The sequence below is a fragment of the Balaenoptera borealis genome (genome assembly GCF_965194805.1).
Source record: "Balaenoptera borealis genome assembly, chromosome: 21".
Taxonomy (NCBI): domain Eukaryota; kingdom Metazoa; phylum Chordata; class Mammalia; order Artiodactyla; family Balaenopteridae; genus Balaenoptera; species Balaenoptera borealis.
The window spans coordinates 24069771-24191666 of record NC_138880.1 but is presented as its reverse complement, the minus strand read 5'-3'; the positions used below and the strand labels follow the sequence as shown (position 1 = coordinate 24191666).

Here is a 121896-nt window from a genome sequence, read left to right as displayed (position 1 = left end):
GTCAATGGGACGTCTTCTCTGACAGTTCTACAGAAGACAATGACTACAATGAGGCCGAATGAAATCCACGCCAGAACCACCAACTGCAGCGATGCCTCCTGCACTGTCGCCTTCCCCCCGGGAATTTGCACTTTCAAGAATATCCATGTTATTCACACCAAGACTTTCTTCTCTGCAACACAGCAGGGCCGTTGCTGGGAGCTGGCCGGGGCCCGGGGTCAGCAACTGGAAGTGCCGGGATGACTGCGTCCTAGGAAGCAGACCTGGGAGGGAGGAAAGAACTGGGAGGCTGAGGTCATTCTTGCTCTCCGCTTGTGCACACCAGAGGCCACCCCGAACGCGACACCTGACGCAAAAAGGGAGGCTTCACTCACTTGAAATGCAGAAATATTTATTTTGGTTTCCTTCATTGTTTTTGGAAATTCTGTTTTGGTTTATAAAACATAGAAATAGCCAACACTTAAAGCAAACATTCAAAACCCCAATGTGACAAATTATTGACTTCTTGTGCAATTAAGAATGCACGTATGAAGCTAGGCTACCAAATAGCGTTATTACAACGACAACTCTTTAGGGCAAACCCAGTTGTGCTTGTATAATACAGGTACTCACATATCCACAAACAACTGCTTTCAACATATAAATGACAACTAAATTCAGTCACATGTGGCAAAGACTTGCAGTAAAGTGAAATGCTGCTAATTTCCCAAATTAACTTAAAAAAAAAAAATCCCTTGAGAAGTTAATCCCAGGAAATGAGTTTTTCAGATTCCTATGTCTTAGAATTTTGGCTTGTCAAATACATTTCATAGAAATCAGGTAGCATTATGATAGAAGAGCATTTATTAATTACCGTCCATTTCAATAAGTACCCAAGTGTATCTACTCCCTTAATATTTTTAAAGACATGCCTTGCCTGAGAGCTTATTCTGGGGAAAAAAAGCCACTTAATCACAACGTACTCTTTTGATATGAAAACCACATTAAAAACCATCACAGACAGAGCGACGGGTTCAGTGAAGATAAAGTGGACAGTTCTTCAGGCGTCACAGTTGAACATGGCTGATCCAGGTAATTGTTTCCTTGTTGAAATGCTTGTCCTCACTGCAGAGTCTAAGGCAGATTTTTTAATAACCCCTGGGAAGGGATGGAGGAAGGGAATCGGGTCTGGAGAAGAGGGTCAGCGAATATTCTGCTCTGTGGGCGCCAGAATCCGCCCGCTCTGGTGAGCGGCCATCCATCCATACCTGCGCTGTTCTGAGCTAGGTCCATCCTCTGCTCCAACAGGAGTGACAGGGGTTAATCAGAAGGGTCACGTGAGATGGGGAGGGGACGGTGGCAGGGATTAAAAGAAAACCTCTGGTCCACTTGCGACCTCCTGCAGCTGGGACAGTTCTTGTTTATAAGGGACGGTTGCCTCCAGTGCACGGTACTCTTCAGAGCAGCAGACACCTGCAGAATTTGCAGCAAGTAGCAGACATCTCAGAAATAGCAAAGTCCTAACCACTTGGTTAGCAAAACAGGGAGACAAGTTTTCACCCTCTTTTTAAACTGAGGAAGTCGTAAATAACTTAGCACATTTATAGTTTCCCCTTTACAATTTTTTTAAGGCTCATTTTGGAAATTGTGTATCACCGTGAACATGGTCTGCAATGCGAGGTGACCATAAGGCAGTGTTCCATTCCCTCTAAGCTTCCTATGACGAGAATCTGAACGCACGAGGCAGACAAAGACGCTCCTTCCCTACTTGCTGTTGTCAAAACTACCCACTGAGGCCATGGGCGGGAGAAGACCGCAGAGGCATGCGGCCTCTTCCCAGCTTCCTTCCTCGCATTAGATTTTGATGGTGGAATAAAGTTCATCGATCTGTGACCTGAAATAATTCCGAAGCTCTGGCCTTTTAGCCTTCATCGTTGGGGTCAGAAGGCCGTTGTCGACAGAGAATAATTCAGAGTGGAGACTAATACCTTTGACCTGCAAAGAAACCAGGCAGTCAAAGGAGGAAAGGAGGACGGAGGCCACCTGAGTCTAAAAAGCACTTAAGCTTCCCAAGGGATAAAGACCCTTCTGCGCGATTCAAGCCAGCCTCTCAGGCCAGGCCCCACTGCACTGTCTCAACAAAGGGCAGTGGCCTGCTGTCAGTACAGAATCAGGATTGTAGCCTGACCTCCAGGAAGAGAATTCATACCCTTGGTTACAAAAATCCCCTCCCCTGCCAAACCACTCCACTATCCCTTCCGCACAGATGTCTTTACGTCACCTCATCCTCTTCTATAATATATTCACAAAAAACATCCTCCAGTCAAAAACCCGTTTTGCAGGAATTCATACACTTGGATGCAAGTCTTACCTGTTCAAATGCTTTTAGGCCAGAATCCTTCCCCAGTCTCACCATGTCTTCCAGAATAGCTTTTTGGACACCCTAATAAGGCAAGAAAAGTAAGATCCTTACTCCCATGGCGGGAGTCCCTGAACTTTGCACCTAATGCAAAGGGAGGGTCAGGAGTAGGCTGCACGCTTCGGAACCGACCTTGTTTCTGCACAGTTCTTCAAAGGAGCCTTCAAAGCCTCTCTTCCGGGCCCAGGGACCTAGCGTCTCAACGTCTGGTATCACAATTGCTATGAGAAATGCCTTTAACAGAGACAAGTAAGTTGTTAAAGGGCTTGATCCAGATGCTCTAAAATTGTGGTTCTTTATTATCTGCAGCCTGGGCCCCTGGGAGAATCTGATGGGAGTTACAGATCCTCTTTTCAGAGCATGTTACCAGCCCCAGAGTCCGCGGGGCCCAGGTTAACTCCTGCCTCTGAAATATAGACAGCATTGGGGATTTTGCAATAAGTGTTTTAAAAGAACCATTGGAAATCAAAACCTAATAAAACCCTAATTTTTACTTACTCTTATATATATTTTTAAAAATAAAACAGGGTCAAATAAGCAAACAAGGGGATAGATATCAGATAACTGCTTTAGAAAAAGAGAAAATGTATGCAGATTCATTTAGAAAAAACTCTAATACCTCATTCTTTACAATTTAGTGACAACGAAACTAAATAAAAATTAGAGGCATGGGTATGATTCCAGGTCAAAGAAAAATAGGTGCACTTTCTTATAAGAAAATATTCTTCCAAAATTATTGGAAAATTTCAAGATTTGTAGAAATATCAACCCTCAGGAAACCAGACACCCTTCTCTTCCTTCCCACCATCTGTCCAAAATTTTAGCAAATGATGTTTCATTGCAATACTGATGTTGGTTTTCGACTTTAAGATATGTTGGCTCACAACCACCATTTGCTCAAAAATGACGTAGGAGACATATCATAAATAAGTTGCGTTTAGTATGTTTGAAAATTCTAAACTTTCTTATAACCTGTATATCAATATTTCCCCTCATAATTAAATTAGAAGCTTATTTTACCCACTCCCTTGGTATCCTTATCCAACTTCCCTTGGTAATACGAAATTAAAGAGAAAAAAACTTTTCTGGATAAGAATTGCCAAGAATAAGAGGTACAAATTTCCATTTACAAAATAGATGAAAAAAAAAAAGAAATGCCAAGCAGTAAAAACCAGTAACGTGTTGATAATATTCCAGCACATCAGACATGAAAGTAAACTCACACCCATCGCAAACTTCCCATCACACTGAAAGGCCCTGGACTTCTAGGCCCGGGCCACGCCGGCCACAGAATTCATGACTGGGGCAGTGCGTACCTGCAAGCTCTCTCCATGGACAAACACCTGAGCGATAGGTTCACTTCGCTGGTAGATGTTTTCAATCTTCTCCGGAGCTATGTACTCTCCCTGTGCCAGTTTAAAGATGTGCTTTTTCCTGTCGATGATCTTCAAGGTGCCATTCTGTTTGGAGGGCGGGGAGCGGCCTGTGAGCAGGTCCAGCAGCTGCTTTCCGCCCAGCAGCGGGCATTTCCTGTACACTATCATTTAATCCTAATAACCTCTGGCGAGGGTCAGCTGTTAACCCATTTTGCAGACAGGCAAACTGAGGCTTAGAGAGATTATGTAACCTCCCCCAGGCCACTGAGCAGAGTAGAGAGACAGAGCAGGGACTTGGGAGCCCCCCTCACTCCCAGCCAACCAGAGCACTCCGCTTGCTCTCTTCAGCTCAGCGAGCTTCACTTTGTCTCATATCTGAATCGGCCGCTCGATGGGGTAAAGGTCCTTGAGAGCAGAGACGCGCTCATCCTCCCACAGGGCTCTGCGCAGAGCAGGGGCTGCAGAGGCAGCAGCTCACTTCCCTCTGTCCCTGTTCCAGGGTGGGGGCAGGAGGGGGCTGTCAGCTGCCCCCCATGATGACTGTGGGGATGCGAGAATCTCCAGACCAGACTCGCCAAATGCCAGTAGCTCCCACCTCCCCAACTCCCGTAAACAAAACCCCCATCCCCACCCCAGGCCACTCTCTCGCTTCGGAGAGTCACCCACTGGAAAGTTCTCTCGGCCCACATCAGTTTTCCTCCGTTTCCAAAAGGAGCCAACTGAGGTCCAGGGAGATTATGAGATGTGCTCCTTAGAGCCATAGTCATAATCAGAACGGATACGTCATCCCTCCTGAGTCTGGAAAGAGGGACTTAATTTATTTCTAAATAGCCTGGGTGGACTTCCCTGGTGGTCCAGTGGGTAAGATTCCAAGCTCCCTATGTAGGCGGTCCAGGTTCAATCACTGGTTGGGGAACTAAATCCTGCATGCATGCCGCAACTGAGAGGCCACATGCTGCAACTAAAGATCCCACATGCTGCAACTAAGACCCAGCGTAGCCAAAATCAATCAATCAGTCAATCAATAAATATTAAGAAAAAGAAAAAAAAAGAACCACGGTGAAGTACCATAATGTCTATGAAAAAAATAAATAGCTTGGGTACTCTGAAATCTAAATTAATTGGGGGGGATATTTTTCAAAACAATAAAAATTTCGGAGTATAAAGCACCATAAAAGAGGGCAGACAGCAGAAGCAAGAAGAACTACAATCCTGCAACCTGTGGAACAAAAACCACATTCACAGAAAGATAGACAAGATGAAAAGGCAGAGGGCTATGTATCAGATGAAGGAACAAGATAAAACCCCACAAAAACAACTAAATGAAGTGAAGATAGGCAACCTTCCAGAAAAAGAATTCAGAATAATGATAGTGAAGATGATCCAGGACCTCGGAAAAAGAATGGAGGCAAAGATCGAGAAGATGCAAGAAATGTTTAACAAAGACCTAGAAGAATTAAAGAACAAACAAACAGAGATGAACAATACAATAACTGAAATGAAAACTACACTAGAAGGAATCAATAGCAGAAAAACTGAGGCAGAAGAACAGGTAAGTCACCTGGAAGACAGAATGGTGGAATTCACTGCTGCAGAACAGAATAAAGAGAAAAGAATGAAAAGAAATGAAGACAGCCTAAGAGACCTCTGGGACAACATTAAATGCAACAACATTTGAATTATAGGGGTCCCAGAAGGAGAAGAGAGAGAGAGAAAGGACCAGAGAAAATATTTGCAGAGATTATAGTCGAAAACTTCCCTAACATGGGAAAGGAAATAGCCACCCAAGTCCAGGAAGCACAGCAAGTCCCATACAGGATAAACCCAAGGAGAAACACGCCGAGACACACAGTAATCAAAGTGGCAAAAATTAAAGACAAAAATTTTTGAAAGCAGCAAGGGAAAAAGGACAAATAACATACAAGGGAACTCCCATAAGGTTAACAGCTGCTTTCGCAGCAGAAATTCTACAAGCCAGAAGGGAGTGGCATGATATACTTAAACTGATGAAAGGGAAGAACCTACAACCAAGATTACTCTACCCGGCAAGGATCTCATTCAGATTCGATGGAGAAATCAAAAGCTTTACAGACAAGCAAAAGCTAAGAGAATTCAGCACCACCAAACCAGCTCTACAACAAATGCTAAAGGAACTTCTCTAAGTGGGAAACACAAGAGAAGAAAAGGACCTACAAAAACAAACCCGAAACAATTCAGAAAATGGTAATTCAGAACACACATATCGATAATTACCTTAAATGTCAATGGATTAACTGCTCCAACCAAAAGACACAGGCTCGCTGAATGGATACAAAAACAAGACCCATCTATATGCTGTCTACAAGAGACCCACTTCCGACCTAGGGACACATACAGACTGAAAGTGAGGGGATGGAAAAAGATATTCCATGCAAATGGAAATCAAAAGAAAGCTGGAGTAGCAATTCCCATTATCAGATAAAATAGACTTTAAAATAAAGAATGCTACAAGAGACAAGGAAGGACACTACATAATGATCAAGGGATCAATCCAAGAAGAAGATATAACAATTATAAATATATATGCACCCAACATAGGAGCACCTCAATACATAAGGCAACTGCTAACAGCTGTAAAAGAGGAAATCGACAGTAACACAACAACAGTGGGGGATTTTAACACCTCACTTACACCAATGGACAGATCATCCAAAATGAAAATAAATAAGGAAACAGAAGCTTTAAATGACACAATAGACCAGATAGATTTAATTGATATTTATAGGACATTCCATCCAAAAACAGCAGATTACACTTTCTTCTCAAGTGCGCACAGAACATTCTCCAGGATAGATCACATCTTGGGTCACAAATCAAGCCTCAGTAAATTTAAGAAAATTGAAATCATATCAAGCATCTTTTCAGACCACAACGCTATGAGATTAGAAATGAATTACAGGGGAAAAAACGTAAAATACACAAACACATGGAGGCTAAACACTACGTTACTAAATAACCAAGAGATCACTGAAGAAATCAAAGAGGAAATCAAAAAATACCTAGAGACAAATGACAATGAAAATACGACCATCCAAAACCTATGGGATGCAGCAAAAGCAGTTCTAAGAGGGAAGTTTACAGCTATGCAAGCCTACCTCAAGAAATAAGAAAAATCTCAAATAAACAATCTAACCTTACACCTAAAGGAACTAGAGAAAGAAGAACAAACAAAACCCAAAGTTAGCAGAAGGAAAGAAATCATAAAGATCAGAGCAGAAATAAATGAAATAGGAACAAAGAAAACAATAGCAAAGATCAATAAAACTAAAAGCTGGTTCTTTGAGAAGATAAACAAAATTGATAAACCATTAGCCAGACTCATCAAGAAAAAGAGGGAGAGGACTCAAATCAATAAAATTAGAAATGAAAAAGGAGAAGTTGCAACAGACACCACAGAAATACAAAGCATCCTAAGAGACTACTACAAGCAACTCTATGCCAATAAAATGGACAACCTGGAAGAAATGGACAAATTCTTAGAAAAGCACAACCTTCTGAGACTGAACCAGGAAGAAATAGAAAATAAAAACAGACCAATCACAAGCACTGAAATTGAAACTGTGATGAAAAGTTGTCCGACAAACAAAAGCCCAGGACCAGATGGCCTCACAGGCGAATTCTATCAAACATTTAAAGAAGAGTTAACATCTATCCTTCTCTAACTCTTCCGAAAAATTGCAGAGGAAGGAATACTCCCAAACTCATTCTACGACGCCACCATCACCCTGATACCAAAACCAGAGGAAGATACTACAAAAAAAGAAAATTACAGACCAATATCACTGATGAATATAGATGCAAAAATGCTAAACAAAATACTAGTAAACAGAATCCAACAACACATTAAAAGGATCATACACCATGATCAAGTGGGATTTATCCCAGGGATGCAAGGATTCTTCAATATATGCAAGTCAATCAATGTGATGTTAACAAATTGAAGAAGAAAAACCATATGATCATCTCAATAGATGCAGAAAAAGCTTTTGACGAAATTCAACACCCATTTATGATAAAAACTCTCCAGAAAGTGGGCATAGAGGGAACCTACCTCAACATAATAAAGGCCATATATGACAAACCCACAGCAAACATCATTCTCAATGGTGAAAAACTGAAAGCATTTCCTCTAAGATCAGGAATAAGACAAGGATGTCCACTCTCACCGCTACTATTCAACATAGTTTTGGAAGTCCTAGCCATGGCAATCAGAGAAGAAAAAGAAATAAAAGGAATACAAATTGGAAAAGGAGCAGTAAAACTGTCACTGTTTGCAGATGACATGATACTATACATAGATAATCCTAAAGATGCCACCAGAAAACTACTAGAGCTAATCAATGAATTTGGTAAAGTTGCAGGATACAAAATTAATGCACAGAAATCTCTTGCATTCCTATACACTAATGATGAAAAATCTGAAAGAGAAATTAAGGAAACACTCCCATTTACCACTGCAACAAAAAGAATAAAATACCTAAGAATAAACCTACTTAGGGAGACAAAAGACCTGTATGCAGAAAACTATAAGACGCTGATGAAAGGAATTAAAGATGGTACCAACAGATGGAGAGATATACCATGTTCTTGGATTGGAAGAATCAATATTTTGAAAATGACTATACTACCCAAAGCAATCTACAGATTCAATGCAATCCCTATCAAATTACCAATGGCATTTTTTACAGAACTAAAACAAAAAATCTTAAAATTTGTATGGAGACACAAAAGACCCCGAATAGCCAAAGCAATCTTGAGGGAAAAAAACAGAGCTGGGAATCAGACTCCCTGACTTCAGACTACACTACAATGCTACAGTAATCAAGACAATATGGTACTGGCACAAAAACAGAAACATAGATCAATGGAACAAGATAGAAAGCCCAGAGGTAAACCCACACACCTATGGTCAACTAATCTATGACAAAGGAGGCAAGGATATACAATGGAGAAAAGACAGTCTTGTCAATAAGTGGTGCCAGGAAAACTGGACAGCTACATGTAAAAGAATGAAATTAGAACACTCCCTAACACCATACACAAAAATAAACTCAAAATGGATTAGAGACCTAAATGTAAGACCGGACACTATAAAACTCTTAGAGGAAAACATAGGAAGAACACTCTTTGACATAAACCACAGCAAGATCTTTTTTGAAACACCTCCTAGAGTAATGGAAATAAAAACAAAAATAAACAAGTGGGACCTAATGAAACTTCAAAGCTTTTGCACAGCAAAGGAAACCATAAACAAGACGAAAAGACAACCCTCAGAATGGGAGAAAATATTTGCAAACGAATCAACGGACAAAGGATTAATCTCCAAATATATAAACAGCTCATGCAGCTCAATATTAAAAAAACAACCCAATCCAAAAACAGGCAGAAGACCTAAATAGACATTTCTCCAAAGAAGACATACAGATGGCCAAGAAGCACATGAAAAGCTGCGCAACATCACTAATTATTAGAGAAATGCAAATCAAAAGTACAATGAGGTATCACTTCATGCTGGTTAGAATGGGCATCATCAGAAAATCTACAAACAACAAATGCTGGAGAGGGTGTGGAGAAAAGGGAAGCCTCTTGCACTGTTGGTGGGAATGTAAACTGACACAGCCACTATGGAAAACAGTATGGAGGTTCCTTAAAAAACTAAAAATAGAATTACCATATGATCCAGCAATCCCACTACTGGGCATATACCCAGAGAAAACCATAATTCAAAAAGACACATGCACCCCAATGTTCATTGCAGCACTACTTACAATAGCCAGGTCATGGAAGCAACCTAAATGCCCATCGACAGATGAATGGATAAAGAAGATGTGGTACATATATATAATGGAATATTACTCAGCCATAGAAAGGAACGAAATTGGGTCATTTGTGGAGACGTGGATGGATCTAGAGACTCTCATACAGAGTGAAGTAAGTCAGAAAGAGAAAAACAAATATCGCATATTAACGCATATATGTGGAACCTAGAAAAATGGTACAGATGAACCGGATTGCAGGGCAAAAATTGAGAGACAGATGTAGAGAACAAACGTATGGACACCAAGGGGGGAAAGTGACGGTGGGGGGATGGTGGTGTGATGAATTGGGAGATTGGGATTGACATGTATACACTGATGTGTATAAAATTGATGACTAATAAGAACCTGCTGTATAAAAAAATAAATAAAATTAAAAAATTAAAAAAAAAAAGTTCTAAAACTAATGTTCCCTTAACCAATGGTCATCATGTTTTTCTCCTTTTTCAAATTGTCCAAGAACAGCAGAAATAAAGGGGAAATTCTATGTAATCATTCCTCATAGGTGATTAAATAAACAAACAAATAAATAAATAAAGCACCATAAATCTGTAAGACTAGAACAATACACAATAATAAAAATTACACTAGCCATTTGAGTGCCTGCAGTTAAACATAGTAACAACTTTAAAAAGCAGTGGTGTCACCACAACAAGCACAAGTGATGAAACCTACAGGTCAGCTTTTTGCACAAGCATCTCACTCCCAAGACGGACTCTGTATCTCTCTATAGTAAACAGTTCTGGGGCTAAGTTCAAAGGGGACGGCCTGACCCTCTAAGCACTTATCCTGTGTTTACTGGGATGACCATGCTAAGAAACATGTGTGTTCGCAAAGTCTCGCCTGGCATACATTCCTGACGGCCTATGCAGCGCCCTCCAGACCTTGACTAAGACCTCAACGTCAAGGCACAGCAGTGAAATGTGAAAAGCCAGACACAGTGTCTCTGGATTTCAAGCCGGAAGCAGCAACCGGAAAGGACGTCAAGCATCAAAACAAAACACATTTGCTGCCGTTGAAGTGAAAATGCTACACGAGGATGCTACGGATAAGCCTGTTTCCTGCAGAAGACGGAAGGGTCTACGCTCCACCGCTCGGTAAGGAGAAAGAGGAGGGAAGGTTAGGGTGCCACTGCGATGTGGGGTTTTTTTCTTCCCTACGGTGGAACAAAAGTGTCTGTGAACAGGGGAGGGGGACCACTTACTGGTAACCACTTTCCAATGTCCCCTGTGTGCAACCAGCCGTCTTTATCCAGAGCTTCTGCTGTGTTTGCTGGGTCCTTTAAGTAGCCTTGAAATACATTAGCCCCCTTCACACACACCTGAGGGAAAAAGAGCGGGAGGGAGGCGTGGGCGTGGGAGTTGGAAGAAGGTGGATGAAAGGTACAAACATCCAGTTGTAAGATACATAAGGACCAGGGGTGTCATGTACAGCATGGCGACTACAGTCAGCACAGCCATATGGAAGGTTTTAGAGTTGTTAAGAGAGCAGATCTTAAAGAGTTCTCATCACAAGGAAAAAAACCACATTTCTTCTTTTTTTTGTATCTGTATGAGATGATGGATGTTTCCTAAACTCGCTGCGGTGATCACTTCACAATATATGCGAGTCAAATCATGATGCTGTACACCTTACGCTCACACCATGCTGGATGTCAATTGTATCTCAACAAAACTGGAGGGGGAGAAAGATGATCTGTTAAGAGCACTGACTGGGCCTTCTCCAGAGAAAACTCGTGTGTCTCTGTGTCTCCCAGCCTTTAGCCAGACCCTGAATGCCATGATGCACAGGGAGCTACCAGAGCCCCGCTGGCATCGTGGCGGCACCTCCAATCCCCCACTTCCCTTCCATAATGGCCTTGGCTGCAGTCAAGTTCCAGGGCTCACGCTCACCCTAGGCTCTGGATCAGAGCTGCTGGAAAACCCCAAAGGGGGTGAAATCCCAAAGCAATCTGGTCTTCCTTCCTCTAGCCAGTAGCTCACTAACAGGCATGGAGGGCAGTTAGCGGACAGGAAGCCATGGCCCAGGACTTCAGGCCCTGGAGCCTCTGTACCCTCCTGGGCCCATGGCCCCATCGTGGCTGGCGGCAGAAGGCAGGCATTAGTGCCCCCCACCTCCCTACCCGCCCTGCGAGTTAGGCATAAATGTACCGTCAAAAAGAAGCCTGTGTGACTCAGGGTCACCAGCAACACCAAGCTCAGTGGCTTTACGTGCTGTGGTGCTGAGAGGTGGTTGGTTACTGGAGGAGCCCGCAGTGAGGGGGTGACTGCGGGATTTCACTCACCTCGCCCTCGCCCTTGGCAGCCACGTAATTCATTTCTTCCACATCGACGAGCTTTATAATGTTGCAAGGCATCGGGGCACCAACATGGCCTGTATATCAAATAAAAGATGATCACTCCTAATGTGACAACCGATATCCTTAGGACAGATCACTTTTATCACAAACAAGCCCACTCATGATGAGAACAGAGGGTATAAACCTCTGGTTTCGGCAATCACAGCCTGTCTCCCCCTGGTAAATTACAGAGTTTATTCCTAGAAAAGAGACAAAAACATTCAAAAGTCTCTTAGGGAGCTTTCCCAAGTCTGATGCTCCAAATTATTTTTCAAAGTATAAATGATTTGGCTGCTCATTTTCAGGGTTTCTTTGAACACCTGGAAGCAGGTTTCCTGAAACTTTTACCTGGTTCCTATGATCTGACGGCCCTGCTCTCCCTCATACAGACGTAATGTCCCCGTTCTCTATAAGAACAAACCTTGACGGGTCAGATGGTTCCGACCAATACGGCCTTATTCCCTTGATTATAAACGAACATGTTTTACATGTAAGTTTATTAAGACAGGACAGGGATTCTTTTCACAGCTCACTTAACTCTCTTGCCAAAGGGTGCTAGGACTGGGTTCTTTATAACAGAAATTAGATTAAGTTTTAAGAGTATCACAAATCATTCTTCCTATGTTTTGATAATTTTAGCTTAAAGAAGTCACTATTCAAATTCTCTAGCCGGTAAGGCACCAGGAGTTAAAAATTAAACAAACAGGGACTTCCCTGGTGGTGCAGTGGTTAAGAATCCACCTGCCAATGCAGAGGACACGGGTTCGATCCCTGGTCTGGGAAGATTCCACATGCCGCGGAGCAACTAAGCCTGTGAGCCACAACTACTGAGCTTGTGATCTAGAGCCCGTGAGCCACAACTACTGAGCCCATGTGCCACAACTACTGAAGCCCATGTGCCTAGAGCCCGTGCTCCACAACAAGAGAAGCCACCGCAATGAGAAGCCCACGCACAGCAACAAAGAGTAGCCCCCGCTCGCCACAACTAGAGAAAGCCCACAGGCAGCAACGAAGACCCAACACAGCCAAAAATAAATAAATAAATAAATTTATTAAAAAAAAAATTAAACAAACACCATGAAAAAGGTTCACAGACCGTTAGTGCCAATCGCAGCGGAATTATGCTACTAGAAAGTGCTTCATACTAGAATCTATGTCATTAGATGCTCATATGTGTAAAACAGTGAACAAATCACATAATTTATTTATCACAGTGAAGAATACACTGCCGGTGTGGGACAGGGGAAAGCATAGAAGTTTTGTGGTCAGACCTGGGTTGGAATCCTGGCTCTAAAACATAAAGCTGTGTAAATTCTTATACATTACTGACATGCTTTTTAGCCAACAATCAATCATGTCCTCTCAGAGGTAACAGGGCTTCTCTCACAGGGATGTTGGGATGAAATGCATATAATATGCATCATAAACTCCTGACGCAGAACCTCATGCAGGACAGTTTGTCCTCCCCTGTTTTTTCCTTTTGGAACAAAGGACTTGTGTTTATTTCTGTCTGGAGTCTCTGGAAATTTAATTAAAATTTACCAGCAAGTAATTAGGCCCCAATAAATTCCTGGAAAGCTCTGTTGGGCCAAACATTCTGAACCTGGTATAAAGAACACCATCTTTAGATATGACCTTCAGGATCTACGTAAGTCTCTGTTGCCACCCACCCACGTTGACAGTCAGAGCCTCAAAGTCACATCCCACTCTGCCACAGGGCCCCCTGGTTTCCAAGATTGTTGGCCCCGAGGCCTAATCATCAGAGACACAGCACTTGTTTAAGCTGGTTTATTAACCCAATTCCAATAATTCCGATGCCAAAAGGAAGATCCCAGTAAGGAAGGTCCTGCCATCATACCTGCGGTCCAGTCCCCGGGCACGGTCAGGCAGCACCCGGCAGTGCACTCGGTCTGTCCATAGCCTTCGTAGAACTGGGTCACCAAGAGATGGGACAGGAAGAGAGGGGGACAGTCACACCTCTGCTGGAAGTGCTCAGCAATTAAGTTCCTCTAGCTCGTTTGGTAACCTCAGCCCATACACTACAACACGCTTTATTACAGCACCCAACGTATTCACCCGCGTAGGAGACAATGTCATTAACAGGTCGCGCTGCGCACAACCTGCCCAGGGACACACTCGCTCCGTCGGCTCACGGCTACTTATCACCCAGTCTCAGCTGGCTCCCCCTCCCCTTTAAGAAAGGGTCTCTGCATGGTTTGCAGGTCGGCTTATCACTCACTACCAATCCCCATGCCCTCACACCTGATCTAAAGGCATCTTTTGTGCCTTACCCTAGAGAAAATTACCCAGTGGTAGACACAAACGCACATTCTGCCTGGGGTAAAAGATATATACAGCCACACCTCGTTTTATTCACTTTGCAGATACTACTTTTCTTACAAATTGAAGGTTTGTGGCAACGCTGCGTTGTCAGATGACGGTTAGCAGTAAAGTATTTTTAAATTAAGATATATACATTGCCTTTTAGACATAATACTATTGCACACTTAATAGACTACAGACTAGTGTAAACATTACTTTTATATGCACCAGGAAACCAAAAAGTTCACGTGACTGGCTTTACTGCGATATTGGCTTTGTTGCAATATTGGCTTTGTTGCAGTGGTCTGGAACTGAACCTGCGGTATCTCCGAGGTGTGCCTATACCCCTTTCTCCAAGCAACCTAGGAATAACATGATCTTCCAAACAAAAATACGACACACAGAGGAGAAGAAGAGTGCCTTTTGGAAAGCAGACTCCTGGGCGTGACTCGGTCCGAGACCAGAGGGAGGTGTGGAGGGAGGCGCCTCACCTGGCAGCCCAGCGCGGCTCTCAGGAAGGTCAGCACGGTGGCGGACACGGGCGCTGCTCCTGTGATCATCAGCCGTACTTTTCCTCCCAGGCTCGACTTGCAAGGCAGGGAGAGGGGAGAGGGGAGAGGGGAGAGGGGAGAGGGTGAGGGGCAAGTGGCTGGAGGGTGGCGGGCTTCTCAAAGATTCCTTCTTGGAACCCCAGTACTCTAACCCACCAGCTTCTTGTCTGCAGGCTGCAGAGAACTCACTGTGCCCGAGGACGCACAGGCACCCCAAGGGGGACCCCTGACTGGAGTTTGGTTCCACCCGAAACCACTCCATTCGCTCTCAACAGGTGTGGAAAATAAAGCAACACCTCTATACCTGCAGGTGTTTTAAGGAATTAGAACAAGAGTGTCGTGGGTTTATGGCAACCACCACCTTCTGGGGGACATAATATTATTCCATGTTCTTTATCACTCATGCCTAAAAAAATCCCTCAAGAGTTCCAGAACAGTAAAACAAAATGGAGAATCAGAAAGGCTGTGCTACCTGATTCCTTTTCTGCCCTGGATAGCTAAACACTGTTCAGATTTATCTTGGACACTGAGGTTTTGCTAATGGCTTTGTCCTTAGTTTTTAGAAATGTGCCAGAAATTCTCTCTCTCTCACCTTCTCTTTTAAAAACAGCCCTCACACAATATAGGGGTAGGGGGTTAAGAGGTACAAACTATTAGGTATAAAATAAGCTGCAAGGATATATTGCACAACATGGGGAATATAGCCAATATTTTATAATAACTATAAATGGAGTATAATCTTTAAAAATTGTGAATTGCTATATTGTACACCTATAACTTATATAATATTGTACATCAACTATACTTCAATTGAAAAAAAAAAAAGAGCCCTCACAGAAAGTCTGAAATGCAAATGAGTTTACATGACAAATAACCGTTGTGAGTCAATGTGCTACCTGTATTTTGTGGAAGATCAACTTATCCCACAGGCTGTTGTTTCTAATGATGCCACTGCGAAGCTCGGCTTCTTTCCTCTTGGAGGCAAAGTCCAACAGCCATCGCTTCAGCGTGGTGTTTGCCTGAGCAAAAATCTAATAAGTCAAGAAGCAAGAAGGTTTCACAATAAGTAGGATGGCGAGATAATAAGAAGTCAGATAATAACAAGTGTTGGTGAAAAGGTAGAGAAATTGGAACCCTCATACACTGCTGGTGGGCATGTAAAATGGTGCAGCTGCTTTAGAAAACAGACCAGCGGTTCCTCAGTTAAACACAGAGTTACCTACCATATGATTAGCAATTCCGCTCCTAGGCACATACCCGAGAGAATGAAAACACATGTCCACACAGCCTCTTGCCCGTGAATGTTCACAGCAGCATTATTCATAATAGCCAAAAAGCGGAAACAACCCAAATGCCCATCAATGGATGGATGGATAAATAAAACGTGCTGTATCCATGCGGTGGAATATTATTTGGCCATTAAAAGGAATGAAGTACGGATGCATGCTATGACATGGATGGACCCTGAAAGCATACTAAGCAAAAGAAGCCAGCAACAAAAGAGTATTGCATAGAGATATGGGAACATATTGTATATGTATAACTGATTAACTTTGTTATAAAGCAGAAGCTAACACACCATTGTAAGGCAATTATACTTCAATAAAGATGTTTAAAAAAAAAAAAAAAAAAAAAAAAGAGTATTGCATGATTCCATTCACATGAAAATCCAGAATAGGGAAATCTATAGATTCAGAAAGTAGATGAGTTTTTTGGGGGGTGGAGGGAAGTAGCAGGGTGGAGGATGATACCACATTCTTTCTGAGGTGATAAAAATGTTCTAAAATGGACTGTAATGATGGTTGCAGAACTCTGTGAATGTACTAAAAACCTTTGAATTGTACAATTAATGTACAATCAATTGTACAATTGTACAATTGATTGTACACTTAATGGGTGAATTGCATGTAATGTGAATTATATCTCAATAAAGCTGTTTTACAGTTTTTTAAAAAACAACCATTAAAAAAATGAGAAGGTTGGCACTTCCCTGGTGGCGCAGTGGTTAAGAATCTGCCTGACAATGCAGGGGACACAGGTTCGATCCCTGGTCCGGAAGATTCCACATGCCGCAGAGCAACTAAGCCCGTGCGCCACAACTACTGAGCCTGCGCTCTAGAGCTCGCGTGCCACAACTACTGAGCCTGCACGCCACAGCTACTGAAGCCCGCGTGCCTAGAGCCCATGCTCCACAACAAGAGAAGCCCGCGCACTGCAACGAAGAGTAGCCCCCGCTCGTCGCAACTAGAGAAAGCCTGCGCGCAGCAACGAAGACCCAACGCAGCCAAAAATAAATAAATTAAAAAAAAAAAAATGAGAAGGTTCTCATAGATGATGAAAGCCATGTCTCAAAATAAAGAGTATTAGAACTGCCCAGTCCACACTCATTCTGGACACTGCTCACACCACACGGGGTCCTGCCCCAGCTGTGGGGTCCGTGCTCCAAAGGCTCACACCTCCTCTCGGTCCCTGGCTTGGTTTGAGAGTCACGTCTCTCAGGGTGGCTAAGTAGGTAATATTTTCCATGCAGTGGAGCTTTACAATTTATAAAGCCATTTCATAGTTATTATTTTCCTGTGATGTAATTAGCATCTTTATGAGATGGAGGAGGTAACAGCCCACTGTAAAGATGAGAAAACAGAGGCTCAAAGAGTTTATCGTGAAAATAAAACAACCTCCACCTCACACCTGTATTGTGCCTTCCAGTTTATAAGGTGCGTCCACAGGCCTTTCTCTTATAACCCTCACTCACAGCTCTCGGAGGTCAACGCACTCAGGTTTATTAGCAGAGGGGTAAACTGCAGCCCCTCGAGAGAGTAAGGGCAGCGGCCGTGGTCACACACGGTCTTGGATTCAAGGTCCGGAGCTCTGCCCCAGCTCTTCGCTTGGCACTTACTCGGTCAAACATCCGGTTCAGCAGTCTGGGGACCACAGGGAAGATGGTGGGTTGAAGGGTCTTGAGATCATCCGTAAGGAGCCTGGTATCTCCTTGGAAAAATCCTATCTTAGCTCCGTGACACAGCATCATACACTAGAGAGGCGCAGAGAAATAGCCAACATGTCATCATTGCAGCAGGGGTTACACAACACACACAGACACACAAGGCTCCGGGTTTAGCGTTTCAGACCAGCTTCCAGAAATCATAAAGTTCCTACACGTAGGGAGCTTTTAAAGCAACGTTCTTGTGTTCTGGGGTCCTTGTACAACATGGGAATGTGGCACGGCTCTTGACTATCCTGAAGATAAAGGGACTAGAGTAAGAAACCAGGGAATGTGGTTTTCAGGGATGATCAGAGAGGTTCTGCTATTTTAGCTTCAATAATAAATATCTGCTGAATGAATGACATGGTATTCGATAATCCAAATATTTTTAGCCTTCCAGAAACTTTAGGTCTAACTTATTCTCATCAAAAAAACTTAGCTACTTGCCTTAGCTTTTTAAAGTCTCATTTCTTCTATTTGAATCTAACTAAAAAATTCTGAGTAGTCAGAATACGCTGCGGCTGAGGCACTAGGCCATCTGTACCACAGCGGTTTGCATTCGGCTATAACCTAGTGCCTGAATTTTTTCCTGTCTGATGAAAGCTGCACTGGCAAGCCACAGGCACTTGACAAAGAGTCTGCCTGTTTTAAATTTTAAAAAGAAAGAGAGATTCAAGAGATGATGCAACGGAAGTACAAACGGTCTCAGGCTTGAAAGCAGAAACAACTAGAAAGGTTCATTGTTTAAAAATACAGCTTGGAGGCTTCTGTTCAGTGTGGCCTGCCTCCTGGGCACACTTTGAAAACTAGTTAGGCACCTACGGTCCACTGTCAACATGTCTGCAATCACTCTGTAAACTCACAAGGTCTCCTGAGGCGTGCAGGAGACACAAGTATCAGATGGAAGATCCTTGATCCTTTGGGGGAAGTGAATCCTACAGGGCGGCAGCTAGTCAAAGGGCCGGGACTTTATCAGCCACCCCTCTCTCTCCAATACCTGCCCAGTACCTGCAACACAGCTGGTGCTCCGTGAACATTCATTAAAATGAGTGAGCAGTGCTCACTGTTTCTCCTATAAGCATACAATCCAAAACTGTCCAAGAAGGAAAAAAGATGGTTCTTGGTCAGTTTTCAAATTAGTCACACAGTCGTGTATGAGGAGCTCAGGCAGAGGTCAGCTGAATATCATCCCGCTTTGCCAAAGGCACTTGGAATATTGCTGAAAAAATGAATCTGAAGTCAACTTGTGCCTTATAAACAAGCACAGTCAAAAATAGAGACTTCTGGGACTTCCCTGGAGGTCCAGTGGTTAGGACTCCACACCTTCCACTGCAGAGAGCACGGGTTCGATCCCTGGTCGGGGTACTAAGATCCCATAAGATCCCACAAGCCGCATGGTGTGGCCAAAAAAAAAAAAAAACAGACTTCTTACAGAACTGAAGCCTCACCAGCCTTTGTGGGATGGTATTCATAAAAATTCTACATTCACAGCTCACCTTTCTGAATTCATGTCCATATTCGTGTCCTTCAAAAGTCTGAGCTTCCAATTTTAAAATGAGTATTAAAGTTCAAGTATCTGGACCCAGAAAAATAATTATACTCTTAAATAATTAGCTCAATTTCTAAAGTAGGGCTGAGCAAAGAACTCTCTACATAGAGGACAGTCTGCACATTCAAACTTATCTGCGTGAACCACTCATGCATGTGTGCAATGGTAAAAATGAAATGTCTGTGTCACTGGCATTCAAGACAAGTGCTTTCTGTAAGACACAACAACTTAGCAGAACACAGCCAAACACATGTGCACAAACAAAATAAAACTCAGTGCCTACCTCTACAACTTTCTCAAACATGTGGGCGAGAGGCAAGAAAGAGATCAAAGTATCATCTGAGGAAGCAATGAATGCACCCTGGAAAGCAAAGACACCAGGCAGGCAGAAAAGCATTAGAATTTCCAGGAATTTTCCATTTTATTATTATAACTTACAAATTATTAATCTTAATATTAACATTAACTGTAAACATTTACTTCAATGATTCATGAATTTTAAGTTTTCTTTGAAGGTCAATAAGGAAATTAAAATTTCACTTGGTAAGGTACTAAATGTTGAACTCTGTTTAGAAAGTATATACCAAAAGGATTAAGAAAGTGTAAGTATAAGTGAACGTGAGATCGAGCTTCTGCAGTCGCCAAAGGTGCCCATTCCCCAAAACCATTAAGCACAGGCTCCTACCACAAAAAAGGAGACCGTATGGAGCCCTCCCAGAGACATGTAATTTGCAAAAGCAAATTATGTAAAAGCGTGCAAAGGATATGAGGGAAAGGCATACATTATATTATTCAATAAGTACTTTTTTAAAAGGCAAGTTTGAAATAGACCTTTGGTGTTACAGATTGAAATGTGACCACCCCCCTCAAAGTCATATGTTAAAGCCCTAGCCGCCAAAGTGACTGTATTTGGAGACAGGGAAGGTCATTAAGGTTAAATGAGGTCATGAGGGTGGGGCCCTGATCCAATAAGGCTGGTGTCCTTGTAAGAACAGAAAGAAACACCAGAAACCTCTCTGTTGTTCTCCATATGCAAACAGAGGAGAGGTCGGGGGAGGCGTGGTGAGGAGCCTGCGGTCTACAAGCCAAGAAGGGAGCCTTCACCAGAACCAAACCTGCTGGCACCTCGATCACGGACTTCTACCCTCCAAAACTGCGAGAAAAATACAAGTCTGTTGTTTAAGCTATCCAGTCTGTGTTATTTTGTTGCGGCAGCCCACACAGACTAAGATACTTACAAAGCAAACTTTAAGATTATAGGAAATAACTAAAGTTCGAGGCTTTAATCCTTCTTATAAAGTGGAAGCCAAATCAAATCAAGCATAATAAATAATAAAAACAATAATAATCCAAAAAACCTTCAGCAGCATTTAACATTTCTTTGTCAACTTAAAGAAATTATTCTTTTCCATACTAAAATAGGAGATAAAAACAAGAGAGTCAGTTCTCTGTCCTTTCCTGGAAACATTTATAGAGCAGTATCCAAATAAAGTTTTACTACATAAAAGACGTAATAAATTCAATCTGTCAATTCAGCTTAACGGTCACAGCAGGAGTTGGGGATTAGGTCCACAGTGAAAACTATTTGGGAGAAGGTGAATGTACGAAAGCTCAGACCTTATCTATATTTCAGACAGTGTTTCAAATACAGTCCATGCCTAACATAATAGTGGGGCTTTTACCACCTTCATTCTTGAGGCCTGATGCCAACCAATGGATATGAAGAAAGATGACAATATCCCCGAAGTTTACCTCTGTCATTTTTATAAACGCTGAACAATCGCTCACTACATTTCGATGGGTGATCAGTGCTCCTTTGGGGTTGCCTGTGAACACACAGGAACAAAACAAAGTTAGAGGACAGAAACTCCATCCAAGAATGACGGACATGACAGAAGCCCAGAAACCCCATATCATTAAAGCCTCTGATGCCTGTAGTGTGAGGTACACCCATGAAAGACTAAAGTTAGTCACATTAAATTCCTGAGCAATCTGCAGTCCTTTAAAATGAAACTTATTATCTTAAACCATCTTTACTAATATGGGCAAGTTTTAGAGGGTGTGTGTAGCAGTTAAGAAAAGAAAATCCAGGAATTTTATTTCTGGAAACCATGGATACAGTTTGTCCCAGGAAGATGGGTGATCCTACTGTGACCTTTCATAAATGTTTGAGGACATGCTCAGATTCTGGGAACGTCTTATAGAGCTACCGTAAGACAGGCTTGAACACTTCGGTCTCTTCTGCTTCTAGGCCATCTATAGCTCGAATAAATCATCCACAAGAAAAGGCAGGGAATATACACTTCCAGGTACCACTCAGAAACAATTCCTTTTCAAAACTGACCTGTAGTGCCACTTGTGAAGCAAATTATTGCAATATCTTCAGGCGCTGGAGGCTATAGCACGTTAAAAAAAAAAAAAAAAAAAGCCAGTATAAATCAGAATAGAATAGAAAACTTTAAGTCATAAGATATCACTCAAGATTTCTACTAGGCTCTGAGCTGACTAGACACGGAAGCTACACAGAGGCTGGGGCAGGGTCGCACATGGTGCACTCACCTTGGGCTTCCGTTTGTTGGCTCTTCCCAGGTCCTTAAAGAGAAGAGAGAAAAAAAATCTTAAATGGAAACATTTTCTAAATGTAAAGAACAAAAGTCACATCAAGTCAGTTCAAGCTGACTTTTCTGTGGGATTCACTCACAGCTGACTCAAAGACAGCACAGATTTCAAATTAAATAAACTACAGCAATTTTAGTTAACCTGAACCCAAATACTTACCCATTGTTCTAAGAAGCCATTTTCTGGTTGTTTTCTCTCTTATATAAAACTACACCGATGGCATTAGGACTGGCCTTTGAAATAGGATTTATTCAAAAGACAGGAATCAAAGTCTTTTACACGTTCTTCTGGTTTCCACTCCCCTTCCTATCACAGCCTTTAACAAAGCCCGGCTCTTCACCGTAATCAGAGAACCACAGCTGCTCTGTACCCTTCCAAAACCAGAGCTCAGCACAGATACGTGAGCACCCAATTCTGCAAAACTGACATCTTCAATCTGGAGAGAGAAAATCAGTCTCTGCCGGATTTAACTGGTGGCCATTCTGGAGAGGCTCAACTATCTGTACTCCCCACGTGGGGCAGAGGAAGGATCTGGGCACCTCTGATTACAAAACAGGCCACGACAGACGCTCTAAGACCACTCTCGAAGGGCTATGAAGGTTAAGAACGACAGATTCATTTCTGAGGTACGGCATTTCCCAAAGGCGGACTCCCAGTTACTACCAAGGGCTAATTCTGATGTTGTTATTTCATGAAGGTGTCTCCATGACCACTTTAATATCTATTAATTTTTTTTAATGAACTATTTATATTCTTTTCCTATTAAAATTGAACAGCTTGAGTGAGCATATGGAATGAGCATGCCTAGAATTAAATGGAAATTAGATGGGTGGGCTCAGGGCTCAGTGAGTTTCTACCCAGCATACAGTTTTAAACAGTTTTTAATCCTAATCACACTTATATATAACAGACCACTGATTAAAAATAGGAACACTGACATCCAAATAGAAGTCAACTAAGAGTTAAAGTAACGATAATTCCACCAATCTTTTTCCTAAAATAATCTTTGTCAGATCCAAATTTCCACTCATTTTTAAAAAATTTTTACATTAACTTCTTAAGATCTCTAATTCTTCAAAAATTGATGTTAAGTAAAATAAAGCAAGTTATATGCAATTAGACTTTTAATTTATTAGAAAAAAATTATCCAAATTAGTCCATTATTTGCCAAGAAAGTTTCATAGCCTGAAGCCTGACTTATGTCATTATTTAGGATAAAATACAGCTATTATAAAGATTAAAGTTGTCATCTTTAGGTTCCAAATGCCAAAATAAAAAAGAACCATAAACAGAAGGAAAACTGAATTCTACTTAATGAAGTATTTGGGGGTGATAAAATTTGTACCCTACTGAAAATGCATAAAAAAAGACAAATCAGTGAATAAAGAGATAGAATGATTAATCTGTGATAAAGCAGATATATTAAAATGGTAATTGTAGACTCTTGGTGGAATATAGTGGTCTACTGTACAATTCTTTCAACTTGTTTGCATATTTGAAAATTTTCATAACAAAATATTGGAAAAAATGCAAAAATACCAATGTTTCTATTTTTGATGCTATAAAAATATACATTAATAAAAATTAGATCACATGATCAACCAAAAAGTTTTAAATTCATTGCTTAAAAATTTAATCTTTTGCTTATAAAAATTTTAAAAACCAAATATGAATCATATTATACAGGTAAGTGTAAAACAATGTCTTTTATAAATATTTTCATATAAACTTCATATTATAATCTTTGGTCACTTACTTATCTAAATTATAATCTTAAAATTACTTCTTTATCATACAGAGCAGTCAAAAAAGACAAAAAAAAGTTTGTGTATGTCTCTGTGTGTGGTGGGGGCAGCAGGAAGAGGAAAAATGGGGGAAAAGATATTATTATGAAATGGGGTTACAAGTAAAAAATACAAAAATAGGGAAATGCTCGGTGAAAAGCTAGTTAAAAACCCAATTTAGCAATTCAGCACACCCATTAGCTCTTACGGACTCCTGTTGTATGCTGTCGTGTGTGTGTGTGTGTGTGTGTGTGTGTGTGTGTGTGTGTGTGAGTGAGAGAGAGGCAGAAGCTCTGACAGAACAAATGACAGATTCTCTGTGACGACTAAGTTCCCCAGGAAAGGTTTTATAGATCCTTCCTCGTAGCTCAAATTCTTGATAGAAGGAGAACTGTCAATAAAATTCAAAACCCTATTTATAACAGTTCCAGGAAAATATTTATAACATTTTCAGAAAGAGAATGACTTATTCTATTGAACCTATTGCTTCCCGTGACGTGCACATAATAACAAGGGCCTAGTCTTGCCCACTGTTTTGGATTGAAGTTTAATCCAAAAACAACTGGGGAGACTAGCTTCTTATACGATCCGATGTCAAACAATCAATTTAAATATGGACCACACTCATTTCCCTAGAATGGTTACCTTTAAAGTTGTGATTAATGTGAATCTTAAATATAATACGAAAATAAACCAAATCAAGCCTCTATGCTAGAAATTCACCAGGACCCTATGAAAGCAACCTGGGGAAAAGAATAATGAGGCAGATTTCTATGTCTGGCTCCGTTTTAGAGATAAATCAGTAAGTAAAAGGTGTTAAAGCCTAAAGAGGACATACAAACTTAAATCTCTGCCTGAATCTGAAATTCCCATTCCCAGCATTTATTGGCGTGGCTCGTCAGTGCTCTAGAATGAGCACGTGAGCACTGCAACGCGCCTGATGGGAACACTTTCTGTAAAATGTGATGGATTAACACTGGGCATGCGGGTAGAATTCTTCTTTCCAGTAATGAGACGCAGATTTCTGCTCTCCATCTTTTACAGGACCAGCCAGAGTTGGGACTTTGTGGTCGCACTGGATGCCACATTTGAGCCAAAATGACCTCAGGGAAACCCTGCAGCGAGGGGGCAGGGCAGGGTGACTCACCTCCATCGCCTTCATGCTGATGATCTCCACCCCGCACTTCTTGCCTCGTTCCGACAGATTACTGCCATAGGAGTCCATGAGAACGATAGTTTTAAGGGATGGTGTTAATTTATTTTCTATACCTTCTAATAAGAGGTTGGCCTTCCCTGGCTTGTCCACAAAAACCAGAGAGAGTTCAGCTGGAAGTGAAGAGACACAGTGAGGAACCAGCTCTGGGATATTAAAAGCTTGACTGTAACATCTGACACCAGGTTAAGTACTACATTTTTTGAATAGGAGGGTACATGTACATTTAAATGGAAAAATCCCTATCATATCATGTATCAGCAAATGTAGTCTCTGTATTTAACCAATAACTATGCCAACGTGCCCCCAAAGGCCGCAAACGTACCTTTGTTGATGATGTAGGTGATTGCTTCTGTTCCGAGGGTATCGTAGAGGGGAACGATCACCATCGAATAAGCAAAGCATCCCTGTTCAATGATCACCCACTAAAGAAAAAAGTAAAGATCAGGGTGAGAAAATGAGATATTGTGGAACCACTCCAGGGAAAACAATACTCTATAGAGATTCAACGTGGAAACACCAGATGTAGCAAAACTAACATCTGTGTATCTACTACTATGTGCCGGGCACCAAAGGGATTCCTAATGAGAGCAAAACACTTGCCCACTTCTAAAGAGGAAATTACAATTTGCCTGAAAATTTGAGGCAAATATGTGAAAAGAGAATGAACAGCATGAGAGTGATGGGCTCAGAGGCAAGACAGCCGGCAGTGGGCCTCCTTGGTGGGGGAGGTAACAGAGCTTGCCCTTTGCGAGAGCAGCATGATTTGGACAGGTGGAGAGAAAGGTAAGGGGACTCTGGGAGCGGGGACTGTGAGATCAAAGCAGGGAGGGTGGTCCAGTGGGTAAGAATCTGCCTTCCAATGCAGGGGTCGCAGGTTCGATCTCTGGTCGGGGAACTAAGATCCCACATGCCGCGGAGCAACTAAGCCCGTGCGCCACAACTACTGAGCCTGCGCTCTAGAGCCTGCGTGCCACAACTACTGAGCCCGTGTGCTGCAACTACTGAAGCCCACGTGCCTAGAGCCTGTGCTCCGCAACAAGAGAAGCCACGGCAATGAGAAGCTCGTGCACTGCAACGAAGAGTAGCCCCTGGTCGCTGCAACTAGAGAAAGCCCGCGCACAGCAACGAAGACCCAACGCAGCCAAAAATAATAAATAAATAAATTTATTTTTAAAAAACCGCTGAGAAACCACTCTAATTTATAAAATAGTAGCACAGGGATTGAACCAACATGCCTTTTGGACCCAAGTAGGTCTAAGAATCAATTCAATTTCTTCAAGCCCAGTGCTTGAATTTTTCTGCACCAGCTATGCCACTATTTGTTTACTCACACTACAGGCAATAGCTCCAGGGGGCTTCTCATTTAAATGTAATTTAATACAGTGGTTTACAGAAGCACCACGCATGGGCCCGGATGGCTAAACAACAGTCTGCTTGTCCAAATTAAGGCCAGCTCCCAATGAGGCCCCTTCCCCATGGCCCCTGGGATTTTAAACTTGATAACCTGGGCAGAGAGAGCCCAGACCTTTTCGAGAGAAAAGATGAGAGTTTGCTACTGACAAAAATGTATCCAAGTTTCTCTGTCATTTATTAATGCCATTTTTCTAATCACAGAGGAAGCCCTTAAAGCGGGAAGACTTCTTTGTTAGTTATTTGCTCTAAGACTTTCTTCACTAGTTTTTGTTTGGGGACCTGATTTAAAAAAAAAAAAAAAAACCGTAATTTTCTTTAAAAGTGATTTTTTTTTTCTACCTACAGGCTAAGAAGGGCCTGGTTTGGGTTTTCATACATGTAACTCTCTAAGGCATAACACAACGTCATGTTCTCAGAGGTAATCAGACCGAAGAGTCTGGTCTGAAGCAGAGGTAGGTGCGAACCCTAACTGGTTCTTCCATCTGAGACCTCTCCAAACCATGTACGGTCAGCGCCTAATGGTTAATACCTCAGGTCTGTTCTGAGAAAAGATGCCGATGAACTGGTCTGGGGCCGCCTTGAAGCCCTTGTGGAGCAGCGCCGAGCCCACACACTCTGACATTTCTGCGACCTAAAACGGGGGAGAAAAAATCAGGAAGAGCATCAGGCCCAGCTCAGGGAACACAGCTTCCTGTGATGGCCAAGCCTAATATCTTAGCCAAGAAGCAGCACTGCCTGGGTGGGGGAAGAACAGGGGCAAACAGGTATTCCTTTAGTTACACGTTTTTGTAAAGTTCAAGGTTTGAATCACCAGAACCCACTGTAAGAAAACTGATGATTGATGACATTTCCTTCTGCAGAGCAAATGAACTTCACCCCAGCAGCTGCAGGTCACAGGTGATACATGTCAGAGTTCCTATACTTGTTTAGTTTCGATACTTTTATACTTCAGTTTTATAAAATTATAAAAGCAATCCAGGGACACAGAATTTTGTGTCCAAGCAGCCAAAACTTGTCCTTTGATGTAAACACACAAACAACAAGTTTGGGGGAGATCTTTAAAAAAAAAAAAAATAAGAACAAGCTCTTATCATTAGGCTCCACAATTCTATTCTTGAGAATTTATTCTTTGGAAATAACCCAATCCTAACCAGAGGTCTGAAAAAACTTTAGGTACAAAGATACGTATTTCAAAATTATCTAAAGTCACAAAAGTCTAGGGGAAAAAAGACCAATGGCTGGATGGTTAAGTAAATGATGGTAAATCTCTAAGAAAATGTTCTACAGCTAGTAAATACCACAGTTATGAAAACCATTTCAAACAGAGTATTTGTAACAATTTTAAGTAAGATAAATGAATACAAAAACGCATACTATTAATTACAACTATGTAAAAATAGGTAGATTCACAAAAATTAGGCAGGGCTATACCCCTGCCCCCATCCCTCATCCTCTCCTCGTTCCTACCCCAAATGAACTAAAAAAATTTTTTTTAAATCTTAATTTGGAACTCTTTTCTTTATTCTCAGTTGGTAAATTCTCAAGAGCACTTTAAATCCACAGAAAATAGAACCACACCTACTCCTGCCCCAGAAGCCTGTAGGTTCTGGCACGTAGTGCCCCTCCCCCCACACCAATGGCCAGGCGACAGCAAGAATGACATTAACATGCTTATTACTTCCGTACCCCATGGAATGTTTCACAACTCCCGCTTGTGTGTAAGCGCTGGGAACCTGCGAGTACCTAGATGGTTTTCAGAGCTCACTGGGATTCTACGCACGCACTTGTATCTCTAGAAAGAGGGTCCAGACTTTTCTTCAAAAAACCTTACAGGGGTTCCTAGCCCCCAAAGCTAAGAATCACTGGGCTAGGGGGAAAAAGTGATTTAAATATACAAATTCAAAGTTAGCTTAAGTCTACTTTTTTATCTTCACCAGCCTCTGTCTGAAATGTGCAAAACACCTTCTGAAACCCCAGTGATTTTCAATCTGCCTTCAAACATCCCACCTGCAATGGACCTGTTTTCTCTCCTCCAGCCAATATATAACAGAAGCAATAGAGGAACAGATCACTATAGGTAACTGTAGTGTAAACGCCAAGGGCTGGGCTTTCTCTTTTTTTGTAATGCACGTGCCTGCCTTAAGCTCTGATTGCGGACCATCCACTTCCAAGGCTGCCGCATCACCAGCCAGAGGCTAGATAAGCAGCCAGGCCCCCTCCCCGCATGAGGCTCCTTTGTTTTACAGATCTTGGTTGATGTTGTTAACCGACCATTTGAGCCACTTGTTTTCTCTCTTCCTGTGCTTTGTTCCTGCTCTTCTGCTTCAAATTCATCAATAAGGGTGAGCCCTCGAAACCCTAGGCCCCCATCTTTGACCCCAATAAAGCAGAACCCCAGGTGCTCTACGCTCTCTCTCCCCCTCCCCGAGACCTCGCTTGTGTGGCCCAGGTGTGTTGTGTCATTTCCATGTCCTGTAGTAAGAAAGCTTTATTTTTTCCACGTTTCCTTATGGTTATTGCTGAAAGGCGCCTTGCAATCATAATATGAACCACGAGAGCTGGCCTGGCCACAATATTGATTATTGATAGGCTGAGACCTGCACAAAACAGTAACATGACAAGAAGATGATGTAACCCAGAAGCACCTGAAGATTCTGTGAGGCCTGAAGACCATCGTGCAATGTGAAAATTCCAACACACATGAACTGTTTTTACACCACTTGTGAAAATGAGGGATCTGAAAACTATTATTTGGCTCTGGTAAGGCAAAATAAGCACTGAGAAATCCCTCTGCCCACCGGACCTACAGCTCATTACTCCTTCCTGCCCAATGTTCAACAGCTCCAAGAACTGCCATGTTGCAGCACTGTGGCTTGCGTGAGGCGGCCACACAGCCAGACAACTCACCTGTTTGTATGAAAGCCATTCATAGGGTTGGTCTGGTTTCCGAGAGCCTAAACATGGGCCATTATCTGAAAGGAGAAAAAAAATTTTTAAAAAAAGGATGGACTTAACATGCATAAATATTCCTAGGTTCTCGTTTTAACACACATAAATATTCCTAGATTCTCGTTTGTATCTTTCATTCCACAAAGTATCAGGTAGACTCTACTGTGGTCCTCAGATGTGGAACAATGAATTCAGATTGGAAATGTTTTCTCCCTGGGTTTTGGTCTGAGACTTTGTTTGTTTCTTTATTTCTGTTTTGTTCCTTACATGGGGCAGGAGGGAGAGGGGCTGGAAGGCCGGGCAGCTTCTGGGTACCCGGGGTCTTTCGTGCCATCCTCAGGGATGAAGGGCAGTCCCATGAGCCGACACCCCCCAAGTGTCTCCGATGGAACCCCGCTTCCTTGGATGTCAGTGTTTATTTCTCAAAGTATGGGTCTCCTGGTCAAGCAAGTTTGAGAAATGTTGGATCAGGCGCAATTAAACAGGTCTCTTTACTGCAAGAAACGTCAGAGCCTATTCTGAGCTAAGAGACGTGTGACCCCCCATGAAACACATATGTGACCACGGAAGCCCCTTGGCTGCGGGGCACCCCCAGTGGGACCCGTGTGCAGTGGGACTCACTCTGCGGAAGTTACGGGAGGAGACAGGGAGCCGGGAGCCAGACTGAGCGGGAGAAAGCTGGGAGCAAATATGGCTTTCTGACGAAAGACCCCTCTTTCTGAAGGAAAAACATGAAGCATGAGTCACACGGATTCAGTCAAATGCTTACTTGACAGCTGTATGCCCCTCTGGAAACCTTCATATAACGTTCTGACGTCGTCATAGAAATACACCAAGGGCTCGTCACTGTCTAGGAGCACAGATCTCCGGGCACCATCGCTGCCCTGGGAAAAGACAGACAGACAGACAGCACGTCAGCAGAAAGCATCAAAAATAAAAAGTCTACCGTGTGCACCTTCAATCCTCTCCAGGGCCTGGGAGCAGCTGCTCGGTGAGCATTTGCTGGATGAACTCCAGGGCGGGATGTGCTGGCGTCTGATATAAATCATCCACCTGGAGACAAGTGCAGGCTTCAGAGAAGCAAGGCCGGGACCATGTCCATCCAGGACCCCTGGGAAAAGGAAGCAAATGAGGGAAAAAGGAAAGAGGCTCACAGACCTATAAGCACTGGTCCTGACAGACAAGGCTGAAGAGTCTGAGGACTGGACACCAGCCCCCTAAATGCACTGCGATGATTCTCAAACCGTGGCCGGCAGCACAGAGGACCGATTTTTGTCAGGTCTTGTGGAAAGAACACACCGTTCAGTTTTACTTCCATCATGTTATCTATGTTCTTTTGGAGATTATGTCTACTGCTTTTTCTCTTTGCCAACTTCAGTTTCTCAGGCAGCATCTACTCGTTACCATCATCAGCTATAAAATGTAGGATGTGCATGGACACACTGACCTGCAGCACTTGTAAGGAGGCAGAGTTGCTACCACTGTGCCCCCTCCTCTAAGTTGCCATCTGTCGGCTCAGAAAGTACACCCGTTATGGACAAGAACTCCTAACGGGCAAGTCATCTCAAGAGGCAGGAGTTCTCAACCAGCGAGCAGCTCAGCGTGCTGGGGCCCCGGAGATACTGCAAGGGGTACAGATGTATTTCTGTTTAAAATTTCTTTGGGGAGGGGATTAACCAAGATGGCGGAGTAGAAGGACGTGCTCTCACTCCCTCTTGCGAGAGCACCAGAATCACAACTGGCTGCTGGACAATCATTGACAGGAAGACCCTGGACTTCACCAAGGAGGATACCCCACGTCCAAGGACAGAGGAGAAGCCACAGTGAGACGGTAGGAGGGGCGCAATCAGAGTAAAATCAAATCCCATAACTGCTGGGTGGGTGACTCACAGACTGGCGAACACTTATACCACAGAAGTCCACCCACTGGAGTGAAGGTTCTGAGCCCCACGTCAGGCTTCCCAACCTGGGGGTCCGGCAACGGGAGGAGGAATTCCTAGAGAATCAGACTTTGAAGCCTAGTGGGAATTGATTGCAGGACTTTGACAGGACTGGGGGAAACAGAGACCCCACTCTTGGAGGGCACACACAAAGTAATGTGTGCATCGGGACCCAGGGGAAGGAGCAGTGACCCCGGGGGAGACTGAACCAGACCTACCTGCTGGTGTTGGGGGGTCTCCTGCAGAGGCGAGTGGTGGCTCTGTTTCACCGTGGGGATAAGGACACTGGCAGCAGAGGTTCTGGGAAGTTCTCCTGGGCGTGAGCCCTCCCAGAGTCTGCCATTAACCCCACCAAAGAGCACGGGTAGGCTCCAGTGTTGGGTTGCCTCAGGCAAAACAACCAACAGGGAGGGAACCCAGCCCCACCCATCAACAGTCAAGTGGATTAAGGTTTTACTGAGCTCTGACCGCCACAGCAACAGTCAGCTCTACCCACCACAGAGCCTCCCATCAAGCCTCTTAGATAGCCTCAACCACCAGAGGGCAGACAACAGAAGCAAGAAAAACTACAATCCTGCAGCCTGTGGACCAAAAACCACAGTTACAGAAAGATAGAGAAGATGAAAAGGCAGAGGGCTATGTACCAGATGAAGGAACAAGAAAAAACCCCAGAAAAACAACTAAATGAAGTGGAGATAGGCAATCTTCCAGAAAAAGAATTCAGAATAATGATAGTGAAGATGATCCAGGACCTTGGAATAAGAATGGAGGCAAAGATTGAGAAGATGCAAGAAATGATTAACAAAGACCTAGAAGAATTAAAGAACAAACAAACAGAGATGACCAATACAATAACTGAAATGAAAACTACACTAGAAGGAATCAATAGCAGAATAACTGAGGCAGAAGAACGGATAAGTGACCTGGAAGACAGAATGGTGGAATTCACTGCTGCGGAACAGACTAAAGAAAAAAGAATGAAAAGAAATGAAGACAGCCTAAGAGACCTCTGGGACAACATTAAACGCAACAACATTCGCATTATAGGGGTCCCAGAAGGAGAAGAGAGAGAGAAAGGACCAGAGAAAATATTTGAAGAGATTATAGTTGAAAACTTCCCTAACATGGGAAAGGAAATAGCCACCCAAGTCCAGGAAGTGCAGAGAGTCCCATACAGAATAAACCCAAGGAGAAACACGCCGAGACACACAGTAATCAAAGTGGCAAAAATTAAAGACAAAGAAAAATTATTGAAAGCAGCAAGGGAAAAACGACAAATAACATACAAGGGAACTCCCATAAGGTTAACAGCTGATTTCTCAGCAGAAACTCTGCAAGCCAGAAGGGAGTGGCATGATATACTTAAAGTGATGAAAGGGAAGAACCTACAACCAAGATTACTCTACCCAGCAAGGATCTCATTTAGATTTGATGGAGAAATCAATAGCTTTACAGACAAGCAAAAGCTCAGAGAATTCAGCACCACCAAACCAGCTCTACAACAAATGCTAAAGGAACTTCTCTAAGTGAGAAACACAAGAAAAGAAAAGGACCTACAAAAACAAACCCAAAACAATTAAGAAAATGGTCATAGGAACATACATATCGATAATTACCTTAAACGTGAATGGATTAAATGCCCCAACCAAAAGGCATAGACTGGCTGAATGGATACAAAAACAAGACCCATATATCTGCTGTCTACAAGAGACCCACTTTAGACCTAGGGACACATACAGACTGAAGTGAGGGGATGGAAAAAGATATTCCATGCAAATGGAAATCAAAAGAAAGCTGGAGTAGCTATACTCATATCAGATAAAATAGACTTTAAAATAAAGAATGTTACAAGAGACAAGGAAGGACACTACATAATGATCCAGGGATCAATCCAAGAAGAAGATATAACAATTATAAATATATATGCACCCAACATAGGAGCACCTCAATACATAAGGCAACTGCTAACAGCTATAAAAGAGGAAATCTACAGTAACACAATAATAGTGGGGGACTTTAACACCTCACTTACACCAATGGACAGATCATCCAAAATGAAAATAAATAAGGAAACAGAAGCTTTAAATGACACAATAGACCAGATAGATTTAATTGATATATACAGGACATTCCATCCAAAAAACAGCAGATTACACGTTCTTCTCAAGTGCGCACGGAACATTCTCCAGGATAGATCACATCTTGGGTCACAAATCAAGCCTCAGTAAATTTAAGAAAATTGAAATCATATCAAGCATCTTTTCTGACCACAACGCTATGAGATTAGAAATGAATTACAGGGAAAAAAACGTAAAAAAGACAAACACATGGAGGCTAAACAATATGTTACTAAATAACCAAGAGATCACTGAAGAAATCAAAGAGGAAATAGAAAAATACCTAGAGACAAATGACAATGAAAACACGACGACCCAAAACCTATGGGATGCAGCAAAAGCGGTTCTAAGAGGGAAGTTTATAGCTATACAAGCCTACCTAAAGAAACAAGAAAAATCTCAAGTAAACAATCTAACCTTACACCTAAAGGAACTAGAGAAAGAAGAACAAACAAAACCCAAAGTTAGCAGAAGGAAAGAAATCATAAAGATCAGAGCAGAAATAAATGAAATAGAAACAAAGAAAACAATAGCAAAGATCAATAAAACTAAAAGTTGGTTCTTTGAGAAGATAAACAAAATTGATAAGCCATTAGCCAGACTCATCAAGAAAAAGAGGGAGAGGACTCAAATCAATAAAATCAGAAATGAAAAAGGAGAAGTTAAAACAGACACCGCAGAAATACAAAGCATCCTAAGAGACTACTACAAGCAACTTTATGCCAATAAAATGGACAACCTGGAAGAAATGGACAAATTCTTAGAAAGGTATAACCTTCCAAGACTGAATCAGGAAGAAACACAAAATATGAACAGACCAATCACAAGTAATGAAATTGAAACTGTGATTAAAAATCTTCCAACAAACAAAAGTCCAGGACCAGATGGCTTCACAGGTGAATTCTATCAAACATTTAGAGAAGAGCTAACACCCATCCTTCTCAAACCCTTCCAAAAAATTGCAGAGGAAGGAACACTCCCAAACTCATTCTATGAGGCCACCATCACCCTGATACCAAAACCAGACAAAGACACTACAAAAAAAGAAAATTACAGACCAATATCACTGATGAATATAGATGCAAAAATCCTCAACAAAATACTAGCAAACAGAATCCAACAACACATTAAAAGGATCATACACCACGATCAAGTGGGATTTATCCCAGGGATGCAAGGATTCTTCAATATATGCAAGTCAATCAATGTGATGTTAACAAATTGAAGAAGAAAAACCATATGATCATCTCAATAGTTGCAGAAAAAGCTTTTGACGAAATTCAACACCCATTTATGATAAAAACTCTCCAGAAAGTGGGCATAGAGGGAACCTACCTCAACATAATAAAGGCCATATATGACAAACCCACAGCAAACATCATTCTCAATGGTGAAAAACTGAAAGCATTTCCTCTAAGATCAGGAACGAGACAAGGATGTCCACTCTCACCACTATTATTCAACATAGTTCTGGAAGTCCTAGCCACGGCAATCAGAGAAGAAAAAGAAATAAAAGGAATACAAATTGGAAAAGAAGAAGTAAAACTGTCACTGTTTGCAGATGACATGATACTATACATAGAGAATCCTAAAACTGCCACCAGAAAACTGCTAGAGCTAATTAATGAATATGGTAAAGTTGCAGGATACAAAATTAATGCACAGAAATCTCTTGCATTCCTATACACTAATGATGAAAAATCTGAAAGAGAAATTATGGAAACACTCCCATTTACCATTGCAACAAAAAGAATAAAATACCTAGGAATAAACCTACCTAGGGAGACAAAAGACCTGTATGCAGAAAACTATAAGACACTGATGAAAGAAATTAAAGATGATACCAACAGATGGAGAGATATGCCATGTTCTTGGATTGGAAGAATCAACATTGTGAAAATGAGTATACTACCCAAAGCAATCTACAGATTCAATGCAATCCCTATCAAATTACCAATGACATTTTTTACGGAGCTAGAACAAATCATCTTAAAATTTGTATGGAGACACAAAAGACCCCGAATAGCCAAAGCAGTCTTGAGGCAAAAAAATGGAGCTGGAGGAATCAGACTCCCTGACTTCAGACTATACTACAAAGCTACAGTAATCAAGACAATACGGTACTGGCACAAAAACAGAAACATAGATCAATGGAACAAGATAGAAAGCCCAGAGATTAACCCACGCACCTATGGTCAACTAATCTATGACAAAGGAGGCAAAGATATACAATGGAGAAAAGACAGTCTCTTCAATAAGTGGTGCTGGGAAAACTGGACAGCTACATGTAAAAGAATGAAATTAGAATACTCCCTAACATCATACACAAAAATAAACTCAAAATGGATTAGAGACCTAAATATAAGACTGGACACTATAAAACTCTTAGAGGAAAACATAGGAAGAACACTCTTTGACATAAATCACAGCAAGATCTTTTTTGATCCACCTCCTAGAGTAATGGAAATAAAAACAAAAATAAACAAGTGGGACCTAATGAAACTTCAAAGCTTTTGCACAGCAAAGGAAACCATAAACAAGACGAAAAGACAACCCTCAGAATGGGAGAAAATATTTGCAAATGAATCAACAGACAAAGGATTTATCTCCAAAATATATAAACAGCTCATTCAGCTCAATATCAAAGAAACAAACACTCCAATCCAAAAATGGGCAGAAGACCTAAATAGACATTTCTCCAAAGAAGACATACACACGGCCACGAAGCACATGAAAAGATGCTCAACATCACTAATTATTAGAGAAATGCAAATCAAAACTACAATGAGGTATCACCTCACTCCTGTTAGAATGGGCATCATCAGAAAATCTACAAACAACAAATGCTGGAGAGGGTGTGGAGAAAAGGGAACCCTCTTGCACTGTTGGTGGGAATGTAAATTGATACAGCCACTATGGAGAACAATATGGAGGTTCCTTAAAAAACTAAAAATAGAATTACCATATGACCCAGCAATCCCACTACTGGGCATATACCCAGAGAAAACCGTAATTCAAAAAGACACATGCACCCGAATGTTCATTGCAGCACTATTTACAATAGCCAGGTCATGGAAGCAACCTAAATGCCCATCAACAGATGAATGGATAAAGAAGTTGTGGTACATATATACAATGGAATATTACTCAGCCATAAAAAGGAATGAAATCGAGTCATTTGTTGAGATGTGGATGGATCTAGAGACTGTCATAGAGAGTGAAGTAAGTCAGAAAGAGAAAAACAAATATCGTATATTAATGCATGTATGTGGAACCTAGAAAAATGGTACAGATGAGCCAGTTTGCAGGGCAGAAGTTGAGACACAGATGTAGAGAATGGACATATGGACACCAAGGGGGGAAAACTGCGGTGGGGTGGGGATGGTGGTGTGCTGAATTGGGTGATTGGGATTGACATGTATACACTGATGTGTATAAAATTGATGACTAATAAGAACCTGCAGTATAAAAAAAAACAAACAAAACAACTAATACTAAACTTTCATTGGGTTATTTGTATGGAAATATGTTAATATAAATGTTTCAGACATTACATGAAATTTCTAAAAATCTTATATTTGTATTTGTATGGAAATATGTATGGAAATACGTTAATATAAATGTTTCAGACATTACATGAAATTTCTAAAAATCTTATATTTGTATTGGTATGGAAATATGTTAATATAAATGTTTCAGACATTACATGAAATTTCTAAAAATCTTATATTTGTATTTGTATGGAAATATGTATGGAAATATGTTAAATGTTTCAGACATTGCATGAAATTTCTAAAAATCTTATATGTTCTGGTATAATGTTATAAGTAATAATCCTAGTTATTACTTTAAAATGTATATCTCAGAAATAACTAATTTTCTTGTCAACTGCATTATTATGAACTTTCATCAAATCTTTAACCGTGGTCATTTTTAAGTCTTTTGTCATTTACAGACAGTTCTGGGTGTACTCTGATGATTTTGCAAATATATTCCTATAAAAGGGTTTCATCTTCAAGAAATTCCTGGAAAAGACTCTGACAAGTACAGGTTTCTGGTAACTGACTGTACTGCTGAACTGAATGAATAAGCATTTTCAGAACTCTAATGAAAAACTGATGAACTCATAAAAGTGCTAACAAAAGATCAAGATGAAAAAAAAAATTAATTACATGGGACTGAGTGAACTGATGAGGATGAGTATAATTTGTGTGACTTTCTGTCTGAATTAAAAAAAAAAAAAATCCCACAAGGACTCAGAGGCAAAGAATATACAAATCAATTTTCACTGCAAAGTAAAGGAGCTGTTACAGTGGAGGATTACTGGACTGAATGTCAATATTATGACATAGTATGAGTGTGTTTCATGTTTGGTAATTGCAATCATTATTGCTTTTGTTGTGGTCATCCATGTACAATGCTTGGTGTCAGTCTATTTATCTCTTGTAAAAATAAAATACAGTGTGTGTGTGTGAAAACAAACAAACAAACACACAAAAAAATTTCTTTGAGGAAATTAGATTACGATACAAGGACTTCTGGTATCACAAGAAAGCACGGTTCAAAAGTGGGAGACATTGTTTCTAGCATGAGGTTTGAAGGAAGAAACTAGGAAAGGCTTCAGGAAGGGGCAAAAGGTGAGGTCTCAAAGAGGAAACAGTCTGAAGAGGCAGAGCTGATGGGGAAACAGGATGCCCTCCAGGGGACAGACCAATGTGGAGACCCTTTATAAGGCAAAGAGATGGCCAGACAGGTGCTGGTGGATTCTTTTCCTTTCCTTATCGTTGTTGTTTTTTAAGTTAGGATTCTTCACTCCTCCTCCCATGAGCTCTTTCCTTCCCCTATTAAGTTATCATTTATAGGGGACTTCCCTCGTGGTCCAGTGGTTAAGAATCTGCCTTCCAGTGCAGGGGACACGGGTTCGATCCCTGCTCGGGGAACTAAGATCCCCCACGCTGTGGGGCAACTAAGCCCGTGAGCTCTGGAGCCTGCGCTCCGCAACTAGAGAGAAGCCCGCGTGCCGCAACTAAGACCCGACACAGCCAAATAAATAAATAAATAAATATTTTAAAAAAAGTTATCATTTATATACTTATTAAAATTTTTAATAGTATAGAAGTATACCGAGGAAAAAAATGACTAGCCCCTGTTATCAGTTTGGTGAGCTCCTTCCAGACTTTTTTTTTTTTTTTGCTTATACGTTTATATACGTTCTTTTAATATCTACTATGTGCTACATACGTGTGTTTAACTCTTGATCTACAACTGCTAATAGTCTTCTGGGGTAAATATCACCCAATCACATTTTCTAATCGTCACACAGTCTTAACTTGGCAGAAACTTTCTGAGACCTGTAGCCATGATTCCAAATACAATTATTAACTACAACATGCTACTTTATAAAAGCAAAGAAGTTATTCTTCGTGCACATAAAGACGGAAAAATCTCTTCACTTGAGAATCCTGCATTATTATTACTTAATCTCGGAGTCTGTTTTCTTTTCTGTAAAATGGGGATATCACGTGCCCATGTCCAGGGTTAGTTTTAGTTAAACAAGAACTTTCCTGTAAAACACTAATGTGCAGAATATTACTCAGACACCTGATAACGTGTCCTAACTACAAAGCCAGTCCTTCTTAGCCTATACCATTTCACCAACAAATATTCAGATTAAAATTCAGGAGCAATTCATGGCTTTATAGTAAACATCAGAAGCCTCTTCAACCCAGGAAGCTACCCCAAAGACCCAGGGCATCGAGGCTAAGATAGAAAGAGAGAGACAGGAGACTGAAAGACCGAAAATGGGAAGGAGAAAAAAAGCTGAGAAAAGTAAGAGGTGTGCCTGGTAAGGAGGAGCCAACCGCCATTAAACAGCTGTCTCCTGCCACCCGCCCAACCTGCTCTGCGTGTCACCACATGGCCTGGAGGCGCAGGCAGCCTGGGGGCCCGCGGAGAGGTCCTCATGACCTCAGCCGAGCACGGTGCCACCTACACCTCTCATCAGGACAGCCGCTCATCCATGGCACTACTCACTTGTTTCTCTGCAAAAGCAATACTGCCTTCCCAGGGCGTTCTGCTGAGCGGTGCCCACGGCTGCCAACAGAGCTGGCGGGAACCAGGCAAGAAAGATACAGGGCTTGTTCTGAAGGCGGCTAAATCTTATCCCTACATGACCAGAGGGGCTCCAAGGACTACTGGCTGAGCAGAGGAGCGTGGAGGGAGCTGGAACGAATAGAGAGGAGAAGCCTAGAATCTACAGAGCACAGGCTCACCCCAGAGCTGAGGTCCTCAGAGGATGGTCAGGGGAACTCCTGGCCCTTGTAGCGAAAGCATTTAGCGAGCCCTTTGCCAGATCTACCAAGTCAGAAACTCTGGGGGTGTGATCCAGCAGCCGCGTTTCAGCCGGCCCTTCGGGGGACTCTGGTGCGCCAGCCTGGAGGCATTAAGGTCCCCAGCAGGGAAGTGGTGAAGATCCGGGTAATGCTGCAAAAGGAAATCTACTAGGAGGTTGAGCAGTGTACAGAACAAGATGGACAGAGACCAACTGACGTGGGCCTGGACTAGGGCAGGGCCGTGACGCTGGAGGCGCTAAGCACGAACGAATGGGATCGGTAGGTAACGGGATGCAGGAAAGCGGGAGGGGAGAGTCGGAGGCCTGAGAGAACAGCAGTTCCGATTTATCCAAAATAGGAAACTAGGGATTGGGGTTAGGTTTGAAAAAAGAGATTAAGTTTAGCTCTGGATATATGGAGACCCTACCTCTTCAAGACAACAGGTCAACTCCCCAGTTCCTACTTTGAGAATCACTGCTCTGGAGTATCGTTTTATAACAAACTTTTGCCTAAATAATTCTTTGGTTATGCTACCGTTTTGGTGGTATATGATCTTCAGGACTTTGAGAAGCATGGTGGTAAAACAGCCAAATCAAAGTTAAAGAAGTTAATCACATCCCAAATAAAGCCATCATCTTGACAAAGGAACCCGAGGACAAGACATTTATTATTACTCTAATTAGCAATTAGAATAAGTAGCAAAAGTTTGAAGATAAAGCAGTAAATGAATTCTATGCCAAAACTGTACGATTTAAGGTATAGGTGAAACACTGGGTGACAGGTCACATTGTCACTTAACTGTAAGGCGTACTCTGTAATTTCAGGAGAGGAGCTGAGTGAAATGAGGGTGGGGAAGACCAAGCAACAAGGTCTGTGTTTTGTTGCTCCATGATGATCACAATATGCCCGTAAGGACTCATCATTTTTGATGTGCATGTGAGCTACCATTCATCTTGAACGAAAGTGCTATCCATAAACCCTGGGTGTTAGCAACCTCAGTTACACCTGCAAGGTGAGGGCTTGCATGCTGGGTGCAATGGAAGCTCAAATGTCCACATGTGCTACAGAATTGAGCCATTTCAAAGGCAGGGCATTTAACTATCGGGTTATTCAAGTACATGCAGCTATTTCTAGGAACACCTACTTAAATGAAGAAATATTTTAAATCTGGCCTTTCTGGACTTCTGACATAACCTACAGATCGGGGGTGGAGGTGCGGGTTTCAGTTGTGCTCAAAAAACAGGGAGAGCTAAGCAGACAACCCCAGTGGAATGTGCAGGAAATTGGTCGATAAAGATTGAGTCAGGGAGGATTAAGGGTTTTTTCTTTCCTCTTTAATGTGGTTTATGCAGTTTTTCCAGTTTAAAAAAAAAAAAAAGATTGTGAGTCAGTGGGTAGTGACCACACTACCGTCAAATCGCGGTCACGAGGATATTCGGCAATGGCTATACAAGCAAAGGTTCCTCTAGAGGTCAGTCTCCCCACGTGGGCTGAGTTAGGAAATAAAAGTTCAAGTTCCCCTCAGGGGCAGTAAGGACAGGAAGACAGTGAACATCTGTGAATTGATGGTTCCCAGGACTAGAGCTCTTGCCAATATTTGAGAAAAAGGAACATGTGATGGTGAGACTCATTTTGCATCACTCCCATATTTAAATGCAAAAGCAGGGACTTCCCTGGTGGCGCAGTGGTTAAGAATCTGCCTGCCAATGCAGGGGACAAGGGTTCGAGTCCTGGTCCGGGAAGATTCCACATGTCAAGGAACTACTGAGCCTGTGCTTTAGAACCCATGAGCCACAACTACTGAAGCCCACGCGCCTAGAGCCCGTGCTCCGCAACAAGAGAAGCCACCGCAGTGAGAAGCCCGCGCACCGCAACAAAGAGTAGCCCCTGCTGGCTGCAACTAGAGAAAGCCCGCACACAGCAATGAAGACCCAACGCAGCCAAAACTAAATATAAATAAATGAATGAATGAATGAATGAATGAATAAATGCAAAAGCAAATTATTACATCCTTGAGGATTTCTCAGGGATAGAAAGGCCTGAGCTTTATAAATTGTGGTCCCATTTATCTCCATCTCGAAAATGGCCCCAACAGTCAACCACCTATTATGTTACGACCGTTTATTTCCTCTAAGGAGATGGACTGGGGGAGGGCAGGAAGTAGGAGGGAGGGAGGGAGGGAGGAGGGGAAGGAAGGGACAGCAGAGAGGGAGTGGGGAGAACCCAGAAACATCTAAAGAGGCTGCTGAAGACTGGGCTGGATTTCATCTACTCCATCTCTAGGGAGAAAAGCAGCAGGTGGAAACCACAGTTCTCGGGGGTAAAAATGACTTTTTTTTGCTCTTTCCAATATCGTCCATGTAAAATACACTCCTCCCAGCACGTAGATTTCACATGCATCTTACCTGCTCAGGCCACCATCACCTACAGCCTTTTATAAACAGGCACAAAGAGACTTTTCCATCCCGGGACCTAGAGGCTCTCTGGCCATTAGTTCTATCCAGCAACACGAGATCTTTGACAGAGCAAACTAGGGCCTTTATTCAAGACCAGCCAATAGGTGGTGTTCCCAACCAGATTTTTTAGGATAATGAACAGGGTATTTTAAAAATACCTAAACTCCTCCATTGTGTTGACATAAATGTGACCACGCAGCCATGAACCCTCAGGTTCGCTACTGGCGCTCACCACTTAACCAGCCAGCCTCCTGAGACCCTTTCCCCCCACTGAGTGAAGAAGGGGCAGGCGCATCTGTCACAACCGGTGCCAGGTGTTGTCATCTGAGCGCAGGAGGTTTGGAAGGAAGTGAGTATTCACTTCGAAGATGAGAAAACGGACAAACAGACGGTGGGGAGACCTTCCTGTCTCAGTCCCACGTCTAAAATGCGGCAGAGCGAGCTTCAGACCAGCCTGTAGGACATCCGGGTTCAAACTCGCCCACACACGGTTCATCTCCACCTTGCAGGAGACGAGCCCAGATCCTGGTGGCCAGCTGGGGGGGTCTGGTTCTCTATCACTCTCCTCTAATCCTCAGGAGGCTTTCCTGTCCCCCCACCCCAGCTTCCTCTCCAGTTTTCAGCTTCCTGAGCGCCCCCTGTACCGACAGGAGGACCTGCCTAAGGGGTGGGGGAGGTCGACTCAGTACTTAGCAAACCAGTTCTGTGCCGCCAAACACAGGTCAATCTCGTCACCAGAGAAAACTAGCCAACTGCACAAGGGAAAATAGCTCCCTCCCAACTCCGTGGAAGGGGAGAGAGTTCAAAGTCACAAAATCCAAATTCCCACAAACACACATTGGTCCAGCAAAACAAGCCTGCCTGTAGCATCTCCGAGTGCTGGCCACTTAGAACGAGCGAGGCACTAGCTCATAGTCTGAAGGAAACGCGTCTGTTCCTTACCCTTGTTCGGCCTTTTAGAGGCTGCTGTGAAGGCAGGGTTTTTGCCCAGAGGCTCAGAAGGCCTACATCTGCCGTGTTTCATTCGACAGGAGTGGACCTTGCTTGGGGCGAGGCTAATTAATTAATTTACTTATTTATTTATTTATTGGGCTTCGTTGGGTCTTCGTTGCTGCGTGTGGGCTTTCTCTAGTTGCAGTGAGCGGGGGCTACTCTTCGTTGTGGTGCGTGGCCTTCTCACTGCGGTGGCTTCTCTTGTTGCGGAGCACGGGCTCTAGGCACGTGGGCTTCAGTAGTTGCAGCACGTGGGCTCAGTAGTTGTGGCTCGTGGGCTCTACAGCTCAGGCTCAGTAGTTGTGGCGCACGGGCTTAGCTGCTCCACAGCATGTGGCATCTTCCCGGACCAGGGCTTGAACCCGTGTCCCCTCCATCCCACCCTCTGTGCCCCAACTGCTAGGACAACTGGCTGAAAATGCCCTCTGAAGTTGTGATGTTTCTGGAAAACTTGTGTGAAAATTCTCTGAATATCACAGCAGCAAAGTCGCCAGTGGTGGGGCTGCAAGGGCACATCTCTGCCCACCTCTTTACCTGACCACATGTATAATCATATCACAGGGAAGAACAGGCCGTGGGGAACAGTGACAGGAGCTTGCAATTACAAAAGGTAAGCAAGTGAGCGCTAATGCCTAATCACAGATTTACACAAGGATTCCAGACAGATATGAAGCCAGAGCCTCAAACCAAGGGATTCTTCCAAAGTCTCACACGCTCTCCTAGTCGACTGTTCCCGGGCTTCCCAGAGATGAGAATGATGCTCACGTTTAAGTTCACATTTACACGTGACTGCAGGAACGAGGCCGCCCCTCCCTTCCTCCTCGTGTGGACCTGGCTCAGACTAACGCCTGCCGAGGCTAATGCCCCTCGCAGATTGCCCTGTCAGTCCTCCGCGCGCCCACAGGGCTGCGTCAGAGGAGTGAGTGAGCCCACCGTCTGGCCGCACCTGCCCTTCCTGGACAGCCTCCCTCTTGCTCTGCCCCTGCAGCTTCCCCTCGGGCTCGTCCCCACGCGGCTGCCTCTCATCCTGCCCAGTTCAACAGCCGCTTAAGCCCCTCCACTCAGGTCCGGAAGGGCATCGCCACCCTTGCTGTGTTTTTCCAGCTTTGCTGATGTGTAACTGACAACACTGTAACATATCTACAGTGGACAACGTGACGTGATACACACATGCGTTGTGAAAGGATCCCCCCATCGAATTAATTGACACATCCATCACCTCACATATTTACCCTTTTAAATCTTTTTTGGACACTTAAGTTCTACTCTCTCAGCAAATTTCAATTATACGATACAACATTATCAACTACAGTCACCATGTCAGACATCAGATCCTCAGACCTTATTCCTCTGACAGCTGAAAGTTTGGACCCTTTACCAACCTCTCCCTGTTTCCTCCACCCACCCAGCCCCTGGCAACCACCATTCTACTCACTGTTTCTAGGAGTTCAACTCTTTTTTGGGGGGTGGCACCATCATCACCCCTTTGTCTCCACAAGTCCAGGGTGAGAACTTCATAAAAGCTTTCAAAACAACGACCTGCTCTCTTCTCGTGTGGAAATTGCTTTGCCAGTTTGCAAGTAGGTCTTTACACCCATACCCTGTGTCAAACGTGATTCTGCCAGCCACGGGGGAAATCCTACTCAGTGGCAGTCTCCATAGGCACCTGTACACATGGACTAAGAATGCCAGTCCCTGTCACAGCAGGCACGTGAGCTGGGAGGCCAAAGGTTTGTCCGGATAAGCAATGGCATCAAGAAGGCCTCCCTGGAGGAGGGGACTTTTGAATTTGAAAGCCTTGCTATTTACTGAGCATGTCTTCCACAGGCTGGATGTGCTACCTTTAGTTTGCTTCTTTCAAGTTCTTCCTGATAAAGAACCGTGGTTCTAGTTTTGTGGCATGAAAACAAGTCACTCATGTGACTCGTAGTTTGAGGATGGCCTTGTCCTCTGCCAGGGCTGCAGGGAGTCCTTGGTGGTCCTTCCTGCCGGGCTATACACTCCACAAGGGCAGCAATCTCTTCCTGCCTGGTCTGGGCACACCATGTATTTGCTGAATGAATGCCCATCTCATACCTACTCTGTGACTCAGGGAGGATCGAATCCAGAGTGTCCCAGCCTCTATATTTGACTTTCAGCAGCACGGGATTAAAATGCTAAGGCAAGTTCCTCACCATATATATATCCCAACATATGAATGTTTAAATCTCAACCTTTCATGCAAAAGGGTCACCCAGCCAGCATGTGACCTGGATGTCATGAGGTTATCTGGGGTGGAAGTAAGTCATCCAACACGGAGACAGGATGAGTTATACCCACAGAACTGGTTCTACATATTAAAAGGTATGAACCCACACTAAGCCAAGGCCTGGTAACAAGTCTAAACAGTGACTCTGTTATAGACTAACTGGTTGAGTTACCAGAGGTACATTTTAAACTAAGTTCTGATAGTCTTCAAATGAAGCCTTTAAAACGCTAAGGACTGGAAGGTATAAAAATTTTTTACTCGCTACGATGTATTCCCTTCTCTAATTTTTTTTTTTTCCCTTCTCTAATTTTTAAGAACAGAACAAAACAGTTAACTTGAGTTTTCGTTTCAGTGCGTTATAATCTCGTGGTAGGTCTCAAAAATCTTTCCAACGTAATTTGCAAAGATAGCCATCTCAATGCCTGTAAGACATCTTTCGTCAATTGGAGGAATTCACATACTCGTCCTGCCACCTCTTTCCGCAATGGCAATGGTTCTCATCTATACTTTGTAATGGTTTGTTGCCTAAACCCCTTAAATCCAGGCCCACGACCCCATCAGCACCGAGTTCTGCTCTAGCCCCACCTATGTCCGACCCGGTTCAGGGAAGGCAGAAGCTCACCACAACTCGCGTGGGCTGCTGCCCAGGTTCTGACAGCGCTCTGCCCCTCCCCCGGTCCCCACCTCCACCTCATCCTTGACAGTTTCTGATCCTATCAATACATCCAACCTGTGTGGGGGACCCCAGACTCTGCTTCTTACCCTACCTGTACCTTCTCCTCCTTCCATTTCCATTACTACCTTTGGACTCATTTGCCTGCAAATCCGTTTTCAGAAGAGTCTGCTCATGGGTTTAGAAACTCTAGCCACTGACTTGTCAAATTTACCCACACGGATCCAAAGTTTCCTTATTATCCTGCTTTATCCGTTTCCCCCGACCAGAGTCCTAGTTATAGTACAATACTTTCAACCACCGTAATGAGGCAGCATAAGAGAGTTCCAGAACTTCCACTAACTGTATGGTATAATTTCACCTCTGTGGGCTCAGTTATTTTCTTGTGTATGAAATGTGAGGGTTCAAAGAGAAGACCTTCACGGAAGAAGAAACTAACATTTACTGAACGCTTCTCTTGGGCCGAGTGGATGCTGCTTGCGTCTATGCAGCCTCTTAACACTGCGGGAGGGAAGGTCCCGTCACTTCCGTTCTCCAGGTGAGGCATCTGAAGGTCAGGCTGGGTGAGCCTGCCCAAGGCCGCCTGGTCCAAGCAGAGCGGTCAGGTCCAGCCTCGGCCACAGCTGCCCCTGTCCCTCTGGTCCCTTCCGGCTCCAAAATGCTCTCCTACACCCCGTAACTGCAACTACCACGGCCTGGGCCCTGATCAGTCCCAAAGGGTTTCTGGTCACTCCAGCAAAGATCAGCTTCACGAGTGGGACATGAGATCTCAATTCTAGAGAACAGGTTGAGACCAGCTAAAACTGGAAAACTTGCACATCACTTGTGAATGTGATTTAAAAAACAAAAACACCCAGATATACACACAAAAACGTGCTTTCATCCCCTGCTCAAAGTTATGGAGCAACAGTAGAGAAACGCTGTGGAAGACAGAATTCTTCCCGGACACGCACTGCTGCAGGTTGGGGGCTGTACCTGCAGACAGAGGGAAACGGCTCTCTAAATAGGGTCCTGATCAAACCAGGCTCAAAAATTTATGAGACACTTTTGGGATTCTGTTGCCAACTCCAGTTTCTTTGCCCTATTCTATAGCATGTGTCTGCATCACCTTTCCTGCACGGGTGCTAACGGCCTTTTTATTACCCTGATTTGTAAAAGGAAATTTCAGAAGCTTTAACTTATCCAGAACCTCTGTGCTGCTGCTTTATTTATTTATTTATTTATTTTCTTCCTTTTTTTTTTTTTTTGGCCACACTGTGTGGCATGCAGGATCTTAGTGCCGTGACCAGGGATGGAACCCACGCTCCCTGCAGTGGAATTGTGGAGTCCTAACCACTGGACTGCCAGGGAAGTCCCCTCTGTGCTGCTGCTTTAAAAGAAAAGTGTGACTGGGAAGCAGCCCGTGTGGGTAGTGATGAGATGCAGCCACACGCAAGGGGCAGATTCCTCTCATTCTCATAGCCACGTAAAGTTTACGGGAAGAGGAGGGTGAAAAAACTGCCTATGCAAAATGGGAGGGGGGTGTGAAGGTGGCGATGGGCAAATGGTGCTTACTTGGCTTCAAAGTAGGAACAAAGCAACACTACTTTATTCGGCTGATCAGCCCCTTCAACAGTGCCAGCCAGACAGGCTCCTGATTAATACTTAATGAATTAAGTTACTCTTTCTGCCATGGAAGTCCATATGACGATGCTAGCTATATAAAAGCATCTATATTACTAAGTATCGTAATCCCAAATTCAATATTTTAATTTCTTTTTTAGATATGCAAAGCAAATTTTGTATCTCTTCCTAAGACCTACAAATTCTGAAAATCAGAGCTAAATCTATTCCTATAAACAAGGAGAAAAATCAGGAAGCCCATACACCAGGTAATGGAATTAGAGATTTTAATTTTCTTTCTGCTTATCTGTAGTTTTAAATTGTTCTACAGAGAACATGTATGATTATTTTAATAAGGCTCAATGACTTTATGCTAAACTGGAACTTAAAAACCACATTGTAAGTGCCTCTCCAATTTCTCATAGAATAAGAATTTGACTTTTTTATTTTTTATTTTTTACAGTTACTGCTTAATTAAAAATATCTTAAATCTATACTGGCCAAGTACTCTTTTCAGAGTGATGGCAATGCTACGGTGAGACACCAAGTCCTCTGCCAGAAGAGAAGGGATGCCAAAAACTTCACACATATTAGAAAAAATTAAATTCTATTTATACTTGGTATATGACTAGCTGTTGTGAAATACTAAGTTTACCTTCTAACTAGAAATAAAATACAAAGCCAGCTTTCCTCAGCAGTAGTTCATTCTATTTTTACATTTTGGCATGAATTACACTGACATATCTTTTTATATATTTTAAGAGTTCCACATTAATGAAGCCAAGAAATTGTCTGAAATGAAACAAAGAACTGAAACCCTATAAATACCAAAAAGGTATTAATTAGGCCAAGGCTTCATTTGGAAGGACACACTCTCCTGCTCGAGACCAGCAGTCCGGGTCAGAGGAGGGCAGGGAGGGGGTGGGGGGCGACCATTCACTGCTACATCTAAAAGTAAATGAGGCGATTCTCTGTTTCCCATTGCTTTTCTTTTGCGAGTCATAAATCCTGAAAATGAATTCTGACCTGGGTAGGGGAAAGCAGGAAACTACAGAGAGGAGGTGAAGAGTCAAAGCACCAGTGAACACCTGGCTGCTTCATCTTTTCTATTAACCTTAAAAAGAGATGTGCGAGGGAAGGAAGGCAGAGCAGGAGCACTGAGGATCTCTCTTTGGACGTCCCTATCATCCCACCCAGCAAGCCCTAATTACGGAACATCACTCTCTGCTTGGTTTTTAGAGCGATGAGAGCCTGACCTTTTGTTTGCCCAAGTTAAACACAACCACGGCACCCAACTCTACCTTACACACCTCTTGAATGTCCTTGATTCTTCACGCCCATCCTAAATTCTGTGGCCACATTAACCCTGCAGGCTCCCAGTCTGGCCTCATCCTATTATAAGTCCCCAAATCCCAACTCCCTCTTGTGAGAGGCACCAGAATCACAACTAACTGCTGAACAATCATCAACAGGAAGACACTGGAACTCACCAAAAAAGATAACCCCACATCCAAAGACAAACGAGAAGCCCCAGTGAGACGGTAGGAGGGGTGCAATCACAATAAAATCAAATCCCATAACCACTGGGTGGGTGACTCACAAACTGCAGAACAATTATATCACAGAAGTCCACCCACTGGAGTGAAGGCTCTGAGCCCCACGTCAGGCTTCCCAACCTGCGGGTCCGGCAACAGGAGGAGGAATTCCCAGAGAATCAGACTTTGAAAGCTAGTGGGATTTGATTGCAGGACTTCAACAGGACTGGGGGAAACAGAGACTCTACTCTCGGAGGGCACACACAAAGTAGTGTGCACATCAGGACCCAGGGGGAAGGAGCAGTGACCCCATAGTAGACTGAACCAGACCTACCTGCTAGTGTTGGAGAGTCTCCTGCAGAGGCAGGGGGTGGCTGTGGCTCACCATGGGGACAAGGACACTGCAGGCTCCAGTGCTGGGTTGCCTCAGGCCAAACAACTAACAGGGAGGGAACTCAGCCCCACCCATCACTAGGCAAGCAGATTAAAGTTTTACTGAGCTCTGCCCACCAGAGCAGCACCCACCTCTACCCACCACCAGTCCCTCCCATCAGGAAGCTTGCACAAGCCCCTTAGATAGCCTCATCCACCAGAGGGCAGACAGCAGAAGCAAAAAGAACTAAAATCCTGCAGCCTGTGGACAAAAACCACATTCACAGAAAGACAGACAAGATGAAAAGGAAGAGGGCTATGTACCAGATGAAGGAACAAGATAAAACCCCAGAAAAACAACTAAATGAAGTGGAGATAGACAACCTTCCAGAAAAAAAATTCAGAATAATGATAGTGAAGATGATCCAGGACCTCGGAAAAAGAATGGAGGCAAAGATCGAGAAGATGCAAGAAATGTTTAACAAAGACCCAGAAGAATTAAAGAACAAACAAACAGAGATGAACAATACAATAACTGAAATGAAAACTACACTAGAAGGAATCAATAGCAGAATAACTGAGGCAGAAGAACAGATAAGTCACCTGGAAGACAGAATGGTGGAATTCACTGCTGCGGAACAGAATAAAGAAAAAAGAATGAAAAGAAATGAAGACAGCCTAAGAGACCTCTGGGACAACATTAAATGCAACAACATTTGAATTATAGGGGTCCCAGAAGGAGAAGAGGGAGAGAGAAAGGACCAGAGAAAATATTTGCAGAGATTATAGTCGAAAACTTCCCTAACATGGGAAAGAAAATAGCCACCCAAGTCCAGGAAGCACAGCAAGTCCCATACAGGATAAACCCAAGGAGAAACACGCCAAGACACATAGTAATCAAACTGACAAAAATTAAAGACAAAGAAAAATTACTAAAAGCAACAAGGGAAAAATGACAAATAACATACAAAGGAACTCCCATAAGGTTAACAGCTGCTTTCTCAGCAGAAATTCTACAAGCCAGAAGGGAGCAGCACAATATATTTAAAGTGATGAAAGGGAAGAACCTATAACCAAGATTACCCGGCAAGGGTCTCATTCAGATCGATGGAGAAATCAAAAGCTTTACAGACAAGCAAAAGCTAAGAGAATTCAGCACCACCAAAACAGCTCTACAACAAATGCTAAAGGAACTTCTCTAAGTGGGAAACACAAGAGAAGAAAAGGACCTACAAAAACAAACCCAAAACAATTAAGAAAATGGTCATATGAACATACATATCGATAATTACCTTAAACGTGAATGGATTAAATGCTCCAACCAAAAGACACAGGCTCGCTGAATGGATACAAAAACAAGACCCATATATATGCTGTCTACGAGAGACCCACTTCAGACCTAGGGACACATATAGACTGAAAGTGAGGGGATGGAAAAAGATATTCCATACAAGTGGAAATCAAAAGAAAGCTGAAGTACCAATACTCATATCAGATACAATAGACTCTAAAATAAAGAATGTTACAAGAGACAAGGAAGGACACTACATAATGATCAAGGGATCAATCCAAGAAGATATAATAACAATTATAAATATATATGCACCCAACATAGGAGCACCTCAACACAGGAGCACCTCAACACATAAGGCAAATGCTAACAGCTATAAAAGAGGAAATCGACAGTAACACAACAACAGTGGGGGATTTTAACACCTCACTTACACAAATGGACAGATCATCCAGACAGAAAATTAATAAGGAAACGAAAGCTTTAAATGACACTACAGACCAGATAGATTTAATTGATATTTATGCGACATTCCATCTTTAAACAGCAGATTACACTTTCTTCCCAAGTGCACATGGAACGTTCTCCAGGATAGATCACATCTTGGGGCACAAATCAAGCCTCAGTAAATTTAAGAAAATTGAAATCATATCAGCATCATTTCCGACCACAACACTGAGATTAGAAGTAAATTACAGGGAGAAAAACATAAAAAACACGAACACATGGAGGTTAAACAATACATTACTAAATAACCAAAAGATCACTGAAGAAATCAAAGAGGAAATCAAAAAATACCTAGAGACAAATGACAATGAAAACACGACCATCCAAAACATGTGGGATGCAACAAAAGCAGTTCTAAGAGGGAAGTTTATAGCAATACAATCCTACCTCAAGAAACAAGAAAAACCTCAAATAAACAATCTAACCTTACACCTAAAGGAACTAGAGAAAGAAGAACAAACAAACCCAAAGTTAGTAGATGGAAAGAAATCATAAAGATCAGAGCAGAAATAAACGAAATAGAAACAAAGAAAACAATAGTAAAGATCAATAAAACTAAAAGCTGGTTCTTTGAGAAGATAAACAAAATTGATAAACCATTAGCCAGACTCATCAAGAAAAAGAGGGAGAGGACTCAAATCAATAAAATTAGAAATGAAAAAGAAGTTGCAACAGACACCGCAGAAATACAAAGCATCCTAAGAGACTACTACAAGCAACTCTATGCCAATAAAATGGACAACCTGGAAGAAATGGACAAATTCTTAGAAAAGCACAACCTTCCGAGACTGAACCAGGAAGAAATAGAAAATAAAAACAGACCAATCACAAGCACTGAAATTGAAACTGTGATGAAAAGTTGTCCAACAAACAAAAGCCCAGGACCAGATGGCCTCACAGGCGAATTCTATCAAACATTTAAAGAAGAGTTAACATCTATCCTTCTCAAACTCTTCCGAAAAATTGCAGAGGAAGGAACACTCCCAAACTCATTCTACGATGCCACTATCACCCTGACACCAAAACCAGAGGAAGAGACTACAAAAAAAGAAAATTACAGACCAATATCACTGATGAATATAGATGCAAAAATGCTAAACAAAATACTAGTAAACAGAATCCAACAACACATTAAAAGGATCATACACCATGATCAAGTGGGATTTATCCCAGGGATGCAAGGATTCTTCAATATATGCAAGTCAATCAATGTGATGTTAACAAATTGAAGAATAAAAACCATATGATCATCTCAATAGACGCAGAAAAGGCTTTTGACAAAACTCAACACCCATTTATGATAAAAACTCTCCAGAAAGTGGGCATAGAGGGAACCTACCTCAACATAATAAAGGCCATATATGACAAACCCACAGCAAATATCATTCTCAATGGTGAAAAACTGAAAGCATTTCCTCTAAGATCAGGAACAAGACAAGGATGTCCACTCTCACAACTATTATTCAATATAGTTTTGTAAGTCCTAGCCACAGCAATCAGAGAAGAAAAAGAAATAAAAGGTGTACAAATTGGAAAAGAAGAAGTAAAACTGTCACTGTTTGCAGATGACATGATACTATACATAGAGAATCCTTAAGACGCCACCAGAAAACTACTAGAGCTAATCAATGAATTTGGTAAAGTTGCAGGATACAAAATTAATGCACAGAAACCTCTTGCATTCCTATACACTAACAACAAAAGATCAGAAAGAGAAGTTAAGGAAACAATCCCATTCACCATTGCAACAAAAAGAATAAAATACCCAGGAATAAACCTACCTAAGGTTTACCTAAGGAGGTAAAAGTCCTGTACTCAGAAAACTATAAGACACTGATGAAAGAAATCAAAGATGACAAAAACAGATGGAGAGATATACCATGTTCCTGGACTGGAAGAATCAATATTGTGAAAATGACTATACTACCCAAAGCAATCTACAGATTCAATGCAATCCCTATCAAATTACCAGTGGCACTTTTTACAGAACTAGAACAAAAAATCTTAAAATTTGTATGGAGACAAAAAGACCCTGCATAGCCAGAGCAATCTTGAGGGAAAAAAACAGAGCTGGAGGAATCAGACTCCCTGACTTCAGACTATACTACAAAGCTACAGTAGCCAAGACAGTATGGTACTGGCACAAAAACAGAAACATAGATCAATGGAGCAGGATAGAAAGCCCAGAGACAAACCCAAGCACCTATGGTCAACTAATCTATGACAAAGGAGCCAAGGATATACAATGAAGAAAAGACAGCTCCTTCAATAAGTGGGGCCGGGAAAACTGGACAGGTACATGTAAAAGAATGAAATTAGAACACTCCCTAACACCATACACAAAAATAAACTCAAAATGGATTCCAGACCTAAATGTAAGACTGGACAGTATAAAACTCTTAGGTGAAAACAGGAAGAACACTCTTTGACATAAATCACAGCAAGATCTTTTTTGACCCACCTCCTAGAGTAATGGAAGTAAAAACAAATATAAACAAATGGGACCTAATGAAATTTAAAAGCTTTTGCACAGCAAAGGAAACCATAAACAAGTCGAAAAGACAACCCTCAGAATGGGAGAAATATTTGCAAATGAATCAACGGACAAAGGATTAATATCCAAAATATATAAACAGCTCACCCAGCTCAATATTAAAAAACAAACAACCCAATCCAAAAATGGGCAGAAGACCTAAATAGACATTTCTCCAAAGAAGACATACAGATGGCCAAGAGACACATGAAAAGCTGCTCAACATCACTAATTATTAGAGAAATGCAAATCAAAACTACAATGAGAAAAAAAAAAAAAAACTACAATGAGGTATCACCTCACACCAGTTTGAATGGGCATCATCAGAAAATCTACAGACAACAAATGCTGGAGAGGGTGTGGAGAAAAGGGAACCCTCTTGCACTGTTTGTGGGAATGTAAATTGATACAGCCACTATGGAGGTTCCTTATAAAACTCAAAATAGAATTATCATATGACCCAGCAATCCCACTACTGGGCATATACCCAGAGAAAACCATAATTCAAAAAGACACATGCACCCCAATGTTCACTGCAGCACTATTTACAATAGCCAGGTCATGGAAGCAACCTAAATGCCCATCAACAGACGAATGGATAAAGAAGATGTGGTACATATATACAATGGAATATTACTCAGCTATAAAAAGGAATGAAATTGGGTCATTTGTAGAGACATGGATGGATCTAGAGACTGTCATATAGAGTGAAGTAAGTCAGAAAGAGAAAGACAAGTATCATATATTAATGCATATATGTGGAATCTAGAAAAATAGTACAGATGGACCTGTTTGCAAGGCAGAAACAGAGACACAGATGTAGAGAACAAACGTATGGACACCAAGGGGGGAAAGCGGCGGGGGTGTGTTGGTGGGATGAATTGGGAGGTTGGGATTGACATGTATACACTAATATGTATAAAATAGATAACTAATAAGAAGCTGTTGTATAAAAAAAAAGAAATCCCTGAGTCCTTTTTAACCCCTGTGCAATGTGTTCCAGGTATCAGACAACCACAGGTGAAATCCTTCTTCCTCTAACAATTGACAACCCTCTTCTCCGCTGAGGGCAGGGACCCTGTGCCTGTCCTTTCCCCTCTCAGGATCCTCCGGGCACAGCTCAGAGCCCAGAGCAGGGCGGAAGCCCCCGGAGATTATGGGACGAGCCTCTGCTCCGTGTGACGTGGCCAGACACCCAAGCAGCGTCACTGCCTGTGTCCCTCTGTCCTATTGTTTGCCCTCCCCTTCTCATCACTGCTGAAATTCTGTTTGGGGAGCACATTTCAGTTCACAAAGTGCCCCACCAATATTTGCTTGTGATTATGATCTTGCTCGACGCCGCCTTCGATGGGGCCTGGAACCTGTGGAGAGAGACGCAGAGGCCCGGGGGCGGCCAGGCTCCACTTACCGCCACCTGCACCGACTGCATGGCCAGGTCGCACGGTGGCTTCAGGGCCCGCGGCCGCGTGGCGTACCAGAAGGTGGTGAGCGCCGCGAACGCACCGAAGCCCATGAGTGTGTTGGTTGGAAGTGTGCGCACGTACTGCCGGAAGTCAACCATCTCTGGCATCCGAAAGTACTGGGACAGCTCGTGGGCTTGCATCGTCCTGGGTTGGTGGCACACTACACCGATATCTGCCGGAGAGAAAAACGTCACGTTCATTCCAGGGCGGCGCGATGCTGCTCCAGGCTCCCCGGGGCCGACCATCAGCTCGACGCTGGCTGACCAATCGGGGGCACGAAAGCCACAGGCTGACGGTCCAGGTCTTTTCTTGGCTGTCAAATCTCACTTTTCTAAAAACAGTTTAGGAATTCGTTTTACTTCTATCATCGTGTGTAAAGTTTTTGTTGACCACATTAAAAAGATTTAGTCACTCAGAATTCCTGCCATAAAATGTTCCCACAAGGGGCATAAGTTACCATTTTCTTGCCTTATATTCTCTCTCTTGTTCTCTTCCACCTAATCAAATACACTCAACTCTCATTATCACAGCTGATGGGGAGAAGAACAGAGAGGCAGAAACTAGCTCCAACCACCCAAAGGCCATCAGTTTCCATTTCTTCTGACAAAGCTCAGCACAAGCTCACCAGCTGGTGAAAGAGACCAAGCTGGGTTTTGAGTGGGCCCCTCACCTTCCCCACGCTCTTTGTACCACAAAAGCAGCCATATAAGCGCACGGAAAACTGGAGTTGGCTATTCTGACAAAACAGTGTCATTTATATTCCTCAAGCTATTATAGCTAAAATAAATAATAAAAGGGTGTGCATAAATATCTAGAGATATTTATCTAGCAAATATCTAGAGAGATTATAGCATACTATTTGAGAGAAAGTATAAAATAGTATTTAAGATCCCAGATTCTAGAGCCAAATCCCGCCTCCCCAGCTCATCAGCTGTATGACTGGGGACAAATCACTGCCCTTTCTGTGCCTCAGTTTCCTCATCCACAAAAACAGCACCTATCTCATAGGGCTTTTATAAGGACAAAATGGGTCACATAAAGAGCTCAGAATGGTGTGAGGCACCACAATGTGTTCAATCCATGTTGGGCATTATTATTATTTCCTCTACCGACATTCTGTGATTAGTCCTGCATGGAGAACAGTAAGAGACGGAGGTAATAAAAGACGACACAACTACAGGGAGCTTACATACAAAATTAAGAAGCCAAAACACACCAAAGAAAATCAGATGAACAACCCCATATATATAGTAAAGCCTCAAATTGAATATTATAAACAATTAATATATATATATCTCAATGTAAAAATAAATGTGCAGTACAGAGAACAAATAAGAATAATTCTAATTAGAAAATTATTGATGAATAACTGCTCTAAAGTATGTTTGGCAGTACAGGCAAGGAAATCCTAGTAAACGATCTGAAAGACTTTTCTCAAAAACTGCCCGGCAATGCGACAAGTGTTAACCTTTATCATTAATTCAGATGGTATTTTTGAGCTCATTATATGTTTTTTAAATAGCTAGGTCCCAAGACTGAAAATCGTTTTTTTTTCCCCAAATATAGAAATCCTCTTCAAATTTAAATCTACATCATCGTATATATATTTTTACAGAGCTGCAGACTATCAGGAGCTTTCACTGGCCATCAATACTCTAGGAGGCAATGTAATGCAATCTTGTGCTACAATAGTCCTGTGTAGGCATACACACACACACACACACAGACACACACACACACACAGACACACACAGACACACAGACACACACACACAGACACACACACACAGACACACACACACACACACAGACACACACACAGACACACACACACACAGACACACACACACACACACAGACACACACACAGACACACACACACAGACACACACAGACACACACACACAGACACACACACACACACAGACACACACACACAGACACACACACATACAGACACACACACACACAGACACACACACACAGACACACACACACAGACACACAGACACACACACACACAGACACACACACACACACACACAGACACACACACACACACACAGACACACAGACACACAGAAAATTTCGAGCTTTAACATGACAACAGAGAAGGAGCAGGTAAGTGCCTTTCTTCAGGTCATAACTGTGCAGAGAAAGCACCAGCAGTTACAAAACCACTCACCATCTGTGCCACTAACAGCTGGCTGCTGGGTGACACACCACTGCAGAAACAGACTAGGCAGCGGGGTAGGGGCGGAGGAGGGGATGGACGTGCTCACCTGGCGCTTACCCAGCCTGCCAAGTTCTCTCAGGGCATCCGTCACATGCCTGGTCCTGTGCTGCTGCCCACTGGGCTAAAGGTAACTAGCAGACAAAATCCATACTTGACTTCCCAAGAGAACAGACAGTGGAGGATAGGCCAATGAGAAGCTGGGAGCAGTCACCCCACTGGGCAGGGACAGGATCAGTGAGTGTCAATGCCGGTGCCAGTTCTGAAGACAGACACTGTTTTCTTTCTGCTCAGCAGCCCAATAAGGAGAGACAATGGGCATATTTTTTTTAAAACCATTGAAATGAACGATCAGATGTTGGGTGGTCATGTCAAACGGACATAAGACAGCTCAAGAAAGTAACTGATTATCAGTACACTGACAGCAGGTTTCTTCTAGATGAATTCATAACTCGAACTGAACTATCCCAGCCATTCAACAATTCTGAGCATCTTGTGTGGGCTAGGAGCTGGGAAGACAGCGCCAGATGACCTGGTCTGGGCTCTCAACAGGCTAACCAGCTAGTGGGGGAGATAAACAAGCAGTATCTGTCTGCAAGGTGGAGTAAGTCTTAGCACCGTTAAGACCCAGTGATCAGGGAAGGCCCCTCTGAGGAGGGGACGTTTACACCGAGACTTCGAGCATAAGCAGACAAATCAAGTCCAGCTCTTACTGGCCCCGACTGGTCAGATTTCATACACAGTATTGCAACTCCACGGACGCATAGAAACCTTATGCATATAATGTGCGCACCTGCCTTTCCCTCCAACCACTCTGGCTGTCTTCATCACCTCACAGCACTTCGAGTCTGAATGGGAAGTACCCACCCTATTTATTACACACATGCCTGCCCTTCCCTCCTCTCTCCCCAAAGTCCCTGAAGTCATTTCCGTAAAACCTAGATGGTGCAAATTTACAGGAGTTGTTCAACAGACTCACATCCCTGTGTGAGAATATTAAATCATCCCCCCATAAACAAACACAGTCATAAACAAGTGATTAATTTTTTTAGATTATATTAAGCATCAGCAATAGCCAAGCTATTATACTAAGAAAGAAATGTCTATTTCTAGAAATAAGTCTAGGAAAGAAAACTTTAAAAAAAAAAAAAAAAAACCCCAGAAAATTGCTGATTCGGTGGCATTATACTAAGAAAAAAATAAGTCTATTTCTAGAAATAAGTTTAGGAAAGAAAACTTAAAAAAAAAAACACAGAAAAGTGCTGATTCAATAGCACCCATGCAAGAACATTTTATTAGGTACTAATCTGTAACACTAAGGATTTAAATCCAGCTAAATTCTTATCTTTAGTGGGTTATGATGACAAGCTATAGCAGTTTAATTCATGCCTTTTAGCTGGCAGCCGGGTAACAAGCTGCAAATCAACTTTGCTGAACAAATCGGTTAATGCTATACATGGGAAAACTATAGTCCACACAATGAAGAACGAAGGCAATACCTCATGTAGATCCACGTAAGGGAGAACTCTTAAACGTGAATGGGGAGTATTATAAATCTTTTCCCTTCTATTTAACTGCTATTAAGGAAACGGCACTTGGGCTATTTAGAAATGGAGGCAGACCTACATTCAAAGAAAATTAGCCACAATAAATAGCCTTTAAATGCTCCAGGTGAACACAAACGCCACGTCTTAAGACAGTCCCAGCAGGTCTCTAAGAAGTATCAAGACTCATGTACTTGCCAACAAGCGGTTAAAACCCAGATTTTATTCTTGTTCCAATAGTGCTCTAGTTGGAATCTTTTTCCTAATTCTTAATCTCCACATCATCTCAGGAAGTTTTTTATAGCCCAGGCATATAATCATGGTGCTGTTTGCTAAGAACATGATTCAGTCGGCTTTTAAGCCGGCTTAAGCGGCCAGTATTTGTTGCACACACAAGGCTACTGGCAGCCAGCTCCTCCTTCCCTATAGCTACTCTCACACCTACAGAAAGTGAGCTCGCTCAGCTGAGTCTTTCGTAATTCCTATAAAGCTGGAGTCTAAAACCACAGGGTGACAGGGAGCGTACCAATGGTGGGGGAAACCTGGCACAAGCTCACTGCAAAGAACCAGAGCAGAGGACGCCTTTAAATAGACCTGGGTAGAAATAGATGTACGGGCAGGGGAATAGAAACTGGACTGCATGACCGTCAGAAAACAGAAATCCTGGCACCCAACTGCCCAAACTTCGGAAAGAAGAGCTAAACGATACAATTAGCATCAATTTTGTGTTTTGGGAAGGCTTTCACATCGTGTGTCTTATTTAAACATCAAAATATAAAATCTGATGAGGAAACGGAGGCTGGACACTTACAAGGCTTCCAGAAGGTATCTCCCAAGACCGGGACACCAACCTAACTAAACACATGCTTTTTCCTCTACAGGAACAATTCTTACCCTCTGCTGGGCCGCTGAATCTCTCCACTAAGAACATGCACGTACTTGTCTGCACCTGGGGCTCACAAGCCCCCAGCAGCCCACACCCCAGGTTAGGAACCATGAGAGCAGGCGGCCTCTACAGGTCCCTCCAGCACTCACACGCCACAGTATTAGGAGAGCTCGGCATCTGAAATCCATCTCACTCTCCATGTCCTACAGAACCGCTAGCATTCACCCCTTTACCTCGGCCTGGGAGCATGTGGGTTCAAGGCCTACTGTACACAAAGGGTCACCTCTTACCATTCTGTTTGCACCAGGAAAAAAGTGGCTCAGGGCCAGAGGTAACTCACAAGGGCATCATTCTCTATGGACACACACACACACACACACACACGCATGCACAGCTCCTGCGATTCTGCAAACGGATACTTACATTAGCATTTTATTGTCTTCATGTCATTTATAAATCCCCCAAATGGGTGAGCTGGATGTTTCTCTCCTTCTAAAGTTCCTCAAGCTTTCATCCAGCTGAATAACAGCGGTTTGATGGACTATTTCTCCAGGAATGCAGCCCTCAAACAAACCCACATAAATAGCACCCTTGCCCCAGCAGCAGCAGCAAATGAAGAAGTAAGTCCTGACATCTCGCCTTAAAGCAGCAAGCCAAGCTGGCAAGATGCTGCCATTCCTTGTACACCTCCTCCCCTGCACAATAGGCTGTTTACAGAGGCCTGAAAGCGCCCTCTTTGTCCGGCACTAGCTGGGCAGAGCTCGGCCTCGAGAGCAACAAGAGGGCAGCAGCCAGACCGTGTGCTGTTCTTTCAACAGGCCTCTCCAAACCCGGTGGAGTCTTGCTCCTTAACCCTGGCTGGCAAAGTACCTAAAGCTAGATTTGCTTAAACCATCCCCTCTGGAACCGAAAGGGCAGTCAGGCTCTCTGTAGACAGTGGGAGCCATAGAAGCTCCACAGAGGTGCCCAGGTCTGCTGTTCCAACCTCATCCCACGGGGGAATTCCTGACCGTGGTCGCTGCCCCTGGACCATCTCCTCATCCTGAGCACGAGAAGGAGAAGGGCCACTTGGGTCACTCAGGGATCCCAGGCACAAGGAGCAAGTAGTTCCACAGGGAATTATCCCCACCCGCTGCTTTGGGGCTTTCCTCCCCAAGGAAGCATAGTAAACCTTAAGCCCGCTTAATTTTCATTAAAGTGATTCTGTGTGTGGATCCCCAATTCAATTTCCAAGAAGATTTTAAAAGGAGAAAGGGAGCGGAGATGCTTTGTTTTTAGAAAACTGTTTTATTGAAACAGTCAAGGCAAGCTGAGTAATTCTATACTCAACCACTCCCTGCCCATCTCCTTAAAGCTGTCCAAGAGTGGGACACAAAGCTTTCACAGGCAAGTATAGGGCTAGACTGATTTTTACCAGTAAGATTAGGGCCAGGCCTCACCCGTTCACACTGGCCACCAGCCACCACTACCACATACATCCCAAAATAAAGACATTCCAAATATAATGTGCCCAACTGGAACAGATAAACTTTTAGGGATCAGATGAAACTGGTCAAATGCCTGCTTATTACAGTCTCTGTATTCACCAAGCTATACATATATTTAAGTCACACAACAATATACATTACTTTAGAAATATTTACTGGTTTTCTATTCACATTTCATTAATATTTTATTCAAAGTCTCTGAACATGCTTCTTCCAACAGGGTTTTCAGAATCTCCAAAGCCACATTTTGAGGATTAACAGTTTTCTGTGGCATATCTTCACATTTTTCTCTTCCATTTAAGCTGGTTAAGTGGAAGCATTTTTTGAACTCCCATCTGCAGCTACCACTGCAAAAATTCTCCCAAGTCACAGGAACACATCTGTATAACGTCAGGACAGTTTAAAAAAAATCTGTCCTATGGGTCCATATTCATATAACTAAACCCATACTTCGCTGCTTTCTAAACTGATGTTTAAAAGGTTTTTATAATAATATCCAACGCTTGCCTTTGTAAAGTCCAAAAGTAATTACCCAGAAGTAATTACCCAGCCAGCATTCAATTTCTTTGCCTTAGACTTTTACAAGAACCCAAGATTCGGATTAGCAGGGGTGGCTTCAAGACAGGGTGCCTGGGCTTCCCTGGTGGCACAGTGGTTAAGAATCCGCCTGCCAATGCAGGGGACACGGATTCGAGCCCTGGTCCGGGAAGATCCCACATGCTGTGGAGCAACTAAGCCCATGAGCCACAACTACTGAGCCTGCGCTCTAGAGTCTGTGAGCCACAACTACTGAAAGCCACGCGCCTAGAGCCCGTGCTCCGCAACAAGAGAAGCCAACGCAGTGAGAAGCCTGCGCACCGCAATGAAGAGTGGCCCCCGCTCGCCACAACTAGAGAAAGCCTGCGCGCAGCAACGAAAACCCAATGCAGCCAAAAATAAATAAATAAAATGAATAAACGAAAAAAAAAGACAGGGTGTCCCCTCTACTGATGTTGTTCAAAATAAAATGCCCGAGAGAGCGCACTCCGTAGTGTGAAAGGCTTGGTAAGACTCTAACGTGAGGACTGAAAGAGGGTTTGGGAAAACCTCACCTTCTATTGGGCATGTACATGATTTAATATCCACTTGGGGGTACAAACTTCGAAAACTTGCAGACGCCATTCATGAGGCTTGGAAGTAAACTGCATAACAACAATACAGACACAAAATAGAGAATAACGAGGTGCCAGTAAGTGCAAAAGAAACTGTGGACGCCATCACACCGTCTCGGGGGAGCTGTGTGTGGACGCAGGAGGTGAGCGTGGCCTAAGCAAATGAGCATAACTTCAGGCTCCGGGCATGAGAAGCAGCTCCCCACCTCAGCTCAAGGATTTGGAGCAAGTTAATCCGGAACGCAGGACAGGGTAAGCTGCACAGGAGGTGGGAAGGAAGACGTGCGGGGAAATCAGCATGCGGTTACGATGTCTGTGAGGCCACTGTGAGCTAAGCGTCAGGCCGGCGCTGAGCAGTCACCGTGAGATCACATGTAGTAACAGTCCTCACTGCACGGAGCTGCTACCGTCAATGCAAAGACCAGGAAACCGTGCGGGGAAGTTCAAGTCCCTGCCCAGCTCCGCACAAGAACAGGACTAGAGCCTGGGCTGAGGGCAAGGCCACTGGACCTTAAGAGGCAAGTGCTGGGACCCAGGCACACGGTGATTCAAATCTACACAAAGGTGGGACACAACGCAGAGGATGACAAAAAGCGAGGACACATGGGGCTTTAAAAAGCTGGGATGTGACCCCCAATGTCCACCCACAGGTGAAAAACAGAATGCGGTGCATGCACACGATGGAATATTCTTCAGCCTTTACAAAAGACGGAAATTCTGATACACGCCATGACATGGGTGAACCTTGAAAACGTTATGCCAAGTGAGAGAAGCCAGACACAAAAGGACACATACCATACAATTCTGCTTATACCAGGGGCCTAAAATAGGCGAATTCATAGAGACAGAAAAAGACACACGGTGGGGGTTACTGCTTCACAGTACAGTTCCTGCTTCGGATGATGAGAAATTCTGGACTAGAGTGTGGTTATGGTTATACAACACTGGGAATGTACTTAATGCCACGGAATTTCACACTTAATGCCACGGAATTGCACACTTAACGATGGTTAAAATGGTAAATTTTATGTTACTCATATTTTACCAGAATTTTAAAAAATTTAATCACTTAAAAAAAATACGTACCAGGATTCGGTAACTAAGTGGGTATAAATGGAAAAAAGAGAAGGAATTGGAGGGTGAGTTTTTGAGTCTGGAGAATGGTGGTGGGGCCGTGAAGTGCAGAGGCAGCTCTGAGGCATCTGTAGGCCCTCGTCCCGGGGCGAGTGGAAGGGCGATCCCTCCTCTCCCCGTGCTCCTCTGGGCTCCCCTGCCGACCCCAGCCTTGGGGCCGCCACGGAGGCAGGTGTCACAGCGCACGCCACCTCCGTTCCTCCTCGGCACCCCTGCCCTTGCTGCACCTCACGAACCCCCCAAAGCCCAGCAGAAGGTCCCCGTGCCTCCAAACCCGCTCCGCAGTCCCCCTCACCTACAGCTCTCCTCCCTGGTCCTGCTTTAAGATGTCCAGGGCTTCCCTGGTGGCGCAGTGGCTGAGGGTCCACCTGCCAGCGCAGGGGACGCGGGTTCGAGCCCTGGTCTGGGAAGATCCCACATGCCGTGGAGCAGCTGGGCCTGTGCGCCACAACTATTGAGCCTGCGCTCTAGAGCCCGCGAGCCACAACTACTGAGCCTGCGAGCCACAACCACTGGGACCCGCGCGCCTAGAGCCTGTGCTCTGCAGCAGGAGAGGCCACCACAATGAGAGGCCTGCGCACTGCAGCGGAGAGTGTTCTCTGCTCGCTGCAGCTAGACTGAGCCGGCGCACAGCAGCGAAGACCCAACGCAGCCAAAAAAAAAAGATGTCCAAATCCTACCCAAATAGGCCAGAGGCTGCTTTCCCGAATAAATTCTTACAGGACCCACTCAGTCAGAAGCGGGGAGTCCTTCCTCTGAACTCCAGGAATGCTTTAGTTGTAGCCCTCGTGTGGTCCTTAGCGCCTCCTGTTTTGTGCTTATGGTGAGTGTACGCTTCCCCTGGGGAGATGCTCCCCTCCTCATGGGCCGGAGCCCTGGCCCAACTGTCTCAAGATGCCCTCAGTGCTTAGCATGGTGCCCTGCCCAGAACAGGTGCTTCCTAAACAGTTCCTGAGTCATGAACGACCCCCTGTGATTCTGCCCAGTTCTCTACTGCAAGCCTCCACAAGATGCGTACACAGAGCTGTGATTCTCCAAAGAGAAAGGGGGTATTCAGGCCATTTCCAAACTTCAGCATCTTCCCTTGGCACCCTCGCTGCTGATATGAGACAGTGAGCTGGGAGGAAGCAGCACCTTCCAGGGGAACTGAAGGGGAAAGAAACAAACCAGCAGACAGGATGGCAAGCCACTGACTGAGAGGCTACCTCAGAACATCTACTTTCCCATCTTCCCATTGCCTATTTCTCAAACTGTCTCACTTAGGTATGATGTCACCCCCAAGGTCATCTAAGGGCAAGGGTCCTCACTTCTCCTTTGTAGAAATCCATTCAGACATGTGATTGCGGGTTAGTTTACAACAAATCAAGGCTGCCCATGAAGAACACAAGAGAGCAAACCCTTTTCTTAAATAGAACAGCCAATGCCAGAGGAAGGGCTGAGTCCAGAGCCTGACCCCAGGGCTGGCCACCAACTTCTGTAAGTGAGTTTTATCTCTGAAAGGAAAGCAAATCCTCCCAACCAGAGAAACTGCCCAGGGGCTGGAACACAATGGCGGGCTGGCGTGAGGAGCCCTTAGAAAGGCCCAGAGCGTGGATGGGTGGGTGGCCATCTGGGATGCAAGGAATGCTTGAAGCAGGACCTGCCCAGCATTCCGCAGAGAGAAAAAAACCACCAAGCACCCAGCTCTCCTCCCTTCTCTCTTCAACGCAGATACAGAGGCCTGCCAGGTACATCCACTTGGGAAAACGATAATTATAGTCACGCCCTGCCTGGTGAAGATATGCAGGTCACCTAAAAGCCTCTCCGTCAGGGTGAAATTTTAGTGCCATGGATTTAAGAGGAAATGTTTCCATTCAAAAAAAAAATTCCTAAGAGAAGGAAGATGTTTTCCACTGGTCTTCAAACAGCGATACACTACTGTTAAGTGGTATCTAGATATGAGTCATGACAGGGCAGGGACGTTTCCCAGGAAGAGCCAGAGAAGGGAACAGCCCTGGACAGAGCAGACCCACAGTCAGCCGGCTCTGCTTCAGCGGCTGGAGACCAGGCGGCTGTTTGTTAGGCTGACCCCAGGCTTCTGCGAGAACCAAGACAGAAGAGGCTCCTGCAGGCGAGGCTTCCCGCTCATCAGCGGGTCTGACAGGCATGTTGTTTCAGCTGATCTGGGCACAGGGAGGGTCCTGATTACGTCTGGGGGCCTGCATGTCACAGAGGATGACACCGTGGTATGGGGCACTCAGGCAACACAAGGAGAGCCTGTTATGATGATAGCTGGAGAAGAAATAAAATTCTTGTGGCCACTAAACAATGCAGAAGAAAAGATTCTCTACCTTCCGGGCATGCAATGAACCACAAAGTAAACCCTGAAGCAGAAGGCACCCCGAGAGAAGGGGACAACAATCGAACAGGAAACAGGACCCATGTCTTTCACAACGACCAGGGCTGGACCCAGCTGGCAGGGGCCCTCCTCTAAGGGCCTCAGGACCGGGAGGAGGTCCATTTGTTTGAGGAGCTGCACATAGAGAAGGCACCGAAGTCCTGGGGCCCCTTCAGATGCTCTGTCCAAAGCTAGCAACTTCCGGTAGTGGCCATGGGAGGAGGCAGAACAGAATCATGAAAGAACGCTAGGCCCACACGCACGGAGCTCTCCGTCCAGGTACTGGCTGTGCCCCGTGAGCTGCAAAACATGAGTCAGCCCCCCTGCTGCCTGCGTAGGCCCCCGGGGGACAAGGAAGGGAGGGGGACAGAGGGAAGCTTCGCCCCTTCTGTCACCAGCACCACAGAGCATCTCCAAGGTGATGCTCAAAGAGGCAAAAGCTGGCCACGCAGTCCTGGCATTTGGGACTAAATAACAGGATCCCACCCACCCAGAAACTCCGGGTGATGGCAGGACATAAAAAGAAAACAGCCCATTGTTAAAAAAACCATCAATTCTACGGGTATTTGTTTTATGATTTTATTACTGTTTGTACTTTGCTGTATTTTTTTTTTTTTTTTTTAGTTTCTCAAGATAAACAAGCTATAACTAGGTCAGGTCAGTTCATTTCCTCCTGTATTTATGTATTTCCCACCTGCTCCAGAAAGGGACCCGGGTGGTAACCTGTCCTTCCAGCAAAGTGACAGATGGGGTGGAAGCCCCTCCCAGAAAATACATATCTAAGCTCTCACCATCTGCCCTAACCTGTAAGAGTTAACACACCTGCAGGAGTTAACTCACCTACAGGAGCTAACTCACCTGCAGGAGCTAACTCACCTGCAGGAGTTAACTCACCTGCAGTAGTTAATGCACCTGCAGGAGTTAACACACCTGCAGGAGTTAACCAAACTATGCAGGGCCCTGGGCTCCAGGAGCCAGAGGGGAGAAAGCACTGTGTATGGGCTGGAGCACAGAGGAAGGGCGGTCCAGTGAGCCGAGAGCTAGACAGGAACAGGCAGAGGCAGCTGGGGGTGGGGAAACGCCAAGGCCCAGCCTGTGCTGGCAGCACTCGGGGTGGCGGGTAGGTTAAGGACAACAGTGACATAAACCAGAGGCCCCGACACTCCTCTCTCCCAGGAGAGCAGCCTGGCGGCAGTCTGGGCAAAGCTGGTGCAGGAGCCAGAGAGGAAGCAGGACCAGCCCTTGCAGCTCCCAGAGGTTGCAGTGATCAAATGTCAATGACCTGGATAAGGAGGCTGAGGGGACACAAGGTTGGGTAGAGATACTTACACTTCTGAAAACAGACCAAGGTTCCAAAGGGACAGATAAACCAGAGAAATGGCTAACAAGGCGGGCGTGAGGGAACACAGAATAAAAGGCAGATTTCTACCCAGAGAGAGAACAAGGCCAGCTACTGCCAAACTTGGGAGAAATCCACTTTTGAGCGTTGACGGATTTCAGCTCAGGGGACACCCTCAGTGGTGCAGCAGGAAGCGACAGGAGAAACAGAGAAAAGGTTTAAGCAGAATTTGGCTCATTGTGTGAGAAGGGATGAGGGAGGCCTCGGTGAGCAAGGGTTACACCCAGAGTTCAGGTAACTGTAAGAGGTGATTAGCCCTGGGGAAGCTAAAGACAAAACGAATCTAACCAGTTGCAGAGGATTATAGAATAACGACCCAGCGTTTAAAAGAAGGAAGGGGAAAAAAAAGAGATTGTCCCATCTGGCCGTACCTCCTCGGAACAGGTGACGCTAATTTTGGGTCTTTATTTTTCCTTTATGTTTTGTTTAAATTTTTATTATGAAAATTTCCAAATCTATTCAAAAGTATACAGGGTAGTATAAGAAGCCACCATGTACCCATAATAACCCCAGCTTCAGTTTCAATAATGATCAACATCTTGTCAGCATTGTTTCATTCTTAAAAAACAACTTAAAAGAAAATCCCAAACATCTCATCATTCAGGTGACACTTCTGAGGCCCGTTTTAGCTCTACGATCCTACAGCTTTGAGAACTCAGTTAAGAGGAGTAAAACAGGCACAGATGCTGTAAACTGCCACTGACCAAAGGTTTAAACAAAGAAAGCCAACTCAAATATTGACTTGAAGTGTCCAACCCAGCATGATATTTAATTGTCATGCAAGAAGAAGGTACATATATACACACTGAGACTATTTAGGGAGCACCCACTCTACATCCAGCACTGCCTGAGGCACAGGAGTGAATAAAACAGAAAAAAATGAAATCCTTGTCCTAAGGATGCTTCTTTCTACATTGTCAAGTTTTGGCCAAAGGCAAAACATCTTCCAGATTTAACCTGGCTCTCCTAAAGTGAGAGGCCAATCTGACACGAATCACAACCCAGTGTCACAAAGCAGTGTCTATCCCCCCTTAACTAACAAATTCCTTTCTTTTAAAAATGGCATTTGGAGGGGTCTTGCCACACTGGTGGCAGAGAAGGAGTTAATTTTCTGGCTCTCTAAACTTTTGATGATGCATCAAAAATCGTAAGTAAATGTATCCCTAATATGTAGATGTACTTATTTATAAACTGTATACATGTGCAAATATTTTCTGAACATTATGAAACATACAATTATGAATTTAAAAAGAAAGCTAAAAAATAAATATCTACAGAAGTTCTAATACATCCACCTGCACCCTAATAGATGGTCTCTCCCCACCCGGGGCACATGCACCCCATCTTGGAGACCAGCGCTCCACCTCCTCTCTGTCACCTACCTGGCTAGAGTCTCTGTCAGTTCCCGACTACGGGCAGCAGTAAATACAGCTGCTAACCGGAGGGCCTGCAGAAGCCCGCAGCGCCCAGGACGCAGGGTGACAGTGCCGGCCCAAGCTGCACACGGACTTTCCATCCAGGGGGAGACAAAAATACTCCGCGTCGCCCTGTGATGGAAAGAAGCGTGCCGGGGAGGACAGTACAGCACAGGTCACAGGCACCTGGGCTAGTGCTGAGGCCAAGCGGACTGGGGGCGCTGCTCTGGAGGAAGGAGACTCTAGGCAAGGGCCCCGGGCAGGCTAAGGGCCTGGCTCATCGGAGGCGGTCTGTCCCGGCACCTCAGCTAGAGTCCCTGCGTGCCCTCCAGAGAGGCCTGGAGTCTGACGTGCTGCCCTCTGACTCATGCCAGGAGGGGAAACACAGCCCCGCACCGCCGCCGGCATCTAGCCTGCTCGGGCCGCTGGACGTACCCTCTGCATCGCGGGTCCCTCCCCGCTGAGCGGGTTGGTTGGACAGTGTGACAGCAAGGTCCCTGCCAGCTGCTCGGTCTGGGGCGCCTCCGGAGATTTTCAACACCTTGATCTCAGCTACAAGATCTAAGCCTTGCACAGGATCATAACATACAACCCTGGAACGATGAAATGTACGTTCTTGTCAGTGACACCGTCTATGAGACATCTGTCCACCTGAATGTCTCCTGGTCTCAATCAATCATCAGATAATACTAAGGACTTACTAGCAGCGAGGCCCTGTGTTAAACGCTGCTGAAAACTCAGAAACGGCAGTGACTAGGTCTCCTAAGTGCACAGAGCTCAGTGCGTGGCTGGGGGACCTAGTGGGGAAGCGAGCTATGCGCGTACGAAGAGGCAAAGGAAGGGCAGGGGGGTGCCACTCAAAACGCGGAGTAACCAGCACAGCCAGGCCCCAACCAACTGGAAAAGAAGAGCCCAACCCCCAGACCAGGGTTCAGGAGAGCCTCCCCGGACAGGCGCTAACCCTTCAGTTTCTGAATTAGGGGTGAGGGCTCTTGGGGTAGCAGCTGTCTTCTAACCGGAATGAGAGTGTTTCATCATTTTAACCACCAGTTGCTGTCAGCCGAGGGTTTCAGGGAGCGACGTGGAGTCTGAGGACGGCGAGGGTCCCTCTGGGGAAAGTGCCTCTGAAGAGCGGAGCGGTGAGCAACGAGGGTGGGACGAGGAACGTCACTGCGGACAGGGGACGGCGGGCACACAGGCCCGGGAGGCTCGGCCAGGGCACGGGACGGCAAGTCGGGTGGAAGACAGAGTCATGGGTGCAGAGGCCTGAGTTCAACCCTGTGCCACCAGAGTCTCTTTCCGAAAGTCCCAGCTCACAGTGGTTTGGGAGACTCATGGGAAACAGCAGGTTGGAACCAGACCCCGGAAGCCCCCGACAGCCAAGCTACGTGAAGACTTGGGGCCTTCCAGAGGGACCCTGGAAGGCTTCCGGGCGGAGGAGGGATTCGATCCGAACTCTGTGTTAGGAAGAGTCATCATCCCCCCTCTTTTTGTAACTAGGGACTTTTGCTGTCTACACGAGAGGCGGCAGACTCTGGATTCGGGCAGTGACATGGACAATGAAAGGAAGAAGTGCGTGTGTGCTGGGCCGCACGGACAGAATACGCAGAACCTGCTGACCGGCAGGATGGTGGGGCTCAAGTCAAGCATGACACCGAGGTCCAGCCATTCCTTGAACAGGCATAGGGCCCGGGAACAGACTCCATTGTGTGCCACGGCCCGAGGGGAACACAGTTTGTGTAACCTCGGTAAGTCACCTCCTCTCCTGCACCAGGTACTGCATCGGGCGATGAGTGAGTTAGGCTCAGGGACCCGGGGAACCTGGGGTGCGCTGGAGTGTCTCAGAGGTGAGGAAGCAACCGCGTCTCGAGCCTCTGTGATCTGGGATTCCCACCCCTCCCTCCTTAAACCATGGCAGCCCTGCTTTTATTTATTTCATATATTGGGGTTCTGCCTAAAACTGTCCTGAGGAAAGGAGGCCATAACCACTGGACTACACCTCTGTGCCTTCAAACCCTGCAAATCCACAATTCTATTCTCTTGTCTATTAAACGTTTCCAGCACGGTCTAGAACAAGACTAACTTCCAGGGCAGGCAAAGCCTTTTACTCTTTAATTTTCTAGAAAGTCACAGCTGTGTAGCAAGTGATCTTATCACTCGCCGAATGGAGCTGAATCAAAATCTGTTATCGTTTCAGCCCGCTGGTAGTAAAGACAGCGTGTGAATGAGATAGGGGATGACCAAGGAGCAATGATATGGAAGAAGAACCAGCTCTGTCCTCAGTCTTGCTGGATAATCTAGAACTTTCCAGGCCCCCCTGGACTAAGAACGCTTCAAGTTCAAGAAGCAGAGCCAATGGGCTTCCCTGGTGGCGCAGTGGTTGAGAGTCTGCCTGCCGATGCAGGGGACACGGGTTCGAGCCCTGGTCCGGGAAGATCACACATGCCGCGGAGCAACTAGGCCCGTGAGCCACAATTACTGAGCCTGCGCGTCTGGAGCCTGTGCTCCGCAACGAGAGGCCGCGACAGTGAGAGGCCTGCGCACCGCGATGAAGAGTGGCCCCCACTCGGCGCAACTAGAGAAAGCCCTCGCACAGAAACGAAGACCCAACACAGCCAAAAATAAATAAATAAATAAATAAAATAAATTTATAAAAAAAAAGAGAAGCAGAGCCAAGTCATTAGGCGCTCTGGCCCTGAAGCCAAACTGCCTAGGTTCAAACCCTGGTTTGGGAGACTTAATCCCTGCACCTGTTCCTTTACCTTTCGTAAAATATGGATAAAAGGAGGACCTACCTTACAGGGTAGTTGGGAGGATTAACTGCATTAACAGATCTGAAGCACCAAGAACAGTGCCTGGCGCTGTTAGCTGTCGTTACCCCCTATCCTGTCCCTCAGCTGACACTGCCCTGCTCTGGCAGCTGACAGCTGAGCCTGGAGGGAGAGACGAGCTCCTGCAGGAACTTTCTCTTTACTCCGGTTAACAAAAGAATATATGGTACTCAGGGCATTTTGGCCTTCCGTATATGGACATTTTGCCCACTACAAACCTGTGGGAAAAGTGCCAACTTCTATAGCGGCCAAATAAGTGTGCAAATGGACAGATAATACATTTAACAGAAGTCCCTCCAGAATGAGGAAATGGTGCAAAAGGCAGCCACATTTCCTCCTGTGATGCCCTAACTTCTTTTCACTTATCTTTCCAAAGCATGAAATCCTTATTTCAACAGCTTTTGACTAGAACACATGAACCCAGAAGTCCATTAAAACCATACACTAATAAAAATAATTTCCAAATCATTGTCAATTTCAACAATTTTAAAGCAGAACATGCCCAAACTTAAAAATATATATATTGAAATATATAAGAAGCTTGGTGAACTGTTCTGAAATAGACAGTTGTTCCTAAATATCCAACAATAGGGGAAAGGTAAATAAATTACGGCATCTCCCATAAACCATATAAGGCAGTCACCTTCAAAACTCATTTTTTTCAAAAGTATGTAACAACATGAAAAAAACTGTTCATGATATAACTTAGGTGATTAAAATTAAATTATCAAAAATTTTATCTTCGATTAAAAATATACACCTAAGCTTAAAAAAAAAAAAATCTGGAAAAACACAAAAAGGAAATACATGAAAATGTTAATAATATTCAATCTCTTGAAGAGAGGTCTTTGTTTTTTGGGGTTTGTTTTGGCCATACCATGTAGCTTGCAGGATCTCAGTTCCCCGACCACGGACTGAACCCGGGCCACAGCAGTGAAAGCCCAGAATCCTAACCAGTAGGCCACCAGGGAACTCCCAGATTTATTTTTTATAGTTCACAAATTTTCTATAACAAGCATAGATTTTTATTACAACATTAAATGTATATATTATAAAAATGATGTCTTATTGTATACTGTATTTATATAAATATATAATTTTATTTATACATACAGATTTCTGAGGCAAATGGTTTTGACTTAGATATTAGACAGCTTTCAAATTTTTATTTAAAACTTGAAAACTACATGGAGCCACCAGTCCTGAAATCTTAGATTCTAGAGACACGACGCTGGCCTCCAGCCAAATGTATTCTTCTGCAGCAGCGAAACAGTCCTCACCTCCAGCTAAGTTTTTGGCCAAAGAAAGTGCCATCCCTCCAAGCCGGCCAAATTTCAGGGCAGGCTCTGTCATATTTCACCCTTCCCTCTTGATTCCACAAAAGTTATGACTAATACCTGTGTCGCCTCCAACACAGTTAAGAAATTCTAAATGTTAGGATGTGAGAAAGCAGAAAAATGAACCGAACTCAAATTATGTGACCCTTTTCTCTTGTCACTGTGGTACAAATTATGTATCACCTCGAGCTTACACAAACTAGGATTTCTTAAGAGCTGGCATTCAGCATTTTAGATGAGGAACGGGCGAGGAAATGGCATGGAGTTGTGGACACAGGCACTGGTAAGTTTGCCTCTACCTTCTAGTTCATCACGTCCAGCTATGACTTCAGGGCCTGTGCTTGTTTAAAAGCTCTCCAAAGCTCCTTTAAGTACTAGAACGTTGAAACTCAAACTCAACCCCTGGCACCTTCTCTGTTCCCTGAGCGTCAAAGCAAAGTGACTCTAATGTGTTTGTCTGGACATCAAGTTGGACCGATAACCTGCAATGGAAACTCTGGCATCTTGGATCTCCCTCCTGACTGGCCACGGCCTGTCAGAGGGCAGAGCTTGAAGAGGACTTAGGATAACTACAGCTCTGAGCTGCCTTAAAGGATGTTCTTTTGTATTTTCTAAGACAGGAGTCTAACGCATTGCATCACCCAAACAATACTGTTCACAAAACGTGATTAATTCTGTCAACACTGACAGAATTCGGTTATAACAGATAGTAAATGCAAAAGAATAATGGACATAGGTGGCAAATTTGCACAATAAATTCAGCAACCGACCTTAAAAAATTATCTATTCCCCCAAGGTTACTGAGTATCACATCTAGAAATTACTACTATTCCTACAGTCTCGCTCTTTCCAGAAAAGTGAAACTTCAAGAGAGAGAGGAGAAATCCCCAGCTGTAATGACAAAACAACATGATCTTTCCCCAGCCCCTCTTCCAAACTTCCAAGGGACAGCTACATCAAAAACCAAAGATGTAGCCAGCCCTGGATATCAAGCAGGACACTGTGGCATGCGGTACACTGTCAGCTATTCTCAACCAGAAGCAGAGACAGTTATGAACACTTGACCTTTGTGATATAAATAGACACCTGTCTCTACCTGCCTTTGTCACAAGTATCTATCTCTTAAATGCCCCAAATTTAAAAGCCCAGAGATTCTTTTTAGTCAGGCTGCCCACAACAATAATAAAAATACTGCCAAACTATGCATAACAGAGACGGGAAGGAAATAGGTCAACATGCTTGTAATTGTGAGAGAAGGGTGATTTAATAAAAGTCTTTTCATTTTACAGCAAATGCAGAAAACAGAAATCTGTAACACATGGTCTATGATGCATCTATCTTATTTTAAGTGAGAGAGGGAGGTAAGAAGTGTGCTGCTCTTCAGGGTTTGCTTTTTCTAGTCACAGAATTTTAGCTGTGAAAGACTTTGGTCTAATGCAGTCTTTTCCAAATGAGGAGTCAAGTTTCATACTGGGAAGGGATTCTCCCAGTTGAGTCAGAATAAGAAAGTCTCCCAGGACTGGCTCTACCCTGCTGGCAAGCGAAGGTTCCTTTGAAAGTCCCACCTTCTCAAGCCCACCCAACCAGACTGTCAACTCAGACCTTAAGTTTTAAGCCAATCTAACCTGCCACCTCCATCTGAAAATGCTGAATCAAACCAGAGGTTCTGACTGGCTTTTTGTTTGTAAGTGTTAAGCAAATAATTGTTTAATTGAGATAAACACAGGTGAAATTTGTGTCAGAAACTGTGAAATTTAACCAGTTTCTCTTACGCTAAGCAAAGGTCAAAAATAAAAGTAAGGATATTAACAGTTAGGGCACTCTGTATATTCCTGCACCAACAAGAAGCTTAGAAGTCTGAACTTTCAAAGGCAAAGGCACTTTTATAATGGTCTTAGTTAAGCTCCATAACCTTGAAAGCGAGTGGGGTGGGGAAGGAGTTTGCAATTCTAACGTACACACTGATTAGCAGGAGCATCTGTCTCTAGGTTCTCGTGCACGTGTTCATTCAAGTCACCGCCTAGGCTACAAGGTAATAGATAACATGATTTTTGCTTCCTAATTTCAAAACATGCCAGGCTCTTTAAATGACTCCATCACGGCCATGTGCAGCGGATATGGGCACTCCTCTGCAGGCACCGCGAGAATTTCCACATGGTGGCAACCGGCTTTTGATGCTGCCTTTGACCCTCCCGCGGGCGCTGCGCGCAGGGGCCACCGTCACGCCGAGGCTGGGAGACCGCCTGCTCCGATGCTTCCACGCGCGGTCCGAGCGCGCCTGAAACCCCGCCACGGGGGCAGGAGGGAGGCCGCGGCCCAGAGAGCACCGTCACGGCCCCGCGGGATCATCGCCTGGTATCTGCAGCTCCGGGTCCGGCTTCCCGCCGGGCCGATCCCCGCCGCCACACAAACAAGGACCCGGTCCGGCGGCGCGCGTCACACGCACCACGCCGTGCACCAGCCCGCGGCGCCCGCGGCGCCCGCGGGGAGCTGCGTGCCGGCATCCCCGGCTCCGGCACAGGAAGCGGCGGCGGCTAGGGCGGCCCGGAGGCCTCCGCTGCGGCGGGAACCCGAGGAACCTCGGGGCAGAGGCCGGAAAAGCGGAACGTCCCTGCGAGCCGAGGCCCTGTTCGCGTGCCTCCGCTGCGGCCGCTACCTCCTGGGCTCCGGCCGGCAGGGCAGCCTCAGCCCCGCGCCCCGCCGAGACGCCGGCGCCGCAGCGGGCACGGATGCGGCTCCCCGCGGCAGGAGCACTCACCTCCTCCAAAGGCTCTCCCGTCCACCGCCGGCTGTCACCGCAGCCCACTGCTGACCCCTAGCCGCCTCCGGATCCTATTTAAGGGCGCCGCCGCCGCTGCGTGCGCTGGCTACGCCCCAGGCCCCGCCGCCTTGGAGCCAGGCTGCGGCGGGTGCTCGTACCGCGCCCACCCCGCCCTCAGGCCCCGCCCCCACAGCAGGCCCCGCCCCGCCCGCCGAGCGCTCGCCTTCCCGTCTGGTCGCGCGCATGCCGGGAGGGCGCGGAGAGGCCCGGGGCACACGTATCTCTAGTCGTCCGAACTGCCGTGGATTTCATAACGAGTCCGAGGAAGGGCAAGGGGTAAATTGTGGTCGCTCAGCCCGGAAGGCTGTGGTGCCGCGGCGGCCGGGAAACGCCCTTTTGCGACTTCCACCCGCAACCGCGTGCCCCGCTGACTCCTTGGCGGGCGGGGGCTTTTGCAGGGAGGGGCCCTGGGGGCCCGAGGATTTTCCTTTCCTATTTTCTTCGGCAGCGACGTGCGCAACCCCTTTTAACCTGGTTTCACTACGGCCCCCACATAGAGTTTCGCCACACTCCCTGGCTGGGAAGGCTCGGGTCTGGATTTCTGCAGAGCCCTGGACATGAAGCAACCCGGACGGGTGAGCCCGGGTATAGGTGGAGCAGAGCGCAGGCTCGACATCGCTCAAGGGCAGTATTCACCTGACAATTCTTGTGGCCTGTCCACTGCTCAGTCCTGGCTGTGCGATTTTGAGGGCTTCTGTCTGCGAGTATGCGATGCCGATTTGGGGCTTTCAGAAGCCAACACAATATTTTTCAGGCTCGTAGCCCAAATGTTACTTTTTCCTCTTAGCACCTGTGGCCTGCCGGTATCCTTAACCTCTAATACCGGTGGTCCCAGTTACAGTGGCGCTTGTGCCCCGCGGTGCGTGGAGGGCTCTTGTCTAGTACTGCTTGGAATTGGAGGCAGGAGAAGAATTATTGTTATAATAAACACCTCTAATAATGACAGATGAATTTTACTGAAACATTTCACACACATTATCTTATTGAATCTTCATCATAACCCTATGAGGTGGGTGCAGTCATTATTCCCTTTTCACAGATGCAGAAACTGAGGCCCAGAGAGGTTGAATGCTAGTGAGGGCAAGTCACTGGGAAATCAGGCAGTCGGCCTCCAAAGCACGTCCATAATAGGCTGCGCAAGTGTACTTGTACACTGTACAGTACAGTACAAGTGTACTTGTGCCTACATTCTGGTGAACTTGTGCTCACGGAGACCTCAAAGCAGACTGCAGCTGACTCCATGATAACCTCGTAAGGACTTCCCCTGGGCTTCTCTCACTGCTCCAGAACATCTGAACGTGGCAGCAGTACTTGCTTCCTGCACGGTGGTCCACTGACGGTGAGGCAGCCCACACCCCGGCGGCCTCTGTAACAGCTCACTTCTCCTAGGCCCCCTTCTCCATCTAGATCTGCTAGATCTTGACTCTCCATTTAAAAGAAAAAAATGGACTCCACTTTCGTTTGTATGGGTTTCCACTTGCTAACCCTGGATTTAGATCTCTGCCTGTGTCTCCTTCTCCCCACCCGTGATTTCATCATTTCAGCTCCTCCTTTGCCCCCTGGCTTCTCCTGCCGGTCCTTCAGCCCCGGTGCCGCCTCAGATGCTTCCCAAGGTCTGTGGTGCATTAGTGTGCTGGGGCAACCATAACTAAGTGCCACAAACTGGGTGGCTTAAACAACAGGAAAGTATCGTCTTACAGTTCTGGAGGCTAGATGTTCAAAATCAAGGTGAGAGCAGAGTTGCTTCCCTCTGAGGGCTGTGTGGGGAGACTCTGTTCCGGGCCTCTCTCTAGAGCCGTCCTCTCCCTATGTCTCCTTGTGTGACTTTCCCTCCATATGTGCCTGTGTCCAGATTTCTCCTTATAAGGACACCAGTCCAACTGGATTAGGGTCCACAATAATGACCTCACTTTAACATGCTTACCTCTGTAAAGACTCTATCTCCAGATAAGGTCACATTCTGAGGTCCTAGGGATTAATACTTCAACATATAAATGGGGGGGTCCCTCAATTCCACCCATAACATGTCACAGTTGTTATTGGCTGCCTCCTCTTATCCCTTCCCTCTCCAAGGACACTTTTCTCCTAATGAGCATGCCTGTCCCTGGGTTCTAGCCCTTAATTCAGGCTCTAGACTGGGACCGGCACACAACTGGGGATTGCATCTCAATTCCTAGCCTGCTGGCAGAAACTACTGTGTGACGCTGGGAAGCAACTTCACTCCCCAGAAGTTCAGGTTTCCCGTCGGGAATTAAGGGGGCTAGATGAAATCATTTCTCAGGTCCTTTTCGGCACTAACACTTTTTTTTCTTTTAACATCTTTATTGGAGTATAATTGCTTTACGATGTTGTATTAGTTTCTGCTGTATAACAAAGTGAATCAGCTATACATATACATATATCCCCATATCCCCTCCCTTTTGCTCCTCCCTCCCACCCTCCCTATCCTACCCTTCTGGTGGTCACAAAGACTTTTTAAAAAACCTTTGCTCCGTAATCATTTCAAAAACTTTCACAGTTTATGGGGTTGTCCTGTGACCATCAGATACAGACTTGATGGGTGGCAGTATTGCACAGAAGTTGAGAACACAGGCTTTGGGGTTGGGCCAACCTGCATAAAGCCCCATTCCATCCTCTGTAACACGAGATTAAGAGTACGTACCTTAGAAGGGTGTCACAAGGATTGCCATCCTCTGGCCTCAGTCTTCTCATAAAATGAAAGTTCCAGACTCCACAGTTGGGGGTTCCATTTTGTGACTTGCGTACAAGTAGGAATCCAATCTCAAACCTCTTTTCTACTTTATTTCTTCCAAACGCCTCACTACCTGAGCGACCAAGAGCCAACTGGAGGTTTCAGTGCAACGAATTTCCTAACAGAAGCTTGAGTCTTCTCAGTTGTTCTCACCCCCATTACATTTTGGCTTGATTAGAATTTTGTGGCTAATTCCAGCTAGATCTAAATCTACATCAATCTTCTAGAGAAGCTAAAGTGAGTCAAAGTCCTCCTTTGGAGACAAGCTGAGGGGCAGGTTGACAATGGCCTTGTCTCCAAAGCCCTCACTTGCAGTTGCCCCCTGCGAAGTTGTGATGATTATTAATCGTCTATATCTGTTGCTTTTGAGCATGGTCCTCTGAACTAAGCCACATCAGTTAATAATGGCTGGATTGTAAAGCAACTATATTCCAATAAAAAATTTTTTTTTAATGTATGAACAATTAAAAAAAAAAATGGCTGGGACTTCCCTGGTGGTCCAGTGGGTAAGACTATGCGCTCCCAATGCAGGGGGCCCAGGTTTGATCCCTGGTCAGGGAACTACATCTCGCATGCATACCACAACTAAGAGTTTGCATGCCGCAACTAAAAGATCCCGCATGCCACAACGAAGATCCTGCGTGATGCAACTAAGACCTGGCACAGCTAAAATAAATAAATTAATTAAGTAATAATGGCCAATGTGCTTTTACTTCCAGACCTTGGGAGGTGGATGGTTAAAGAAAGGGTTGGCATCAGTGGCTGGGCATTGGTCACTCAGTCTGTTTGGAGGCTACATCTATGTTAGACATATAACCATCTCCCCCATGAAACTGTAAGTGTCTGGAGAGCAGGCACCGTATCCTATTAATCTTCATAAACCACCACCACCCTGCACGCCTATGCAAGTCCTAGCATACTATTTACACACAGTACGTACTCAGTTGCTGAACTGGACATACTTTTCTAACTATTCACACATGATCAAACAAGCGTGGATCCAGGTTTTGTGGAACTGGAAGTTTATATAATTTAGAGGGCCTCCTTAAGAAAATTACAAAGTTGAATACAAAAGAGAACGTTTCTATAGATTGAAACAAGAAATAACAATAAATTTCAAATCTTAAAACTTTATAACACCATACATTTCACAAAAACTAGGAGAAATCTAAATATTTTATTAATTTTCTCCGACCTCTATAATAAGTTTTTACCCCTACCATTTTGGCTGCATACTCATTAATTGCTTCTTTATATGAGATTTTAAAAAAGTTTATTTATTTAAAATAATCTCTATTTTTAAAAATACTTATTTATTAATAAATTATTTATTTATTTATTTTTAGCTCCATTTGGTCTTCATTGCTGTGCGTGGGCTTTCTCTAGTTGCGGTGAGCGGGGGCTACTCTTAGTTGCGGCGCGCAGGCTTCTCGTTGCGGTGGCTTCCCTTGTTGCAGAGCACGGGCTCTAGGCACACGGACTTCAGTAGTTGTGGCACATGGGCTCAGTAGTTGTGGCTTGCGGGCTCTAGAGCACAGGCTCAATAGTTGTGGCGCATGGGCTTAGTTGCTCCGTGGCATGTGGGATCTCCGCGGACCAGGGCTCGAACCCGTGTCCCCTGCATTGGCAGGCGGATTCTTAACCACTGCGCCACTGGGGAAGTCCTAAAATTATTTTTTAGAACAGTTTTAGATTTACAGAAAAATTGCAGAATTTCCATAAACTCCATATCCAATTTCTGCTATTATTAATATCTAACATTAGTGTAGTATATTTTTAGTTTTTGCTTTTTTAAAAAAATTTTTTTATTCATGAATTTTATTTTTTTATGCAGCAGGTTCTTATTAGTTATTTATTTCATACATATTAGTGTATATATGTCCATCCCAATCTCCCAATTCATCCCACCCTCCCCCCCCCGCTCTCCTCCTTGGTGTCCATACGTTTGTTCTCTACATCTGTGTCTCTGTTTCTGCCTTGCAAATCAGTTCATCTGTACCATTTTTCTAGATTCCACATATATGTGTTAATATACGATATTTGTTTTTCTCCTTCTGACTTACTTTACTCTGTATGACAGTCTTTAGGTCCATCCACTTCTCTACAAATGACCCAATTTCGTTCTTTTTATGGCTGCATAATATTCCATTGTATATATGTACTACATCTTCTTTATCCATTCATCTGTTGATGGGCATTTAGGTTGCTTCCATGACCTGGCTATTGTAAATACTGCTGCAATGAACATTGGGGTGCATGTGTCTTTTTTTTTTTTAATTTAATTTAATTTATTTTTTTATACAGCAAGTTCTTCTTAGTTATCTCTTTTTTTTTTTACTGTTTTTATCTTTTTTCTTCATTTTTAAAAAAAAATTATTTATTAATTTATTTTTTGAATCTTAGAATTTTATTTATCTTTTTATGCAGCAGGTTCTTATTAGTTATCCATTTTATACATATTAGTGTATATATGTCAATCCCAATCTCCCAATTCATCACACACACACCCCCCGCCACTTTCCCCCCTTGGTGTCCATATGTTTGTTCTCTACATGTGTCTCTGTTTCTGCCCTGCAAACCGGTTCATCTGTACCATTTTTCTAGATTCCACATATATGCGTTAATATACGATATTTGTTATTCTCTTTCTGACTTACTTCACTCTGTATGACAGTCTCTAGGTCCATCCACGTCTCTACAAATGACCCAATTTCATTCCTTTTTATAGCTGAGTAATATTCCATTGTATATATGTACCACATCTTCTTTATCCATTCATCTGTTGATGGGCATTTAGGTTGCTGCCATGACCTGGCTATTGTAAATAGTGCTGCAATGAACATTGGGGTGCAGGTGTCTTTTTGAATTATGGTTTTCTCTGGGTATATGCCCAGTAGTGGGGTTGCTGGGTCATATGGTAATTCTATTTTTAGTTTTATAAGGAACCTCCATGCTGTTCTCCATAGTGGCTGTATCCATTTACATTCCCACCAACAGTGCAAGAGGCTTCCCTTTTCTCCACACCCTCTCCAGCATTTGTTGTTTGTAGATTTTCTGATGATGCCCATTCTAACTGGCAGGAGGTGATACCTCATTGTAGTTTTGATTTGCATTTCTCTAATAATTAGTGATGTTGAGCAGCTTTTCATGTGCCTCTTGGCCATCTGTATGTCTTCGGAGAAACGTCTATTTAGGTCTTCTGCCCATTTTTTGTTTTTTTAAATATTGAGCTGTGTGAGCTGTTTACATATTTTGGAGATTAATCCTTTGTCTGTTGATTCATTTGCAAATATTTTCACCCATTCTAAGGGTTGTCTTTTTGACTTATTTATAGTTTCCTTTGCTTTGCAAAAGCTTTTAAGTATCATTAGGTCCCATCTGTTTATTTTTGTTTTTACTTCCATTACTCTAGGAGGTGGGTCAAAAAAGATCTTGCTGTGATTTATGTCAAAGAGTGTTCTTCCTGTTTTCCTCTAAGAGTTTTATAGTGTCCAGTCTTACATTTCGGTCTTGAATCCATTTTGAGTTTATTTTTGTGTACGGTGTTAGGGAGTGTTCTAATTTCATTCTTTTATATATACCTGTTCAGTTTTCCCGGCACCACTTATTGAAGAGACTGTCTTTTCTCCATTGTATATCCTTGGCTCCTTTGTCATAGATTAGTTGACCATAGGTGCGTATATTGAAGAACGCTTGCATCCCTTGGATAAGTCCCACTTGATCACGGTGTGTGATCCTTTTAATGTGTTGTTGGATTCTGTTTGCTAGTATTTTGTTGAGGATTTTTGCATCTATATTCATCAGTGATATTGGTCTGTAATTTTCTTTTTTTGTAGTATCTTTGTCTGGTTTTGGTATCAGGGTGATGGTGGCCTCATAGAATGAGTTTGGGAGTGTTCCTTCCTCTGCAATTTTTTGGAAGAGTTTGAGAAGGATGGGTGTTAGCTCTTCTCTAAATGTTTGACAGAATTCACCTGTGAAGCCATCTGGTCCTGGATTTTGATTTGTTGGAAGATTTTTAATTACAGTTTCAATTTTATCACTTGTGATTGGTCTGTTCATATTTTCTATTTCTTCCTGGTTCAGTCTTGGAAGGTTTTACTTTTCTAAGAATTTGTTCATTTCTTGCAGGTTGTCAATTTTATTGGCATAGTGTTGCTTATAGTAGTCTCTTAGGATGCTTTGTATTTCTGCTGTGTCTGTTGCAACTTCTCCTTTTTCATTTCTAATTTTATTGATTTGAGTCCTCTCCCTCTTTTTCTTGATGAGTCTGGCTAATGGTTTATCAATTTTGTTTATCTTCTCAAAGAACCAGCGTTTAGTTTTATTGATCTTTGCTATTGTTTTATTTGTTTCTATTTCATTTATTTCTGCTCTGATCTTTATGATTTCTTTCCTTCTACTAACTTTGGGTTTTGTTTGTTTTTCTTTCTCTAGTTCCTTTAGGTGTAAGGTTAGATAGTTTATTTGAGGTTTTTCTTGTTTCTTGAGGTAGGATTGTATTGCTATAAACTTCTCTCTTAGAACTGCTTTTGCTGCATCCCATAGGTTTTGGATGGTCCTGTTTTCATTGTCATTTGCCTCTAGGTAGTTTTTGATTTCCTCTTTGATTTCTTCAGTGATCTCTTGGTTATTTAGTAATGTACTGTTTAGCCTCCATGTGTTTGTGTTTTTTACATTTTTTTCCCTGTAATTTATTTCTAATCTCATAGTGTTGTGGTTGGAAAAGATGCTTGAAATGATTTCAATTTTCTTAAATTTACTGAGGCTTGATTTGTGCCGCAAGATGTGATCTATCCTGGAGAACGTTCCATGTGCACTTGGGAAGAAAGTGTAATCTGCTGTTTGGGGATGGAATGTCCTATAAATATCAATTAAATCTATCTGGTCTATTGTGTCATTTAAAGCTTTTGTTTCCTTATTAATTTTCTGTCTGGATGATCTGTCCATTGGTGTAAACGAGGTGTTAAAATCCCCCACTATTATTGTGATACTGTCGATTTCCTCTTTTATAGCTGTTAGCATTTGCCTTATGTGTTGAGGTGCTCCTCTATTGGGTGCATATATATTTATAATTGTTATATCTTCTTCTTGGATTGATCCCTTGATCATTATGTAGTGTCCTTCCTTGTCTCTTGTAACACCCTTTATTTTAAAGTCTATTCTATCTGATACGAGTATTGCTACTCCAGCTTTCTTTTGATTTCCATTTGCGTGGAATATCTTTTTGCATCCCCTCACTTTCAGTCTGTATGTGTCCCTAGGTCTGAAGTGGGTCTCTTGTAGAGAGCATATATATGGGTCTTGTTTTTGTATCCATTCAGAGAGCCTGTGTCTTTTGGTTGGAGCAGTTAATCCATTGATATTTAAGGTAATTATTCATATGTGTGTTCTGAATTACCATTTTCTGAATTGTTTTGGGTTTGTTTTTGTAGGTCCTTTTCTCCTCTTGTGTTTCCCACTTAGAGAAGTTCCTTTAGCATTTGTTGTAGAGCTGGTTTGGTGGTGCTGAATTCTCTTAGCTTTTGCTTGTCTGTAAAGCTTTTGATTTCTCCATCAAATCTGAATGAGACCCTTGCCAGGTAATCTTGGTTATAGGTTCTTCCCTTTCATCACTTTAAATATATTGTGCCACTCCCTTCTGGCTTGTAGAGTTTCTGCTGCGAAAGCAGCTGTTAACCTTATGGGAGTTCCCTTGTATGTTATTTGTCATTATTCCCTTGTTGCTTTTAATAATTTTTCTTTGTCTTTAATTTTTGTCAGTTTGATTACTATGTGTCTTGGCATGTTTCTCCTTGGGTTTATCCTGTTGGGACCCTCTGTGCTTCCTGGACTTGGGTGGCTATTTCCTTTCCCATGTTAGGGAATTTTTTGACCATAATCTCTTCAAATATTTTCTCAGGTTCTTTCTCTTTTTCTTCTCCTTCTGGGACCCCTATAATGTGAATGTTAGTGCATTTAATGTTGTCCCAGAGGTCTCTTAGGCTGTCTTCATTTGTTTTCATTCTCTTTTTTTATTCTATTTCTTGGCAGTGATTTCCACCATTCTGTCTTTCGGGTCACTTATCTGTTCTTCTGCCTCAGTTATTCTGCTATTGATTCCTTCTAGTGTATTTTTCATTTCAGTTATTGCATGGTTCATCTCTGTTTGTTTGTTCTTTAATTCTTCTAGGTGTTTGTTCTTTAATTCTTCTATGTCTTTGTTAAACACTTCTTGCATCTTCTCGATCTTTGCCTCCATTCTTTTCCCGAGGTCCCGGATCATCTTCACTATCATTATTCTGAATCCTTTTTCCGGAAGGTTGCCTATCTCCACTTCATTTAGTTGTTTTTCTGGGGTTTTATCTTGTTCCTTCATTTGGTACATAGTCCTCTGCCTTTTCATTTTGTCTTTCTGTGAATGTGGTTTTTGTTCCACAGGCTGCCCGATTATAGTTCTTCTTGCTTCTGCTGTCTGCCCTCTGGTGGATTAGGCTATCTAAGAGGCTTGTGTAAGTTTCGTGATGGGAGGGACTGTTGGTGGGTAGAGCTCTGGTGGGCAGAGCTTAGTAAAACTTTAATTCGCTTGTCTGCTGATGGGTAGGGCTGAGTTCCCTCCCTGTTCGTTGTTTGGCCTGAGGTGACCCAGCACTGGAGCCTGCAGGCACTTTGGTGGGGCTCAAGGCGGACTCTGGGAGGGCTCATGCCAAGGAGTACTTCCCAGAACTTCTGCTGCCAGTGTCCTTGTCCCCATGGTAAGCCACAGCTGGCCCCTGCCTCTCCAGGAGACCCTCCAACACTAGCAGGTAGGTTTGTTTCAGTCTCCTGTGGGGTCACTGCTCCTTCCCCCTGGGTCCTGATGTGCACACTACTTTGTGTGTGCCCTCCAAGAGTAGAGTCTCTGTTTCCCCCAGTCCTGTCGAAGTCCTGCAATCAAATCCCACTTGCCTTCAAAGTCTGATTCTCTGGGAATTCCTCCTCCCGTTGCTGGACCCCCAGGTTGGGAAGCCTGACGTGGAACTCAGAGCCTTCACTCCAGCGGGTAGACTTCTGTGGTATAACTGTTCTCCAGTTTGTGAGTGACCCACCCAGAGGTTATGGGATTTGATTTTATTGTGATTGTGCCCCTCGTACCCTCTCATTGGGGCTTCTCCTTTGTCTTTGGATATGGGGTATCTTTTTTTGGTGAGTTCCAGTGTCTTCCTGTTGATGATCGTTCAGCAGTTAGTTGTGATTCCGGTGCTCTCGCAAGTGGGAGTGAGTGCATGTCCTTCTACTCTGCCATCTTGATCCAATCTCTGGTACATTTGTTTTAATGAATTTTTTTTTGGCCATGCCAGGTCTTAGTTGTAGCACGTAGGATCCTTGTTGCGGGGTGCAGGATCTTTAGTTGTGGCACACGGGATCTTTTAGTTGCAGCATGTGGGATCTAGCTCCCCAACCAAGGATTGGACCTGGGCCCCCTGCATTGCGAGCGTGGAGTCTTAACCACTGGACCACCAGGGAAGTCCCCAGTATGGTACATTTGTTAACATTAATGAGCCACCATTGATACTTTTTTATAACTAAAGTTTATACGTCATTCAGATTCCCTTATTTTTTACCTAATGTCCTTTTCCTGTTCCTGACCAGACACTATATTACATTTTGTGGTTGTATCTCCTTAGACTCCTCTTGGCTGTGACAGTTTCTCAGACGATCCTTGTTTTTGACCTTGACAGTTTTGAGAAATACTGGTTATTTTATTTTGTAAAATGTCCTTCTATTGGGATTTGTCTGGGGTTTTTCTCACAATAAGTATGGATTTTGGGGAGGAAGACCACATATGACATTTTTATTATATAATTTTCTATAGAGAGAGTAGAAGGAAAGTTCATTCTTTTCCTTCAACATGGTTGATGGAATATTTTTTAATGATAGCTTTGATTAGCTGTTGATGAGAATCAGATCCAGTGCTTTCCATTTTAAACGAGCACTGATCAGAAGAATTTTCAGTAGTATGGCTTCTGGCTATGTACCTTTCACCCCATGTTTCTCTTTCATTGCCCATATAATTCCAGATGCCTTAGGACAGGTTGATAAGGAAATATGAGCACTGGCCCTGAGCTTTTCTGCCAGGATACTGCGTGAGTTGGCAGAGAGAATAGTCCTGAAGGCTTTCTTACAGTTTGAGATTATAAATATGCATGCAAGTGACTGAACATCCCATATATATCTCCCCAAACCCACAGTAATATATGCCCAACTCCAGTTCCCCTTAGCTGGGTGCCAAAAACGACCTGACCACTTCAGCACTGCCAAGGGAGGGGTGGTGACAGAGGGGACTTGGAGTAGAGAGTGGCAACAGTGTTAACTGATTGCAGTTAAATTATCTTACTTTTGCAAATTTTGCAGAAACATTGAACTATGTGAACATGTTGCTAGAGCCCTTCCCAGGTCTTACAAGGGGCTCCTGTAAGGAGGGGACCTGAAAATTAAGCTACGTTAGCTTCACAGTTGGCAGGACTTTTTGCAGAGCTACTGTGCTACTGGTCAGATTTGCTATTGCAGCTCTCTTGTGCTTCCAGCAATAGGGAGGGAGGATATTTCTCCAAACTGACACTGTTCTGGAACTACTGATGATTATCACATGGTCTTTAGTTGCCCTAATGAAGCCATAGTCCTCCCATCTCCCACATCCCTTTTATTTTTTAAATGCACTTGAACCACCGACTCTGTTAACTTTATGAGGGAGAGCTAGTCCACAGCTGCGCAGGCAGTGACTTCTCTGGGCTTGCCCCTCTTCCTCCTGGGTGAGGGTCCACCAGCTCTCCTAGAGGCGCTCTCCAGGCCCTCTCCTGGCTTTTCAGGGCTGCCCCAACACAGAGTTGTTGGATGAGGACAGGGCTTCCAGACTCTATCCTGCACTCCCACAACACTAGACTTTCGTTTTTTGAGGTGGGATGACGATTTTTTTTAGTCCATCAAATAGAAATTGTAAGTACCCCAATCTTCCAATTCAACTGGGTTCTCATTGTCAACCAATAAAATTCAAACTCTTTATCAGAATTTCTAAGACGCCCTTCATAAGATGCTGGTTGCTTTTCTCACCAGCCAGCTCTCTGACCACTCCCCTCTCCAGCTGCATGGAACTACTTGCAGGTTAAGAGCTAAAGTTTTGGAGTCAGACCACTTGAATTCAAATTCCACAATTTACCGGTTGCAGACCTAGGGCAAAAAACCCTCTGGACCCTAGCTTTCTTATCTGCCAAATGAGTATAGTACTGTAAAATAAAGTTAAAAAAAAAAAAGCCTTCTGTTTTAGGAAAAAGGTATTTAAACTACTTATTTATTTATTCAACAGATATTTATTGAGTGTTTTCTATGTGTCAGGCACTGCTCAAGGTAGGCTTCAGGGAAATAGCAGTGAACAAGAAAAGTCCTCACCACGGTATGAGAGCTTATATTCTAACAGGGAGGGGGCCAATAGTAAAGAAACAACTCTAACAATGTAAGGTGGCGATACATGCTATTAAGAAAATTAAAACAATTGAAAAATAAAAGTTGGGATTGAGAGTGACAGAAGGAGAGAGGCACTCCCTACATAGGCTGGTAGGGAAGGCTTCTAGAGGAAGTGAAAGAGCTTTTTGAGCAGAGGTTTAAATGAAGGAAGAGATTGAGTCCCATGAAAACAGGTGGGGAGAATTTTCCAAGAAGAGTGATCAAATAAAGGGTGAGTGCAAAGGTCTCAGGGTGGTATGTTTAAGGAAGAGCAGGAAGGTCAGAGAGGACAGAGCCGAATAAGAGATGTTTCAGGAAATGGGACAAGCAAATGCAAAAGCTCTGAGTCAAGTTTAAGAAGGACAAGGCTGGGCTTCCCTGGTGGTGCAGTGATAAGAATCCGCCTGCCAATGCAGGGGACACGGGTTCGAGCCCTGGTCAGGGAAGATCCCACATGCCACGGAGCAACTAAGTCCATGCGCCACAACTACAGAGCCTGTGCTCTAGAGCCCACGAGCCACAACTACTGAGCCTGTGAGCCACAACTACTGAGCCTGTGTTCTAGAGCCCACGAGCCACAACTACTGAGCCCACGTGCCACAACTACCTAGAGCCTGTGCTCCGCGACAAGAGAAGCCACCGCACCTCAACGAAGAGTAGCTCCTGCTCGACGCAACTAAAGAAAGCCCACATGCAGCAACGAAGACCCAACGCAACCAAAATAAATAAATAAATAAATAAATAAATTTATTTTTTAAAAAAAGTTTAAAAGAAGAGAGGGCAAGGCTACCAACAGAGTATAAGAGTGAGCCAGGAAAACGACAGGGATGACTTCAGAGAAGTGGCCAAGGGTCAACCTTCGTCCACAAGTTTTTTATTATTCCATTATATCAGGGTGGCAGGCACTGTGCTGAGCTCTGGGCACACAGCCCTGAACTGGCCCTGCCCTCAAGGAGCTTAAGTCCCTTCAATGGACTCCCAAGTATGTCAAACACATTTTCAGTCATCAACCTTATTTTCCATCACTTCCTATCTTGCCAACTTCAGTCGAACTCTTCTGGTCCATCAAGCTTTTGCTTAAGATGTTTGCTTTGTCCAGGTTTGCCCTTATTACCATCTCACACATGTAAAGCTTCCTTAGCCTTTATGGCACAGCTCAAATACCAGTTCCTTCAGGAAATTTCTAATACCCTAGGCTTGAAGAAATCTCTACTGCTCCATCCATCCATCCATCACATTCATTGATTCTTTTTCTTTCTAACAGGTAGCAGGCCTGTCCTGGGCACTGCTGATGCAGCAGTGGGCAAAACACAATCTTACTTTTAACAACATCAGAATGTAATGGCAAAGTTCAACAAGAAATCAATCATTGAAATACGGGGAAATATTACCATCAATCGTTTTTTTAATCAGGCACTTGCTGTATGCTCAATGCCATATTAAACATGAGAAGTAACAAAAAGTAAAATAGGAAATCCTGACTTTAAGCATGTGTCCTGCTTTACGAATAGAATTTTTAAACAATTTTTCAGTGTAGAGAGTAGATATTAAATATCTGCTTATTGAAGATTTAATATAAAGTTCAAACAATAGAAATTCAATTGGATAATTGAGTATGATGATGAAAATATCTATATATGACTTTCACTGATAATGGAGTAGATCTCTCAAATAATAAATTTCTATAGAAGTCAATCAATTAATCCAAAAATATTGCAAAACACTCTACCAACTAGACACTGTGGGAGAATCCCCCTCAGGGTGTTTATATTTATATTTAACTGTGGGGATAAGACCTACACATACGAAAAGATAACTGCATTTAAGAAATGAGACAGTGAAGGATAGGAAGCAAATCAGTAAACGATATAAATTCAGAGAAGTATTGGGGGTGGGGAGGCTTTGAATCGGTCCTTTCATGATGAGCAAAATTCACAGGATGAAAATGAGCAAAGGTGGAACTCCAATTTGGGGAAATAAAGACAGCAAAGGCCTGTCTGAGAAATGGTGAAGTATTACAGATCATACAGAAGAGTGTGGGGTTCATTCAGACTCGGGGACTTAGCACTAGACTCTTTCACTCATCATCATCCCCAGCACCTAGCATACGGCCTGACATAAATATCTGTGGGATGAATGGATTTTTTTAAATGAATGAATAAGCCATAGGGGGCTACGCAGATTCATATTCAGGAAAATGACTTAGAAAAAATGGTGCTTCTGGAAGATTCACCTGGCATAAATGAACGTGATGAGTAGGACTGAGTAGGGAGGAAAGTGGAGAGAGGCCCACCCCCAGGGAAACGTGTAGTCACGGGGAAGAACGTGATGCTCTGGATAGTGGCAACAGGTCTAAGAAACATCTGAAGCACTACACAAGAGCTGGCAATGGCTATGAGGGACCGGATGGAAGGAAGAGTCCAAGGGTGACACGCGGGACTTAGAAGGATGGCAGTGGTTTGTAAGGGAAGAGGATGTTTAAGGAGGGTCGTCCCAGGAGAGGGTGAAATTTAGGGGCTGGGGGAGGGAGGCCATGGAGATGTAGAGCCTTAGTCTAATCGCAGAGATGAGCAGGGAAGATGCCTGCTCTCCTGTCGTGGAAGGGAACAGGCTGAGGTCCCTGTGAAAGGTTCCTGCTCAGCATGTCCCTCTTCCCTTAAGCTAATTTTCCCTACAATTCTGCAGCAGTACAAGCTCATTAAATAACCCGGTCAGCAAAATGTGCCTGTGATTTAGTTCCATGAGTGTTTGATTTCTTTTATCTGTGATCATTCATTTTATCTGTGATCCAGCAGTTGAAAGCTATTTGTATGTTCTGTATGTTCTAAGTGGAGGGGCGAGGGCTCTGCTTTGCTTGCTTCTGAGCTAGGGAGCCTCGTTGGTGACGCGCCCAAAAGCGCTGGGATGGAGAGTGATGTTGCTGTGGCTACTGTACCCACCACCGGGGGAAGGCCGGGGTCAAACGGTTAATAAACAGAGAGTCAAAGCCTCGACCCGCCTGCCTCTGGAGCCTACATCTGCAGAGAGCTTTATAAATAGAGTTAATTTCTGTCTGGACCAGCCTAACTGAATACTTGCATGAAGGCAAGCGTATATTTAGATGACTGCCCCAGCTGTTTCCATCCCGCAGTTTGTGTGCCTGATTGAAGCACGTTTGTTAAATACAGATAAAAATGTTCTTATGGTCAAGTTTATTGGGCATCCATTTCTTTGTCTTTGTCAGAAGGATAATAATGGTTCACAGAGTTTCTGGGGGCAGTGGCAGCAACATGTGGGCCAATTAGGAACAGTAGTGCCGGTGAAAGACCAAGGCGGCTTGTACCAAAGTGGTAGCAGTGGTGGAGAAAGTGGATATATCTGGAATATATTTTACAGTAGCACCAACAAGACTTGTTTCTTGATTGGATGGGGTTGGGTGGTGTTATTAATGGGGGAAATAGAGTACTTAAAATGATTAGGTTTTTGCCCTGAAAAACTGGTGGATCATGGTTCCGTTTATTGAGATTAGAAGGACTTTGGCAGAAACAAGTTTGAGAGAAAAAAATAAAGAATTCTGCTTTGGAGATGTTAAGTTTGAGAGGTCTACTACCCATCTAAGCAGAGTTTCTGAGCAGGCTGTCAGATGTACATTCAGGGGAGTTCCGGCGTGGAGATTCAGATCTGGGAGACAGAGTTGCAAATCTCCAACCTCCTTCTCAGGTGTTAGGTTAAGGTAAGGAGGGGGAAGAAATCCTTCTGGGCTTCAGAGAAATGAGGAACTGATGTCTATTTGTCAATTTATATTTTCATTTGTTCCTCAAATATTTACTGAGTGCTTTTAGTGCTAGATGGTGTGTTGAATTCTGTGGTTACAATGGTAATAAGATGAGTAAAAATAGATACAATCACTGCCCTCATCGACCTTGACACCTAGAGCAGCACTGTGCAACACAATCTGAGCTTCATATGTAAATTTAAATTTTCTAGTAGCCACATTAAAAAGCTAAAAAGAATTAGATGAAATTAATTTTAATAATATATGTTATTTAACCCAATATGTCCCCAAATAATATCATTTCAACATGTAATCAATATCAAAATTATTAATGAGATCTTTTACCTTTTTTTAAATTAGGTGTTCAAAATCCATTGTGTATTTTACACATACAGCACACCTCAGTTCAGATTAACCACGTTTCAAGCATTCAGCAGTCATACGTGGCTATTGGACAGCTCAGATCTAGAGTGTGTTGTACAACTTTGCTCCTTGATGTGCAAACCCCTCCCTCTGCCCACTGATTATCTCAGGACATCGGGGACCATCTGGAGCTCCAGGATGCTGTACAATAGCGAGGTGGAACCTCTGAGGATCGCGGCCCCAGGGCAAAACCATCAGTTCATGCTGCCTGAAGGGCCAGCAGTGGCAACCTGATGACACCGGTGTTATCCTTCCACAGATCAGTATCCGGCTGTCCCCAGCCACGCCTAGATTAATTAGTGACCCACTGAAGGATAACTGCTGTGTGCTTTTAAAATGGCAGCGTTGCCACCATGGTAAACATGTTTACTGGCAAGGTTAAAAGAAAAAGTTGGCTTTCTGTAAATCAAGCTGTCTCAATCCTGCAGTCTCTGTGGACAACCTCCCTTGTCATGTGTCCCTGACATGTGGTGGTGACTCCATTTGGTGGTATTTCTCCTCTGAACCCCAGCACCTGGCCATGGTAGGGCTCACTATGTGTTCAGCAAGTGAACACGGGAATGGTATGCTTGTTCCATGACTCAGGGGAGGAAAGTGTGTGCGATTATGTTTCTGAAATTGGTTCCTTCTTCAAATGACAGATATAGACAAAGACTAATGCCTTCTCTGACATCTTCCTCTCAGGAAGAATCAACATGGGTATTTCTTTCTTTAACAAGTATGCGTCATAGCTGGTTGCCTCTTCCCCATCACGTGCAGTTCAAAGGTCAGTAAAAAGAGGTCTTGAGGACAGCGGCTTCTGAAACCTAAGAGAGGTGCAGAAGCTCCAACAGTGAGATGGGGCTTCATTAGGAGCAAGCTGCTTAGGAGAAGTACTTCTTCCCGACCATTTCAAGAAGGCTGCCCGTGCAGACATGCCCGTGGCAGTTTCCCTGCTTAACTTCTTCCCTGAAGATGCCATGTCTAAGGACAGATTCAGCTCAGCATGGGCATGCATGTTGAAAATTGCCCAGTCTTTCTACCTTTTGCCTTTTTGGTTCATCTGCTATTTCACGAGAGTCTGAACACTAGGTCCTCCCCTGGCTTCCTGAGCCTAGAGATGTGCCTTGCAGGGGCGTTGGCAATGAAGGAATGAGACAGGCTGTGATAACCGGGGCCTTCGAGAAGCAGCAGCCAAGGACTGATCAGGGAGCTGCAGGAAGGCGAGCCTGCCAGCAGACTTGAGGGAAGGAGAGGAAGGAAGCTGGGATGGACTCTTCCTTGCAGTCGTAGGAAAGTTGGGCAGAGCCAAAGGGAGCCTGAGACAAAGTCACCAGCCAGCCAGAAGAGCTCCATGTCCCCCAGGAAGGGGCCGTTCCTAGCGCCCCTGCCACCTTCAGTCATCGGTGGGGAGCTGCCTGTGGGGAGCGAGACCTTGGCCAAGGCAGAGATGGATTTCAGAGCAGCAGCTGGTGCCCTGGACCAGCGATGCCCCTGGTAGCTGGAGGTCTGGGAGGTGCGCCGCCATGGCCGCTTTCAGGCCCATGTCCAGTTTCTCTCATGAACAAGCTGTGTGGGCCCTGCATGGTTCATACACAGAGCAAGGGCCACATGACATGGGGGGGCTGTGCCCTGGAATTGACACTGAGGTCCTAGGTCAAGTTCCTGATCATCACTTATTAGCTCTGTGACCTTAGACAAGTCACCGAGCCTCTCAGAGCCTCGGTTTCTTGATTTGAAACCAATATCCATCTCACAGTGTTGTGGAAAATGAAATGAGCTCACGTGGGAGAGAGTGCATTGCACAGTGTTGATACAAACGCTGAATGCCCGAGTTGAACAAAATCAACAAAGCACAGTTATTAAAGACCAACAACAGGAAGTCTGGAATGTTGCTCTAAGGAAAGTCTGTGGCAATGAGAGGGACTTTCCCCATCTTCGTGGTTACATTTGTGGAACACTGCACGCTAGCCCAGTGTGCAAGTTCCACAGGGTCTCTATCACTTAGTGGATGCCAGTTTCTAGACTATGCTCCAGGCAGATATTTATGAAAATTTTAAAATGCACAAAGATTGGGGAAGATGAAGAGTGTTTTCAGAAAGGCCTAAAATTTTATAGAAGATGGCTATTCTGCAGCTCCTGAATAATTTACGGTGGAAGATAATTTGTGGTGAGTCAGTGGTAGCTGCTTACTGCTTCCCTGCTTTCCTCTTCTGCCTTCTAAGATGAGGAAGATGCTGGGAACAAAAAGCTGTTTGAGTTACAGGTCGTCTGGCAGTTTCTATTCCAGGGCAATATTGAGATTTGAAAGGCTGGGGCCCTGCCTCTTAGAGACCCCAGGGTGACAGCACAGGAATAAGCAGTGACTCAGAGGCCTCTTCCAGAGACTCAGATTCCAGGGCAGACTCGCTCACTGGGCAAAGGATTCTAGGAGATGGTGCGAGTGAAACTGGAAGAACAAAGCTGGAAAGACCCTGTGAGTTTATTTCTAAATAGCTGAAGGACTCAGAACCGCATAGATTTTTATTCCGGAAAAAAGGCATTGAAGTAGATAATCTGATGTTAGAATCCAGGCTTCTGATGTTAGCTCTGAGGTTGTGAATAAATGAAATTAGGCATTGGACCGGTAGCAACCGGGTAGCCAGGGGTGGAGACTGAACTGCACGAGGTGATTCACACCATCAACAATTTACTCAACTATGAGGAAACAGGTCAACCCACCCGAGGACACCCCCAGACGGAAGACTCCCCAACCAGGCTACTTGCTTCCCTGCTGATCTCCTGAAGTGTTTTGTTTCATTTAGCCACCGCCCAAAGATTAAGGGCAGTGATTTCTCCTTCAAAGACAGCCCTGAAGTTATAGCTTTCCCAACTTCTCTTTCCTTCTGGCCACGCTACCTCTTCCGGTCCATGGCAGCCAGCAGCCACAGCCAGTTCAAAGGGCACAGGACACAGCGTGAGCGCATAAACCAGACACCAATGGAGGGGGTCTGACTAAACCAGGCTTTCTGCAAGTGTGGTCCATGGACCACCTGCATCAGAGTCCCCTGCAGATCTCACCAAGGAGGAGATTTCATCAGCCCCACCCAGACCTACTTATTCAGAATGTCTGGGAGTGGAATCCAGAATCTGCATTCTCTCCCCACCAACACACACTAGTTTTCCCCAAGCCATTCTTTTGCACACAAGAGTGTGAGACGCAATTAGATGATCACTAAGCTCTCAGATCAAGAACCTTCATGATCCTGATTTGAGAAAGTTTATCTTATTTTTCAGTTATTTACAGTTTTAAAGTTTTAAGCTCTTTTTCCCTGTATATACTCTCTGGACTTTCTCTTTTATTAGTCAGGGATCTATTTTCTAAGTCTCAACAAAGTATTCATAATGTATATAGTATATTACATGCAAGACCCTATGTTTTGCATGGGGGATGGGAATACTGACAAAAATATATGAGGCGCCCTGCCTTGAAAGTGCATACAGGCCACAGGAGGAGCTAAGACTATGTGGAACCAACTGTGCTGCAAGGCGGAGGGTCACCAAATTACAGGATAGATAACGCAAGAGGCCCCCTTCTGACTGGTCGGTACTTGGCCTTGCCAGTAGTGAAATATGCTGAATATCAATCGTGGCAATAAGTACTATATGACTGGTGGAAACAAAGTTCTTCAAGGTTTGAGAGGAGGAAGATATCACAACCAACTGAGGCAGCGAGGGGAGCTTCATAGAACATGTGGCAACTGAGTGAGCCCATCAAGGATACATAAGATTTCAATGGGAGGAGGACATTCCAATAGAGGAAATGGTATGAGAAAGGCATAGGGGTAGGGAATTGTGAGGTGTGGTCAGGGAATGCCGAGAAGTTCAGTCTGGAGTGAGTGGAGAGGGATTTCATTGGAAAGATGGATGGTTCCTGTCAAGTCAAACCACTCCAAAACCTAAAGGCTTAAAACAACAACCATTTATTTTGCTCATGAATCTATAGCTTGTCTTTGTTCTACTCAACATCAGCTTAATTGGGGCTGGGGGATCCACTTTCATGAGGACCCCCTCCCATGGCCGGAGGGTTGGAGACGGCTGTCTCTTCTTCTTTATGTGGGCTCCTCTATAGTTTGGGCTTCCCCACAGCTGTTGGGTTGCAAGAGTAAGCATTCCCAGAGAGCCAGGTGGAAGACGTGTCACCTTTACGACCTAGTACAGGGAGTCAGAGTATCACTTTGGCTGTGAGCACGAGCCCAGATGCAAAGAGAGGGAACAGAGACTCCGCCTCCCAATGCGAGGAGCAGCAAAGTTCTTTGTAAGAAGAGAAGGTGGGAAGGGAGAAGTGATAGCCAATTTTAGAAAATTTATGTGAGAACCATCTCTAATGATGCATTAAATGGTAATATAAAGCACTTTTTAAAAACACAGATAATTTTATTATATATATCATGGCAACCTTTCAAATAGGCAAAGCTATTATTATTCTTATTTTGCAGATGAGGAAACAAAACTGAGAGAGACAAGAGTAGAAAGGTGGATTTGCCATGAATTTAATGAAGCTTTAGTTTCAGAGCCCCTCACTAGCACTGACACCTTCTTCCAAGGCCCTAAGAGGGTCCCAGAATTGTGTTCACAGGGTCATATGTTTTGTAAATTTTCAGAGGTAAGATATCTTAACTGCAATTGGTTAAATCCATTGTACTTTTCCACTTTGACCTCCTCCCCATCACATTTCTCCTTGCGTCAGGTGTCACTGGAATGATTATGAGCATTTTGGAGATCCTGTTAAGGGGAAAGTGAATTACGGATACATTTAGTTTTGGTGGAGTGGGATTTATAGATGTGGATTTCAGTAACTTCAACATATAGTTGTTATTACTGGGCTTCCCAAAGCAGAAATGACTTCCAGAAATACTCCTATGGCTTACTGGAACTCATCCAGGAATGTGATACTAAAGTCCAAGCCCAGAGCTCGTATTGTGATCTGTGTCCTATGGTATCTGGATTTAGAATGAAAACATATGCGCGGTGGAGGAGAAACAAAGTGTGAAATGTATATAACCGGAAGCTAGTCTGTGGAGAATTCTTCCAATCAGAAAATAATTGTTGTACCTGCCCAAAGTCAGAATACAATGCAAGGAAAGCAGGTAAACATTATGATATGAGTATTAAGAGAGAAACTCTCTGAAAGGAAGAACTGGAACTCAAAGCTGCTGGCAACCAAGAAAGTTAACGATGCCTGCAGTGGGTTTGCAGGAAGTGGAAGAAAAATGAGGCTCTCTGGTTGTTACCATGAAAGATGAACTTGTAGAGAATAGGAATGGGGTCGCAATCATTATCAACTCATCAACAAAAAGCACCAATAAAGTACCATTTCACACATTACACTGTGCAGGGATACTGGAGTGTAGAGGATGGCCTTTAGTTACACATGCTGCATTAGACATGGTTTCTGACCTGTATGATGGAAGGTAATGTAAAATGAAGCTAACTCAGGCTAGCTTATTGGGTAAAACCAACAACAGAAGGAAAATAAGACATTACTTACACGATGCAATAACTGTATCTACGTTGTTCATTGGCACACAATATTTGTTACTTGAAATGGAATGCAGGTAGCATGTTTTGGAAGAAGAAAAATGGGAAATAATCATTGAAGTCCTATGCTTAAACAGGGCAGGAATCAGAGAAATCCAACTGCAGAGGGTTTGTGGAGGAAATAGGATTCTAAGAATCACAAAGTTGGCTGGGCAGGGAGGTTATTCCCAGTGCATGCTCCAAATAACAGTTGGGTACATCTCATGATGCAATTACAGTGTAAGAGGTAAAGGAACTTTGAGCGTGCTTGAGAGGAGTGATCTGAATAACAATTGCTATCGTTTTTTAGATACCTGTGTCTAAGCAGAAGAAAATAAATTAGGTAAAATAATCTTCATTCCTGATGATGACTTTGAAAGAGAAACAATCTTAGTTGTGCTTGTTAAAGATCATAGAGTCCACAACATCATCAGAAATGGTGGGTTTGGGGTCCAATGGATGAGGTTGATGAGTGCAGTAGCAATAGTGAGATCTAAAGGAGAAGATGAGAGTTAATAGAGGTCAGACTAGGATGGTTGTAGTAGCCATGGGAAAAGGCGGCATGTCCGTGAAGAGATGACCGTGGCAAGGGGTGGAGATGAACGGAAGCTCACTCTGAGGATTATTGGCAGTGTTGGCCTCTCCAAGAACAAGAAATAACCTCCTCTGTTTGTCTTGCTACTACCTCTAGCTACAGCCTAGTTCTCTTTGTATATTTATGTCTTAAATCAATGGGCAGTGCCTGCTAACTGGGTTCCTCCCCATCTGGGTTCCATGCTGTCATGGTAGAAGTCTTTTCCTAATCCCCTCAGTCTTTTCTCCCCACAGGAGCCCTGGGCACAGTAGGGCTCTCTCCTTTTGGAAACTCTCTTCCCTGATTTGTGACTTCCGTGACCTACATTAATGTCTTATCTCTCTCTCTCTGCTCCTTCCTTTCATCTTTCAGTGACTCCTTTCCCATATCATGCTCCTCAACTGTGGGCACCCCCAGGTGTCAATCCTAGTCCTCTGGTCTGCTCTCTTTATACTGGACTCTTGTTCATTTTCACTTTGCAAATAAATACATTTATAATAATCTCCAAAACTGCATTTCCACAGTCATCCTTTTTGCCAAAGCTTGTAGTACATACTCCTTGATGTATTATCATCATTTCAAGCTCAAAACATCCAAAACTTACCTCCTCATCTATCTCCCAAAACTAACTCCTCCCCTCACTTCCTAATTTCTGGCCAGGTTATCACACTTCACACTCAAATTCTTCTAAATTTGTGTCTTTGGGCTTTTGTGTTCCTTTGTCCCTTACATCAGTCACCAAGTCCTGTGGACTCATCTTTGCCATGTTGGTAAATTCATACCTGTCTCTTCTTATCCCAAGAAGCCCAAGCCATCTCGTTACATCTCTCCAGGGAATAGAATGTTTGTTGTTTTTCTCTAAATTATCTTCCTTAAACACTGCTTCGGTAGCAGTGGTAGTAGTATCATAGTAGTATCATAACTAAACACTTACTGTATGTCAAGTACTTTAGTAGAAGCTTTAAATACATTACTTCATTTAAGCCTTTCAACTCTATGAATTGATACTACTGTTAAACACATTTTACATTTACTGAATCTCAGCAAGTTTAACCATGTTTCCCAGAGTCATACAGCTAACATGGAATATGGCCTTGAACTTCTGTCTTGTCATGCTACATATGTACTAAAAAATCTACAACAGTCTCCTGTTACTTTTCAGGTCAAATCCAGCATTCAGTGTCTCCATAATCTAGCCGCACCAATCTGTCTAGTTTACTGCCTTCTACTCTCCAGAGTGGTACCTTTCTTAATGGCCCCACCTTCCTATGTAATGGGTGGAGCACAGACATTGAATCATGAATCTGACATCTACTGCTTCCCTACATCTGAGTTCTCTTATTTGTAAAATACCTACCTCATAATCCCAGGATAGCTGTGAGGACTCGATACAATGAATGTAAAGGGCCTGGCATGGTGCAAGGAACATAATAGGTGCATAATAAACAGGACCCACTGTGGCTGTTACTATTATTCCTGCCTCTGTGCCTATGTTCATGATATTCCCCACATAGGAAATACTTGTCCTTCATATTGCTCTAGCCTAACAGTTCCTAAAGGCCAAATCCCATTTTTATTTTTTATTATTTATTTAATTTTAAAATTGAGTATAGTTGACTTATGATATTAATAGTAGATATTATATTAGACAGTAGATATTAGGTTAGATTTGATATTTTTATAGATTACAATGTTATTATAAAATATTGACTATATTCTCTGTGCTATACATTACATCCCTGTGGATTATTTATTTTATAACTGGTAGTTTGTATGTCTTAATCCCAAATCCCATCTTTATTAAAGTTTTCCTTTACTCCAGCATACATTAGTCTCTCCCGTCTACAATTCTGAATGCACTTTTTATATAACTAGACAACTAGTATCATATACTATCTTATTCTTGAATGGTTTTGCATAAATCAGCCTCATAAGTTACTTGTGAACTTGTTTGTATTTCTTCTGTTCTCATCTCAAAGCTCTTGGCAAAGTGTACCAAAGTGATTTGTTAATTGATTGATGGGGAAATTTAAACATTAGGAGAAATGTGAGAGGAAAAAGGAGCAAATTGGATATTCTCTTGTTTGATTTGATTTAGCAATCAATGACTGGTGTTTAGATTATCCTGTAAGAAGCCTGAACCAGAAGGGGAGATACAGAAAAAGAGTTGGTACCAACTGTTGTATAGGGACAGAGCAATGGTAGATCTCTGTATTATTCATCTCTTACTTTTAAATTCTTTCTCTTAAAGAAGAGATAAACCCAAGAGGAAATGCTGTGAGACACATCTTCAGGCAGTGAAAGAGACAGAATGGTGTGAAGGTGCCCTGAGCTGGAAATACTGAAGAGAGGGTCCAAGACATTCACGTTTGTAAACCACACAGAAAAAACCAGGAAGCACATTTAAACAGAAAAACCCAGGCAACATTAAAGAAGTGATATTGTGACTGATGCAAGAGTAAGAGGAAAAGCCTTAAATGAACTCAAGGACCCAGTAAATTCGTGGAAAGCCAGATTCATTGCTTTACTAGCCACTAAGGAAGGAAATCAGATAACCATATTATTTTGAAAGAAACCAGATTATGTTTATTGAGTGACCCGGAAGAAGTGAAAAAGGCTAGATACAGGTGCTTTGTTTTGGTTTCTGAGACTCAGTCACGCCAGGGAGCCCATTTGCTGTATTCATAAAATGCCAGAATAGGGAGAGATCTTGACAAGCTGATGAACTCTGACCGGTGGGACTGGCCACCATGGATGAGCAGTCAAGGAGAATTGAAAGGAGAGCATGTATTCATGCTTTGAACCCCTGTATTATTCTGCAGAGGGGATGTAAGTTATATTATATGACGTGAAGGCAGAGTAAGTAGTCAGCTTGGTGTAAATCACTTGCAGAGCAGCCTCTTTGGCCTCAGGCCAAGGCAAGTAGGCAAGGCTACTTACTCCGAAGACTCTGCAGTCACTAGCTTGTTCGACTTAAAGGATAAGAGGGATGTATTCACCAGGTGTGCAAACTGCTACATCAGACAATCCCAGAACTCTAATGTCCTATCAGGTGTTAGGCAGGTGGCCTTCCACATAGTAATTCAGGGAAGCAGCTCCTTCAGTGAAGTTCTGCTGTCTTCAACCCAAGATGTCAAGATCATCCTGGAATCATCTATCAGCAAATGGGGGAAGCGGGAAGAGAACTTCCTTAGTCCCTAAGTGGCAGGATCACTTCCTCTACATTCCATTGATGAGAACCAGTTGTAAGGCCTCACCTAGATGCAGTGGTGACTGGGAAATTAATTTGACTGTCTTCCTAGGAGTATGAAATAGGAGGGGTGAGTTAATCCCTGTGGAGGAAAATATTGGGTTGGGTTTTTTTTTTTTAAACATCTTTATTGGAGTATAATTGCTTTACAATGGTGTGTTACTTTCTGCTTTATAACAGTGAATCAGCTATTGGGTTGGATTTTTAAAAATCCAAATAATGCTTCAAATTTTTTCAGCCAATCAACATGCCTATAAGCATGAAATTCTTTAATTTTTCATTTCAAACAGATGTTTTGGGTTGTGAAGACCCAAAAAGCCTATGGGTCTCATGTGCTTTTTGGTAAAAGAATGTGAGTAAATGGAGATTGTAAAAGTTTATTTGTTGAATCAATGAGTTACTAAATTAATGAAGCTTCTATAGGGATGTAGTGGGAGCTAATTCTTCCCCACCAAGAAACAAAGAAATAAAAAAAATCTAAGAAACAGAAATGAGAATTATGAAAATTAATCATTCAGCCAACAATTACAGCATTTATCAAGAGACTAAAGTATGGAGCTTTGAAATAGCTGAAATCTAGTAACTTCAATGTTTCAGTTTTGCATCAGGGTGATATTTCATTTCCAAGGTTATTTTAGGTCTCCAAACCTCTTTCATATTGAAGGAAATTATCATGCTTTTCATGCAAGTACCTTAATGTAGCAAGTTGAGGGTATTTTATAGAAGTGTCAAAGGTAGATTTGAAAGTTTAAAAAAATGACCAGTATGATAGAGGTTATACAGACAGAAAAGATTATTCTCAAACAATAGCATGAGGGATATGAGTTGGGAATAAAGGCTAGAGTTCTTTGTCTATGGCAGAGAAAATGTGCAGAATCTCCCCCTGGGAGACAGACAGACTTACTTAAAGTCATTAGACCAATAACCGTGTTTTCTCTCTTAGAGTTCTCGGGTAACAGATAAGATGTTTCAGCTCTAAATACAGAGTTTTATAGCAGAAAGATGTCACCTAATTTAATGCCCACTATAAAATTAAAGGAAGTAAAGTCTTGAAGCAGTAAAATAATTTGCCCAATGTCACAGTTGGAGTGAATAGTCTAATTCTACTCCATAAAGAGGTATTAGCAATCCTATGGTTGTGTTGAAATTGAGGCTACTTGGATGCAAAATATCATGGGTCCTTTGACAAAATGGGTGGTAGGAAGGAAGAACAGAGGGATGGGAGGCCCTAGTTTCTGAAGCTGTAGGTAAAGAAAGTGTCTATAATCAGGTGGGCAAGGCCTGGGACTGGGGGACACAGGCAGCCTTCAAGTGCTCAGGAGCCAAGAGGATGAAGCACTGTTCACTGACATCTGTTTATGGCAGGAAATGACACTATGGGTCAATTCAAATCCCAGAGACGGGGCCGGGCTGGGTGCCAAGTCCACTGACAGCTGAACCGGGATTCAGAATAAGGCTGGCCTCCCCATGGCCTAGAGACTAGCTAGGGCAACAGATGAGACTTAAGGAAGCAGTGCTTAGCTAGAGATGGGCGCCGGGAGAGAGAAGGCTGGGGACTAGGTGAGCCCCCTGGATGCTTCTGGAAGCTGCCAGGTCTCACACAAGGTCCCTCCAAGAGTCACCTAAAGCCCAGCAATTGTGGCCAGGCCACAGGACCCAGTCTGGGCTGGTGGCTTATCCTCAAGCCCCCTAGGTATGTGAGGAGGGGTGGAGACACTCATGTTTTGCATCTGTGGCGTCCAGGACTGACTCCAGGGCTGGGGGTGGTGAGAGGATGTAACTGCGGGTTGATTAGGAAGGCAAGGCCCCCAGAAGCAGGGTCGATTACATGGAAATGTGGTGGATCAATTGGACATGAAGAACAGACCCAGCAGCTCTGCTGTCTCCAAAAGGCCCTAGGTTGGTCCTCTGAAGACCTGGAGCTTCAGCTCAGCTTTGCCACTCATTGGTTGTGTGCCCCAGGCAAACGGTTTGTATCTCTAGGTTGTGGCTTCCTCCTTTTAAGGGAGGAACAATACAGCTGATGAGGAGGGGCACCGAATCTTAGAGAGCTTGTGCAGATGGCGGGGATGCTGGAGCATCAAGGGGTCTGAGGCACACAGAAGTGCTCCCAGAGCTGGAAGGCGCTGGACAAGTGGCAGCTGTCACCCTTCTCAGTCACCTCTCCCCTGGGGCCAAAACCCATTCTTCCAGATTTTCCCTCACTGGTCAATGATCCATTTTCTCCTCATAGGATCAAGTCTGGAGTTGGACAAAATCCATGAAGGAAGGACTGCCTACCTAAATAACATTATTCCCTATACCCATTCAGGCAACACCACTACCAGTGAACAGTCATTGAATCCTTCTTCAGTTGCCAGATTCCACACTAGACGCCTTGCATTCCTGACCCCTCCCCCAACAGCCCTATCACATAGTTTGTCAATTAGCCCCAATTTATAGATGAAGTCACTGAGGCACGCAGAACTTACAAACCAGTGGTGGAATCAGAACTTGAACTCAGGCAGCCTGTGCTTTATAATCACCAAACCATAGCGTCTTTCCTAGGCAAAGCTGCTAGATCACGAACAAGTAGGAACAGAGAGTAGAGAAGGAATTTTCAGTGGTAAGAACTGATAACTGGAGATTTGGGGAAAGAGAAATGAAAAGAATTGAAATGGAGAAGAAAAAAACATTAGTTTTTTGTGGGGAAAATACAGAGAATAACATTTGTCTTGAGAATAAGATGAAAATGAAGCCATCAAAGCCGGTTTCATTCATGCATCATAGACTTATAAATTAGACATTCACTGAAGAGCTAGAATTAAACATGATATCAGCTTTTAGGGGACTCACAGTCTAAAAACCAGATGTTCATACACCTCCAAAATCTAGTTCAACAACAAGAGAGATTTCTAACAGAGTGTGGAAATGGCTGCCTAAAATAGATACCTAGGCCAAAAGTTACAGAAGAATTGCAAGAGCTGTCGGGGGAGGGAGGGGGGAGGTTCTTGCATTATCATGAAGAAAGTCAAATAGATTCCACTCAGTCAGGTCAAGCTCCCTCCCCTAATCCCAGCCATATCAGACAAGAAAGAACAAACTTAGGGTCAATTATTTGGGGGCAGAGAGAGGATGTAGAAATGAGGCCACTGGGGACTTCTTACATTGCAAAGCCTTGAAATTATCTCAGTTTTGCTCTGTCGTAAGAGGAGCCAAAAATTAGCAACCATTCCTCGGTGGAGAGGTGTTGAACCCCTAAGTCTACTGACCTCTGCCTGATATTTGCAGATCGGCTTTGTGAGTCTCTGGAAGACACTTCATGGCCTTTTGTAAGTAGAGAGAGGGCCAACACAATGATTCAAAAGTTGTGGCGGACTATTTTCAAAGAAATAAAATCCTGGCGCTAGAAAAGCGAAGCTCTTAATCTTTCGGACACGGATGTAAACCATCGGAATGGGATGGAGTGGGCAGGATTAACAGAGTAACTGTAGTCCAGATGCTTCGGGAAGCTGGAAAACCCAAAACATAACAGGGAGAAGAGCAGGATAGCAGACTGAGCAGGAACCACAGGTCTCCCTGGTTCCGTAAATTCTGATCCCCCCTCAGCCCCTCACCCATCATCAGGCCTGTTCCTCTCTATATGGATGGGGTATGAGTTTACACCAAGGGAGAAAGTCCATCTCAATTGCTTCTCTTCTTTCACTTATGTTTTCTCCCCAAATATAAAAATAGCATACTCAATGAGAAGGATTTAGAAAATATAGAAAGAGATAAAAAAGAAAGAATTTCTTATAATCTCAATATCTGTTATCTCCTGCCCTAAGGGGCCACCTGTCTTGTTTACCAAGCTCTACCCCCAGATCCTAGAAGAGTAACTGGCACATAGTAGGCGTTTAATTCCACATCTTTTCTGTACGAATCAATCCATACTTTAAAAATGAATCAATCGGTATCCAGAGATTACATCTTAATATCAGTTGCACATCATCCCATATTTCAAAGCATGCATTTTTTGTAAACTTGTGTATTTTTTTCCTGGGCATGTTTTTATTGTGGTAAAATACACCTAACATAAAATTTATCATTTTAACAGTTTTAAAGTATACAATTCAGTGGCATTAAATATATTCATAAGATTGTACAACCACCACCACTATCCATTTCAGAACTTCTCATCGTCCCAAACTGAAACTCTATATTCATTAAACAGTTCTCCCCATTCATTCCTCCTCCAGCCCCTGATAACCTCTGCTCTACTTTCTGTCCCTATGAATTTACATATTCTACGTACCCCCTATAAACGGAATCATACACTATTTGTCCCTCTGTGCCTGACTTGTTTCACTTAGCATAATATTTTCAATGTTCATCCATGTTGTAGCATGTATCAGAATTTCATTTCTTTTAAAGGCTGACTACTATTCCATTGTGTGTGTGTGTATTTCACATTTTATTTATCCATTCATTTCTTGATGGACATTTGGGTTTTTCCAGTACATATTTACAATTTTGCATCTCCTTTTTTCACTTTATAGTATCTCATGATCATTCTCCATTTTATTAAAATATTTCTTATTGTATATTATATATAATATGAATATATTTACATATATAATAATTATATATAATAATTACAGTTATTATAATTATGTTATATATTTATCCATTTTATTATTTTCTTTTGGCAGGCACATTTTATCTGATTGAGAGACAGTGTCGCTATAATCGTTCTCCTATGTTTGAACATTTAGGTTATTTCAGTCTTTTGCCATGGTAAGCAAGGCTGCAACACCCTTGGACATAAGCCTTTGTCCAAGTGTGTTTGTGATATTATTGTTTTCTAAGGATAGATCCTTAGAAGGTGAATTACTGTGTCAATTATGTTATCTAAACTTCTCTTGATGTTTTCTTTCCAATTTGCTTGGCAAATGGCTTTCCAGAAAACAGTATGGTGGTTCCTCAAAAAATTAAAAATAGAACTACCATACAATCCAGCAATTCCACCTTTGGGTATTTATCTGAAGAAAACAAAAACAAAAATTTGAAAAGATATCTGCACCCCCATTTTCACTGCAACATTATTTGTAATAGACAGACATGGAAACAACCTAACTGCTCATCAATGAATGAATGGACAAAGAAGATGTGATACACACACACACACACACACACACACACACAAAGGAATATTACTCAGTCATAAAAAAGAATGGAATCTTGCCATTTGCAACAACATGGATGGACCTTGGAATACTGCATGATTTCACTTATATGTGGAATCTAAAACAAAACAAACAAATAAAAAAGCCAAGCTCATAGATACAGATTGGTGGTTGCCAGAGAGGGGATGTGAGGGGTGGGCAAAATGGGTGAAGGAAGCCAAAAGGTGCAAACTTCCAGTTATAAAATAAATAAGCCACAGGGATGTCATGTACAGCATGCTGACTATAGCAAATAATACTGTATGGTGTATTTGAAAGTTGCTAAGAGAGTAGATCTGAAATCGTTTTCATCACAAGAGAAGATAATTTCGTAACTGTGATGACAAACGGTAACTAGACTTATCATAGTGATCATTTCACAATGTATACAAATATCAAAGCATTATGTTGTACCTGAAACTAATACTATAACGTTATTTGTCAATTATACCTCAATAATTAAAATATAAATAAATAAAAATAAAATTTTTAATTTTTTGCTTGTTGTTGGGATAGAAGGATACAATTGATTTTTGTATATTGGTATATCCAGCAACCTTGCTAACTAATTAAATTTAATAATTTAGGTGTAGATCTTTTTGGATAGTCTATGTACACTACCAAATTGCCTGTGAATAGAGGCAGTTTTCGTCCTTGTGTTCATATTCTTACACTTGTTTTCTTTATCTTTCTTATTAGTTGGATCGGATATTCTTGTCTCATTCCCAGTTCCAGAGGGAAAGTTTTTAACATTTAATCATAATGTTTGTGTACGTTTTTTTATAGGTGCATTTTATCAGATTCAAGCAGTTTTATTTACATTTGCTAAAAGTTCTAATCATGAATATATATTGAATTTTGGCAAGTTCTTTTTTGGTACTTATCTATAAGGTAATATGATATTTTCCCCTAATTCTGTTAATATGACAAAATTTTTCAGGTGTTAAACCATTCTTTTTTTGTTTCAAATGTGATGGTTTTATTTTATTTTCTTCTGATGCAAAACCAAAGATTCTACTACAGCACAGAGACCAATATAATAAAAGGTCATGAGGAAGCGTGGGACAGGCAGGACGTGATGTACAAACTGGAGGATCATGTCATTTCTTTATAACATGACACTACATCGCCACTGAGGAACACACTCAAAATAACACTTCGGAACTAAAAGGTGGCACAAACGTGACAACCTCCAGGAATGCCTTCAAGCACCTCCCTTAGGATGGACTTAACGATCTCTAGACTTCAGTATGGGCAAGATTACAATTCTTCGGAAGGATAAAAGTTTACACTTTTCAAATTTCACAGAAGAATTTTAAGGTCAAGACATAGTGGGTTCATTTCTCTTAATTCCCAGGGACAAAGCTGGTGCATTACTCAAAACCACATTAAGCTTCTTAGTTCAAATCCCGACCCAACCTTGTGATTTCCCGCACTGAAGTTCCTTCCATCAATCAAAGCAGATAGGGTCAGTTTGACTCCTGGGCAAAGTGTTTGGGTATGACCCAGTCCAATCAGGCTGGCATGACTTACTTTAGCAGATAGAGAAGTTCTATAAGTCACTTTGTATTTGGCGGTGATGTCAGAAACAGGTGTCATTAACTGCCAGCCATCCAAGCGAGGTTCGGTGACATTTCAATCTTCTCCTTAACCTTCTGGTGGATAGAACCTCCAAATTCAGTGCCATGGTTCACATAAGTGAGGAGCTGGAAGTCTGCAGCCTTGTATCCCAGGGCAAAATTATTCCGTGACAGTTTGAACTTGGCTGTGTCAAAACTCATCAAAACTCATCTGCTAGTCAGCAAGCCAGCTTTCAAAGACTAACACAGCCCACTCACAGATGGTTGGTTCAGAAAAATCGATCAGTTAGTTCATTACTAGGTACAGTTGAGTGATATTCTATTGTGTTAAAATCCCACAATTTGTTTATACCCTCACCGTTTGATGGACATTGGAACTGTTGGGTCACGTGTAGGTGTATGTTTAACTTTTTAAGAAACAACCAAATTGTTTTCCGGAGTGGTTTTGCCAAGTATTTTGATTTTTATATATTTAAAACCCCATAAGACTTCACTATTATGGTTTCAATCCTCAATATTCGTTTATATTTCCCTTTATGCTTAGCTTCTATTTTTCTTTTCACTCTTTTTTGCATCTCTGAGCTACTATCTGGAATCATTTTCTTTCTGGCTGAAGAACATCTTTTAGTATTTTCATTAGTGTTGGTCTGCTGATGATGAATTTTTTTCATTTTTGTTTGACTGAAAATGTATTTGTTTCACTTACATTTTTGAAGGATATTTTTGCTGTCAGTCTGGTTGCTCCTTTGAAGGTCATTTTTCTTCTTCTGTTAGCTACATTTAACACTTTTTTGCCCTTCATTTCCAGCAGGTGTACTGTGGTGTGCTTAGGTGTGATATGTTTTATAGTGACCTTCTTGGTTTCATTGTGCTTCTTGAATCTGTAGTTTGATATCATCCATCCATTTTGGAAAATCCTCAATTGCTATCTTGGCAAATATTGCTTCTGTCTAATTCTCTCTTTCTTCTTCTTCTGGACCAATTATTCATACAATTTTCACTATAGCTCCTATGTTTCTTAGCCTCTTTTCTGCATTTATTATCCTTTTGTTCCTCTGTGCTTTTATTTTGGATGTTTATTACTGATTTTCCAGTTCACTATTCTCTCTCCAGCTGCTAAACACATTATAAAATTTTTCTGTTATAGAAGTTTCATTTTAAAAATCATTTCCAGTTTTCTACATAAATTCTCAATTTCACCTGTTATCTCTGTAAACATACTAAGTACAGTTATTTTAAGGTTTGTGTCGGATTATTTGTATACTTGTAAGTCTGTTTTTATTATTGTTTTCCCCCCTTGGTTATCTATCACATTAACTTGTCTCCTCATTTTCCTGATTTTTTTTTAATGAGTAGCAGATATTGTATATGAAAAATTGGGAGATAAACTGGAGTCTAAGATGATGGTATCTTTAAATAGAGCATTTATGTTTTTCTTCTTGTTAGTAGCTGAGATTATCTGAAGCTTGCTTTAGTCCCTTTGAAGGTCAGTTCATTTAGAGTTCACACTTAGTCCTAGAGTGTAGCCTTGTAGCTTATCCAAAGCTTAGAGGGGTTCCTGGGATCCTCTTCTTCAGTAGTTTGTGAATTCCAGGTTTTTCTCCTAACTTCATGAATTTGTCAGTACCTCTGCTGAGCTGCTCAGCTTCTCATCTGCCTCTTCTGGAAGCTCCAGAGACCTGAATGCAATGACCATCTCTTTGTGTTTCCTTCTTTTTTAAGATTGTGGATCCTTGATTCTTCACTAACTTCATAATTCCTTGATGACTTCAAACATTAAAAAAAATAATTGTTCAGATATTCTAGTTCTCAGCAGGAGGATTAATCCAAATTATTTACACTACCACATCCAGAACTGGAATTCCTAAGAACAAAAATGTTTAGGTATAAATGAAAAGAATCAGAGTGAAGGAGAAGGCAGACTACAAAATAAAATATTAGAAATCATATGTACATGAACATAAATATGAAGAACATAAAATGAACATAAGTGAAACATAGCTATAGCCTCTTAATATTCCTCAAAATTTCTTTTATCTCTGACTTTCCATATACATATGAATATTCATATATATATGGATATATATTCTCCCCTATTACTATTCATCTCCTTATTTTGGTACATTTGCCTGAGAAATGTGAGGAAATTTGTTACATAAACCCAAACTGTCAAGTTATTTGTGGGAATATATAAATTTAGAGAGCGAAAAAGAAATGGTATACGCTGCAGTTACTTAATAATAAAACAATATAATAAGGTGCAAATAGTAAATTAATTATTAGGGACAGAAAGTTGCCATTCATAAATTAATTACAGTCATTCCTCAGTGTTCACAGGGGATTGGTTCCAGGATCCACACCCCTGCCCTGCTCTCCCATACCAAAATTCCCTAATGCTCACGTCCTTTACATAAAATGGTAGTACTAGCATATAACCCATGCACATCCTCCCATTTACTTTAAATCATCTCTAGATTACTTATAATACCTAATACAATGTAAATGCTATGTAAATAGTTGCCAGTGTGGCAAATTCAAGTTCTGTCTTTTGGAACTTTCTGGCATTTAAAAAATATATATATTTTCAATCTGCAGTTAATTGAATGCGCAGTTGTGGAACTCACGGTTACAGAGGGCCAAATGTAGTTGACAAAAATATGTGAGAATAGTATTAAATGCCGACCAGAACAGGAAGCAAACAGGAAGCCCACTGGAAGCCACCAGAAGGAGTAGATCCCTCCCACCAATCTTCCTCTAGGGCTCCTTATTGGCAGGAGGGAGACAGCTGGCAAAAGAAAAATGTATGTGGAGTCCCAGCCCAGACTTAAAATATAATAATTAGGATAACTACGGTTCCTGGGAGGGAGTGAAAAAAACTAAGAGCAGATTAGTGCTACCAAAATAAAAGCACAGCAGCATTAACAAAAAGAAAAAAAAGAAATCTTAAAGAAACATTATCACCAACAAAAATAATAGAAAATCAAGTGGTGCTAGAATAAGATTTAAGGAAATAAAAGTTCTTAAACAGAAAACTCCCTTAAATATAAACTCTTATTGAAAAATCAGTCTTACATAAGTTAATCTATTATTTCCCGCCTCAATAGTTACAATGCATATTATATATTTCAAGATTTTTTGTTATTTTAGGACTTTATAATCAGCTTTGTAGGATCACGACTTTGAGCACAGTCTTTATTGAACAGATGGAAATATGAAATGTGTATGCGAATAGGATGAATCTACACAGACCCAATTTATCCTGGACTATGTTTTTGGAAAAACTTCCTGATATAATTTTTGTTTCCTTGTATTGGTTTCTTTTTCATAAAAACCTGCTTACAAAAAGGTTCCAGTGATGTGGTTAATCAGTGATTTGAAGTAAAAGTACAACTTTCAGAGTTGTAGCAATTCAGTACAACAGTACAAAGTCAAAACATGCACTTGTAAATGCAGGAGAAGAGAGGAAATAGAATTAGTGAGGATGGAGAGTTAGAAGCAGTTGAACGAGTATTTTACCTTGAAGCCATTCATTGGTTATTATGACAAGGAAGTCTACTGAATGAGGTTGAAAGCAAAACCAGCCGACCAAGGCTAGGACTTAAGTGCATGATAATTCGTTTACTTGAGAACGAAAGAGTACACCAAGTACAGCACTGCAGGCACTCAAGCTTGGTACATTCTAGAAGTCAACATGGAGAAGAAGATGCTAGATAGACACAAGAACATTGAGCTCTTTTAGTCCTGCTTTTATAATTGGAGAACAACTTGAAAATATGCAGAGCATATTACAGAAAATACATAGTACTGTAGAACATAAACCTGGTATATGAAAACTGAAAACCAGATCAAGAAACACAGTGTTCATACAAGCACTAAAGTATGAGGCCAAAATATAAGTGAAAATACATAGATTTCACTCTGAAAATAGGATATATTTTTCTTAATCTCACTTTCTGACTCAGGGGGTTTCCTTTATGGGTTTCTTTTCCGGAATTATTATGAAATGGTTTGATGGACTCATCCACTGATTTGATCCAGAAATCCTCCTCCTGTTTTGAGTAATCCTAAATCGTCTTAAAGAATGGTATGAAATCCCTAAACAAATGAATTACCAGTTGTAATTTGCTTTAATTAAAAAACTAAATATGTACCAGAAGGGATTTATGGAGATCATGTGGGATGTTGTAAAACCAAAAAATCCAAGAGTGCATCCTTTCTAAAAAGTTTGGAATCCTTGCACTACCTAAAGTATATATGTGCCACATCTCCTTTATCCATTCATCTGTCAATGGTCACTTAGGTTGCTTCCATGTCCTCGCTATTGTAAATAGTGCTGCAGTGAACATTGTGGTACATGACTCTTTTTGAATTATGGTTTTCTCAGGGTATATGCCCAGTAGTGGGATTGCTGGGTCATATGGTAGTTCTATTTTTAGTTTTTTAAGGAACCTCCATACTGTTTTCCATAGTGGTTGTATCAATTTACATTCCCATGAAAAAGAAACGAAACTGAGTTATTTGTAGTGAGGTGGGTGGATCTACAGTCTGTCATACAGAGTGAAGTAAGTCAGAAAGAGAAAAACAAATACCGTATGCTAACACATATATATGGAATCTAAAAAAAAAAAAAAAGGTACTGATGAACCTAGTTGCAGGGCAGGAATAAAGAGGTAGACATAGAGAATGGACTTGAGGACATGGTGTGGGAGGGGGAAGCTGGGGTGAAGTGAGAGTAGCATCGACATATATACACTACCGAATGTAAAATAGTTGGCTGGTGGGAAGTAGCCGCATAGCACAGGGAAATCCGCTCCGTGCTTTGCGATGACCTAGAGGGGTGGGATAGGGAGGATGGGAGGGAGGCTCAAGAGGGAGGGGATATGGGGACACGTGTATGCGTATGGCTGATTTGCCTTGTTGTGCAACAGAAACTAACACAGTATCGTGAAGCAATTATACTCCAATAAAGATCTATTAAAAAAATCCCCCCCCCCAAAAAAATAAAGTGTATCTAAAAACACTAATTTCCATACATATGTCTCAAGGTGGTCTGAGGCTGCAACATATCAAAAAAAACCCAAGGAATTGAGGGGAAAAAGTCATGGGTCCAGGATGCTTAATATAAACAATGGGTTGATTTATGCTTTTTGCTTTTCATCAAGTTGAGTCCTGTGTCACTTGTAAAGCTATTGTCTCCCGAGTTCCAACTTACTTTCTGTGTTCGGCTTTGTAACGGTGGGGCTGGGACTCCACATACATTTTTCTTTTGCCAGCTGGCTCCCTCCTGCCAATAAGGAGCCCTAGAGGAAGATTGGTGGGAGGGATCTACTCCTTCTGGTGGCTTCCAGTGGGCTTCCTGTTTGCTTCCTGTTCTGGTCGGCATCAGAAGCCTTGCTTCTTCCCCACTGCAGCTGTGCTTGTTCCAGATGCAGCAGTGTGCAGCTCTCCTAACCTTCCTAGAACCGGCCTCATTGTCCCCTTCAGACACACCAGCACTAGCTGCTGGCATCCGGGCCTCAGAGCCTAGGCTTCTGCTCTGTGGTCCCCTTTTCTAAGCATCTAGGTTTTAAACATTCCAACATCTTCCCTTCATTGGAACCCTAGGGGGGTATCTGCTTCCTGCGCTTGCTGATTCAGTCTATGAAGTGTGGTACCTTCTGTTCTGTTTTTGTGTTGTCAGTTACTTTGATGGGTAGAATAATGGTCCCCCGAAGATATCCATGTCTTAATCCCCCACGCCTGTGAATATGTTACCTTACATGGCAGAAGGAACTTTGCCGTTAATTTAAGGATCTTGGGATGGGAAGAGTATCCTGGACTATCTGTAATGTAATCACAAGGATGGACACGAGTGGGCGCAGGAAGGTCAGAGTCAGAGAAGGAGACGTGACAATGGAAGCAGAGGCTGGACTGACGTGAGGCCAGTGAGACAAGAAATACAGGTGATCGCTCAAAGCTGGAGAAGACCAAAAAACAGACTGTCCCCCAGAGCCTCCAGAAGAAACACAATTCTGCTGACACCTTGATTTTAGTCCAGTGAAACTGATTTTGGACTTCTGACCTCCAGGACTATAAGATAATAAATCTGTGCTGTCTTATACCACTCAATTTGTGCTATAATTTGTTACAGCAGCAATAGGAAGCTACTGTAGTTACCTAGTTTATAATGCTTTATATTAAATTCTGTCTGTTAAAATAACCGCTGAGGTTTGTACACCCTGAGTCGCCCCTGACTGATTCAAGTAGAATCTGCACATCTAGTTCTGTATTGTTAAAAGGGTAAGTACTGCTCAGTTCATTTTTTAATTTGAATTCTCAGGTCTCAGTTGTATTTTCCAAGTTTAACATTAGTTTGTGATGACACACTTAGCATTGAATTTTTGGAGAAGAGTTTTCTTTTCCTATTTGTAAAATTTCATCCTTCTTATTAAGGTCAACTTTATATTATGGAATATAACATTAAAATATAGGAACTAAATTAGAAATTAAAACAAAGGACACAAACATAAATTTGTGAGGTTGTCATGACAACCAGGAAAAACGAGTCTAAGATCTGTGGTGCTCGCTATGGTCACGGGGTGGGAGGAAGGGCAGGACACCTGGACTGGCTGGGACTGGGAGTCCAGTTAATGACGAAATGAGTGAACGTTACTTCTCTGCACATGAAGGCACAATCCAGTGACTGGGAAGTCCAGGGAGACTGCGAGACAGAAGCAAATGCAAATTCTAGGAGTTTAATGAAGGTATGAGGTCATAGCTGTGCATAGTGGTTCTGGTAATTGAGCTGAATCCAACATCCAGGGAACGCCCAATGGATTAGAAGCAAGGCTGCCATCATGGCTTTTAGTAGACAAATAGAGTTCAGAGTCCAGGGGAGTCTACAGAGGCAGTAATGAGCAAGTGGATCCCAACAGGGTCTCTAGAGAAGGGATTTTGACCTCTAGTCTCAAAGCAGGTACGTGAATAGGTGTAGTGTTTACTCTGATTTCTGTAATGTCTACCCCTCAGTGTGAGGATATGCAAGCACTCCAAGTCAATTTAGAGGTTTCAAAAAAACATACATATATAAAGAGATTTATTTTAAGGAATCAGTTAACACTATTTTGCAGGCTGGCAAGTCCAAAATCTGCAGGATGTGCCAGCAGCCTGGAGACCCAGGAAGAGTTGATGCTGCAGTTCAAGTTGGAAGGCCATCTGCTGGCAGAATTCCTTCTTGCTTGGGGGAGGTAAGTCTTGGTTCTATTAAGGCCTTCAACTGATTGGATGAAGCCCACCCACCTTATGGAGAGTAATCTGCTTTACACAAAGTCCACCAATTTAGATGTAAATCTCATCTAAAACCTTCCTCACAGAAACATCCAGATTAATGTTTGACCAAATATTTGGATATCATGGCCCAGCCAAGTTGACACATAAAATTAACCATCACAACCTTCTTGCCTAGCTACTGAGGTAGAGGAGGATATTATATTTTAAGATCAGAGGAGGTTAACATAGCTTTTCTTTCTTCCCATACCCTGAAGATAGCAGAACAACTCGAGAAGTAAATTATATAGTGCTCTCTTCAAGCATAGGCTCTCAGCTTAAACAAACCCAATTTTACTTTGTTTCAAGGCTTAAAAAATTATAATTATAGTAGAACATCATATATTTAGAAAGAAATAATCTGGGGAAATGTTTCCCATATAATGTAATTGCAAGGACAGAAATCTTCCCCCTGGGGTGGTGGTGTTGAGAAGCAAAAGCTTCATAAAGCACATGCATGTTTTTTTTTTGTCTAAAGGAGAGGCAACTGTATGAAACATAAGACCACCAATTACAACAATGAGACAGTGAAGGAAGTGAGAAGTGAGAATTCATAGCTAAAGGAAACAATAACCATGAGACCTCTGATTGCTGTCTACTTCATCAACCAACAATTGAGTGTCACTTAGTGTTTGGGTTCGGTAGTGCCACACATCTCAGTAGCTCCTGAAGGTATTTTAGTCCTAGAGCACAGGACAATAATTAACAAAATAACTGAGTTATTAAATTGGCTTATATTCAGTACAACACTGAATCTATAAGAAAGGGAGAATAGATATTGAATCGAGATGGAAAACTGAGTGTACGTTTCTACCCCCATGCAAAACATCCAGAAAAAATACCTTAAAACATTAAAAGAATGAATTAAAAAGAGAGAGAGAAAATAAGAAGCACAACCAGAAAGCTTAAAACTTTGAAAAAATTCATGAATGATAAAAATCAGAAGGGATCATATTAACCGAGGAAACCCTAATCCAAAACACATTCAGAAGGTAGCTATGGGGTCAGGGGAGCTTCTGGCAGAATTCCAAGCTCAGAGTCAAGGGAACAAGGACCAGAAGTAACCGAGGAAATAAGCAAGTTGCCAAGTGAACAACCGAGAGAGGTGGGCCCCTCCTCCTTCCTGCTCTTGTGTGGAGCGCCAGCATCGGCAGAGTTTAGCACCCGCTACAGCAGGGCTGGCCAGCCAGAGCACAGGATCTGTGCCATTGTCCCCAGAGAGATCTGAGATGTGTGTTAGATGTCCAAGTGGGATGTCAAATAGGCCACTGCAAATTTGACTGTGGAACTCGGGAAAGGTAGGGGCTGGAGACACAAATTTGGAGTCATCATATTTGGATGGTAATTAAAGCCATAAGACTAGATGAGATCACCTAGTGAAATAATGTGTACGAAGAAGAGAAGAGGGCCCAGGACTGAGAGCCAGGACACCCCAACATATGGAGACAGGTTATATCCGTGTGACACTGAAACAACCAGTTAGTTAAATTAGATTAAATATGAGAAAAAATGAGTGGAATGGGTCACTGGTAGTTATGCAGAAGGGGACTTGCCCACATAGACCAGAACTGAAACATGGTGTAGTCCCTGACCAAATCCAGGACAGTTTGGGAGCTTTTTGAGAAGAGACTATTTGCTCATCTTTATATATCTGAGCTGCCACACAATAGGTGCTTGATAAATGTTTAATGAACAAATCTGTAAATTTAAAAACAAACTTTGCATTGTTTGGGGAGAATTTCGACCAAATTTCTAATTGTTGTTAAGCATTTTCTCCACCCATCTCAATGTTTGCTCTCCGTTTTGGTCCCTTTGCAAGTAATGTCTAGAAACATACCTTTTAGATTCAAAGACTTTTAAATAATAAAGGACCTCCTTCCTTTTTACCTACCTCAGTATTAAATTAGCAGTTTGTCATTTATTTCTAATTTTCCAGCTGCATTAATTTCACTTTTCCATCAAGACCTTTTTGAGGAAAATCTGAGATAAGGAGATATTCCCTCCATGGACTCCTCCAAGGATGATGGCGGAAGGTGATTATCTGAGGATAAGAGTTGTGACTACACAGTTCAGCTACTTTTTCCCAAAAGAAGGTCTCACCTCTCCGATGACATCTGAATTTGATTTCATTAAAGGAACCAGCAGGTTTCCTTGTATTATTTTAGTGAAATTGTAACAATATTCACATTGTTTCACAATTCTAATGTCTGTCTAGATTTCAACAGAGTGGAGTACCTGTTTATTGATGTTAATTATAGCTGATGGTAGCATCCATCATTGCAAAGAGCGGGGATAAAGCGACAAGAAATATATGCAAAAGAAAAAAAATGTGCTGTGGAATATTTCCATACCAATAAATATAGCTCTACCTCGTAATTTTTTAGGACTTCAGAGATTTCCATTTTACAAATTTATAACAACTCACTTAACCCAATCTACATACTTGGACATTTAATTTTCTCTTATCATAAACATCTGTTGCAGACAGTTTCAAACTCAGTCTGATTATTTTCTTGGGAGAGAGATTAGTAGATTAAAGGATATGCATTTGAAAGGGTTTTTGACAGGTCCTGCCAAATTTCTCTTCCGAAGAGTTGTATCAACTTAAATTCCCATTATCAGCGACCTCCTTTCCCACACCATTGCTAACTTAGGGCATTATGATTCTTTGAAATATTTGTCAATTATATGGGTGAAAAAGTAGCTTATTGTTGTTATAATTTACTTTTTTTTGCTTACACTTTTTTCACATTTTTATTAAGGTGCAATTTACCAAGCTGTTAAAGAGGCAAGAAGAAAAACGGAACCTGGTGCCTCTTCTTTGCTCCAGGGTGCCTTGCACAGTGGCTGATTTTGCCCAACAGGCTTCCGCCAAGTGCCCTTAGGTCCCGAGCGCCTGAGTAGTCAAACAGCAAGGTGCTGACTAGGCTGAGAAATCTGAGCCCGTGTCCCAACCCTTTGCGTCTTGCATCGAAACCACGGTCTTTCACAAGATTGCAGAACGGTGTCTTAAGGATGAAGAAATATATCTCTTTTTAAACAGTTTATCTAATGATGAAAGACCTTTGTTATTGGGAATATGTTGGAGAAAAAAAAAAAAAAAACCCTGTAGAAATCAGAATGTGAAAAGCAGTTCCAATAGCAAGAAGTTCTTTGCTTTGGGGGACAAATGTCAGTCAAGAGCCTAATTCTAATCTTCACACATCCCCTCTCAGGATTTAGTAGGAAACTTTGTAACTCTGAGATTTCTTTTGGAGTGCCTGCAGTTTGGGTTTGTGGTTCATTCTTGCCACCTGTGTTACTGACCTGAGAGGTGCGGGCTTTGCTTTCCCCATTGTCTGCTATGCTTGTCTGGGTCAGTAGCACAATGGAGTGAAGGCTTTTAGGCTCTTAGAGGACTACTGTACAAGTGATAGCCAATCACAGCTCCAAAAGCATGAAATGGCATTTTATCACACAGTCAGTGAAGTGCTTGGGTTTTCTCTACAGGAACAGAAATTATTATATTGCATAGGGCCATCTTTTTCTTTAAAAGGGGAGAAAAATCCACTTCCAATTCAGGTAGGATATTGAGGATTGCAGAGGAGTGAATGCTTTTTGGAATTACGTGCTTGTGCAAGGCAAGGGAGTGAGGACAAAATGCTAATGAAATACAGAAACCAAAACTACTGAAGTGTGGAAAAGGTCTGGCATAATATTCAAGCCGCAACAAAGCACTTCACTTGTAGCAAAACTGCACTCAGCCGCTGAAGTCCAGCGGTGTCCACATCAGGAGGGCTTCTCCCCAGCAGGGACAGCCCCCTCAGGAGACAGGACAGAATCGCATCTTAGAGCCCCGGGATCTCAGGATGTGCCTCGTACAGACTCCTCAGAGCAGGGTAACAGCCAGCCCAGAGGAGATCCACTGGACACCCCGCTGGGCCATCGTCCCTCCAATGCTTTCCCTCCACCCACCGCAGGCCTCTCCAGCCCCCTCTCCTATCGGCTGCTCCTCTATGGGGGCAGGAGAAACTCTCGATACTTACTGAAATATATTTACAGGTGAAATAAGATGTCTAAGGTTTCTAGTGATGGGGAGCCCTTGGTAGGGACAGAGATGAAACAAAATGGCTATGAGTTGATAACTGCTAACGTTGATCATGGATACGTGGAGGTTATTGTACTATTCTCTCTATTTTCACCTATGTTTGAAATTTTTCATAACAACATACTTTTTAAAAATCATGAGACAGTGAAAAAAAAAAACAAAAAGGAAATCCTCTCTAAAAATCAGGGTGAGGGGAGCTAGGAGGTTCCTACAGAGCACTGGTCTGGTGTCCTGTACATGGCTTTTGACAATAATTATGAACAATAGTGTTAATGATCACAACAATGACGTGAAAAGCCTGGAATTGTGAAACTCAGTAGATATAAAGCCAGTCCAGGAATCTACCCTTTGAACAAGCACTTCAGATGACTCAGAAGTAGGTGGCCCAAGGGCCACAGTTTGAGAAACTCTTCACTAATGAGCCTGATTTTTTGCTTCCAAATGGGCTCATTTTCTTTATTCTAGCAAGACCACTCTAACAGTAGGATATGGGCAATTAACTCAACTAACTGCCTTAGCCCAAAGGGTTTGAAAACTGTGATGATGAGTAAGTGCTGCCCAAGTGCTACGTACCTAATTACTGCACCCCAACATATTATTGACGGAACAATCTTCCATAGTTCTTAGAAATGTGTATGCCTCAGATTAAAGGACCACTGGTTAGAATAATATTGTTAGGAGATTTAATAGAAAAACTATTAATTATTAAGAAAAAAAATAGGAAAATACTGAAAGTTCTTAGTATTGATGAAAGCCCTTGATTTAAAGATTTTTAAAAAAAAAAACTTACATCACTTGATTGAAACAAAATATTAATACACTAGCATTTCTTTGGCAGGTCTAGGGAGCCAGGTTGGGTTCTGGAGAAGGGATTAACCAACAGTGTTCCCCTCTAGGTCACAGTTGCTAATTTTGGATCAAGTCATGTAGTCTGTGACATTTGAGAGCAAGGTTATAGGAAAACGGGATTTCTCATAACTTGTTTTAGGATTGCAGAATGTCACAACCCCAACTGAGGGAAATTTGGCAATTTCTATCAAAATTACAGATTCATGTGCCATTTGACCCAGCAATCCTGCTTCTAAGTATTTTCCTGTAGACACAACTCCACACGTGTAAATGATACAGCATTGCCACACTGATTGTAATAGCAAACAATTGGAAATAAGCCAGCTGCCCATCAGTAGCAGAATGGTTAAATAAGCCATTATATTAAGATATTCTTATTTGTTTGACTTTGAATAAAGAAAAGCTTGAAGGAAGTAGTGAAAATGGTTAACTATAGCTAGGGTAACCAAATTATTTTTTTGCCTAAATGGGATATTTTTGAGAGTAAAAGGGGTCACTATTAATATTTGTACCAAGACAATAGGTACAGCTTGGTACAGTCCTAGACAAACCAGTCTGTACCTAGAGGGGTGGGAATGGGGTCTGGGGGACAGAGTAACTGGGGCCAGGTGGGAGTGACACTTCACAAAGTCACCTTGTTATATTGCTTTGACTTTGGAATTATGCATGTGTATTACCTATTGGAAACAACAAGAAATAAAACTGAGAAAATATTCGAGAAATTATCATGGTCTTTGTAAAATTTGCTACTGGATTTTAATGGTCTTTAATGGTAGACAAGCATTTAATAATTTATCAACTCCCTATTGGCAGTGTTTGAAGACAAGACCAGAGCATGAATGAATACAGAGCTACGTTCTCACAGGTGAACATTCCAGTAGAGAGCTGAGGATATTCAACCTTTATTGATTCCATCTATCCATTCAGTCACTCATTCAGCTTTCAGCGTATATTAATTGAGCACCTTTTATGTGCCAGGCTAAGTAGGCACTGGGAATTCTCTGGTGCTCGGGATAGATCCTGACCTCCTCATGGACCTCTGGACAAGTACACAGGACATGAGAACAGCATGGTGAAGTGCAGTTGCCAGAAATGTAGCAATGAGGTGGGTA

General features: G+C 43.0%; 2 protein-coding genes across 5 annotated transcripts; one reads left to right on the top strand and one right to left on the bottom strand.

Annotated features, from left to right (window-relative positions):
• Positions 1-374: 374 nt before the first annotated feature.
• Positions 375-76160, bottom strand: ACSL1 (acyl-CoA synthetase long chain family member 1). 4 transcript variants are annotated; one of them, XM_082375257.1, is made up of 21 exons: positions 75968-76154; positions 55361-55587; positions 30123-30237; positions 29312-29376; positions 26934-27035; positions 25314-25413; positions 24923-25101; positions 21932-21964; positions 21717-21768; positions 21125-21198; positions 19656-19733; positions 17737-17871; positions 15737-15871; positions 14781-14876; positions 13826-13898; positions 11914-12002; positions 10834-10950; positions 3715-3858; positions 2531-2632; positions 2351-2422; positions 375-1974 (listed from the first exon to the last, which is right to left on the bottom strand). In XM_082375257.1, exons 2-21 carry the CDS (start codon positions 55553-55555, stop codon positions 1834-1836), a joined length of 2097 nt encoding a protein of 698 aa, XP_082231383.1. In that variant the 5' UTR covers positions 55556-55587; positions 75968-76154; the 3' UTR covers positions 375-1833. The 4 variants fall into 4 exon arrangements, with proteins under 4 accessions (XP_082231383.1, XP_082231384.1, XP_082231385.1 ...); XM_082375258.1 differs by lacking the exon at positions 75968-76154 and adding an exon at positions 69009-69085; XM_082375259.1 differs by lacking the exon at positions 19656-19733 and having other exon boundaries at positions 75968-76160.
• Positions 69233-76021, top strand: LOC309619500 (uncharacterized protein; the record flags this gene model as incomplete). The annotated part of the gene is made up of 2 exons (XM_082374691.1): positions 69233-70789; positions 71239-76021. The coding sequence occupies exon 2, from the start codon at positions 75281-75283 to the stop codon at positions 76019-76021; it is 741 nt and encodes a 246-aa protein (XP_082230817.1). The 5' UTR covers positions 69233-70789; positions 71239-75280.
• Positions 76161-121896: the final 45736 nt, after the last annotated feature.

What these genes read in the sequence shown, in the direction of transcription:
- ACSL1 (XM_082375257.1), bottom strand. Translation starts at nt 55,555, where the DNA reads ATGCAAGCCCACGAGCTGTCCCAGTACTTTCGGATGCCAGAGATGGTT. An exon ending in TTTCTCAGAACAGACCTGAG is followed by an intron (nt 25,414 to 26,933) that starts GTATTAACCATT and finishes TTTTTTCTTTAG; the next exon opens with TGGGTGATCATTGAACAGGG. An exon ending in GCCCGGGGACTGGACCGCAG is followed by an intron (nt 12,003 to 13,825) that starts GTATGATGGCAG and finishes TTTGATATACAG; the next exon opens with GCCATGTTGGTGCCCCGATG.